The sequence below is a fragment of the Arachis stenosperma genome, chromosome 10 (assembly GCF_014773155.1).
Source record: "Arachis stenosperma cultivar V10309 chromosome 10, arast.V10309.gnm1.PFL2, whole genome shotgun sequence".
Taxonomy (NCBI): domain Eukaryota; kingdom Viridiplantae; phylum Streptophyta; class Magnoliopsida; order Fabales; family Fabaceae; genus Arachis; species Arachis stenosperma.
In genome coordinates, this window is record NC_080386.1 from 37,420,712 (window position 1) to 37,546,349 (window position 125,638).

A 125,638-nucleotide genomic window follows, 5' to 3' on the forward strand; every position below is an offset into this window, starting at 1 on the left:
TTTATTGTCGGTTAGAGATTTACTACCACTAGTGCTTTTATATGTTTAAATTTTAAATTCAAATCTTAAATCATTACTATTTTAATTAATTAATTAGTTATTAAAAAAATGACTTGATTCAAAAAGTTGGGATGTTACAAAAAAAGAATAAAAATAATACATTATAAAAAAAAATATTACTTAATAAAATAGTAATTGGTAAAAAAATAAGATTTTCTTTTAGCATATATAATTTTTTATGATAAATAAATTATGAAATACAAAAATAGATAAAACAAAAAATGACGGAATAAAATTGTATTTTTTTTAATAAATTAAAAACATATTTACGACCATATAATTAATGATGAGTATATAACTATTAGACAAAAAATTACAAAAAAATTAATAAAAATATTAGATTTAATATTAAAATAAAAAATATAAACAAAAAATAAAAAACTAAATTTAAAATTTAAGGCCAACGAAGGAAATGATAAAAACAATTTTAGTAAATAACAACTCAAACGTTAACGTGAGAATAAACTGAATCAAATAATATATATTTGAATTAATTAAATTAAATAATTGATATAATAAATTAATTATAATTATTTGACACAATAAAATAAATTAAATAAAAAATATTTTATAAATATACCATATAAAAATTATAATACTTTTAAAAATCAATAATCAAAATATATAAGACAAAAAAATTAATATAAATTAAAATAAAATTTATTTATTTATTCCAATAAAATTAAATAATAATATAATTGAGTAGTTATAATTTATATAGTCAAATAAAATATTAAATAATTTGATATTTATTTCAATCAAATTAAATAAAAATTATATCCAAAAATATGTCGCGTCGTCACTTATACTATTGATTGAAGAAATTCGATTTTAATAATAAATAATGGTGAAAACTCAGGTATACAACTTCATGTAAAGTTAATAGTTAAAAATCGTTAAATAATTTAACTGGTTTGATTAAATTTTTATCTAACAACTCTCAATTATCAACATTACGTAAAGTTGACTGCACCTAAATTTTCACCATAAATAATAGATTTTTTAAGTCAAATATATTTAATTTTTTAAAATACTTGTCCATTGTCGTAAAATCTCTAATTTTTATATTTTCTAGAATTTATTAATAAATTATCATTATTATCACACTATATATAGAAAAATAGTTTAAGAAACATAGAAATAATCTGATAAGTAGCTTTAAAAACATTTACACATGGATAAAAAATTTTGTTAATATATAAATTACATATTTTATATTCATAAAAAAAATTCGATTATGTTGTTGTAGAAAAAATTAATTATGATAATAATAGATTTGATTATACTACTGTAAAATGTTTGATTTTTTTTTTAGATTACTTTGCTGAAAAAATATACGAAATACTATGTATAAACTAAATTTAATTATTGTGATAATCCATTGATTGTTTGTGTAATTTTTTTTATACTAATGCTCATGAAAATTAAATTTATATGTACGAGTATGTTATGTAAAAAAATTTTTTTGGTATCTATAGAATATTTTATAAAAAATTATATGTTCACCAAAATATAGTCGTTAGGTATAATTAATTTGTGTATAAATTGTTTCATATATTTTTAATATATATTTGAAATTTTAATGTATTTTATATATAAACACGATTAATTTAGTGTTTGATTTTAGTATCCACGATTCCACCTCATAGTATAGTTATAATTTTATTGTTTATTATATAATATGAAAATATTGAAATAAGAAATTTATATTTCTTAGCATACAAACCACAAACAAGTTGTTTCCAATTATTTTCTATCTTTCCGTTAAAGAAATGAAGGCCACCTTGTCCTTCATGTTACTTCTTTGATATAAACCAAAGCTATTACCCTTTATCTTCCAAAGTACCCATCTCTCTATCCTGACACAAACACATATACAACAGAACAACCTTATTACTTTCATTTCTTTCTTTCTTCTCTCTCACACATGAAGAAGCTTTGTCCAAATCTTGATCGAGAGGACGGTCTCGAAACGGTGCTGGAGGTTCCGATCCCGGAAGAGATTCTTACGCACAAAGGGGGAGCCATAAGAGCATCATGGCAGAACATGAAGTCATGGATGAAGCAGCCATTATCATCAAATAGCAATAATGGAGAATCAAGATCGTCATCCATGGCTACAGCTTTTGGAGGAAGGAACACAGAGTTGCAGCTTTTGTTGGGTGTTGTAGGAGCGCCATTAATCCCTTCACCTATCTCCTCTGACAACAACCCCATCACTCGACCCATTAAAGATCAACGCATTGTCAGTAACATTAAAATCACTCGTTATACTTTATTTTGTCGGGCTTCACTTTATTATTATCCGTTAAAGTGAGAAAGTGAGAGTTTAATTACGATTGATAAATGATTAATATCTTGTTTTATCATTTTACAATTCTGATTTGTTAAAATGGAATTTGTACGGTGGCGTAGGAGGCATCGATGGCAAAATACATAGTGAAGCAGTACGTGGCGGCGGTGGGGGGAGAGCGTGCGGTGAATTCAGTGGAGAGTATGTATGCAATGGGGCAGGTGAGGATGGCGACGACGGAGTTTTCGACGGCGGGGGAAGGGAGTAATAAAGGAAACAAAAATAATAAGAAGATAATGAAGATGAAGAAGTTGGAGACAAAGGGGAAGATGGGGGGTTTTGTTATGTGGCAGAAGAGTCCAGAGCTCTGGTGCTTGGAGCTTGTGGTATCAGGGTGCAAGATCAGTGCTGGTAGTGATGGCAAAGTAGCATGGAGGCAAACACCTTGGCACCATTCTCACGCTTCTCGAGGCCCGCCACGCCCTCTTCGCCGTTTTCTACAGGTATCCTTTTGCGTTCGCCATTAAATAATTAAATTATCATTTAACAGTTTTTATCGGAAAACAAACAAAATGAATTTTCACCTTCTTATTGATATTTCCCTATGCATAGGTTTGACTTATTTTTGTTGTTGGGGTATAATTTTTAGTCTACAGTTGTTTTCGGTTTCCATGGACACATTGGAGCATGCTTAATTATGATTATTCTTATTACATTTGTGGCCTGGGGTGAATAATCATTTGTTCTACTTTAATTTGAGGGCTTTTTTTCCCTTTTTTCTTCCCATTGATTTTCATGGTAATTTAATTGAACTAGCTTTCTAATTGTATAGCTTGGCTTCCTTTAGTCCTACGCCTAACCAATATGAATGAGAAAAAAGGCACTTTAGTCTAAAGTCAATATTCAATATGGTTTTTAAAGTGCTATTTTGTTTTTCCCTTTTTCTTCAAATTTGCTTCTTTTTTAACTCAGGTGTGAAACTGTGAATTAAATGTTTTCATATATCCTGTTTTTCCAAAACTCATTTTTTTTAACTCCTCAAATGATCTAATTTCCCATAGTGCTCCTCCATTTTGAAAGGAAATTAAACGAAAAGAATACAAGACTTTTGTGTTGAATTAATAGAGATCAGATTCTATCTCTTTTGATTATAAAAATTTTAATATTATGTCATAAAATATTTATCCAAAAAATTTATATTGATAAAAAAAATACATGAATAATCATGTCTGACTTACAAAAAATTGTTTTTCTTTCCAATTATTTGTCCTTTTCTATCTAAGTTTTCCCCACATCTAATTCCATAACAAAGGTCTAAATTTTGTTAGAGGGGAATGCGCGGAAATTCCTTCCATCTAAAGCTTAAAGTCAAATTGGGACACTTTTCCAATTTAGTTAGTTGCGATTGAGACAAGTCAACAATATTATCATAATTAATCTTTTCTCATCCTGTGACAACCTGTTCTAATGCATTCCTAAGCTGTTTTATTCTTTTGCCGTTGATGCTCTTGAAACTTCGGGTGATTCAATTTGGAATTTTCTACTTGATTGGTAAGAGATAGAAAACAAAAGTTGAATTTTAAACATGGGCCATGACCTAACTAAACTAGTTTATATTGCTACTACATTGGTTCACTAATATGGGTTTAGTCTCTTATCAATCATATGACCCCCAACAAAAAACTTATCAATCCTATTGTTTTGTTAGTAGTTAGGTCCAAATGCTACGAGACATGGTTCTCAAAGTCACATGCCCTTGTCAAGCTTTCTTCATAATAAGCAGAGTGAATCTAAACAAGAATTTAGTAGCTCGCTAATAATTTGAGTGTTTGACTCAGATTTTTCCTTTTTAAAAAATTATTTTTGATATGTTTCAGTTGTAAAACTATTTTATATATAAGTTTGATTACATATAGTTACACAAGTACAAGATACGAATCTCACATATGAAAAGTAAAATTTGATCAAATGGTAAAATATTATTATGAGTACATGAGTGGTAACATACTAACACATCAATTCATACTTAAAATTGGATCCACATTTTGGGAATAAATTGTACATTTAGTTATATGTTCAAATATATAAACTTTTTATATTTTGTTAACAGGGTCTTGATCCAAGGTCCACAGCAAATCTGTTCAGCAACTCCATATGCATTGGAGAGAAGACAGTGAACATGGAGGACTGTTTCATACTTCGACACGAAGCTGAGACGTCGGCGCTGCAAGCACGAAGTAACAGAAACGTGGAGATAGTACGGCACACCGTGTGGGGCTACTTCAGCCAAAGAACAGGCCTCTTGGTGCAGCTAGAGGACTCACACCTTCTCAAACTCAAGACCTCAGCAACAGAAACCATATACTGGGAAACCAACATGGAGTCCCTCATACAAGACTACAGAGCCATCGATGCCGTCCAGATAGCGCACTGTGGGACGACACAGGTGTCATTGTTCCGGTTTGGTGAGGGACCTGAGACGCATTCGAGGACAAGGATGGAAGAGAGTTGGCAGGTTGAGGAAGTTGACTTTAATGTTCAAGGCTTGTCCTTAGATTGTTTCTTGCCACCAAGTGACTTGAGGAGGGAGGAGCATGGCAGTGAAGATGGTTGTGGTGGTGGCAGGGTGGTTGCTACCGGAAATTCCAAGTTGCCATACAAGATTCGCTCGGCTTCTTTTAGGATCAGCACTTCCAAAGTGGCGGCAGTTAACATGGATGATGATTCTTGCACCAGTGATGATGAGAGTAATGAAGAAGAGTTGTAAATTTTGTAAATAGACTTGTCCTCATTGGTACATTGTTGCAACATATATAGGATAGGAATGTGGCAATATGCAATAATCAATGGGGATATTTTTTTCTTTAATTTTTTTTCCTTTTCTTTTTTGTCAATTCAGTGAAACTTAGAGATTAGAGAAACTGAAGATACAGAAGCCAATGTTCTAATATCATTTTCTGAAACCTTCAGTGGCTGGAAATGACAGTGATGTATAGTTAAGACTTAATAGAGCGATTTACAATGCAACCAGATTTGGATTCTCTAAAGTCTAAAGTGAGTATTCTTATAAAGTGAATTAAGAAGTTAATCATCCTTAAATCATTAAGAAAGACCATCAAACTATGATAGTTATTGATCCAAGATTGACTAACCATTTTACATATTTCACTTTCTAGTGAAAAATCAAAGCATGAAACAGAACAAAAAGCTATTCTAATACAACTATATATATTTTGTTTGGTTGGACTATTGAACTGTTGGTTACAGTACAGAGGCAACCATATTTCATATTCTAATTAGTAGGTTTTGAGATTAGACTAAATTCTTAGGATAAATCATTCTTCACAAGAGCCTTTTTAAGATTTTGATAACAAATTATTTTGTGCCCGGAAAAAAAAAAAGTAAAAAGAAAAAAAATAGGTTTGTACACAAACTTATCCTAACACCCAGATTTGTCTTTCTACCCATCACTTTTTGAATTGTACATCAAGGAGATAGCTCATGCCTATGACTTTCTTAATCTAAAGTTCTAACCATGATATCATACCTCACAGTTCAATTGCACTGCAGAATGCACCAAACTATGAGCATGCATACAAGAGTTAGAGAGATTCACCTTGTAGAAGAAGCTAACCCTTTTCACGCAATAGTGGGAAGGCATGCCACGCTAGGAAGGAAAACACACGTTGTCCTCAACGCTAGCCTTGGGATTCCACTAATCAGTGATAAAGCATGCTATAGCCTCTTTGCAACTTCCACTTGATAATGTGGCCAATCCATTACATAATGGAATCACACAATTAGCATTAAGGAACCAGGAATTGCATAAAAAGTGAATTGAGGTTTGATGGGTTTGGAGAGTTGAATACAGTGTGGAATATGGTGATTGAGAAGTCTCTAGAATATCAATAATCACATGCAAAGCAGTCACATTCATTCTAGCTGAAGTATACATCAAAATGATAGTTTAAAGGCTGGAAATGGAACGTACAAGAAAAGCCTCAAAATACTAAATAAGGGTATGATATAATGGTGAGTGCTACAGACTTAAGAACAAGGACTAGTTCAAGTGGCTCATCCAGATTATAACACTCTTGTGTAAAATGTCATTGTTGCATTGCTCAAGATTTACTCGAATTATATGTTTCTTGTTTCTGAATATAGTTGTGAGTAATCTTAAGGTATTAGTTTCTTATCTACATATGATTTCATTTTCTTTACAGAGAATATAAGTATACATGACAAACTCAATCTTTGTTTTTTAATAAACATAACAGAACAATAGATGTGAACTGCAAAAAGTACAGTCACTTATCAATTAGCATAGTTCGCCATATGAATGTGATACATAGACGATTAATCCAACAGAAATTCAATGCAAACTCATATTCCCTCCTAATAAAAATATTATATTTTGTTGATTCATACGTTATAAACGTAACCTTTTGGAAGTACAAGTATTTGAATGTTAACTAAGACCTGAATTTTGTAGAGAGATCAATGAACTTCAGAAGTGGATGATTTCAAAGACAAGATGTCAGTAACCAAGCCATCAAGGGAAGAATAAGAAGAGCCACCTTCTTTCAAGCTAATTTTAGCCTTTTCCTTCAAATCTAAGACATTATCCCTTATCTCTTTCCCTTCATCCCCAACCATTACTTTTCTAATGGTCTTCTCTATCTCCTCTCTGTCAAGCTTATTCTCTAATTTCACACCAACCCTCCAAACATCACTCACATATTTAGCATTTACCTTTTGGTCTGCAAAGCATGGTGAACAAATCATAGGGACCCCTTCACAAATGCTCTCCAAAGTTGAGTTCCAACCATTATGAGTCCAAAATGCCCCCACAGCTACATGTGCCAGCACTTGTTCTTGAGGAGCCCATTTCACAATGTACCCTCTTCCACCCAAATTCTCCATGAACCTGCTGGGCAATGGTTCGAGACACTCTGAACCACGGATCAACCCAGGGCGAACCACCCACAAGAATGGCTGCATGCTGTTGGCTAGCCCCCAAGCTATCTCTAGAAACTCGGCCTTAGTTATTGATGCAATGCTTCCAAAACTCACATAAACAACACTGTTATGTTCTTGTGTGTCTAACCAAGAGATGCAGCTTGTGTCCGGGGTCAATAAGCTAGAAGAAGTTGAGCCTTCAGGGAAGTGCTTGTGGAAAGGGCCTATAGGGTATATCGGTATCGAAAATAGTTGGCGCAGTTTTGCCAGTGCAGATGATTCCAACTCTTCAAAGGAGTTCCAAATCACCCCAGAAGAAGCCTTGCATTCCTCGACAAATTGAACAACAAATTCATAGAAGGCCTCAGGATCACGGGTCTCGATCTTTGGAAGGTCTTTCACCTTAAGTGGTGGAAGCTCCACCACAGGTTCCTCCAGCCGATATTCTGGGACAATATTCCATGTTAAACCGATATTTCTTTTAATCGTTAAAAAGAACTATATTCTATTCAACATTGATTCTAGATTTACTCCTTGCTAAAAACATGTTTCGCTCAGCTTTCTACTCACACAAACATTGCTTCACACTAAACTATACAACTCAATTCAAAAAAAAAAAAAAAAAAAAGAAAGAAAGTCATCTATAAGAATTCTGTGTCTTTATTAACTACTTTGTCTTTTAACACTACTAACGTATTCACAGCTTATTACAGTCACTATCTAACGCAAGCCACTATAAAAAGCTAAAGAAACAGAACAAAACACTCTAAGCTGAGAGTCAGAGAACCCAACTTTATTTGATAAGAGTTGCCGAAAAGAATACAAACTAAACTCACAGAGTGATTGAAGTAAATTTGTAACAATAATCAAATAAAATAGAGTTAAAGATCAAATCGCAATAATATTTTATCAGCGTAACATTTTACAAGAACAGGCTCTTGGATTAGAAGATTATATATTACTATATATAAATTGGTCAAACTCTTTTCAAAAATGCTCAATGAAAATCCGCAGAATTCGCCACCAAAATAATCAAATTTCTAGTGACATAGTAGTAAACATTTTTACAACCGCATAATTAAACCGCGAAGATAAAAAGATATATTTCTAAGTCCTAAACCCGTAGCATGGTTGCATAAGTGAATAATGGAGAAGAACGAACCTTGAACAGGGAGGTAACCTTTTTCTCTAAGGAGAGGGAAAGAAGCGAAGACAAGAAAGGAAGAAGCGCCACCAGTCCTAAGAACAAGTCTGGGAAGCTTAAACCCATCGCAAACAGATTGAGTGAAATGAAGCGCCGCATCAGCGATGAAGCAAGCAACACGATCATCGTTCTTCAACAAGGTGAGCAAGCACTGTTTCAACGGCTCAACGCAGCGTACGTTGAGGAGGCGCGTGAGGTGCACGGGATCGGAGGCGGAGGTAGAGGCTTCGAGTTCCGACAAGGCGTCGGAGATGGAGAGGAAGGTGAAGTTAGGGTAGGAAGAAGAGAGGTGGGGAGGCGTGAAGGAAGAAGTGTAGATGACGGTTATGGAAAAACCGTTAGAGTGGAGAGTGTGTGCCAGCTGGAGCATTGGGGTGACGTGGCCCTGTAACGGTGATGGCATCAGCAACAATCTGCGCCCTTTTTGTTTCTCCATTTTCGAGTACACTGCAATTGTGGTGAGCGAGCGATGTCGTTTTATTTGTGAGCAGATGCAGATAAGTCAGCGACGTTGACCATTGCTGTGTGGAGTTCAACCAAAAAGCAAATTTGGATTTCTTCACGTTATAGGAGAAGGGGAACTCGAACTGGGACACCTCTTCCTCTTGCAGCATACCAAAAGATGAGACCATAAAATAATAAAATTAGAAGTTAATTATTTTTATCTGAGTTGTTAAACACTAAAAAAATATGAAAAAACATTAAAAAAATATGAAAAAATGATAAATAGATCATTAATTTTTTAGCGTACGGATATTTAAATCTTTAATGATTTAAAAATATATTTAAGTTTTTGAATTTCTTAAAATTTGGATATATCAATTCTTCTATTCACTTAGTTTGGCAGCCCTAATGAAAAAATCAAACATAACTTTATTGTACTGGCTGGTCGATATGCACGAATGCAAACGTAAGAGAGTTTTAAAATGAAACAAATTAGACCTAGAAAATAATATGTCCAAATTTTAAAAAATCAAGAACTTAAATATATTTTTAAATCCCAAAAAATATAAATATTTATGGACCAAAAGATCAAAAACTTATTTATTCTTTTGTTCTTTTCTCAAAAAAATACATTACAGCGACTACATAATCAATACTTTGACTGATTAAATCTGTAATTTCTGATTTTCTGTCATTTCTATTTATCAGATGCAATACTTTTTTCTCTTAAATTATATTTTATGATAAAATTAATTCATTTATTCGCCAATTTGTTTAGAAAGATAACAATGAAAGAAGGTATTTTTCTCTTGTTAATTAAAAGTATTATTCCAAAAAATTTTGGTGGCCTAAGTATTCGTGATTCATCTTTAGTCAATATTGTAATGGTCGAAAAATTGGCAAAACAAATGTCAAACTGCAAAATAACTTTAAATCCAAATTATACTCGGTAAATATCTCAAAAGATTACATTCTTTAAATCTAGCTGTTCAAAAAAATGCTTCTAATTATTAGAGGAGTATTGGGAAAGCGTTGCAGTACTTATAGGAGGAGTTGGCTTGGAGTCGTGACAATATATAACAATTCTTTTGATATGATGCTTGGCATCTATAGAGTAGAATTTGTGATTGTCTCCCATTTGTGCATGCCTCCAATACTAATATAAATATTAGGGATATTTGAAATGAAAGAGTTTGGCAACTTGCAACACCTCTTTCTGAATCTACTATTGAAATTAATATGGTTGTTATAATCTAATTAAAATGCTTCAAACGTTATCATTCGGATTTACACACCAAAATGTATACTATAACTTTCTGATATGGTATTTGTTATGTTGGGTAACCGGAGATTGATGGATTGGACTCGCGAGGTTGGTCCAATCGTCTTAGGAAGAAGGCATTCATGCTTGGTCCTGCATTTGAGACCTTCGTCCGACTTTTATTCGAAGAAAGGAGAAGGGGGTGGTACCTGCAAAGACACTCTGATGCCTAAGTCAACAAGGGTCTAAGCAAGTTTAGAGAGTATGAGAACTTAGAGATACCTGAGAGTTGTCAGTGTACTTATAGTGGTGAACCCATAACCACCGTTGGAGTGGTTTCACCTTTTAAGGAGGATAACCATCCCTTTACCTTAGGGAGGTTAAGATTTGACTCTTGGAAGTGGGTTGAGAGATTTTAGGGACAATTACTTATTTGAATAAGTGTTATCTGCCAGCTAATCTGACTCCCGACTTCTTTTTAGTGGAGTTTACGTAGAATCCGACTTCTTGGATGGAGGTCGGTTGCGAGGGGAGGCCAATCTATAGATTGGGCCTCTTTGTCTTATTTGGTCCTGGGTCTCAGTGTTGGGCCAATGTATGAACAGTGCCCCTACTCGAGTCTAAGCCCTTTTATGAGTTGGGCTCAAGTATACAGCTCGGGATTGTAGCCGACTTGTTGAAGAACCGACGTGATTTTCGGGAGCCGACGTGATTTAAATTTCTTTAACGTCGCATCTAATCAAATGTCGCGTCTCTTAGAGGTTTGAGCATTTACACGCGGGGGCGGTTACATTGGTAACGGTGCAGCTCTTAAATGGTTGTGTCATTTTACCTTTATGCCCCTAACGTGCTTATAAATACTTTTTCCTCTCTTCCCTTGTTTTGTTTCTGAAAACTTTCTCACTTACACACTCTGTTCTGAAAGCTTTTTTCTTCTTCGATCAACTGCTGTTGCACCTCCGATCCTTCGAAAGTAAAGGTCAATTTTTTCTCTTCTCCTCTTTTATAACTGCTTTTATTTGCATGTTTTTGCTTTGAGAGGAGTGTTGGTCGTAGGCTTAGTGATTCTGTTTTGTCGAGGATCTAACCCCAGGCCCCTTAGAGATCCTGTTTTTGATCCTTTTTTCTTTTTCCTTTGTAGGTTTCACGATCCTTTTCCTTTTTGAAAAATGATGTCTTCTATAGAGTCCCTTGCTCAGTGGGTGGATGTTACGGTTCTTGGAGAAGAACCTTTTGTGGATACTGACTATATCACAGACCTTCGCACGCATCATAGGATTTGTGCTTCTGATGAGGATAAGCCGAAGTATGAACTGGTGGTCCCGGGTCCGAAAGACCGGGTTTGTTTTGGGAGGGCTTCTGATGTGGACCCTCATTTCTTTTTTATGTATGACAGTTTGTTCACCCGTTTGGGTGTTTTTCTTCCTTTTTCCAACTTCGAGATAACTGTTTTATCTCATTATCGCGTTGCCCCTACCCAGCTTCACCCCAATTCTTGGGATTTTCTAAAAATTTATCAATTTGTCAGCCATGCACTAGATTTTTTGACCTCTTTGAAGATCTTCTTTTATCTTTTTCACATGACCAAGCCCTTTAGTGGGCAAAATAACAAACAAAAATGGATGTCTTTCCGGGCCATACAAGGTCGGAGAGTTTTCACCCTCTTTGACAAATCCTTCCATGATTTCAAAAATTTCTTTTTCAAAGTGCAATCTGTAGAGGGTCACCACCCTTTTTTCTGGACCAAACTCTACTCCTCGCTTTCCTTTGTATTGGTCGGAGTCTTCTCCCTGTGAAAAATATGGGTTGGATGACCTGGATGAGGTGGAGGCGGCCGTCGTAGGGTTCTTCCGAGAAGCATGGGGAAGAGCCCCTTATTTAGAGACGAAAAAGTTCCTGCAGGGGTCTTCGACCTTTGTGTAGGCCCAATTAGGTAGCATTATATTTTTATATTCTGTTTCCAATCCTGATAGTTTTTTTCGAGTTATCTTCTCCGACTTGCATGCTGACTTTCTATCTAATGGTTTTTTGCAGAAATGGCGAAGAAGAATTCCCGGGAGTCTTATCAGAGAGTCCAGGAGGCCAAGTCGAGGTCTCATGCCAAGACTGGTGGTGCTAGGGCTGCTGGCCCTCTTCCTCCTCCCCCTCCTCCTCCTCCTCAAAACTTGGGGACCCCACCCGACCTATTGTCATATCCTCTTCAGCCTCTTCTCTTCCATCCCCTCCTCCCCGATCTTCCCCTAAGCCAGAGAAGAAGAAGCGCAATACTTTAGAGTCTAGCTCTTCTTTTGAGGGTGAGGCCAAGTCTAATGCGCCTCAGTTCGGTCGGAATTATATCTATCCTCATACTCGTATAAGTATGGACGATGCTTCCGTTCAAAACCACCTTAATTTTCTGGTTCAGGGGAGTGTTAGGGCGGCGGGGGTGTGTACTAAGCTTCTGGATACTTTTGAGAAGACTCCCCTCAGCTCTTTGGGTTCGTCCCTGAGGGTTGAGGAGTTAGAGGGGAGGATTCTCTTATATCAAGAAGCTGAGAAGAGGTTGAAGGAGGAGGTCGCCGAGTTGAAGGAGGAGAGGGATCGTCTCCGGGAGAGGGAGAGGAAGTTGATGGGCCAGTGTGCCATGGCAGAGGGTTTGAGGGAGAAGGCGGAGCAGAGTTATACAAGCTTGTTCGAGGACCTTGTGGAGGTGAAGAAGGATTTTATGAGAGCTCGGGATGCCTATATGGAGCTGGAGGACTCTATTGCTGAAGGGGCCGAGGAGGTGTGGAGGATTTTTAAAGAACAGGTCGGGGTTATTGCTCCCGACCTGGATCTCTCTCCTTTGGATCCTGATAAGGTCGTGGTTGATGGGGCTATTGTTTCTCCTCCCCGACCTGTGTCCGAATCCGAGCTGAAGACTCAGGGACAGAGGATAATAGAATCCCCTCCCTGACCAGGAGATGCCCCGAGTTCCTCGAAGGCTTCCGAGAAGGGTTCCGATCATCCTGCCCCGTCCTCCATTGGTGCTGCTCTGACTTCTCTTCCTGGTCCTGATGGTGCTCCGACTGCTCTTCCTGGCTCTGGCGATGATCTTTCTCTTGGTGGTGGTGACATTCCATCTTCCAATTAATTTATGGTGGCTGGTGCACGAAATTGTGATCTCTTCTTTTCACAACTCAAATAATTCCTAGTAATGGCCCCAAAGACTTGGTGCTCAATACCATGGCATCACAACTTCGCACAACTAACCAGCAAGTGCACTGGGTCGTCCAAGTAATAAACCTTACGCGAGTAAGGGTCGATCCCACGGAGATTGTTGGTATGAAGCAAGCTATGGTCATCTTGTAAATCTCAGTCAGGCAGACTCAAATGGTTATGAATTATGAATAAAACATAAAGATAAGGATAGAGATACTTATGCAATTCATTGGTGAGAACTTCAGATAAGCGTATGAAGATGCTTTGTCCCTTCCGTCTCTCTGCTTTCCTACTGTTTTCATCCAATCCTTCTTACTCCTTTCCATGGCAAGCTGTATGTTGGGCATCACCGTTGTCAATGGCTACAATCCTATCCTCTCAGTGAAAATGTTCAACGCACCCTGTCACGGCACGGCTATTCAGCTGTCGGTTCTTGATCATGTCGGAATAGAATCCAGTGATTCTTTTGCGTCTGTCACTAACGCCCCACGATCGCGAGTTTGAAGCTCGTCACAGTCATTCAATCATTGAATCCTACTCAGAATACCACAGACAAGGTTTAGACCTTCCGGATTCTCTTGAATGCCGCCATCAATTCTAGCTTATACCACAAAGATTCCGGTTAAAGACTCCAAGAGATAAACATTAGAGCCTTGTTTGCTTGTAGAACGGAAGTGGTTGTCAGTCACGCGTTCATAAGTGAGAATGATGATGAGCGTCACATAATCATCACATTCATCAAGTTCTTGAGTGCGAATGAATATCTTGGAACAAGAACAAGCTGAGTTGAATAGAAGAACAATAGTAATTGCATTAATACTCGAGGTACAGCAGAGCTCCACACCTTAATCTATGGTGTGTAGAAACTCCACTGTTGAAAATACATAAGAACAAGGTCTAGGCATGGCCGAATGGCCAGCCTCCCAATGATCTAAGATAGCATAAAACTACTCAAAGATAGCTACCAAGATGAAAATACAATAGTAAAAGGTCCTACTTATAGGGAACTAGTAGCTTAAGAATTACAAAGATGAGTAAATGACATAAAAATCCACTTCCGGGCCCACTTGGTGTGTGCTTGGGCTGAGCATTGAAGCATTTTTGTGTAGAGACTCTTCTTGGAGTTAAACGCCAGCTTTTGTGCCAGTTTGAGCGTTTAACTCCCATCCTTGTGCCGTTCCGGCGTTTAACGCCGGGCAGTTTTTAGCTGACTTGGAACGCCGGTTTGGGCCATCAAATCTCAGGCAAAATATGGACTATTATACATTTCTGGAAAGCCCAGGATGTCTACTTTCCAACGCCATTGAGAGCGCGCCAATTGAGCTTCTGTAGCTCCAGAAAATCCACTTCGAGTGCAGGGAGGTCAGAATCCAACAGCATTTGCAGTCCTTTTAGTCTCTGAATCAGATTTTTGCTCAGATCCCTCAATTTCAGCCAGAAAATACCTGAAATCACAGAAAAATACACAAACTCATAGTAAATTCCAGAAAAGTGAATTTTAACTAAAAACTAATAAAAAATATATTAAAAACTAACTAAATCTACTAAAAACATACTAAAAACAATGCCAAAAAGCGTACAAATTATCCGCTCATCACAACACTAAACTTAAATTGTTGCTTGTCCCCAAGCAAATGAAAATCAAATAAGATAAAAAGAAGAGAATATGCAATGAATTCCAAAAACATCTATGAAGATCAGTATCAATTAGATGAGCGGGGCTTTTAGCTTTTTGCCTCTAAACAGTTTTGGCATCTCACTCTATCCTTTGAAACTCAGAATGATTGGCTTCTTTAGGAACTCAGAATCCAGATAGTGTTATTGATTCTCCTAGCTAAGTATGATGATTCTTGAACACAGCTACTGATGACAAGTCATCATATACCCATTTTTCAAGCTAATTTCACTTGTTTTGTTAGCATTTATGCACTTTCTTGCATCCTAAGTTAGTGATTTGGAGTGAAAATGCATAACTTCTTTAAATCAAGCAACCACCATGAATTTAATGTTAATCATTGAGGTTTGAGCTCATTTTAATTGAATTTTAATTGATTTATAAGCCTCTTGAATTTAGTGATACTTTGAGTGGTTGTTTTGGTTTAATATAGGTGAAGAAAAGAAAAGAAAATGAAAAGCGTGGCCTAAGAAGTGTAGCCAAGAAAAGGAAAGCGTGGCCGAATCAAGAAAGAGCGTGCCGCATGCTAAGGGAGAAGCAACATTGCCCTCCACAAGGGCAGAATGCCCTCTAGGAGGGCAGCATTAAGTGACCGAACCAAGAAAGGCAACTCTGTCCTGCCCACTCCAAAGGGCAGAGCACAAAATGATGCCTTGGAACCAAGAGAAGCAATTTCTGCCCTGCCCTTGTGGAGAGCAGGATCGGGCTCTCAAAGGAAAGAAATCAAAGGTAAAATAGCTCCCATGCATGCCACAAGGGTCGAACCAAGAACCATAAGGAAGCCAAAGACTAAAGGTGATTGACGTGCCAAGAAGCCAAGAAAATATTAGCGTGTTTGCACCCTCCCAGGTTCGAACCCGAGACATGAAGGAAAGGATCCTGCCCTGCCCTTGGCGCGGGCAGGGCAGCATTTGAATTGGCGCATCACACACAAAACCTTGGCGCACCAACTTTGCTTCCTGGCGCACCAAATTCTCGTCCTGGCAGCATCTGGCGCGCGCGTTCCTTCCCTGGCGCACCAAACCGTTCCTGCCCTGCCCTTGGCGCGGGCAGGGCAGTGTCTTGCAGCGTCCCGCGCGCCAATTTCCTTTCCTGGCGCACCAACCTTCGCATCTGGCAGCACCAACGCACGCACGCCTCACATCCTGGCGCATCAGCTTTCCCGCCCTGCCCTTGGCGCGGGCAGGGCAGCCTCTGGCGCACCAAACTCGTGCCAGACTCGCACCAACACGCAACATGGCCGCACCAAATCACACCACCATGCATCAATTTTCTGCCCTGCCCTCCACAAGGGCAGGGCAGCCTCCTGGGAGTGGTTTTTGGGCCAAAATTCAAATTAAAAATTTATTTGAATTCATTTCTTCACCAATCCAAAAGCCCATCCAAATCCCATTATCCAAGAATAGAAAGTGTATAAATAGGACTTAGTTTGATGTAATTAGGACCTTTAGCGACCTTTACTTTGAACTTTGAATTTTTGCTTTCATTTTGAACTTTTGAATTTGGTCTTTGAGCTTTCTTGAGAGATTTGTCCGGGCACCAAGAGGATCAAGGGAGAATTGCTTGATCTCCTTCCTCAATTCCCTTGGGCAATTCTACTCTTCTGTTTTCTGAGTATTGGGCGTGTGAAATTGGGGAAATTCTGTCCCAATTCCCATTCAAACTCTTTGCACTTTGATTTCTGCATAATTAAATTCCAATTCTGTTCTTCTATTGCTTCTTCTTTAATTTTCTGTCAATTGCTTAGTTAATTCAGATCTGGGAAGGAAATTGGGTTTTAGGATCTGCTACCTAAGCCCTTGGAATCCTGAGATCACAATTTCACTTTTGGTTCTTCTGTGAACCTCTGCTACATTTCATTTAAATTCTGTTTGAATGCTACTTGTTGCTGATTTACTTTCTGCTCAACCATTTACTGCAATTTACTTCTTCTTTGTTTAGAGTTCACAATCCCATCCCTCAATTCCCTTTTACTTTCTAGCAATTTATCTTTCTTGCCATTTAAGTTACTGCAATTTAAGTTTCTTGCACTTTAAGTTTCAGTCATTTACTTTCTTGCTATTTAAGATTCTGCACATTTACAATTCTGTTCTTCAATTTACTGCATTTCTCCCTTCCCCCTTTACATTTACTGTCATTTAACTTCTGTTAAACACAAATCACTCAACCAAAACTTGATTCGCTTGACTAAATCACCCACTAAACTAAAATTGCTCAATCCTTCAATCCCTGTGGGATCGACCTCACTCATGTGAGTTATTATTACTTGATGCGACCCGGTACACTTGCCGGTGAGTTTTGTGTTGGATCGTTTTCCACACATCAGCTACTTTATGAGTCTTGGCCGTGGCCCAAAGCACTCTGTCTTCCAGTATTACCACCGGATACATACATGCCACAGACACATAATTGGGTGAACCTTTTCAGATTGTGACTCAGCTTTGCTAGAGTCCCCAATTAGAGGTGTCCAGGGTTCTTAAGCACACTCTTTTTTCCTTGGATCACAACTTTATTTCTTTCTTTTTCTTTCTTTTTCTCTTTCTCCCTTTTTTTCGTTTTTTTTCACTGCTTTTTCTTGCTTCAAGAATCATTTTTATGATTTTTCAGATCCTCAGTAACATGTCTCCTTTTTCATCATTCTTTCAAGAGCCAACAATTTTAACATTCATGAATCAACAAATTCAAAAGACATATGCACTGTTCAAGCATACATTCAGAAAACAAAAGTATTGCCACCGCATCAAAATAATTAATCTGTTATAAAATCTGAAATTCATGCAATTCTTCTCTTTTTCAATTAAGAACATTTTTTTAAGAAAGGTGATGGATTCATAGGACATTCATAACTTTAAGGCATAGACACTAAGACACTAATGACCATAAGACACAAACATGGATAAACATAAGCATGAAAATTCGAAAAACAAGAAAATAAAGAACAAGGAGATTCAAGAACGGGTCCACCTTAGTGATGGCGGCTTGTTCTTCCTTTTGAAGATCTTATGGAGTGCTTGAGCTCCTCAATGTCTCTTCCTTGCCTTTGTTGCTCCTCTCTCATGATTCTTTGATCTTCTCTAATTTCATGGAGGAGGATGGAATGTTCTTGGTGCTCCACCCTTAGTTGTCCCATGTTGGAACTCAATTCTCCTATGGAGGTGTTGATTGGATCCCAATAGTTTTGTGGAGGAAAGTGCATCCCTTGAGGCATCTCAGGGATTTCATGATGAGTGGGATCTCTTGTTTGCTCCATCCTTTTCTTAGTGATGGGCTTGAGGTCATGCCTTCTTAGTTGTACTGGCTTCCCTCTCTCTTCCATTGAGCGCCCTCTTCACAGATGTCTATGAGGACTTGGTCCAACCTTTGATCAAAGTTGACCCTTTTTGAGTTTAAAAGGGACCTCGGGGATCACCTTCTTCAAGGCCACAACTTCATAGAAGTGGTCTTGATGCACCCTTGAGATGAATCTCTCCATCTCCCATGACTCGGAGGTGGAAGCTTTTGCCTTCCCTTTCCTCTTTCTAGAGGTTTCTCCGGCCTTGGATGCCATAAATGGTTATGGAAAAACAAAAAGCAATGCTTTTACCACACCAAACTTAAAAGGTTTGCTCGTCCTCGAGCAAAAGAAGAAAGAAGAGAGTAGAAGAAGAAGAAATAGAGGAGATGGAGATGGCTTTGTGGTTCGGCCAAAGGGGGAGAAGTATTGTTTAGGCTGTGTGAAAATGAAGGAGTGAAGATGGGTTTATATAGGGTGAAGAGAGGGGTAGGTTTCGGTCATGTAAGGGTGGGTTTGGGAGGGAAAGTGGTTTGAATTTTGAATGGTAAGGTAGGTGGGGTTTTATGAAGGATGGATGTGAGTGGTGAAGAGAAAGATGGGATTTGATAGGTGAGGGGTTTTTGGGGAAGAGTGGTAGAGGTGATTGGTGAAGAAGAAGAGAGAGGGTGGTGGGGTAGGTGGGGATCCTGTGGGGTCCACAGATCCTGAGGTGTCAAGGAAAATTCAACCCTGCACCAAGTGGCGTGCAAAAATGCACCCTTTGCCAATTCTGGCGTTAAACGCCGGGCTGGTGCCCATTTCTGGCGTTTAACGCCAGCTTCTTGCCCTTTCCTGGCGTTTAACGCCAGTCTGGTGCCCCTTTCTGGCGTTAAACGCCCATAATGGTGCCAGACTGGGCGTTAAACGCCCATTTGCTGCCCTTACTGGCGTTTAAACGCCAGCAAGGCCTTCCTCCAGGGTGTGCTATTTTTCTTTCTGTTTTTCATTCTGTTTCTGCTTTTTCAATTGATTTTGTGACTTTCCATGATCATCAACCTATAAAAATCATAAAATAACAAAAGAAATAGATAGATATAGTAAAATTGGGTTGCCTCCCAACAAGCGCTTCTTTAATGTCAGTAGCTTGACAGTGGGCTCACATGGAGCCTCACAGATACTCAGAGCAATGTTGGAATCTCCCAACACCAAACTTAGAGTTTGAATGTGGGGGTTCAACACCAAACTTAGAGTTTGGTCGTGGCCTCCCAACACCAAACTTAGAGTTTGACTGTGGGGGCTCTATTTGACTCTGTTTTGAGAGAAGCTCTTCATGCTTCCTCTCCATGTTTACAGAGGGATATCCTTGAGCCTTAAACACAAAGGATTCTTCATTCACTTGAATGATCAATTCTCCTCTGTCAACATCAATCACAGCCTTTGCTGTGGCTAGGAAGGGTCTGCCAAGGATGATAGATTCATCCATGCACTTCCCAGTCTCTAGGACTATGAAATCAGCAGGGATGTAATGGTCTTCAATCTTCACCAAAACATCCTCTACAAGTCCATAAGCTTGTTTTCTTGAGTTGTCTGCCATCTCTAGTGAGATTCTTGCAGCTTGTATCTCAAAGATCCCTAGCTTCTCCATTACAGAGAGAGGCATGAGGTTTACACTTGACCCTAAGTCACACAAAGCCTTCTTAAAGGTCATGGCGCCTATGGTACAAGGTATTGAAAACTTCCCAGGATCTTGTCTCTTTTGAGGTAATTTCTGCCTAGGCAAATCATCCAGTTCTTTGGTGAGCAAAGGAGGTTCGTTCTCCCAAGTCTCATTACCAAATAACTTGTCATTGAGCTTCATGATTGCTCCAAGGTATTTAGCAACTTGCTCTTTAGTGACATACTCATCCTCTTCAGAGGAAGAATACTCATCAGAGCTCATGAATGGCAGAAGTAAATCCATTGGAATCTCTATGTTCTCAGTGTGAGCCTCATATTCTCATGGTTCCTCATTGGGAAACTCATTGGAGGCCAGTGGACGTCCATTGAGGTCTTCCTCAGGGGCGTTCACTGCCTCTTCCTCCTCTCCAAATTCGGCCATGTTGATGGCTTTGCACTCTCCTTTTGGATTCTCTTCTGTATTGCTTGGAAGAGTACTAGGAGGGAGTTCAGTAATTTTCTTGCTCAACTGTCCCACTTGTGCCTCCAAGTTTCGAATGGAGGACCTTGTTTCAGTCATGAAACTTTGAGTGGTTTTGATTAGATCAGAGACCATGGTTGCTAAGTTAGAGTGGTTCTGCTTAGAATTCTCTGTCTGTTGCTGAGAAGATGATGGAAAAGGCTTGCCATTACTAAACCTGTTTCTTCTACCATTATTGTTGTTGAAACCTTGTTGAGGTCTCTGTTGATCCTTCCATAGAGATTTGGATGATTTCTCCATGAAGAATTATAGGTGTTTCCATAGGGTTCTCCCAAGTAATTCACCTCTTCTATTGAAGGGTTCTCAGGATCATAAGCTTCTTCTTCAGATGAAGCATCCTTAGTACTGCTTGGTGCATTTTGCATTCCAGACAGACTTTGAGAAATCAAATTGACTTGCTGAGTCAATATCTTGTTCTGAGCCAATATGGCATTCAGAGTATCAATCTCAAGAACTCCTTTCTTCTGATTTGTCCCACTGTTCACAGGATTCCTTTCAGAAGTGTACATGAATTGGTTATTTGCAACCATTTCAATTAGTTCTTGAGCTTCTGCAGGCGTCTTCTTCAGATGAAGAGATCCTCCAGCAGAGCTATCCAATGACATCTTGGATAGTTCAGAGAGACCATCATAGAAAATACCTATGATGCTCCATTCAGAAAGCATGTCAGAGGGACACTTTCTGATCAATTGTTTGTACCTTTCCCAAGCTTCATAGAGGGATTCTCTTTCCTTCTGTCTGAAGGTTTGGACTTCCACTCTAAGCTTACTCAATTTTTGAGGTGGAAAGAACTTTGCCAAGAAGGCATTGACTAGCTTTTCCCAAGAGTTCAGGCTTTCTTTAGGTTGTGAGTCCAACCATATTCTAGCTCTGTCTCTTACAGCAAAAGGGAATAGCATAAGTCCAACCATATTGGGCTTTCCTGCGATTTGGCCGAGCTCTTTAAGAGGAGGTCGGTTTGTCCTGACCTAAAGAGGTCGGTCGCTTTGTCTGTAGAACATCCCGAGTCGGACAGCTCGACCCAGGGTATGAACAGTGCCCCTGCTCGAGCTCGGTCCTCCTTTGGAGGTAGAGTCTTAGTTTTTCGAACCTTCTCGGGTGGAGCTGAACTCGAGCATTTTTTCGCTTCATCTGAGAGCGCGCGCTTTTGTATTAGCGTCCTAGCCTTGGGAATGTGCGAGGATTTTAATGCCCTCATTAATTGGTTTTTAATGCCCCTATTTTCCCTTGGTTTTCTTTTTTCAAATTTTGTATCCAAGAGACGGTTTTCTTTTTCCTGTAACTTCCCTTATTTTTCGCCGTTTCTTGTCCTGCATTTCTCATTTTCTCTCTGTGACATTTTGGCATTCGTTGGTGCTTCTGCTTCGCGGTCGATCCTTGCTGCTCTGCTTTGCTTTTCAGTTTTTTCCTTCAAAGATTTCCTCCTTCTTCCAGGTTGGTTTTGCTTTCTCTTCACCGTTTATTTCTACTGCTTTGTTTTTTATTCTTTGATGACGCTCTGATTTTTGTACGTCGGAAAGTTTGAACCATTTCCTTAGTTTCTGTACTTGGTTTATTACTGTGATGCCTTTTTCTTGGTCTTTTTTTCGTCCTTATGTATGCTTTAGGTGATTTTTCTGGTTCTGGCTTCTTTTTAGGGCTTCGTGTGTTGTCGTTGATTTCCGTACTGCCGTTTTCGAAAAGAGTTGCTCCTTTGATAACTTGCTTGCTCCATTGATGATTTTGTTTTTGTTGATGACTTTTCTTCGATAGAGACGATGGTTTTTGATGACTTTCGCCTTTCGGGACGCTGTTTTGTTTGAAAGAGGGTTTTACCTTTGTAGCTTTTTCTGGGACTTCACTCTGTCATTCCCTCCAAAGGATGCCCCTGGACCTTGGTGTGCGTCTTGGGATTTTCCTTTTACTGTTTTATGTGCTTAAGGTCGCATTTGTCCGAGTTGTTTCCATTTTGTCCGAACTTGCTTTTTTGGGGTTAATAACCCCTTTCCTTTTCTTTGTAGGATTAGTTGGCCATGTCGTCTCGCAAAAATATTGTCGAGGTGTCCTCTAAGGTTCTCGAGGGGATGTCCGACTAGTTGGACTCCCTGGTGTTGCTGTGTGTATCCCTAGCTAATGTGGAATTCTGCACGGAGCTTAGGAAACACCACCGGATATGTAGTAGTGAGAATCAAGAACGCAACTATGAATTGGTGGCACCCGATTCTGATGACAGGGTCTGTTTTCCTACTTCGACCCAGTGAGAGCGTCCTTTCTTTTATGTATACGATTTCTTCTTTAGCCAGATGGATATTACCCTTCATTTTACTTCCTTTGAGACTGACCTGTTGTGGTCTTGCACTGTGGCCCCATCTCAGCTTCATCCGAATTCTTGGGGTTTTATTAAGATTTTTCAGATGGTTTGTCATGAGTCTGGTGTTAAACCCTCTTTAACCCTTTTTCTGTATCTCTTTGTGTTGACCAAGTTTGGGACTACTGATGAGCGGATAATTTATACGCTTTTTGGCATTGTTTTTATATAGTTTTTAGTAAGTTCAAGCTACTTTTAGGGATGTTTTCCTTAGTTTTTATGTTAAATTCACATTTCTGGACTTTACTATGAGTTTGTGTGTTTTTCTGTGATTTCAGGTAAATTCTGACTGAAATTGAGGGATTTGAGCAAAACTCTGAAAAAGGCTGACAAAAGGACTGCTGATGCTGTTGGATTCTGACCTCCCTGCACTCGAAATGGATTTTCTGGAGCTACAGAACTCCAAATGGCGCGCTCTCAACGGCGTTGGAAAGTAGACATCCAGGGCTTTCCAGCAATATATAATAGTCCATGCTTTATTCGAAAAATGACGACGTAACTTGGCGTTGAACGCCAAGTACATGCTGCTGTCTGGAGTTAAACGCCAGAAAAACGTCATGATCCGGAGTTGAACGCCCAAAACACGTCATAACTCAAAGTTCAACGCCAATCAATGCCTTAGCTCGTGGATTAATCAAGCTCAGCCCAAGCACACACCAAGTGGGCCCCGGAAGTGAATTTATGCATCAATTACTTACTCATGTAAACCCTAGTAGCTAGTCTAGTATATATAGGACACTTATCTATTGTATTAGACATCTTTGGTCTCAGTTTTGTTTTATTCTTCATATTAGGAGATCATTGATCACGTTTTAGGGGGCTGGCCATTCGGCCATGCCTGAACCCTTTGCTTATGTATTTTCAACGGTGGAGTTTCTGCACACCATAGATTAAGGGTGTGGAGCTCTGCTGTACCTCAAGTATTAATGAAGTTCTACTTTCCTTTATTCAATTCCTCTTTTATTCTTATTCCAAGATATTCATTCGTACCCAAGAACATGATGAATGTGATGAGTTAGATAACCCTCATTATTATTCTCACTTATGAACGCGCGTGATTGACAACCACTTCCGTTCTACATGCAACAAGGCTTGAATGTGTATCTCTTAGATTCCCCAACAGAATCTTCGTGGTATAAGCTAGATGGATGGCGGCATTTATGAGGATCCGGAAAGTCCAACCTTGTCTGTGGTGTTCCGAGTAGGATCCTGGGAATCCGGAAAGTCTCACATTGTCTGTGGTATTTCGAGTAGGATTCCGGTAATGAATGACTGTGACGTGCTTCAAACTTGTAACCTGCTGGGCGTTAGTGACAGACGCAAAAGAGGGATTCTATTCCAGTAGGGGAGGGAACCAACCGGTGATTAGCCGTACTGTGACAGAGTGCGTGAGCATTAGTTTTCACTGCGAGGATGGGATGTAGCCATCAACCATGGGTGATGCCTCCAGACTGGTTAGCTGTGCGAGTGACAGCCGCATAGGATATTTCCCCGAGAGGATTGAAAGTAGCCACAGTTGATGGTGAACCCCTATACAAAGCTTGCCATGGAAAGGAGTAAGAAGGATTGAGTAGAAGCAGTAGAAAGGCAGGCGTCCGTGAGCTCTACAGCACCTCCATTCCGCTTATCTGAAATTCCTACCAATGAATCTGCATAAGTATTTCTATCCTTTTTATTATTTATTTCTTTTTATCCTCGAACCCATAAATAATGTTTAATTCGCCTGACTGAGATCTACAAGGTGACCATAGCTTGCTTCATACCAACAATCTCTGTGGATTCGACCCTTACTCACGTAAGGTTTATTACTTGGACGACCCAGTACACTGCTGGTTAGTTGAACGGAGTTTTGAAGAAAATAAACAGTGTCCTAAGAGTAAACATCCTTTAAATGCAAATCAAAGAATAAATGATCACAATTTCGTCCACCAAGTTTTTGGCGCCGTTGCCGGGGATTGTTCGAGTATGGACAACTGACGGTTCATCTTGTTGCTCAGATTAGGTAATTTTCTTTTCAAAAATCTTTTTCAAAATTTTTCTTTTCTTTTTCGTTTTCTTCAAAAATATTTTCGAAAAAATTAAAATAAAAATACAAAAAAATCACAAAATCATAAAAACCAAAAATATTTTGTGTTCTTGTTTGAGTCTTGAGTTAATTTTTAAGTTTGGTGTCTTTTGCATGCTTTTAAAAAATTTTTTCTTGCATTTTTCGAAAATCTCATGCATTCATAGTGTTCTTCATGATCTTCAAGTTGTTCTTGACAAGTCTTCTTGTTTGATCTTGATGATTTCTTGTTTTGTGTTGTTTGTTGTTTTTCATGTGCATTTTTGCATTCATATTTTCCATGCATTAAAGATTTCTAAGTTTGGTGTCTTGCATGTTTTCTTTGCATCAAAAATTTTTCAAAATTGTGTTCTTGATGTTCATCATGATCTTCAAAGTGTTCTTGGTGTTCATCTTGACATTCATAGCATTCTTGCATGCATTCATTGTTTTGATCTAAAAATTTCATGCATTGAGTATTTTTGTTGTTTTTCTCTCTCATAATTAAAAATTCAAAAAAAAAACAAAAATATCTTTTCCTTATCTCCCTCCAAAATTTCGAAATTTTGGGTTGACTTGGTCAAAAATTTTCAAAATTAGTTGTTTCTTACAAGTCAAGTCAAAATTTCAAATTTTAAAAAAAAATCTTATCTTTTCAAAATCTTTTTCAAAAATTATATCTTTTTCATTTTTTTTATTATTTTCGAAAATTTTAAAAAATTATTTTTCAAAATCTTTTTCTTATCTTTATATCATATTTTCAAAAATTAGCTAATAATTAATGTGATTGGTTCAAAAATTTGAAGTTTGTTACTTTCTTGTTAAGAAAGGTTCAATCTTTAAGTTCTAGAATCTTATCTTGTAGTTTCTTGTTAGTGAAGCAAATAATTTTAAAATTTTTGAATTAAATCTTTTTATCTTTTATTTTATCTTTTTCAAAAATTTTATCTTTTCCAAAAATTTGATTTCAAAATATCTTATCTAACTTCTTATCTTCTTATCTTTTTAAATTTTGATTTCAAATCTTTTTCAACCAACTAACTAACTTTTTGTGTGTTTCTTATCTTTTTCAAAACCACCTAACTACTTTTTCCTCTCTAATTTTCGAAAATGTCTCTCTCTTTTTCAAAAATTCTTTTTAATTAACTAATTATTTCAAATTTTAATTTCAATTACATTTATCTTTAATTTTCGAAAATTACTAACCTCTTTTTCAAAATTATTTTCGAATTCTCCCTCCTCTTTTCTTCTTCTATTTAATTATTTAATTACTAACACTTCTCTTCACCTCTCTTCATCTAAAAATCCGAATTCTCCATCTCCATTCTTCTACCCCTTTCTTTTTCTACTAACATAAAGGAATCTCTATACTGTGACATAGAGGATTCCTCTTTCTTTTCTTGTTCTCTTCTCCTTCATATGAGCAGGAACAGGGAAAAGGGCACTCTTGTTGAAATTGATCCAGAACCTGAAAGGACTCTGAAGAGAAAATTAAGAGAAGCTAAATTACAACAATCCAGAAGAGACCTTCTTGAAATTTTCGAACAAGAGAAAGACATGGCAGAAGAAAATAATAATAACAATGCAAGGAGAATGCTTGGAGACTTCACAAAGCCAACGTCCAAGTTTGATGGAAGAAGCATCTCCATTCCTACCATTGGAGCCAATAACTTTGAGCTTAAGCCTCAACTAGTTGCTTTAATGCAACAAAACTGCAAGTTTTATGGACTTCCATCTGAAGATCCTTACCAGTTTTTAACTGAGTTCTTGCAGATCTGTGACACTGTAAAGACAAATGGAGTTAATCCTGAAGTCTACAGACTCTTGCTTTTCCCTTTTGCTGTAAGAGACAGAGCTAGAGTATGGTTGGATTCACAACCCAAGGATAGCCTGGACTCATGGGATAAGCTTGTCACTGCATTCTTAGATAAGTTCTTTCCTCCTCAAAAACTGAGCAAGCTGAGAGTGGATGTTCAAACCTTCAAACAAAAAGATGGTGAATCCCTCTATGAAGCCTGGGAAAGATACAAGCAGCTGACCAAGAGATGTCCATCTGACATGTTTTCAGAATGGACCATATTAGATATATTTTATTATGGTCTCTCTGAATTTTCGAAAATGTCATTGGACCATTCTGCAGGTGGATCTATTCACCTGAAGAAAACGCCTGAAGAGGCTCAAGAACTCATTGACATGGTTGCAAACAACCAGTTTATGTACACTTCTGAGAGGAATTCCGTGAATAATGGGGTACCTCAGAAGAAAGGAGTTCTTGAAATTGATACTCTGAATGCCATATTGGCTCAGAACAAAATGTTGACTCAACAGGTCAACATGATCTCTCAGAATATGAATGGATTGCAACATGCATCCAACAGTCCTAGAGAGGTAGCTTCTGAAGAAGCTTATGATCCTGAAAACCCTGCCATGGCAGAGGTTAATTACTTAGGTGAACCTTATGGAAACACCTATAACTCATCATGGAGAAATCATCCAAATTTCTCATGGAAGGATCAACAAAAACCTCAACAAGGTTTTAACAATGGTGGACGCAACAGGATGAATAATAGTAAGCCATATCCATCATCTTCTCAGCAACAGACAGAGAATTCTGAACAAAACAATTCTAATTTAGCCAACATAATCTCTGATCTGTCAAAGGCCACTTTTAGTTTCATGAATGAAACAAGATCCTCCATTAGAAATCTGGAGGCACAAGTAGGCCAGCTGAGTAAGAAAGTCATTGACACTCCTCCCAGTACTCTCCCAAGTAATACAGAAGAAAATCCAAAAGGAGAGTGCAAGGCCATTGATTTAATCAAAGTGGCCGAATGCACCAAGGAGGAGGAGGATGAAAATCCCAGTGAGGAAGACCTCCTGGGACGTTCCTCAAGCAAGAAGGAGTTTCCTATTAAGGATTCTGAGGAATCTGAGGCTCATCTAGAGACCATAGAGATTCCTTTAAATCTCCTTCTGCCATTCATGAGCTCTGAAGAATATTTATCCTCTGAAGAGAATGAAGATGTGACTGGAGAGCAAGTTGCTCAATACTTAGGAGCTATCATGAAGCTGAATGCCAAGCTGTTTGGTAATGAGACTTGGGAAAGTGAACCTCCCTTGCTCATTAGTGAACTAGATACTTGGATTCAGAAAACTCTACCTCAAAAGAAACAAGATCCTGGCAAGTTCTTAATACCTTGCACTATTGGCACCATGAGCTTTGAAAAAGCTCTATGTGATCTGGGGTCAGGGATAAATCTTATGCCACTCTCTGTAATGGAGAAGCTGGGAATCATTGAGGTACAACCTGCCTTGTTCTCATTACAATTGGCAGATAAGTCCATAAGACAAGCATATGGAATAGTGGAGGACGTGCTAGTAAGGGTTGAAGGCCTTTATATCCCCACTGACTTCATAATCCTAGATACTAGGAAGGAAGATGATGAATGCATCATCCTAGGAAGACCTTTCCTAGCCACAGCAGGAGCTGTGATAGATGTCAACAGAGGTGAGTTAGTCCTTCAATTGAATGGGGACTACCTTGTGTTTCAGGCACATGGCCATCCCTCTGTGACAAAAGAGAGTAGGCATGAAGAACTTCTCTCAGTTCAGAGTCAAGAAGAGCCCACACAGTCAAACTCTAAGTTTGGTGTTGTGAGGCCACAACCAAACTCTAAGTTTGGTGTTCAAACCCCATATCCAAACTCTAAGTTTGGTGTTGGGAATACCACACTTAAGTTGACCTGATCACCTTGTGGCTCCATGAGAGCCACTGTCAAGCTATTGACATTAAAGAAGCGCTTGTTGGGAGGCAACCCAATTTTATTTATCTAATTTTATTCTATTTTGTTTTATTAGGTACATGATCATAAGGAGTCACGAAAAAAATCAAAAAAATTAAAAACAGAGTCAAAAACAGAAGAAAAAATTTTTTCACCCTGGAGGCAGCGCAGACTGGCGTTCAACGCCAGTAAGATGCATCTGTCTGGCGTTCAACGCCAGAACAGAGCACCATTCTGGCGCTGAACGCCCAATACAAGCAACAACCTGGCGTTAAACGCCAGGATGGTGCACAGAGAGGACATTCTGGTGCTGAACGCCAGAAACAAGCATGAAACTGGCGTTCAACGCCAGAAACATGCATTACATGGGCGTTGAACGCCCAGAACGTGCATCAATGGGCGTTTGAACGCCAGAATGATGCATGAAGGCAATTCACACGCCTATATGGTGAAGGAATGGTATTTATTTTCACCTTAGGATCTGTGGACCCCACAGGATCCTCACCTCAGGATCTGTGGACCCCACAGGATCCCCACCTAACATATTCACACCTTACCTCCTAATCCTAGTTTTTGTGAATGTGATTACTCTTTCCCATATCACACTTCCCAAAATCTTCTTCATCAATCACATCAACCTACTCTTCCCCATAAACCCCACCTACCTCCATAAAATTCAAATTCACTTTCCCACCCATTCCCACCCAAATTGGCCGAACCTATACTCTCCCTCTCCTCCATATTCTCTTCTTCTTCTTCTACTTTTCTTTTCTTTCTTGCTCAGGGACGAGCAAATTTTAAGTTTGGTGTGGTAAAAAGCATAAGCTTTTTTGTGTTTTTCCATTACCAATGGCACCTAAGGCCGGAGTTTCCTCAAGAAAAGGGAAAGGGAAAGCAAAAGCTTCCACATCCGAGTCTTGGGAGAAGGAGAGATTTATCTCCAAAAGCCAGTCCAACTAAGAAGACTGGACCTCAAGCCTGTAGCTAGAGGATGGTTGGAGTTCATCCAAAGATCCATCATTCCTACAAGCAACCGATCTGAAGTTACTGTGGATCGGGCCATCATGATTCATAGCATCATGATTGGAGAGGAAATAGAAGTTCATGAAGTCATATCCAATGAACTCTACAAAATAGTTGACAAGCCTTCACCAATGGCACGGCTAGCCTTCCCCCACCTTATATGCCATTTATGTTACTCAGCTGGAGTTATCATAGAAGGAGATGTCTCCATTGAAGAAGACAAGCCCATCACCAAGAAAAAGATGGAGCAAACAAGAGAAATTCCCCACGGCCCTCAAGGAGAACATGAGGAAGTTCATCATCAACAAATGCCTCAAGGAATGCACTTTCCTCCCAACAACTATTGGGAGCAACTCAACACCTCCTTAGAAGATTTGAGCCATAATGTGGAACAATTAAGGGTGGAACATCATGAGCACTCCATCATTCTCCAAGAAATAAGAGAAGATCAAAGAGAAATGAGGGAGGAGCAACAAAGGCAAGGAAGGGACATAGAAGAGTTGAAGAACATCATTGGTCCTTCAAGAAGAAGATGCCACTAGAGGTGGATTCATTCCTTGTTCTTTATTTCTTTCTGTTTTTCGGTTTTTAAGTATTATGTCTATCTATGTTTTGTGTCTTTCTTTCATGATCATTAGTGTGTAACCATGCCTTAAAGCTATGAATAAATTCCATTAATCCTTCACTTCTCTTAAAAGAAAAATGTTTTAATTCAAAAGAACAAGAAGTACATAATTTTCGAAATTATTATTGAATTTAGTTTAATTATATTGATGTGGTGACAAGGCTTTTTGTTTTCTGAATGAATGAATGAACAGTGCATATGTCTTTTGATCTTGTTGTTTATGAGTGTTAAAATTGTTGGTTCTTGAAAGAATGAGGAACAAAGAGAAATGTTATTGATGATCTGAAAAACATCATGAAATTGATTCTTGAAGCAAGAAAAAGCAGTGAAAAAAAAATGGCGAAAATTTTAAAGCAAGGATCCAAGGCTTTGAGCATCAATGGATAGGAGGGCCTAAGGAAATTAAATCCAGGCCTAAGCGGCTAAATCAAGCTGTCCCTAACCATGTGCTTGTGTCATGAAGGTCCAAGTGAAAAGCTTGAGACTGAATGGTTAAAGTCGTGATCTTAAGCTAAAGAGTGTGCTTAAGAGCTCTGGACACCACTAACTGGGGACTCTAGCAAAGCTAAGTCACAATCTGAAAAGGTTCACCCATTTATGTGTCTGTGGCATTTATGTATCTGGTGGTAATACTGGAAAACAAAGTGCTTAGGGCCACAGCCAAGACTCAAAAGTAGCTGTGTTCAAGAATCAACATGCTTAACTAGGAAAGTCAATAACACTATCAAAAATTCTAAGTTCCTAGAGATACCAATCACTCTGAACTTCAAAGGAAAAAGTGAGATGCCAAAACTGTTCAGGAGCAAAAAGCTACAAGTCCCGCTCATGTAATTAAATTAATATTCATTGATATTTTGGACTTTATAGTATATTCTCTTCTTTTTATCCTATTTGATTTTCAGTTGCTTGGGGACAAGCAACAATTTAAGTTTGGTGTTGTGATGAGCGGATAATTTATACGCTTTTTGGCATTGTTTTTATATAGTTTTTAGTAAGTTCAAGCTACTTTTAGGGATGTTTTCCTTAGTTTTTATGTTAAATTCACATTTCTGGACTTTACTATGAGTTTGTGTGTTTTTCTGTGATTTCAGGTAAATTCTGACTGAAATTGAGGGATTTGAGCAAAACTCTGAAAAAGGCTGACAAAAGGACTGCTGATGCTGTTGGATTCTGACCTCTCTGCACTCGAAATGGATTTTCTGGAGCTACAGAACTCCAAATGGCGCGCTCTCAACGGCGTTGGAAAGTAGACATCCAGGGCTTTCCAGCAATATATAATAGTCCATGCTTTATTCGAAAAATGACGACGTAACTTGGCGTTGAACGCCAAGTACATGCTGCTGTCTGGAGTTAAACGCCAGAAAAACGTCATGATCCGGAGTTGAACGCCCAAAACACGTCATAACTCAAAGTTCAACGCCAATCAATGCCTTAGCTCGTGGATTAATCAAGCTCAGCCCAAGCACACACCAAGTGGGCCCCGGAAGTGAATTTATGCATCAATTACTTACTCATATAAACCCTAGTAGCTAGTCTAGTATATATAGGACACTTATCTATTGTATTAGACATCTTTGGTCTCAGTTTTGTTTTATTCTTCATCTTAGGAGATCATTGATCACGTTTTAGGGGGCTGGCCATTCGGCCATGCCTGAACCCTTTGCTTATGTATTTTCAACGGTGGAGTTTCTGCACACCATAGATTAAGGGTGTGGAGCTCTGCTGTACCTCAAGTATTAATGAAGTTCTACTTTCCTTTATTCAATTCCTCTTTTATTCTTATTCCAAGATATTCATTCGTACCCAAGAACATGATGAATGTGATGAGTTAGATAACCCTCATTATTATTCTCACTTATGAACGCGCGTGATTGACAACCACTTCCGTTCTACATGCAACAAGGCTTGAATGTGTATCTCTTAGATTCCCCAACAGAATCTTCGTGGTATAAGCTAGATGGATGGTGGCATTTATGAGGATCCGGAAAGTCCAACCTTGTCTGTGGTGTTCCGAGTAGGATCCTGGGAATCCGGAAAGTCTCACCTTGTCTGTGGTATTCCGAGTAGGATTCCGGTAATGAATGACTGTGACGTGCTTCAAACTTGTAACCTGCTGGGCGTTAGTGACAGACGCAAAAGAGGGATTCTATTCCAGTAGGGGAGGGAACCAACCGGTGATTAGCCGTACTGTGACAGAGTGCGTGAGCATTAGTTTTCACTGCGAAGATGGGATGTAGCCATCAACCATGGGTGATGCCTCCAGACTGGTTAGCTGTGCGAGTGACAGCCGCATAGGATATTTCTCCGAGAGGATTGAAAGTAGCCACAGTTGATGGTGAACCCCTATACAAAGCTTGCCATGGAAAGGAGTAAGAAGGATTGAGTAGAAGCAGTAGAAAGGCAGGCGTCCGTGAGCTCTACAGCACCTACATTCCGCTTATCTGAAATTCCTACCAATGAATCTGCATAAGTATTTCTATCCTTTTTATTATTTATTTCTTTTTATCCTCGAACCCATAAATAATGTTTAATTCGCCTGACTGAGATCTACAAGGTGACCATAGCTTGCTTCATACCAACAATCTCTGTGGATTCGACCCTTACTCACGTAAGGTTTATTACTTGGACGACCCAGTACACTTGCTGGTTAGTTGAACGGAGTTGTGAAGAAAATAAACAGTGTCCTAAGAGTAAACATCCTTTAAATGCAAATCAAAGAATAAATGATCACAATTTCGTCCACTAACTACCAAAAATAAAGCTTCTTAGATTTCTTTTAAGTCGGCCCAGGGACATAAAGTCTTCTCCATGTATGATGAGTCTTTTCGCGATTTTAAGAATTACTTTTTCAAGGTCTGAGCTGTTGAAGGAGCCCGTCTTTTCTTCCTGGATGAGAATAGCAAGCCTCGTTTTCCTTTAGAGTGGCAGAGGAATATAGTTGTGTCTAGGTATACCTGGGAGATGTTAGACGAGGTCGAGCAGGCCTTCGTCGCTACTTTAGAGGATATTTGGGGGAGCCTCCTCATCTTGAGACCAAGAAATTTCTGGGGGATCCGTCCTTGATTCGTGTTGTGCTGGGTATTTTATAAACTGTGTTCCCATGTCTTTTGTTCTCTGCTTTCTTTTCTGGGTATTCATAAGTCATTGTATTTTTCTTGTTTTTCAGAGATGTCGAAGAATAATGACTCACTGAAGGCCTTTAAGAAGGCGAGGAAGGCTACCGCGGCTCAGAACATCCCGGCCAAGGTGGTCGGGAAAGGGTCCTCCCAAGTTTTGTCGAAGCCGTCTGTCCCGAGCTCTCTTGGGCCGAGGAGGATGATCCCGACTCCCCGGGTTCATTTGGTTGACCCGCCTCAGACTTCAGTGGGTACCTCTGCTCCTCCAGTTGCTCCTTCTCCAAAAAGACCTCGGACTGTCGAGCCGTTTAATCTTGGTGCTCCCGATTTTGATGCCGTTGGGTTTGTAGACCAACAAATTGCTCCTTATGGTGTCATGCCTACCAACGATGTATCCATTCTTCGTCATTTAGAATTTATTACTCGGAGTGGTATTACTCTAGCACACATGGGAGCGGCTTTATACTGAACTGCTCAGGATCTTTCTATTCAAGCTACCAAGGCTTTTATAGAGGAGGAAAAATCAGAATTTGACCGAATTAAGGGTTTGAAGAAGGAGCTCGAAGTGGAAGTGGCCGAGCTGAAAAAAAGAGCTGAAGGGGGAGAAGGCCCGGGCTGTTGGTCTGGCAGCTGCCGCGTAATTGGCCGAGGATACGGCTCAAAAACACAAGGATAGCTATGTTACTACTTATAGAGAGGTGATGGAGCTCAGGAGTAGGTTGGAATCTGTTCAGGCCGATTACTCTGAACTTCAAAGTCATCTCGTAGGTAGTGTTACTGCGGCTTATGAGAATCTGAAAGAGCAATTCTGAGTTCTTGCGCCAGATCTCGACCTTTCCCTTATTAGTCTGGACAATATTGTTAGGGATGGTAAGATTGTCCCTGACGATCCCGATGATGATAATGATGATCGCCCTTCACTACCTGCTACCAAGACTTCTACCGTGCCGACCTCTCCGACTTCTAATGCTAGGATCAGTCATCCAGAAGGGGAACCGGATTGCCAAATTTTGAACCGAGATGATGGGACGGTAGATGCGGTGCCTCTTCAGACTCGTCCTCCTTCACCCCAAGTTGATGCTGCTGAAAAGTCTTCTAATGTCAACTGAGTTTTCTTCCTGTTTAATGTTGATAGCCCGGCCTGTGGGCTTTTGAACTCTTTATTTTTGTAAATGGTGTTTTGCTGACTGTTGATACTTTTTTGGGTTGCTTGTTTAGCAACTTTTATTTTGAAAAACAAAATAGTTTTCGAGCTTCCAGGACTGATTTTGGTGGCCTCTGAAGCTTGCTATTATCATAACTTAGTGGTTTTTATATCATGTCTGCTTACACTCGTCTTGGTACCTTCGTAGGTTGGGACATGATCAGCTTGACCCTTTTGGCTTGGTTTTGTTTATAATCCTCCTTTTTGGGCCTCATTTAAGTCTCTATGGGGGACTATTGTTTGTAATTTGTGTCCTGATCCTTTCATCATGTCGGGTCTTGTCGAGTTACTAGGTAATCATTTTTCTTGGATCTTGTTCAGATCCCTTTTGGGGATTTACCTTTTGTAGCTTTACATCTTTCTGGGCCGACTTTGTCATGTCGGGCCCTGTCGAGTTACTTGATAATCCTCTTTCTTGGACCTTGTTTAGGTCTCTTTCAGGGATTATCTTCTGTAACTTATCTTTCTGGGCCGACTTTGTCACGTTGGGCCCTGTCGAGTTACTTGATAATCCTCTTTCTTGGACTTTGTTTAAGTCTCTTTCAGGGATTATCTTTTGTAACTTATCTTTCTGGGCCGACTTTGTCACGTCGGGCCCTGTCGAGTTACTTGATAATCCTCTTTCTTGGACCTTGTTTAGGTCTCTTTCAGGGATTATCTTTTGTAACTTATCTTTCTGGGCCGACTTTGTCATGTCGGGCCCTATTGAGTTACTTGATAATCCTCTTTCTTGGACCTTGTTTAGGTCTCTTTCAGGGATTATCTTTTGTAACTTATCTGTAGGAGTCTGACTTCCTCATGTCGGGCTCTTCGAAGTTATAGTAATCCTCTTTTATAGGGTTGGCCAGACCTCTTTCCAGGGCTTTACTTATAACTTGAGTTGTTGTGGCTTGTCCGACTTTTTGTGCCGGCCAGTCTTTAAGTTATTTTATAGCAATCCATTTTATTAGGACCTCGTCAGGTCCTTTCGATGGATCACTTTCTATATCTTCTTGCATTATTCTGTTTTTATCTTTGCCGATTTTGTAGATTTTGGGTTTTAACCTCGTTTTCACCGTGATCGCACAGTAAATTCGGTTTTCACTTTTTGTCGATCTGTAGCTTTATAATCGGGCGATGAATGTTTTCAGAATAATACAACTTGAGCGTTTGTAGAGAATCTGAACCAATTTTATTAAAAGAGAATGCAAATACACATGAGGAATTAATTTCCTAAGTCGGGTGATTTGTAAGTCTCGGTGGGGCGCCTCGTTAAAAATCCTTTTTCAAGAAAAAGAGTGCGCCTTGTCCAAGATCTTTTATCATCCCTAGCTATAGTACCTTCTTAGGTTGCATGCGTGCCATGTCTTAGGAAGCTCTCGCCCGTCGAGTTTGGAAAGCTTGTAGTAGCCTTTTCCCAGTACTTCTATGACTCGGAAGGGTCCTTTCTAGTTTGCTGCCAGTTTTTCTTCTCCAAGTCAAGTTATTCCTATGTCATTTCGGATTAGGATGAGGTCGTCTTCAGCAAAGGCCCGCTGTATTAATTTTCGGTTGTATCTGGAGGCCTTTCGTCGTTTCAACGCCTCTTCCCTTATCCGAGCTCTTTCTCGGATTTCCGAAAGTAAGTCGAGCTCTTCCCTTTGAAGTTAGGAATTGGCTTTTTCGCTAAAATGGATTACTCTGGGTGATCCTTCTTCGACCTCCACTGGGATCATTGCCTCCATTCCGTAAGCTAATTTGTCGTGGAATGTGGAGTCGTTCGATATGCCCATAGGACTTGCGGAAGCTCCTCAGCCCAGGCTCCCTTTGTATCCTGTAATCTCCGTTTTAACCCTGCTAATATGACTTTGTTAGCAGCTTCAGCTTGCCCATTGGCTTGGGGGTGCTCAACGTAGGTGAATTATTGTTTTATATTCAAGTCGGCCGCTAGTTTTCTGAAGCCTGCGTCTGTGAACTGGGTACCATTGTCTGTAATGATGGAGTATGGAATTCCGAACCTTGTGACAATATTTCTATATAGAAATTTCTGACTTCTTTGAGCCGTGGCATTGGCTAGGGGTTCTACCTCGATCCATTTTGTGAAGTAGTCTATTCCTACTATGAGGAAGTTGACTTGTTCTGATTCTTGAGGGAAAGGTCCGAGGAGATCGAGTCCCCATTTTGCGAATGGCCAAGGTGAGGTTACGCTGATGAATTCCTCTGGCGTGGCGGTATGAAAGTTGGCGTGTTTCTGGCATGGTGAACATGTCCTTACAAATTCTGTGGCTTCTTTTTGTAGAGTTGGCTAATAAAATCCTGCCCGAAGTACTTTTTTGGCGAGTGCCTGCGCTCCGAGGTGATTGCCACAATGCCACTGTGTATTTCTTCTAGGACGTCTTTTGTGTTGTAAGTCGGCACACATTTTAGCAATGGTATTGAAATCCCTCTTTTGTATAAAGTATTATTTATGATGGTATAGTATTGTGCTTCCCGTTTTAACCTCTTTGCCTCTTTCTCATCTGTAGGGAGGGCTTCTGTTCTGAGGTAATTAATTATGGGAGTCATCCATCCCTGATCGCGACCTGTTATGGCTAGGACTTTCTCTTCTTCTGAGATTGATGGATTCTGTAGAATTTCTTGGATAAGGCTTCTATTGTTGCCTCCTGGTTTTGTGCTGGCTAGTTTTGAGAGCGCATCGGCCCGAGCATTCTGTTCTCGGGTTATGTGACAAATCTCATACTCTCCGAGTTGTTCAAGCTGTTCCCTGATTTTGTCCAAGTACTTTTTCATAGTGGGGTCTTTGGCTTGGTAGCTTCCTGTTATTTGTGAAGTAACTACCTGTGAGTCGTTGAAGATGATGAGTTTTTGAGCTCCAACCTCCCTAGCCAGCTTCAAACCAGCTAGTAGTGCCTCATATTCTGCTTGATTGTTTGAGGCAGGGAACCCAAATTTGAGGAAGAGTTCGATTTGGGTTCCCTGGTCGCTTTCAATTATTATGCCCGCGCCACTTCCCGTTCTATTTGAAGAACCATCCACATATAAATTCTATTTTGTGGGGATGTCCGGTGTGTCCGTGAATTCCACAATGAAGTCGGCCAGATGTTGAGATTTGATGGCCGTCCGAGCTTCATATTGAAGGTCGAATTCGGACAACTCGACTGTCCATTGCAAGATTCTGCCTTCCAAGTCTGTTTTCTGTAGGATCCCTTTTATGGGCTGGTTGGTCCGAACTTTAATGGTGTGAGACTGAAAGTATGGGCGAAGTCGTCGTGATGTTAGTATGAGAGCGTAAGCGAACTTTTCTATTTTCTGGTAGTTCAGCTCGGATCCTTGCAATGCTTTGCTGATAAAATAAATGGGTTGTTGCCCGCTGTTGTCTTCTCAAACTAGTGCTGAGGCTATTGCCCGATTTCCCACTGCGAGGTACAATACGAGTGGTTCTCCTTCCCGTGGGCGACTTAGTATAGGTGGTCATCCCAGGAATCTTTTGAAGTCTTAGAAGGCTTGCTCACATTTTGCTGTCCATTCAAACTCCTTTTCCTTCCTTAGAGTGGCGTAGAAAGGGAGAGATCTTATTGCTGATCCGGCCAGGAATCTCGACAAGGCTGCCAACCTCCCGTTGAGTTGTTGCACCTCTTTGACACAAGTCAGACTTTTCATGTCGAGTATAGCCCTGCACTTGTCCGGGTTTACCTCGATTCCTCTCTGTGTGATCATAAAACCCAAGAATTTACCAGCTTCTACTGCGAAGGTGCATTTTGCGGGATTGAGTCGCATGCCGTGTCGTCTTATGGTGTTGAATACTTGTATCAGATCAGATAATAACATCTCTTCGTTTTGTGTCTTTACTAGCATGTCGTCCACGTAGACCTCCATGACCTTTCCGATGTGAACCGAAAAAACCTTGTTCATTAATCTTTGGTAAGTGGCTCCCGCGTTTTTAAGACCGAAGGGCATAACAATGTAGCAGTAATTTGCCTTTGGGGTTAAGAATGAGGTTTTTTCTTGGTCGGGTGGGTACATTGGGATTTGGTTATATCCCGAGTATGCATCCATGAAGGAGAGGTATTTATATCAGGAGGAGGCATCTACCAGAGCGTCGATGTTCGGGAGTGGGTAGGGATCTTTCGGGCATGCTTTGTTGAGATCGGTATAGTCGGTGCACATTCTCCACTTACCGTTTGACTTTTTTACCAATACGACATTAGCAAGCCATAACGGGTATTTGACTTCTCTTATGAAACCTGCCTCTAGTAGAGCTTGTACCTGTTCTTCCACAGCTTGAGAGCGTTCTAGTCCTAGCTTTCTACGCCTTTGTTGTACCAGCCGAGATCCCGGGTAGACTACTAGCTTATGGCACATTAGCTTGGGATCTATGCCCAGCATGTCTGTGGCCTTCCATGCAAAGAGGTCGACGTTGTCTCGTTGAAACTGTATGAGTGATTCTTTTATGTCTCCTTTTAGGAGTGTGCCGATATTGGTTGTTTGGTCCGGGGTATCCCCGATCTGGATTTTCTCTATTTCTCCTTCAGGTTGTGGCGAAGCTCTTCCCGCCTCTGAACTCCACCGAGCTCAATTGTGTGAAATTCTTCTCCCCTACCTCTGAGGTTTAAATTTTTGTTGTAACAGCAGCGTGCTATTCTTTGATCTGCTTTTATCGTAGCTATTCCTCCTGCAGTTGGGAATTTCATGCATAGATGTGGAGTCGAGACTATTGTGCCGAGCTGATTCAATATTGTCCGACCTATTAAGGCGTTGTAGGCTGAACTTACGTCGACCACGATATAATCTATCTTGAGTGTTCTTGACTGATTTCCTTTTCCGAAAGTCGTGTGGAGCGAGATGTATCCCATTGATTGGACTGGGGTATCGCCTAGCCCGAACAAGCTGTCTGGATACGCTCTGAGTTCTTTTTCTTCTAGGCCGAGTTTGTCGAAAGCCGTTTTGAATAATATGTCGGTAGAACTCCCCTGGTCTATCAACGTACGGTGAAGATTTGCGTTTGCCAGTATAATGGTGATGACCATGGGATCGTCATGCCCTGATGCGACACCGGATGCATCTTCTTTTGTAAAGGTGATTGCCGGGATATCGGGTGCTTCCTTCTTTCCTGCGACGTGATATACGTCTTTAAGATGTCTTTTACGAGATGATTTGGAGATTTTTCCCCGGCAAATCTGCCGTGTATTATATGGATATGTCTTTCTGGCGTTCGAGATGATCGCGCAGTTGGTCTGACATCATCTGCTCTTCTTCTTTTTCTTTGTTCATCATCATAGGTGGCCAGATATCGATCTAGCTTTCCTTCTCGTATGAGCTTTTCTATGACATTTTTTAAATCGAAACACTCATTGGTGGAGTGCCCGCGGATCTGATGGTATTCACAATATTCCGCCCAGTTTTCTCCTCCTTTTTTGCCTTTGAGTGGCCGAGCTGGTGGTATCTTTTTCGTGTTGCAAACCTCTCTATATATGTCCACAAGAGACAGCCGTAGAGGGGTGTAATTGTGGTATTTTTTAATTTTTTCTCCATGTCGGTCTTCCTTCTTTTTATCCTTATCCCGTGGGGTGAACCCGGCCTTCGAGGTCTCTCCTAGTTAGGAGTTTTCCTCCATGTTGATGTACTTTTCCACTCGTTCCTGCACCTCGTTCAGAGATGTGGGGTACATTTTTGATATAGATTGACTAAAGGGTCCTTCTCGTAAGCCATTAATGAGGCCCATAATAGCGGCTTCTATTGGCAGGTTCTGTATATCCATGCATGTCTTGTTGAATCTTTTCATGTAGTTACGCAGGGTTTCCTGTTCTCCTTGCCTGATTCCCAGTAAGCTCGGAACATGTTTAGCTTTGTCCTTTTGGATGGAGAATCTGGCCAGGAATTTCTTAGCCATGTCGTCGAAACTTGAGATGGACCTAGGAGGGAGGTTATCGAACCATCTAATTTCTATTTTTGTTAAAGTAGTTGGAAAGGCTTTGCAACGAACTGCATCTGAGGCGTCGGTGAGATACATTCTGCTTCTGAAATTGCTGAGGTGATAGCCAGGATCTGTAGTGCCGTCGTATAAGGTCATGTCTAGGAGTTTAAAGTCCTTTAGGATTTTTGTCTTCATGATCTCCTTGGTGAATGGGTCTTGCTCCTTGCGAGTACTATCTTTAGGAGTGAATTCACTGGCTTTAGTCTTGATATTAGTTTCAAGTTTTTGGAGTTTGTTTTCCAATTTCCGGTGTCGCCTTATTTCTCTTTGTAGGTCCTTCTCGGCCTCTCGTTGACGTAGGACATCTTCTTCAAGTTGTTTTAACCGGTCTTGGAATGCATCCATGGCTCCCTCGTTTGGGGAGTTCTTCTTGTTGTTGATTTGGGAAGTATCTTTTGGTGTGGTGTCCGCGTTTTTATGCGGTGTTCTTTTCTCTAGATCTGAGGTGTGATCATTGTCATGGTCGTCCGCCATGGTGGTGGAATGACTTCTAGGTCCCCGGCAACGGCGCCAATGTTCCGAGGGTTACCTGAAACTGTAGGCCGATCTCGAATGAGATCTTCTATGCTGGTCGGAGCTGTGGAGTCCGATCTGATGGACTTGGTGGTGGTGCTGATCCTTCGTCCCCGAAGGGGGGGTACCTGCAAGGGACTCCGATACTTAAGTTAGCAAGGGTATTAAGCAGGTATTGAGTAGAATCAGAGTATGAGTTATACTTGGGTGCTCCAGTGTATTTATAATGGTGTAGAGTGACCTTTGCAGATAAGATAAGTTAGTTATCTTATCTTTTATCTTAATCTTTATCTTTCATGGGAACCGCCCTTATCTCTATAGGCTTGGGCTGCCTTTGGATTGGGGTCGTGTTCCTCTAGTTGGGCCCTTTATTGGGCTTTCCTGCGATTTGGCCGAGCTCTTTGAGAGGAGGTCGGTTTGTCTTGACCTGAAGAGGTCGGTTGCTTTGTCTGTAGAACATCCCGCGTCAGACAGCTCGACCCAGGGTATGAACAGTGATGAGCGGATAATTTATACGCTTTTTGGCATTGTTTTTAGTATGTTTTAGTATGTTTTTAGTATATTTTTATTAGTTTTTAATTAAAATTCACTTTTCTGGACTTTACTATGAGTTTGTGTGTTTTTCTGTGATTTCAGGTATTTTCTGGCTGAAATTGAGGGACCTGAGCAAAAATCTGATTCAGAGACTGAAAAGGACTGCAGATGCTGTTGGATTCTGACCTCCCTGCACTCGAAGTGGATTTTCTGGAGCTACAGAAGCCCAATTGGTGCGCTCTCAACGGCGTTGAAAAGTAGACATCCTGGGCTTTCCAGCAATGTATAATAGTTCATACTTTGCCCAAGATTTGATGGCCCAAACCGGCGTTCCGAATCAGCTCAAGCATGCCCGGCGTTAAACGCCAGAACTGGCACAAGAATGGGAGTTAAACGCCCAAACTGGCACAAAAGCTGGCGTTTAACTACAAGAAGAGTCTCTACACGAAAATGCTTCAATGCTCAGCCCAAGCACACACCAAGTGGGCCCGGAAGTGGATTTTTATGTCATTTACTCATCTTTGTAAACCTTAGGCTACTAGTTCTCTAGACATGGCCAAAAAGCGTATAAATTATCCGCTCATCACAACACCAAACTTAAATTGTTGCTTGTCCCCAAGCAACTGAAAATCAAATAAGATAAAAAGAAGAGAATATGCAATGAACTCAAAAAACATCTATGAAGATCAGTATTAATTAGATGAGCGGGGCTTTAGCTTTTTGCTTCTGAATAGTTTTGGCATCTCACTTTATCCTTTGAAATTCAGAATGATTGGCTTCTTTAGGAACTCAGAATCCAGATAGTGTTATTGATTCTCCTAGTTAAGTATGATGATTCTTGAACACAGCTACTTTATGAGTCTTGGCCGTGGCCCAAAGCACTCTGGCTTCCAGTATTACCACCGGATACATACATGCCACAGACACATAATTGGGTGAACCTTTTCAGATTGTGACTCAGCTTTGCTAGAGTCCCCAATTAGAGGTGTCCAGGGATCTTAAGCACACTCTTTTTGCCTTGGATCACAACTTTATTTCTCTCTTTTTATTTCTTTTTCTTTTTCTCCCTTTTTTTCGTTCTTTTTCTCTCTTTTTTTTTGCTTCTTCTCTTTTTTTTTTGTATTCACTACTTTTTCTTGCTTCAAGAATCATTTTTATGATTTTTCAGATCCTCAGTAACATGTCTCCTTTTTCATCATTCTTTCAAGAGCCAACAATTTTAACATTCATGAACCACAAATTCAAAAGACATATGCACTGTTCAAGCATACATTCAGAGAACAAAAGTGTTGCCACCACATCAAAATAATTAATCTGTTATAAAATCTAAAATTCATGCAATTCTTCTCTTTTTCAATTAAGAACATTTTTCTTAAGAAAAGTGATGGATTCATAGGACATTCATAACTTTAAGGCATAGACACTAAGACACTAATGATCATAAGACACAAACATAGATAAACATAAGCATAAAAATTCGAAAAACAGGGAAATAAAGGACAAGGAGATTAAAGAACGGGTCCACCTTAGTGATGGCGGCTTGTTCTTCCTCTTGAAGGTCTTATGGAGTGCTTGAGCTCCTCAATGTCTCTTCCTTGCCTTTGTTGCTCCTCTCTCATGATTCTTTGATCTTCTCCAATTTCATGGAGGAGGATGGAATGTTCTTGGTGCTCCACCCTTAGTTGTCCCATGTTGAAACTCAATTCTCCTAGGGAGGTGTTGATTTGCTCCCAATAGTTTTGTGGAGGAAAGTGCATCCCTTGAGGTATCTCAGGGATTTCATGATGAGAGGTGTCTCTTGTTTGCTCCATCCTTTTCTTAGTGATGGGCTTGTCCTCATCAATGAGGATGTCTCCTTCTATGTCAACTCCTACTGAATAACAGAGGTGACAAATGAGATGAGGAAAGGCTAACCTTGCCAAGGTAGAGGACTTGTCCGCCACCTTATAGAGTTCTTGGGCTATAACCTCATGAACTTCTACTTCTTCTCCAATCATGATACTATGAATCATGATGGCTCGGTCTAGAGTAACTTCGGACCGGTTGCTAGTGGGAATGATTGAGCGTTGGATAAACTCCAACCATCCCCTAGCCACGGGCTTGAGGTCATGCATTCTCAGTTGAACCGGCTTCCCTCTTGAATCTCTCTTCCATTGGGCGCCCTCTTCACAAATGTCTGTGAGGACTTGGTCCAACCTTTGATCAAAGTTGATCCTTCTAGTGTAAGGATGTTCATCTCCTTGCATCATGGGCAAGTTGAATGCCAACTTTACATTTTCCGGACTAAAATCTAAGTATTTCCCCCGAACCATTGTAAGCCAATTCTTTGGGTCCGGGTTCACACTTTGATCATGGTTCTTGGTGATCCATGCATTGGCATAGAACTCTTGAACCATTAAGATTCCGACTTGTTGAATGGGGTTGGTAAGAACTTCCCAACCTCTTCTTCGAATCTCATGTCGGATCTCCGGATATTCACTCTTTTTGAGTTTGAAAGGGACTTCGGGGATCACTTTTTTCAAGGCCACAACTTCATAGAAGTGGTCTTGATGCACCCTTGAGATGAATCTCTCCATCTCCCATGACTCGGAAGTGAAAGCTTTTGCCTTCCCTTTCCTCTTTCTAGAGGTTTCTCCGGCCTTAGGTGCCACAAATGGTTATGGAAAAACAAAAAGCAATGCTTTTACCACACCAAACTTAAAAGGTTTGCTCGTCCTCGAGCAAAAGAAGAAAGAAGAGAGTAGAAGAAGAAGAGAATGGAGGAGATGGAGGAGGCTTATGTTTCGGCCAAAGGGGGAGAAGTAGTGTTTAGGTTGTGTGAAAATGAAGGAGTGAAGATGGGTTTATATAGGGAGAGGAGAAGGATGGGGTTCGGCTATGGGAGGGTGGGTTTGGGAGGGAAAGTGGTTTGAATTTGAAATGGTGAGGTAGGTGGGGTTTTATGAAGGATGGATGTGAGTGCTGAAGAGAAAGATGAGATTTGATAGGTGAAGGGTTTTTGGGGAAGAGGTATTGAGGTGATTGGTGAATGGGTGGAGAAGAAAGAGGGTGGTGGGGTTGGTGGGGATCCTGTGGGGTCCACAGATCCTGAGGTGTCAAGGAAAAGTCATCCCTGCACCAAATGGCGTGCAAAAATGCACTCTGTGCCAATTCTGGCGTTAAACGCCGGGCTGGTGCCCATTTCTGGCGTTTAACGCCAGCTTCTTGCCCTTTTCTGGCGTTTAACGCCAGTCTGGTGCCCCTTTCTGGCGTTAAACGCCCAGAATGGTGCCAGACTGGGCGTTAAACGCCCAACTGCTACCTTTACTGGCGTTTAAACGCCAGCAGGATCTTCCTCCAGGGTGTGCTATTTTTCTTCCTGTTTTTCATTCTGGTTTTGCTTTTTCAATTGATTTTGTGACTTCTCATGATCATCATCCTATAGAAAACATAAAATAACAAAGGAAAATAGATAAAATATAACATTGGGTTGCCTCCCAACAAGCGCTTCTTTAATGTCAGTAGCTTGACAGTGGGCTCTCATGGAGCCTCACAAATGCTCAGAGCAATGTTGGAACCTCCCAACACCAAACTTAGAGTTTGAATGTGGGGGTTCAACACCAAACTTAGAATTTGGTTGTGGCCTCCCAACACCAAACTTAGAGTTTGACTGTGGGGGCTCTGTTTGACTCTGTTTTGAGAGAAGCTCTTCATGCTTCCTCTCCATGGTGACAGAGAGATATCCTTGAGCCTTAAACACGAAGGATTCTTCATTCACTTGAATGATCAATTCACCTCTGTCCACATCAATCACAGCCTTTGCTGTGGCTAGGAAGGGTCTGCCAAGGATGATGGATTCATCCATGCACTTCCCAGTCTCTAGGACTATAAAATCAGCAGGGATGTAATGGTCTTCAATATTTACCAGAACATCCTCTACAAGTCCATAAGCTTGTTTCTTTGAATTGTCTGCCATCTCTAGTGAGATTCTTACAGCTTGTACCTCAAAGATCCCTAGCTTCTCCATTACAGAGAGAGGCATGAGGTTTACACTTGACCCTAAGTCACATAGAGCCTTCTTGAAGGTCATGGTGCCTATGGTACAAGGTATCGAAAACTTCCCAGGATCTTTTCTCTTTTGAGGTAATTTCTGCCTAGACAAGTCATCCAGTTCTTTGGTGAGCAATGGAGGTTCATCCTCCCAAGTCTCATTACCAAATAACTTGTCATTTAGCTTCATGATTGCTCCAAGGTATTTAGCAACTTGCTCTTCAGTGACATACTCATCCTCTTCAGAGGAAGAATACTCATCAGAGCTCATGAATGGCATAAGTAAGTCTAATGGAATCTCTATGGTCTCATTTTGAGCCTCAGATTCCCATGGTTCCTCATTGGGGAACTCATTGGAGGCCAGTGGACGTCCATTGAGGTCTTCCTCAGTGGCGTTCACTACCTCTTCCTCCTCTCCAAATTCGGCCATGTTGATGGCCTTGCACTCTCCTTTTGGATTTTCTTCTGTATTGCTTGGAAGAGTACTAGGAGGGAGTTCAGTAATTTTCTTGCTCAGCTGTCCCACTTGTGCCTCCAAATTTCTAATGGAGGACCTTGTTTCAGTCATGAAACTTTGAGTGGTTTTGATCAGATCAGAGACCATGGTTGCTAAGTCAGAGTGGCTCTGCTTAGAACTCTCTGTCTGTTGCTGAGAAGATGATGGAAAAGGCTTGCCATTGCTAAACCTGTTTCTTCCACCATTATTATTGTTGAAACCTTGTTGAGGTCTCTGTTGATCCTTCCATGAGAAATTTGGATGATTTCTCCATGAAAAATTATAGGTGTTTCCATAAGGTTCTCCCATGTAATTCACCTCTTCCATTGAAGGGTTCTCAGGATCATAAGCTTCTTCTTCAGATGAAGCATCCTTAGTACTGCCTGGTGCATTTTGCATTCCAGACATACTTTGAGAAATCAAATTGACTTGCTGAGTCAATATTTTGTTCTGAGCCAATATGGCATTCAGAGTATCAATCTCAAGAACTCCTTTCTTCTGATTTGTCCCATTGTTCACAGGATTTCTTTCAGAAGTGTACATGAATTGGTTATTTGCAACCATTTCAATTAGTTCTTGAGCTTCTGTAGGCGTCTTCTTCAGTTGAAGAGATCCTCCAGCAGAGCTGTCCAAAGACATCTTGGACAGTTCAGACAGACCATCATAGAAAATACCTATGATGCTCCATTCAGAAAGCATGTCAGAAGGACATTTTCTGATCAATTGTTTGTATCTTTCCCAAGCTTCATAGAGGGGTTCACCTTCTTTCTGTCTGAAGGTTTGGACTTCCACTCTAAGCTTACTCAATTTTTGTGGTGGAAAGAACTTTGCCAAGAAGGCATTGACTAGCTTTTCCCAAGAGTTCAGGCTTTCTTTAGGTTGTGAGTCCAACCATATCCTAGCTCTGTCTCTTACAGTAAAAGGGAATAGCATAAGTTTATAGACCTCAGGGTTAACCCCATTAGTCTTGACAGTGTCACAGATTTGCAAGAATTTAGCTAAGAACTGATGAGGATCTTCCAGTGGAAGTCCATGGAACTTGCAATTCTGTTGCATTAGAGAAACTAATTGAGGCTTAAGCTCAAAGTTGTTTGCTCCAATGGCAGGGATAGAGATGCTTCTCCCATAGAAGTCGGGAGTAGGTGCAGTAAAGTCACCCAGCACCTTCCTTGCATTGTTGGCATTGTTGTTGTTTTCGGCTGCCATAGGTTCTTCTTCTTTGAAGATTTCTGTTAGGTCCTCTACAGAGAGTTGTGCCTTAGCTTCTCTTAGCTTTCGCTTCAAGGTCCTTTCAGGTTCAGGATCAGCCTCAACAAGAATGCTTTTGTCTTTGCTCCTGCTCATATGAAAGAGAAGAGAACAAGAAAGTATGGAATCCTCTATGTCACAGTATAGAGATTCCTTGAGGTGTCAGAGGAACAGAAAAATAGAAGGAAGAGGGAGAAGAATTCGAACTTAGTGAGATAGAGTTTGAATTGTGCATTGAGGAGGAGTGGTACTCCATAAATAGAAGGATGTGAGAAGAGGGGAAGAAATTTTCGAAAATTAAGTAAAAGATTTTTTAAAAACATTTTGAAAAAGATTTTGAAATAAGAAATTAAAAAGATATGATTGAAAAGTTATGATTTTAAAAAGATATGATTGAAAAGATATGATTTGAAAAACAATTAAAAAAAAGATTTGATTTTTTTTTTAAAAAATAATGACTTGGCTAACAAGAAAAGATATGATTCAAACATTAAACCTTTCTCAACAGAAAAGGCAACATACTTAAATTGTTGAATCAAATCATTAATTGTTAGCAAGTATCTTTGAAAAAGGAAAGAAATTGATTTTGAAAACATATGATTGAAAAGATATGATTTGAAAAAGATTTGATTTTGAAAAACTTTGAAAACTTGAAAAAAAATTGCATTAAAAACAGAATCTTCCCTCTTATGCCATCCTGGCGTTAAACGCCTAGAATGGTGCACATTCTGGCGTTTAACGCCCAAAGCACTACCCTTTTGGGCGTTTAACGCCCAAAGCACTACCCTTTTGGGCGTTAAACGCCCAGCCAGGTATCTTGGCTGGCGTTTAAATGCCAGTTTTTCTTCTTCACTGGACGTTTTGAACGCCCAGCTTTTTCTGTATAATTCCTCTGCTGCATGTACTGAATCTTCAGTTCTCTGTATTATTGACTTGAAAATAGAACCAAGATCAAATAAACAATGCATGCAAGACACCAAACTTAAAATAAGACACTAGACTCAAACAAGAAACATAAAATATTTTTTTGGTTTTTATGATTTTGTAATTTTTTTGTGCTTTTTCGAAAATTATATGAAAAAAAGAAAATAAAGGTTTCAGAATTCTTAATGAGAATTCCAGGAATCATTGCAATGCTAGTCTAAGACTCCGGTCCAGGAATTAGACATGGCTTCACAGCCAGCCAAGCTTTCAAAGAAAGCTCCGGTCCAAAACACTAGACATGGCCAATGGCCAGCCAAGCCTCAGCAGATCATTGCTCCAACAGCAAGATTGATAGAAATCAACAAGCTCTTATGATGATAGGTTGAAACCTCGGTCCAATAAGATTAGATATGGCTTCACAGCCAGCCAGACTTCAACAGATCATCATGAAATACTAGAATTCATTATTAAAGAAATTCTAAAAAAAATAAAATACCTAATCTAAGCAACAAGATGAGCCGTCAGTTGTCCATACTCAAAACAATCCCCGGCAACGGCGCCAAAAACATGGTGCACGAAATTGCGATCACTACTTTTCACAACTCAATTAATCCCGGTAATGAATCCAAAAACTTGGTGTTCAATACCATGGCATAAACACAATTTCGCACAACTAACCAGCAAGTGCACTGGGTCGTCCAAGTAATAAACCTTACGCGAGTAAGGGTCGATCCCACGGAGATTGTTGGTATGAAGCAAGCTATGGTCACCTTGTAAATCTCAGTCAGGCAGACTCAAATGGTTATGGATGATATATGAATAAAGCATAAAGATAAAGATAGAGATACTTATGCAATTCATTGGTGAGAACTTCAGATAAGCGAATGGAGATGCTTTGTCCCTTCCGTCTCTCTGCTTTCCTACTGTCTTCATCCAATCCTTCTTACTCCTTTCCATGGCAAGCTGTATGTAGGGTTTCACCGTTGTCAGTGGCTGCCTCCCATCCTCTCAGTGGAAATGTTCAATGCACCCTGTCACGGCACGGCTATCCAGCTGTCAGTTCTCGATCATGTCGGAATAGAATCCAGTGATTCTTTTGCGTCTGTCACTAACGCCCCACAATCGCGAGTTTGAAGCTCGTCACAGTCATTCGATCATTGAATCCTACTCAGAATACCACAGACAAGGTTTAAACCTTCCGGATTCTCTTGAATGCCGCCATCAATTCTGGCTTATACCACGAAGACTCTGATCTCACGGAATGGATGGCTCGGTTGTCAGGCGAGCGCTCGTTTGTCAGGCGAGCAGCAACCATGCGTCGTGTATCAGGAATCCAAGAGATATCCACCCAATCTAAGGTAGAACGGAGGTGGTTGTCAGTCACACATTCATAGGTGAGAATGATGATGAGTGTCACGGATCATCACATTCATCAAGTTGAGGAACAAGTGGTATCTTGGAATAAGAACAAGCTGAATTGAATAGAAGAACAATAGTAATTGCATTAATACTCGAGGTACAGCAGGGCTCCACACCTTAATCTATGGTGTGTAGAAACTCCACCGTTGAAAATACATAAGAACAAGGTCTAGGCATGGCCGTGAGGCCAGCCTCCCAATGATCAAAAGACTCAAAGATCTCCAGATGAAAATACAATAGTAAAAGGTCCTATTTATAGGGAACTAGTAGCTTAAGAATTACAAAGATGAGTAAAAGACATAAAACTCCACTTCCGGGCCCACTTGGTGTATGCTTAGGCTGAGCATTGAAGCATTTTCGTGTAGAGACTTCTCTTGGAGTTAAACGCCAGCTTTTGTGTCAGTTTGGGCGTTTAACTCCCACTTTGGTGCCAGTTCCGGCGTTTAACGCTGGGAATTCTGAAGGTGACTTTGAACGCCGGTTTGGGCCATCAAATCTTGGGCAAAGTATGGACTATCATATATTGCTGGAAAGCTTAGGATGTCTACTTTCCAACGCCGTTGAGAGTGCGCCAATTGGGCTTCTGTAGCTCCAGAAAATCCACTTCGAGTGCAGGGAGATCAGAATCTAACAGCATCTGCAGTCCTTTTCAGTCTCTGAATCAGATTTTTGCTCAGGTCCCTCAATTTCAGCCAGAAAATACCTGAAATCACAGAAAAACACATAAACTCATAGTAAAGTCCAGAAAAGTGAATTTTAACTAAAAACTAATAAAAATATACTAAAAACTAACTAAAATATACTAGAAAGATACTAAAAACAATGCCAAAAAGCGTACAAATTATACGCTCATCAATTTTCAACGGTGGAGTTTCTACACACCATAGATTAAGGTGTGGAGCTCTGCTGTACCTCGAGTATTAATGCAATTACTATTGTTCTTCTATTTAATTCAGCTTGTTCTTATTCCAAGATATTCATTCGCACTCAAGAACTTGATGAATGTGATGATTATGTGACGCTCATCATCATTCTCACTTATGAACGCGTGCCTGACAACCACTCCCGTTCTACAAGCAAACAAGGCTTGAATGTTTATCTCTTGGATTCTTTAACCGGAATCTTCGTGGTATAAGCTAGAATTGATGGCGGCATTCAAGAGAATCTGGAAGGTCTAAACCTTGTCTGTGGTATTCTGAGTAGGATTCAATGATTGAATGACTGTGACGAGCTTCAAACTCCTGAAGGCTGGGCGTTAGTGACAGACGCAAAAGAATCAATGGATTCTACTCCAACCTGATTGAGAACCGACAGATGAATAGCCGTGCCGTGACAGGGTGCGTTGAACATTTTCACTGAGAGGACGGGATTGTAGCCACTGACAATGGTGATGCCCAACATACAGCTTGCCATGGAAAGGAGTAAGAAGGATTGGATGAAGACAGTAGGAAAGCAGAGAAACGGAAGGGACAAAGCATCTCCATACGCTTATCTGAAATTCTCACCAATGAATTACATAAGTATCTCTATCCTCTATTTTATGTTTTATTCATATATCATCCATAACCAATTGAGTCTGCCTGACTAAGATTTACAAGGTGACCATAGCTTGCTTCATACCAACAATCTCCGTGGGATCGACCCTTACTCGCGTAAGGTTTATTACTTGGACGACCCAGTGCACTTGCTGGTTAGTTGTGCGAAGTTGTGTTTATACCATGGTATTGAGCACCAAGTTTTTGGATTCATTACCGGGGATTATTTGAGTTGTGAAAAGTAGTGATCACAATTTCGTGCACCAAACAGCTACCAAGGGTTTTGACAATTTTTGTTGCCCATTAGTCCCCACTTTGATGCCTCGTTGAAAACCCTTCTTCAGGAAAACCCTTTTTTTGGAAAAAAACCATGAAGTTAGGAAAAGAGTACATCAGGGAGTGGAGTTCGCTTTTAACTATAGTACCTTTTCATGGTATAAGCATGCCATGACCTAGGTAGCTCGGTGCCGTTTTATTCGGTCAATTTATAGTAGCCTTTTCCTAAGACCTCCCTAATTTTGTATGGTCCTTTCTAATTTGCTGCGAGCTTGCCATCCCTAGATTTGTTGACTCCTATGTTGTTTCTGATCAAGATCAGGTCGTTTGGAGTGAAGCTTCTTTGAATGACCTTTTTGTTATATCTGTTTGTCATCCTTTGTTTCAATGCTACCTCTCTTATTTGGGCTTGTTCTCGGACTTCAGGGAGTAGCTCAAGTTCTTCTTTGTGTCCTTGTATGTTCCCGACTTCATCATAGAAGCTCACCCTTGGACTTTGCCCGTTGATTTCTACTGGTATCATGGCTTCTACGCCGTAAGCAAGTCGGAAGGGTGTTTCCCCTGTGGCAGACTGAGGTGTAGACGTGTAGTCCGATAAGCCCAAAGTACTTGTGGGAGCTCCTCGGCCCAGGCTTCCTTTGCATCCTGCAATCTTTTCTTCAACCTTGCCAATATGACCTTGTTTGCTGCCTCGGCTTGTCCATTTGCTTGTGGATGTTCCACCGATGTAAACTGATGTTTGATCTTAATGCTGGCTACAAGGTTTTTGAAGGTTGAGTCGGTGAACTGAGTGCCATTTTCAGTGGTGATGGAGTGAGGTACTCCATACCTGGTGATAATATTTTTGTTGAGGAACTTCCGACTTCTCTGAGCGGTGATGGTGGCCAATGGTTCTGCTTCTATCCACTTTGTGAAGTAATCCACTCCTATTATTAGATATTTTACTTGTTCCGGTACTTGGGGGAATGGTCCTAGCAAGTCCAACCCCCCATTTTGCAAAAGGCCTTGTGGAAGTTATACTAATGAGCTCCTTGGGGGGAGCTACATGGAAATTTACATGCATTTGGCATGGTTGGCACTTCTTCACAAATTCTGTGGCATCTTTCTGCAAGGTCGGCCAATAGAACTCCGCTCGGATTACTTTTCTGGCTAACGACCTAGCCCCAAGATGGTTATCACAGAGTCCATTGTGAACCTCTTCTATCACCTCGGTTGTCCTTGAGGTCGGGACGCACCTTAGTAGTGGTGTTGATATTCCCTTTTTACAGAGGATATTTTTCACTAGGGTGTAGTTTTATGCTTTCCTACGAATCTTTTTGGCCTCTTTTCCCTCTTTGGGGAGGATGTCGAATTTTAGATATTCGACTAAGGGCTTCATCTACCCGAGGTCTAACCTGGTGACTTCAAGGACATCTTGAACGGCCTATGTTTTGACCACAGAGGGTTCTGGGAAAGTTTTTTGGATTAGGCTTCTATTGTTCCCTCCTGGTTTGGTACTTGCAAGCTTGGAGAGGGCGTCTGCCCTGCTGTTGAGGTCCCGAGTTATATGCTTGATCTCGATCTCTTCAAAGCGCCTAAGATGCTCCAAGGTTTTGTCTAAGTACCTTTTCATGTTGGGGGTCTTTGGCCTGATACTCTCCATTTATTTGGGAAGTCACCACTTGAGAGTCGCTGAATATCATTACTTTGGTTGCACCAACTTCTTCTGCTAGTTTTAACCCTGCAATCAAGGCTTCATATTTTGCCTGATTGTTGGAAGCTGGGAACTCGAACTTGAGGGAGACTTCTATTTGCATTCCCCCTTTGTTGACCCATATTATACCTGCACCGCTTCCAACCTTGTTGGAGGATCCATCTACATATAACTCCCATGTAGTGGATTTTTCTTCTTAGTCCCCTGCGTATTTTGCTATGAAGTCGGTGAGGCATTGGGCTTTTATTGCCGTCTGAGTTTCGTACTTCAGGTTGAACTCGGGGAGCTCTATTGCCCATTGAACCATTCTGCCCGCAATATCTGTCTTCTGAAGGATCTACTTTAATGGCCGGTTCGTTCGCACCTTTATTGTGTGTGCTAGAAAATAATGCCATAGCCGTTGTGAGGCTACTACTAAAGAGTATTCAAACTTTTCAAGTTTTTGATACTTTAGTTCAGGGCCTTGTAGAACTTTACTGGTGAAGTACACAGGATGTTGCCCGACCTCATCTTCCCGTATTAGAGCTGATGCTACAGCTTTGTCTGCTACGGATAGATACAAGACGAGTTCTTCCCCGACTATGGGTCGGGTCAGAATCGGAGGTTGGATCAAAAACCTTTTGAACTCCTGGAATGCTTCTTTGCATTCCGGAGTCCATTCGAACTGGCATCCTTTTCTTAGTAGAGAGAACAGTGGAAGGGATCTCAATGCTGATCCCGCCAGGAACCTGTAGAGGGCAGCAAGTCGGCTGTTCAATTATTGAACCTCTCTTAGGCAATCCGGGCTTTTCATTTCTAGAATAGCTTTGCACTTGTCGGGATTTGCTTCAATTCTCCTTTGTGTTAGCATGAACCCTAGAAATTTTTTAGCCTCCATCACGAAGGTACATTTTGTAGGATTTAGTCTCATCTCATGTAACCTTACGGTGTTGAAGTCTTGCGAGAGATCTATCAAGAGGTTGGTCTCCTCCTTGGTTTTTACCAACATGTAATCCACGTAGACCTCCATTAAGTTCCCGAAGTGGGGAGCAAACACCTTATTCATCAACCTTTGGTATGTGGCCCCAGCATTTTTTAATCCAAAAGGCATGACCACATAGCAATAGTTCGCTCTAGGTGTGATGAATGAGGTTTTTTCTTCCTCCAGCTTATACATTGGGATTTGATTGTATTCCGAGTAGGCGTCCATAAATGACAAGTATTGATACCCTGAGCTCGCATCTACTAGAGTATCAATACTGGGAAGTGGATATGGGTCTTTGGGGCATGCCTTGTTCAGGTCGGTGTAATCGACGCACATCCTCCACTTGCCGTTTTGCTTTTTGACCAGCACTACATTTGCTACCCATGCCAAATACTTGACCTCCCTGATGAAGTCGGCCTCTAAGAGGGCTTGTACTTGCTCCTCCACCACTTGAGCTCGTTCTAGTCTGAGCTTACGCCTGCGCTGCTGTACGGGTCGTGATCCGGGGTGTACTGAAAGCTTGTGGGACATGAGTTGAGGGTCTATCCCTGGCATGTAGGAAGCTTTCTAGGCGAAGAGGTTGGAATTATCTCGTAGGAACTTTATCAGCCTCTGTTTTAAATCTCCACCTAGACTGGCTCCTATGTTGGTATTTTTCCCTTCCTCTTCTCTGATTTGAACCTCTTCAGTTTTTTCCCCCGGTTGCGGCTGCAACTCTTCTTTAGCTTTTACCCCACCGAGCTCTATGGTGTGAACTTTCTTGCCCTTTCTTCTGAGGTTCAAGATTTCATTGTAGCACTTTCTTGCCAATTTCTGGTCTCCCTGTACCGTCGCTATTCCTTTAGGCATTAGGAATTTCATGCAAAGGTGAGGGGTTGACACCATCGCTCCGAGCCGATTTAGGGTAGTCCTGCCAATTAAGGCATTATACGCCGACCCAACATCGACGACTATAAATTCGACGCTCAGAGTTTTGGATTTTCCCCCTTTCCAAAGGTCGTGTTGAGGGGTATGTATCCTAGTGGCTTTATTGGCATGTCTCCTAGTCCATACAGGGTGTCCGGGTAAGCTTTTATCTCCCTTTTATCCAACCCTAGTTTGTCAAATGCTAGCTTGAAGAGGATGTCAGCCGAGCTCCCTTGATCCACTAAGGTTCTGTAGAGATGGGCATTTTCCAGGATTATGGTTATCATCACCGAGTCGTCATGCCCGGGGATGATCCCTTGCCCATCCTCTTTGGTGAATGAGATGGTTGGGAGATCAGGAGTCTCGCGTCCAACCTGGTGGACTCGCTTTAGATATCTCTTGTGAGATGACTTAGTGAGCCCTCCTCCTCCAAATCCCCCCGAGATCATGTGCACATGTCTCTCTGTGGTCTGTGGTAGTGGGTCTCTTTGGTCACTGTCATCTCGCTTCCTTTTTCCATGATTGTCCGACCTTTCTACGAGATATCTGTCAAGCCGACCTTCTCTGGCCAGTTTTTCTATAACATTTTTGAGGTCGTAACAGTCATTTGTAGGGTGACAATACATTTTATGGTATTCGCAGTAGTCGTCACGACTCCCCCTTTTTGTTCTTGATGGGCCTAGGGGGTGGAAGCCTTTCAGTATGGCAGATTTCCCTATACAAATCGACTTGGGAAACTTTCAGAGGAGTATAAGAGTGATATCTCCTCGGCTTCTCTACGCCGATCTCCTCCTTCTTCTTGGGCTTTCTCTCTTTCTCTTTCGACAGGTGAGAGTGCCCAGGTCGCCAACTTGGTTCTTGTAGTCTAGCGTTTTCCTCCTTGTTGATGTACTTTTCGGCTCTTTCCTGTACATCATTCAAGGAGGTAGGGTGCCTTTTTGATATGGACTGGGAGAAGGAGCCTTTCCTAAGTCCATTTACTAGGCCCATGATTACTGCCTCCGTGGGCAGATCTTGAATCTCCAAGCACGCTTTGTTGAACCTTTCCATGTAGTTTCTTAAAGGTTCTCCGACCTCCTGTTTCACACCTAGGAGGCTCGGTACGTGTTTTACCTTGTCTTTTTGAATGGAGAACCGCATCAGGAATTTCCTCGAGATGTCGTCGAAGCTCGTGACCGATCTTGGAGGGAGGTTGTTGAACCACTTCATCACTGCTTTCGTTAAGGTGGTCGGAAAAGCTTTACAGCGAGTGGAATCAGAAGCGTTAGCCAGGTACATCTGACTTTTGAAGTTGCTTAGATGATGCTTTGGATCCGTGGTCCTGTCATAGAGGTCCATATCAAGGCTTTTGAAGTTCCTTGGAACTTTTGCCCTCATTATGTCCTCACTGAACGGGTCGTCTCCCCCCAAGGGTGAATCTTCTCGGTCACTGCGAGAGTTCTGGCTTTTAAGGGAAGATTCTAGCTTTAAGAGTTTTTCTTCTAACTCTTTTCGTCGCTGTATCTCTTTCTTTAAGTTTCTCTCCGCCTCTTGTTGTCATTCTAATTCCTGCTTTAGCTACTCCAAACATCCTTGGTGGCCATGGACCAATCCCATTAGTTTGGCTGCATGGGGCGGTCCTTCCTTTCCTGATTCGTGTCCTTCCGAAGAATTTACCTTTGGATTTTTTAACCCAGAGGTACCTTCTTTGTGTTGGTCATTCGCTTCCTGGTGGAGGGCCATGTCCGCATCATTGTTTTCTGTGTTCAGATTTTCCTGTTCTAAATCGGTCGTGGCGTGGCCATCTTCGGGTGAGTTGTCTGCTATTAAAGGATGATCTCTCGAATCCCTGGCAACGGCGCCAATGTTACATTGGGTAACCGAAGATTGATGGACTGGACTCGCGAGGTTGGCCCAATCGTCTTGGGAAGAAAGCCTTCAGGCTTGGTCCTGCATTTGAGAACTTCGTCTGACTTGTATTCGAAGGAAAGAGAAGGGGGTAGTACCTGCAAAGATACTACGATGCCTAAGTCAGCAAGGGTCTAAGCAAGTTTAGAGAGTATGGGAACTTAGAGATACCTGAGGGTTGTCAGTGTACTTATAGTGGTGAACCCATAACCACCGTTGGAGTGGTTCCACCTTTTAAGGAGAATAACCGTCCTTTTATCTAAGGGAGGTTAAGATTTGACTGTTAAAAGTGGGTTGAGAGATTTTAGGGGCAGTTACTTATTTGAATAAGTGTTATCTGCCAGCTAATCTGACTCTCGACTTCCTTTCAGTGGAGTGTGTGTAGAATCTGACTTCTTGGATGGAGGTCGGTTGCGAGGGGAGGCCAATCTATGGATTGGGCCTCTTTGTCTTATTTGGTCCTGGGCCTCAGTGTTGGGCTAAGGTATGAACAGTATTATTATTCTTCAATAAAAATAACTGCTAAAAGTATAACTGTTAATACCTCGCCTTACGTATCAAAAAGGTAAGATAGCTTATCCTCGATAAGACTCATACGAGTTCACATTGAACTGACTTAAGCATTGGAGTACATTTTACTGGTATTCTCTGTTGTGGTTTTAGGCTTCCTTCCTATGTGGAGAAAAAGTTCAAATATTAGTATTCAAACCCATGAATAGTTGAAGTTGTTGAGGTGAGTTAGGGTTGAGAGAGAGAGAGAGAGATGTCATTCTGAAAAGAGAACACCAAACACTAGAGAGAAAAGAAGAGAGAAAGTTATTTTCGCACATACACAAAGCTGTCTCCGTAAATTGGTCACTGCAAATTTGTTAACCGTTGGATCGAGCTCAAATTTGGAAATGTGTTTCACACATCTGGTTCTTTGTTTTCACCATTCGGATCTTTGATTCAATTTCTATATCTGGACATATTGGTCACGCATAGTAGCTCTATTTTTGTGGTATTTTCATTTTCTTGTTCTTGTTTTGAAAGTTTTGAAACTTTGGTTATTTGGCTTGTTGTATGCACGTTTTGTGCAGTAATTTGTGACTCTCTTGTACCCTATTTTTTTTTTATCATAGTGAAGCTATTTCCTGGTCTTGGTGACTCGTGGTTTTTACTTCTCTCATTGAGGAGGTTTTTCACGTTAAAATATTGGTGTGTTAGCTTGTCTCTAATTTCTGGTTTATGTAATTTTTCCGCTGCTATTGGGTATTATTGCGTTGGTGTTAATACTTGTTGCGAGTGGATATTGTTGCTTCTCTAATTCTTGCAAGTAGGAAATTGTGTGTTTTATTCCTATCAATTGGCATTAGAGCTCAGTTTTGGATTTTGGTTATAACTTGCTTGAAAGATGGAGGCAAATAATTCTACTAGGATGATAAGTTTGAACGGCACTAATTACCATCTATGGAAGGGCAAAATGAAAGATTTGTTGTTTGTCAAAAATCTACATTTATCTGTATTTTCTACACAAAAAACCAAAATCTAAAACAGAAGAAGAATGGGAGTTTGAACACCAAGTTTGTGGTTTTATTAGGCAATGGGTGGATGATAATGTTTACAATAACATTGCTAACGAGACTGGTGGAGGGCCGAAGTGGGTTTAGGAATTTTCCTTAAAATAGAGTTGGCGTTGCAAGTATAGTCCCAAACCTACAATCAACTCTCAACCAAAGTTTGAATTCAAAGATGTCACTATTCAAAACCAATTCAATTCCAAGAGTGTTTCGTTCCTGGGTCGTCTCCCAAGGACACTTGAGATCAATGAGTGTGCAATTCCGGTTGTGGTGGTCAAGGGATTTTCAATGAAGGGATGAACATATAAAGCAATAAAAGAACATGCAAAATTGTCATAAATGAACTAATGAAGGAATTAAAGAACTAACTATGTAATATAGACAAGTAAGGTATGAAGAAGGTTAATGTAAATATGTATGAAAGATTTAAGACATAAAGGTATCTTGGCTTGGAGTGAGCTAAGGGTCCTTTCCTTGTTGGAACCACAATTATGACAATTAGAATGGATTAATCTCACTTGGTTAACTCTCACATCGGAGAGTAAGTTAAATGAGCATAAGTATTTTTAACCCACAAATCCTAAATTGCTTGCTAATTGCCTTAGCAACAAATTAGCATTAGTGGAACAAAAACAATTAACAATCCAAGAATTGACAGTAATGTTAGACATTCCAACTCAAGGAACCCAATTTCTCACTTTTCCCAAGCCAAGAGATAGAAAACTAGCCCAAAATCATAATTGACATTTTTGTCAAACACTTGGTGGGCAAAAACATTAAACATGGGAAAAATAAGAAAATGTTTGAAACTAAAAGCGATAAATAATCTCAATCAACAATAACAACTCAAGAAAGCATGTAACAAACATCAATCATCAAATTCATCAACAAGAAATTGAAATTACAAGAGAGAAGTAAAATTGAACTATAACTTGAAGGATAAGAAAGAGTAAGAACAATGTAGCTATAAAGAGGAGTAACAAAGAGATACTTACAATGGAAGCTAGCAAAATCCAAGATCAAAATTGGAAATGGAACTTGAATGTAAAACCCTAGTATAAACCCTAATGGAGATGATGAAAAACTTAGAGAAAAAAACTATACTAAAGCTTCCTAATACTACTCATAAGCTACCCTAATGTTATTCTATGCTATGGTCTTCATTTCCCATTCAATATGAGTTAAATGGCTTCAAAAATGGGCCTCCAATCCACCAAAATTGCGAGTCACATGAAATTTTAATGAAGGCATGTGCGGCCACCTGTGCGTACGCACAGACGTGTGCGCACGCACACTCTGCCAAAAATCTCTTCCTGTGCGTACGCAACAAGAGGTTGTGCGCACGCACACTAGGCGATGCTTGAATGAACGCGTGGCGCGCACAAAGTGGCTCACGCGCGCGTGTGGCTGTGCTCTAATGGCTGTGCGTATGCACGTAGGTCTGTGCGTACGCACACATCGCTGTACTCTTCTCCTTTGATTCTTCATGCTTCCTCCACTTTGCATGCTCTTCTTCCATTTTCTCCAAGCCATTTCTACCTTATACATCTGAAATCATTCACAAACAACATCAAGGCATCGAATGGAAGGCAAATAGAATAAAATAGGTTAAATTAGGCACAAAAGAGCATGTTTTCATAATCAAGCACAAATTAGGAGGAAAGTTCGAAAGCATGCTATTTAAGAGAATAAGTGCAAGTTTATATGATAAAATCCATTCAATTTCAACCGAAAATCATCATCAAATATGGATTCATCAGAGACTCATGCTAGGGCTTTGTGGAATCAAATTGAATCCTTGTATGCTTCCAAGCCTGGCAATAATAAATTGTACTTATTGAATATGTTGATGAATTTGAGATACAAGGAGGGGTCACAAGTATTACATCACTTGAATGAATTTGAAGGGGTTTTAGATCAGTTGTCAAGTATGGGAATCAAGTTTGAAGATGAAGTTTAAGGATTATGGTTACTAAATACTCTACCAAATTCTTGGGAGACATTTCATATCTTGCTTACTAATTTTGTTCTGAATGGTAAAGTGAGCATGCAACTTGTTAAAGGTGGCATTTTAAATGAAGATATGAGAAGGAAGACGTAGAATTCTTCGTCACACTCTGAAATGTTAGTCATTGAAACCAGGGGAAGAAATCAGAATAGAGTTCAAAAGGGTAGAGGTAAAAGCAGGAGCAAATCCAAGTCAAGATACAAGAATGTTAAGTGTCGTTACTGTCACAAAATGGGTCACGTTAAAAAATATTGCTTTCTTTGGAAAAATAAAAACAAAGGAAAGCAAGAAAAGAAGGATGATAATGGTAATGATCGTGTATCTTCTATTTCAAATGTTTTTTTACTATTGATTTTGCTGATTATGAGTACAAGGTCAATCTTATTTCTGATGATGAGTTTAGCTGGGTAATTGATAGTGGCGCTTCCATACATGTTACATCGAAGAAGGAGTTCTTCACTTCTTATACTCCAGGTAATTTTAGAGTGCTTAAAATGGGTAATGATGGCTTAGCCAAAGTTATTGGTGTAGGAGATGTTTGTCTTGAGACTAATATAGGAATGAAGCTACTACTCAAAGATGTTAGACACGCTCCAGATGTTCGCTTGAATTTGGTTTCAGTTAAAAGGCTTGATAATGAAGGCTTTATAAACACTTTCGGCTTTGAACAATGGAAGCTTACTAAAGGCAACTTAGTGGTGGCTCGAGAAAAAGGTACTTCAAGTTTGAATGTGATGCATGCCATGATTGCAAGAGGTAGTGTGAATGCGATTGAAAGTAAAGAAGTTTATAGCTTGTGGCACAGACGACTTGGTCATATTAGTGAAAAAGCACTTAGTTATTTGGCTTGAAAGGATGCTCTTTTTGGTTTGAAGAATGCAGAGTTGGAGAAATGTTCTCATTGCATGGCTGGCAAACAAAGAAGATTATCCTTCAAGAAGCATCAACCTTCAAGAAATCAGACTTCTTGGAATTAGTGCACTCCGATATTTGTGGTTATTTGAAGGCACGGTCTTTTAGTGGGGCTATTTACTTTATTACTTTTATTGATGATCATTCAAGAAAGTTTTGGACTTATGCTTTGAAAACAAAGAACCAAGTTTTGGAAAAGTTCAAACAATTCCAAGCTTTGGTTAAGAGGCAAACAGGTAAAAAGCTTAAATGTATTTGCACTGATAATGGTGGTGAGTATTGTGGACCATTTGATGAGTATTGCAAGTAGCAAGGCATTAGGCATGAAAAGACACCTCCTAAAACACCTCAGTTAAATTGTTTGGTAGAAAGGATGAATAGAACATTGATTGAAAGAGTTAGGTGTATGCTTACTGAATGTAAGCTACCTAAAGTCTTTTAGGGGTGAAGCGCTACTTACAACGGCTCATGTAATTAATCTGAGTCCTATAATTGCTTTAGATAATGATGTTCCAGATCATGTTTGGTTGGACAAAGATGTCTCGTATGGTCACTTGAGAGTCTTTGGATGCAAAACATCTGTTCATGTTCCAAAGGATGAGAGGTCCAAGTTGGATGTGAAGATAAAGCAGTACATTTTTATTGGGTATGGTCAAGATGAATTTGGTTACAGGCTTTATGATCCAGTTGAAAAGAAGCTTGTAAGAAGCCGTGATGTAGAGTTTATTGAAAACCAAACCATTGAAGACATTGATAAGACATAGAAGAGTCAATCACAAGAGAGCAGTAACTTAACTGATGTAGATCCAGTTCAGCCTCTTCCTTTGTCATAACTAGCAGAGAATCAAGATCAGGAGCATATACAGCAAAATGATCCTTTGGTTCCTAATGACCAGCAGATGGGAGATCCGATTGATGCTCCAGTTGATGATGATGTTGATAATAAACCTAAGCTACCTGAAGATCCACCAAGTTTCCATCCTAGGAGGTCTACTAGAGAGCGACAATCTTCAACGAGGTATCCTTCTAATGAGTATGTGACATTTACTGATGAATATGTGACATTGACTGATAGGGGAGAACCTGAATGCTATGCGAAAGCTATGGAAGGTGACGACAATAAGAAATGGATTGATGCAATGCAAGATGAAATGAAATCCTTGCATGATAATCAAACATTTAAGCTTGTGAAGTTGCCAAAAGAGAAGAAAGCTTTGAAGAACAGGTGGGTTTATAGGTTGAAGCATGAAGAAAATTCATAGTGTCCAAGGTACAAGGCTAGATTGGTGGTCAAGGGCTACAGGCAGAAAAAGGGAGTTGACTATAATGAAATATTTTCACCGGTTGTGAGAAGACCTTCTATTAGGAATATTTTGAGTTTGGCTGCAAGTCTTGATTTAGAGATAGAGCAGATGGATGTGAAAACTGCTTTCCTTCATGGTGATCTTAAGGATGAAATTTACATGGAACAACCTGAAGGTTTCATGGTAAAAGGCAAAGAGGATCATGTTTGCAAATTGAAGAAGAGCTTGTATGGCTTGAAGAAAGCTCAAAGACAATGGTACAAGAAATTCGAGTTTGTTATGGCAGAACAAGACTACAAGAATACTACATCTGATCATTGTGTATTTGTTAAACAGTTTGCTAGTAATGCTTTTATTATCCTTTTGATATATGTTGATGACATGCTTATTGTTGGTCAGAATGCTTCTAGGATTGATATGTTGAAGAAGCAACTTGTAATGTCATTTGCAATGAAGGACCTTGGGCCGGCAAACAAGATTCTTGGTATAAGAATTGAGCATGATAGAAAGGAGAAGAAACTTTGGTTGTCACAAGAGAAATACATAGAGACAATGTTGCACAAGTTTCAAATGGAGAAAGCAAAGACCGTCAGTACTCCTCTTGCTACACACTTCAAATTGAGTTGCAAGCAAAGTCCATCAAGTGATGAAGAGAAGAAAGACATGGAAAAATTCCCATATGCATCAGTCGTGGGTAGTTTAATGTATGCTATGGTGTGCACGAGACCGGATATAGCTCATGTTGTTGGTTGTGTTAGCCATTTTGTTTCAAACCCAGGAAGAGAGCATTGGAATGCTGTAAAATGGATAATGAGATATCATTGTGGTACTTCTAACATGAAGTTGTGTTATGAAAGTGATAAGCATATTCTAGTTTGTTACACTGACTCAGACATGGCAGGAGATATTGACTCTAGAAGGTCCATTTCAGGCTTCTTGATCAACTTTGAGGGTGGAGCTGCGTCTTGGCAATCTAGATTGCAAAAATGTGTTGCTTTGTCTACTACCGAGGCCGAGTTTATTGCCATTATCGAAGCGTGCGAGGAGATGCTTTGGATGAAGAAATTCTTAAAGGAACTCGGGTTTACTTAAGAGAGGTATGTGTTGTTTTGTGATAGTCAAAGTGCCATACATCTTGGTAAAAATTCTATTTTTCATTCTCGATCCAAACATATTGATGTGAGGTATCATTGGATACGTGATGTTTTGGATGCTGAGTTATTGGAACTTGAAAAGGTTCATACTGATGAGAATGGTTCTGATATGATGACCAAGGCATTACCAAGATGGAAGTTTGAAGTTTGTTGCTTAATCGCAGGATTGGCGGTTACCTCCACATAGTTGTGAGGGGGGAGATTTGTTAGGTTTTTGGGCTCCTTTCCTATGTGGAGAAAAAGCCCAAATATTAGTATTCAAGCCCATGAATAGTTGAAGTGGATTAGGTGAGTTAGGGTTGAGAGAGAAATGTCATTTTAAAAGGAGAATACCAAACACTAGAGAGAAAAGAAGAGAGAAAGTTATTTTCGCACACACACAAAGCTGTCTTCGTAAATTGGTTGATGCAGATTCGTTAACCGTTGGAGCGAACTCAAATTTGGACAGTGTATTCCACACATCTGGTTCTTTGTTTTCGCCATTCAGATCTTTGATTCGATGTTTGTAGCTGGAGATATTGGCCACACACAGTAGCTCTATTTTTGTGGTATTTTCATCTTCTTGCTCTTGTTTTGAAAATTTTGAAGCTTGGGTTGTTTGGCTTGTTGTATGCACATTTTGTGCAGTAATTTGTGACTCTCTTGTACCCTATTTTTCATCATAGTGAAGCTATTTCCTGGTTTTGGTGACTCGTGGTTTTTACTTCTCTCATTGAGGAGGTTTTCCACGTTAAAATCTTGGTGTTTTAGTTTGTCTCTAATTTCTGGTTTATGTAATTTTTCTGCTGCTATTGGGTATTATTGCGCTGGTGTTAATACTTGTTGCGAGTGGATATTGTTGCTCCTCTAATTCTTACAAGTAGGAAATTGTGTGTTTTATTCCTATCACCCTCCCATTTTGTTCTCCTAACACCAAGGCGTATCTCTTCTCGGACAAGAAGTTTAGAGTCGAGATAAAAAATTTGGAATTGACTGTCGAGAGACAAGCTATACCCAGTCTTTTCATGCAAGAATAGGAATGATTCAAAATTCTAATTTTCTTTGGTGGTTTAACTCGTAACCTTGTTGGATCTAAAATTCAGCTTCTAATAATGATTATTCCACCAGAGAAGGGTATCTGTAGTTACTTAAAAGAAAGAATCAGTGGGATGAAGGACGGAATTATAAGTGATTGTGGCGATCTGCCAATCCTAAAAAGTCGAAGCTATTTGACCTGGCTTGCATGGAGGCCTTTCAACACCGTCACAGCCTTATGAAATTGGGGTATGCCCGTGGTGTGGCAAGAGCCAGAGACAACAATGCATTGCCTACTGAACTGTACAAAAGCTCATGATATTTAGGTGAGACTAGACCCATCAATTCTGAATCTTGGTGGGTATTTGTTCTCGTGGATGAGGGCAAATGTTTTGGGGTGAAAATCCTTTCTCCTCCCTGATTTATGGTGGATTTGGAGGCTTCTTAACCAAGAAATTTTCAATTCAGATGAAGAGTGGTTGCAAGCAAAGGTCGTAACTTTAGCTCAAAGATGGAAGCATGAATTGAAGTATTCTTACACTCTGACCGAGTCAACTATTTCAGATCAACAAGGTTAGGTTAGATCGTCCTTTGCCGAGACTAATGAAAGTGAGTTGTGATGCCAGAAATTTCGAAAAAGTTCAGGTAGCAGATTTTGGATGTGTGATTAGGAGTCATGATGAGCTTGGGTGAATGGTTGTTCGGGTATTCTCCTAATGTGGAATATCAAAAGAGCAGAAATCTTTGTTATTTGGAGAGACCTAGTTTTAGTTTGGAAGTGTAGTATAATGGCAATTGTCTGTGAAACTGACTCAAGCACGCATTATTACAACTCAAAGAGAACCAAAATAAGAGATGAGGGATGATGCAGATTTGGTGTTGTGCATTCAAAAATTGATTATTAGAGAGTAAGAGGTGCATTTCACTTTGGTGCTTCGAGAAGCAAATGTCATGACCGATTTGATGGTCAAGCAAGATGCTTGGAGCTTGAATGAATATATAGAATGGCCGGAATCTCTCAATAACATTACAGATGCTCTTCTTAAAGATTCTGATGTAGTTTTAGTTTTAAGAGTCTCTCTGTATCTCTTGTTCGTTTTTTTTTTACTTTTGTCTTTCTTTCTTTTATTTTTCAATAATAAAAAAAATTATATAATCAATGAAAATTATATACTACTAACGAAAATAATTAAATAAAAATGTGTAATAAACAACCACAACTCCTAGAGCAATTATAATAAATTTGTGAAATAATTATTGACAGACGTAAAATTGTGATCTTCATAGGTCCTATTAAAGTCTTTTTTAAAAAACCAATTTAACATATTTAACATATTATAACACTCTAAAAGTATATTTAATAATTTTTTGTTGTCCTTCTTAATGCTGAATAGATAACTTTTTAAAATTATTTTTTAAAAATTGATTTTTTTATTTAAAAGCTGACTTTTCTTCTTTTAAAAACCAATTTTATACAAAATCAATTTTAACTTTATATGTACGGCATATTTTACAAAATTTGCTATCATGTGTTAGAAAATAAGAAAGGCAATATAGTATGAGATTACCTATAAATTCTTGTGTGGGACATAGCAATTTTGATTACTGTGCAGATTTTGCATGTTCAATTAGTTTGATTAGGTTCTTATTTCCACTCATTCGGGATTCATCAAGTGGGGTATTTTCCCATCTGTTAATATAATGAAAACGAACAAAGTAACAATAGCACACTGAATAGTATCAAAATTATTACAACTCAAAATGCCTAATACACCGAGTTAAATAAGCATATTGGATCTTGTTTTTCCAAGTGAAAGCTATTCCAAAGAACATTGGATAAATTACCCATGTTAATCCCCATCAAATATAAAATTGGTAATGCAATTAATTTGTACCTGTTCTTAGTAAAAACACTAGTTCCAGCTTCTAACAGCAACCTTACCATGAAATATAATCCTTCAGTTGTAGCGACGTGCAAAGGGCTTCGGTATTTAATGATCATAATCTTTCAAGTTGGAATCCATGCCATTAGAGAGTAGCCTTTTAAGATAATCTGATTCTCCCCTTCTAGGATGAAATAGGATTTGATTTTAGTTAACCGATTAAAAATTATTTTTTAAAATTTTGTTTTATAAACCAAATTTCAAATAAATATGGTTATAATTTTTAAACAGTTAATAGTTAAAATTGTCTCTGAAAGATACTCCGATCTTCATTTTCGTCTCCGAAAAATAAATTTAATAAAAATCATTCTCGAAAAATTTAAAATTAATCACATTAGTTCCTCCGTCCATTCTATCACTAACGACGTTAAATTTTGCTAATGTGGCAAGTTAGCTTGACAACCCAACCCAAATCAGATTCAGATTCTACCCGCATCCAACTTAACCCAAACCGAAACCGAGCAAGGAACAAGATTCCCTTCTTCCCACATTCAACAGTTTCTTTGTCTTCTATCTGAAGCTCCACCACGCCTTCGCCCTGCAAGGTGTTCCACGTCGCCGTCAGTCCCTGCATGTTCCTCTACCACGATGCCACCAATCCTTTGCCCGCAGTTCTTCTCTTTGTTCCAATCCCATAATCCCTTTTCTCCTCCTCTTCCCTCCCTTTCTATTATTCTTTTTACCACCAACATTGAAACCCTTCTTCTTTATTGATTTCTGATTTGGATGAACATACACATTTGCTACTCTATATCCATTTTTTGTTTTTTAGAATTTTAACTGTGCTGTTGGATGCCCCAGTTGCTCAAATATTAAAACTTTGATATAATATATGGAGGATCTTTGTTCCAAGTCTGCAAGAGTGGTGGCAGGATGGTTGCCACCACAGATGGAACTAAAGAAAATCATAAGAACTACACGACCATCGTGCCTTCTTGTTTGGTACCTGCGCCTCAGACAAAGAAGGACATTAACAAGTAGGAACGTGGTGTTGAGAATGCTGCAAGGATTGGTGTTGCTGGTAATCAAAAGATTGGTTAGTTTTATGTTAAGTATTTGATTCCGATTGAGAGGTTGCCATCATTGCGCCCTCCAACTCCTCTCTGTTCTCTTCCTCAATCATCACCGCTGGCTTCTGAGGGAACATAGTCTCTTCCTTCACTACAACTTGCACTGATTTGCTCTACTTGTGTCGGTCTCCTTCTGTGTTCTTCCACGGACGCTGCCAAGTTGGAGTAAAGACCATTACCGGAAAAATGACATCAACGAAGAGATAGCAGCTGTTGGAACTGGCATGGAGGCTGAGACGCATAGAGGAGAAGGAGAGTCTGTGACCGCTGGGTGGGGTTGTTGGGTTGGGGTTCTAATTTAACGCCGTTAGTGACAGAATGGATGGAGGGATTAACGCGATTAATTTTAAATCTTTCGAGGACGATTTTGATTAAATTTATTTTTAGGGGACGAAAATAGAGATTGGGATATTTTTCAGGGACGATTTTGACTATTAACTCAATTTTTAAAATTGTTTTTAAAAAATTAGTTTATGTAGTTATAAATTTCTAATGGGTTAATCACATTTTGAATTCAAAATGTACAACCCTACATTCAAGATATATATCATAGTACCTAATGTTTAGTTAATACTATTAATAGTATAATAAATCATTGGAGTACAAGTTGGGAATGGATTCTTTCAATTGTTAAAAAAATTGAGTGTAAAGTGTGATCTCTAACTCTTCATTGTTCTCTTTCTCATATTTATTTTTGGTTCCACTTATAAAATTAATGGTGGAAGATCACACTTTATTCCTTCAATTGTTAAAAAAATTGAAAAGATCCATTTCCCAACCTTTCAACGTATAAAACAATAGTAAATGATCTAACACATCAATATTGTTGTTCAAACCATCAACATAAAAAAAAAATTAATGTCATATCAAAAAATCAGACAATGCTACAACTCTTAGAATTATAGTTGAAATCCCATCACAACCATTCATATACATATCTTTTCATATTTTTTAAGATAATTCTTTTCATTGTTAGTATATGCAATGACCTGACATTTTAGAGAACCATCTACTCACTTCCATTTGAAGTAGATATTGCAATTAATTGACTTTAGTCTTTTTTTTGGAAGTAAAAAGCTCAGCATAACATGGTAGAGCAACAAAGTAAATAACAACTGACTACTCAAACATAAAATAACCCTTAGTTATCTTCGGCATAACCATTAACAACCAAAGGGTTCGTCACTACTCTACTCATCAGCTAGCAGGAAGGACCTATTTATAATTTCCACCACACTTGAGCCTTGACTTAGCCAACCAAGGTGGGTTTATGGCTACTTTCACCATAGTGGAGTTGTTAACCTCGCCAAGATTGGTGATCCAAGCCGACGTCCTGGCGTCAGTTTGGTATCAGAGCAAGGTCGGTCCTTGTGGCCTTCACTTTACTTTAGTGAAGTTTTATTTGATTCGTGGGTGCAGGTTTTTGGCGTGGATTCGCTAATGGGATCTTTTGGTGTGGATTCGTCAATGAGATTGTTTGCTGCCACGGGTCTTGTAAAATTTTATCTGATTTGTGAGTTCAGGGCTTTGGTGTGGAGTCACCAATAGAATCTTTTGGTGTGAATTCATCAATAAGATCAATCAATCTTTTGGTGTGGATTCATCAATGAGATCGATCATCTGCTGTCACAAGTCTTTTCATGTAAGAGTTCTTTCAACCCAGGGAGAATGACGCAGGAGCAAGTAGAGTTAGTAGGTTAATTATATTAGTTAAATGTAATAAGGGAATACAAGTCCCATATTGTTTAGGATAGTAAACTTTATGTTATGTATTAGTCCCACATCATCTAAGTTATGAAGGCTTTTTCTTCTCCTACTAGTATAAATAACTCATGTACCTTTTATTTATGAAATAGAGTTGAAGCTTATTTTTGAATATAAAATAAGTTGTGTACTTGTTTTCCTCTAGGCTCTTTGAGAGTAAGAGGTGCATCATTGACTTGGCCAATCAAGGTGGGTTTATGGCTATTTTCACCATAGTGGAGTTGCTAACCCCGCCAAAATTGATGAATTTAAACTATGTCATCATGGTGGGGTTGTTAACCTCGCCAAGATTGGTGACCCAAGTGATATCTCGGCGCCAGCTTAAGTATAGTCTTTATAAGTATTTATTCTCAAAAACTAAAATAATATTTTTCATACAACTTTTTAAGTACTCTATTACAGTGCTTTCAATTATTTGCATATTATCATCAACGATAACACTAACTATACCATATTCCAACATATGAATTGCTATTGTGCATTTTCGCAATGGAGTCGATCCTTTCTTGCACGTGGTATTCACTCATTGTTGAAAATATGGATGAGTATTGGACAATTTTTTTATAATACAAAAAATAAACGTCTTTTCATTTGAAACCTTCTTTTAAATATCTCTTTATGGTACACTTAGTTATTGACAAATTAGTAATGATAAAAAATTCATGTCCTCTTTCACGATCTTTATCTATCATCCGGTGATTTTTGGAAGAATAAGAATTTTTGCAAAAGTTATATGTAACATCTAGAAAATTGCACTAAAGTGTATAGAGGTATTTACAAGTCGGGGTTTAGAGAAGAATAAGAATTGAATTGAATGATTGGTTTAAATTTAAATTTTTTATTTGTGAGTAGATTCGAATCAATCACAACTGATTATGCATGGGTCGAGTTGGATCAGTTTTGATAATTGAATAATTTGAACCAATTATACCCGGTTATATAAATATTATTATATTATATTTCTTAACATTATTTATATAAACCTAATTGGATAGTCGAGTTGGTTCGAGTTCTACAAATCCATAACCAACACTCGAATAAAATAAGGTCGTGTTTAATCGGATTGAACCCGAATATCTTCAATTATCCGTCGAATATAGAACCAATATAATCATATTAATTCAATTTTAGACTAATAATTAAACTATCCATATTCATGAATATTCTTAAAAGAGAAAGTGTAGAGGCCAGCACTTTTATTAAAATTTGTTCAGTACATAATCATAAAAAAATGAGTAATCCTACACTATTAGATTTCATCTCACACTATTAAAAATATTGATGATGGCTAATTAAGGGTTATACATCACAAATTCTACTGACCCCCTAACACTCCTCTTTCTAAAAATGTATTATTGAAAAAGAAATCAATATAGCCAATAAAATATAACTCAAATGGCATAATCTCCTCCTACTCACTTAAAAATTACGGACCGAGTTCAAATTTCATTCCTAATTAAAAATAAATCGATATATCAAATAGCTTCTTTAAACACTTCATCAAAAGGATTTATCATTAATAAGTTTGGTCAGAATTTTTAGCCATTTATGATAATTTGAAGGTGAATAACAATTTTTTATATTTTTTTTAAAATAATTTAAACTGTACTAGATATATATTAAAATTAGTTACTAATATAAAATATTTATTAAAATATAAATATAAATTTAAAATAAATTAATTAACACTTATATTTATATACAAATATATTGATAATAAATTTTAATATATAAATAATATTTTATTAAATGGCTATTTTTTCAACGATAAATTTTACAATAGCTAATAAAATTAAATTGATTCTGAAATTAGAGCTTGCATTAAAATTAAAATGCATGATATGACATTCAGTGGTGGAGTTTAGTTCAGACAAGGGGTTATAGTCCTCCCAAATTTTTTATAAAAAAATTAGTAGTATTTTTTTAGAAGATAAAAAATAGTTCAATTAGCTTAAATACTTTACTATGTCTTAAAGTACCCAATAAATTCAATAAGCAACATTCTCTCTACCTTTAAGTTCAAATATAAAAAATTAGATATTTTTTATTTAATTTAATATTATTTTATATGTTACTATTTATTTAATTTAATCTTTTATATGATAAAAAATAATAGAATCTTCAATAAGTATTAATATTATTGTATTTTTATAAATTGATAAAAAAATTCAATAAATATTATAAATTTTAATATTTGTCCTTCTAACTTCTTCTTTACTTATTCTATAGGATATATATTCAAATTTTTATATAAAATAATAATAAAAAATCAAAGAATTGATGCATTTTTTTAAGAGGAATGCTAATATTTAAGAAGGAAAACATATAAGTTTTACAATATCAACACCCGTAGATAGTTCTTCTACGTTAATGAATCACGAAGAAAGTGAGATACAACTTTTAAAAGCTCAAAAAGTTACATCTGATGAGTTTGACCTTAATTTTTTGGAACAAAACCCTGAAAAACGGTTTTAAATTTGGCAATGTCACCCAAACCAGAAAAATCAGATTAGATGAGCTTATCTTAAATGGGGTCCATATCAAAAAATTTTTGACAATTATCTTCTATTTGCCCCCCCCCCCCAAAATTTTGTTTCAAGTTCCGCCACTGATGACATTCCATAATTAAAAACATGACCCAGGAGCGGAGCTTAGTTAAGACAAGGGGGATCATAGCCACTCCAAACTTTTGTTAAAAAGATTAGTAGTACTTTTTAAGAAAATAAAAAATAGTTCAGTTGGCTCAAATATTTTGCTATGACTTAATATACCAAAGTTTAATATTCATCTCTTGCTTTTATTTCACAATAATTTTTAGTTTAAAACATTTAAACCTTGTTGGATTCAGAGGGAACTGAGTGTATTTGCATTTCGCAGCTCTCTATTCAATAAACAACACTCCCTCTACTTTTGAGTTCAAATATAAAAAATGAGGTATTTTTTATTTATGTAATTTAATATTATTTTATATTTTACTATTTATTTAATTTAATTTTTTATATGATAAAAAATATTAGAATATTCAATAAGTATTAATATTATTGTATTTGTATAAATTGATAAAAAATTCAATAAATATTATAAATTTTAATATTTGTCTTTCTAATTTCTTTTTTACATATTTTACAGGATATATATATTCAAATTTTTATATAAAATAATCATGAAAAATCAAAGAATTGATGCATTTTTAAGAGGAAGGCTAATATTCAAAAAGGAGAACATATAACTTTTACAATATCAACACATGTAGATAGTTCTTCTACTTTAATGAATCACGAAATAAATAAGATACAACTTTCAAAAGTTCAAAGTGTTGCATCCGATGAGTTTGACCTTAATTCTTTAGAACGAGACCCTGGAAAGCAGCTTTAAATTTGGCAATATCACACAAATCAAAGAAATGAGGTTAGACAACCTTATTTTAAATTGGGTCTATATCAAAAGCATCTTGACAATTATCTTTTAGCCCCAAAATTTTGTTTCAACCTCCACCGCTGACCTAAATAAACATTTAAATAAAAGATCAAATTAAAAATCAAGAGCAAATCACAAATACTAAACATGCGTCTTCGCTCATCCCTAATGCGTCTTGACTCTTGATAAATGATTTTCATATCCATCTCCTTTTCCTTAAGCCTTAGATCTTTTTCTTTGACAATTGTCATTTTTAAATTTCATCTCTAAACAAAACCAAAGAAGTTAACCCTTTAGCTATTTTAGATTTGAGCATGTACATGACTTCTTGCAAAACAGTACCATTTCCATATACTTTTTCTTTTCATAGATCCTTTAACACCTTGTAGATGGATTAGTGACTCCACACCGACAGCTTCACTTGCTGGTGTTTTGTTTTTAAATAAATTCACTTTGAAACATTAAAATATAACTATGGACGAAGTTTTACATAGCATTAACCAAGGCATCAAGGTAATTATAGGAGGAACCACCTTCTTTCAAACACAAATTTGCCTTCTTTTTCAAATTCAAGACATTTTCTCTAATCTCCTTTCCTTCATCCCCACTCATTATTCTCTTAATAATTCTCTCTATCTCAATCCTCTCAACCTTCCCTTCCAATTTTACTCCAACCTTCCAAACATCACTCACATATTTAGCATTCACCTTTTGATCACCAAAACAAGGCATACAAATCATAGGAACCCCTTCACAAACACTCTCCAAAGTTGAGTTCCAACCGCAATGAGTCCAAAATGCACCAATTGCCTCATGACTTAAAACTTTTTCTTGAGGAGCCCATTTCACAATGCACCCTCTCCCTCCCAAACTCTCCATGAACCCGTCCGGCAATAGTTCGGTCCACTCTGATCCACGGACCAGGCCTGGCCGAACCACCCATAGGAACGGGTGGTTACTATGAGCTAAACCCCAAGCTAACTCCAAAAACTCGGCCTCAGTTATCGATGCGATGCTACCAAAGCTCACATAAACAACACTTTTGGGTTCTTTTGTGTCTAGCCAAGAAATGCAGCTTGTGTCTGGGGTCCATAAGCTACAAGAAGATGAGGGTTTTAGGATGTGGTGCTTGTGGAAAGGGCCTATAGGGTATATTGGTATGCTAAATTCTTGGCCAAATTTTGATATTGTTGATGATTCTAACTCTTCAAATGTGTTCCAAATCACCCCTGAAGATGCCTTCAATGAATCAAAAATGGAACTAGTTAGACTGTAGAACAGTTCAGGGTCACGTGTCTCGAACCATGGAAGATCTTTCACTTTGAGTGGTGGAAGTTCCACAACAGGCTCATCCAAACGAGATTCTGAATTTCAACAAAAGTATACATAAGCATATTTTGAACATACCATATCCAAAGATGATTTTTTTTCTCTTTTAATAGAAACAAGTTTATTGCATCATTTTAGGCATGCACTCATGATATAAATGAGTTACACTGTAGACATATTTTTTTTAATAGATATCATCAATATTTACTTTAATCTACCTAAAAAAAAATAATTATGCAAACATTTTTCAACACCAGAGCTTGATGATACAGCATAATCAAACGATCTTCATACTCAAATACAACTAATTACAATTAATAATAAATAAATAAAAATACTTAATAAATATATAAAAAAAAACTAAGAAATTAGTTATCATGTATTTGTTTATATTTCTACATATATTTCCATATTTTTCTAACAAAATAATTTGTCACCAAAATAATCAAATTTAAAAAAAGAAATCAAATTTATCATAGTCAAATAATTAAACTAATAGCATAATCGATTTTTTTCACAAACACCGCATAGAGATTGGTGCTACTTTTGTTTTGATGTAATATGGTTGGAAAGTAAGCAAGGATAGTAGCCAATCCAGAAAGAGAAGAACATATCAAGATTCAAGAACACAAGCTAAGTCAACACACACCTTGAACTGGGAAATAACCGTTCTCTCTAAGAAGAGGGATTGAAGCAAAAACAACGAAGGAGGTTGCGCCGCCGGTCCTCAAAACGAGTCTCCGAAGCTTGAATCCATCACAAACAGATTGAGTTGAATGCAGAACAGCATCAGCTATGAAACAAGAAACAGTCTCCTCCTTTGACCGCATCAACTTATCCAAACATTCCTTCAAAGGTTGTACGATTCTAACATTGATGAGGTCAACGAGATGCAAAGAGTCAATGGACGAAGCTTCGGATTCAGACAAGGATTCATGGATGGGAAGGAAGGTGAAGTGAGGGTGTGTGGACGGGTCAGGGGAATTGAAACTTGTGTGGACGATGGTTATGGAGAAGCCCTTTGAATACAGTATGTCTCCAAGGTGCAACAATGGTGTTATGTGTCCTTGGAATGGTGATGGCATGAGTAGTAATCTATGGCCTTTCCCTGTTACTTTCTCCATTCTTGTTGCTACTTGCTTTGTTATGTATTGTTCTTGATAAGTTCAATTATTGCACTTGTTTATTGTTTAGAGTGAATATAAATAGAGCACATTATTTTGAACTCCTGAAATATTAAATTGGACATCTTTTGAAAGTTTGATGGGACTAGATGTCTGGATTATGCACCACTTGACTTTGGTTAAATATTAGTGTATTCACTAATATCTATTTAATTTATATTTGTATTTTTATTTTCTACTAATTTATTCTATTTATATAAAAATGATTAAGATTCATAACTCATCTTTTTAATTATTTTTTTAATTTATAAATAAATAAAGTTTTGATTATTTTTTATAATTTTAATATTTTAAAAAACAACATATATATATATATATATTTAAATTTTTACTCTTTTAAGTATTAAAAGGATGAATTATACCTTCTAATCATTATTTATATTTTATTATGCTATATTATATTTTTGTATAAATATTTTTTAATAATTATTAAAAAGTAAAAATTTATATTATATATTCATACATGATCAATAAAATTAGCATGTTACAATGTAATAGTATAATTATAAATAAAATGATTAAAATAGGGGTATTATAAATTAAACGGCTAAGTACTTTTTTCGTTGTTAAGGTCTGAGTGTATGGATTACAAGTCCAAAGACTTGTAGCGTACAATTTCATTTTTCTCATTTTGTTTTCTCACAAATACCCATCTGTATCCAATAGGTTTTACATCTTCTGGTGTACAGACTACAGATCCAAAGACTTCACGTTTTGCATGTGAATCTAACTCAGCCTTCATAGTTTTTCTCATTTCGGCCAATTATTCTTTTGTCGATATTCTTTGACTGTTTTTAATTCAAGATCCTTATTTTCATGCATGATATTTAATGCTACATTATATGCAAATATTTTATTGACAATTGTCTTATTTCGATCTTATTTTTCTCTTGTAAAGACATAATTTATCCAGATCTCGTCATTTTTATATTTTTCTCTTTTGACATTAAAATATTTCAGAATTTTAAACAACTGCATGTGTCTTTACTATGTCTTTACGAAGAAAAATTAAAAGGTGTTGCATATACTTGTATCTTTGACTTTTTCTATCTTCAATTTTCCGTGGTATCATTCTTCTAATGTTTTTCAGTTTTCATATGATACCTTAAATGATATGTTGTTTTGCCATTTTTTTGGTATGATTAATTTAATTTGGTGTTGGTTTGTAGGATGCTAGAAAAAGTATATAAGGATCTACAGATGTTTGTTGACATTTTTGTGAATTATGACTGTGATCTTGAAAGAATGGTAAAATCTGATAGTGATTTTGTATAGCATAAACATCATTTAAGTTATTTATGTGCATGTTGGTGAATACAATAATCTCTATGTCTTCTAATTTAACATGTAAATTACAGCTTTATCAAAAATAGCTTAGAGTATTCAAAATACTGATTCAAATGCTGTTGTTCTTTCTCAAACAGCTTCAATTAAAGGGTCATCGCTTCAGGTAGGTTAGTTGTTGCCTTTTTTATGGGAAGTAAGTAGTTCATTCGAGGTTTAATTACTTTAAAATTCTCTATAATTTCATTGAACTTCCATATTGGGTATTAAACTGCTTTTTTGTGTGGATATCATTATAAAACTAATACTAAAACTAATATTTATATTTATATGCATGAAAGATTTGGATGCAACTATGGATGTAACTGAGCATTATTGGTTCCCGATGTTGGCTGGATTATCTGATCTAACATCAGATCAGTGACCTGAAGTCAGAAGTTGTGCGCTTGAAGTGTTGTTTGATTTATTGAATGAAAGAGGTAGCAAGTTCTCTACATCATTTTGGGAGAGTATTTTCCATCGGGTTCTATTTCCAATTTTCGATCATGTGAGACATGCTGGAAAAGAGGGCTTGTTAAATAAATGTATGATATTAAGGTGCAATTAAATGTTCTAATTCTCTTGTTAAATAAATGTTGACACCGCATATTTTTCCTCTGATGTGAATATGTGATATGGTTCCACATCATCTCCAAGCAGCAAAGTCAATGAGGATAACATTGTTGCAAGTTAAAATAGGGGGACTCAAATTGGAGATGTATAGAAAGGGGAAGTTCAAAGTTTGAGAAAGCGTTTTGCTTTATTACTTTTGATTTCTACTTCTTATTATGCTGTTGAATGTGAGATGCAAAATTTTTAGCCCTCTATTTTTTTTAACTTGTTCTTCCAGTAAGAATTGTGAATTTACTGGTGTTGGTTTTATTGGTCCCCTCTGACAGTGCTGAGAAGGAGGAAAACCTCCAATTTCACAGAAGATTTGAAGCTTCTTCAAATGGATCAGGCCAATCCTTACGTAACATGATGTTACGATCCAACAGTTGTTTTTTTTTTTTTGTGACTGATCCAACAGTTGTTTGAGGTAATACTTTTGCATTTATGCAATATGATATAATAGATTAGTTGAGATTATTATTGATTATTCTTTCAAATAGGGAATTCTTTATAAAAAGTTAATACTGGCCTGTGATTGTGAACTTTGCTACTGCTTTATCACAATTTTCATATTTACCTTTAGTGGTGAGAGTATCTAAATAATCTCCATATCTTGAGTAATACTTTTTAATTACCAGTATATTGAGGGGAACAAAAAAAATAGATAAATAAAGACGTGAAAACACCCTAATTATCAATAGAAGGTGCACTGGACTAGGACTACTGTGATACTTAACCTTTTCTGCTCATAATTTTGTTGTTACCTTTTGAGGCGTATATTCATTGTCTTGCTGTATATTATATGATATAAGTTCATGTTTCCTCAATTTGGAGGTTTATTAAATTGGATTTTGTACAAGATTAACTTTTGTTTCTTTATTGTTCCATTTTCTTCTCTTGTTCGTGAGTCTCTGTTTGCATGGCATGTTGGTCTTTTATTTTTATTTTTATTCTTCTAAAGCTATGATTTATAAGAGAAGCTTATTGGGTTTCAGATCCAACTATAGGTCAGATGGTGCATCCTCATCAGAACCACGTCGGTTACGAAGAAGAAGCATCAGCATTACACCAGAGATTGGTGATGATATTGTTAGGTTGATTATTATTCTAAAATGCTTCTTGTTATTTACTTAATTCATTGTGAAGTTTGCTGGCACATCGTACCTGCTTTGAAATATGAAGGCGTCACATAGTTGAGAGATTACCAGATGTCTACGCCGGAATTGAGCCTTTCTCAAAAACTCCAATATCTTGGTCCAAGGTCAGCATAACTTGTTTACTCCATCTCCTCCTTTTTCATATCTAGAATATATGTTTTACTAATTTTATGCATCGCATTCATATTGAACTTAGTCGTCCATTCATCTGATCTTTTAGGTAGCAAGTTGAGGTTGTTATTAAGTATCACTATGCAATGATGCTGTTATATGTGTTATTTCATTCACTTTTGGTTGTCTTTTGTCTTTGATTATTGAATTTTATGAGGATCATATCATCGCATTTCTTTTTCGCTATTTTTTTAAAAGCACTCAAGTGAGAATATACATGTTTACTTACAGGTCAATTATTACAAAACTGAAGTTCTTAATGTATTTCACTCATATTAATTCCCGGCTAGCTAACAACAACATTTCAAGTTCCATACAAAAGCTAAGCTGTCGTGTAAATTACAGAGCACTAAAATACCCCGCTCCAATTGAAGAATTTGGTAACACATTGAAGGACATGCTTGCATTTATTGGCTGCAGTCACAGTTTGACTGTAGAAGAAAATGAGTAACTAAGACAAATGCATTATGAAGTCTGTCACTTGAAGGAGAAAGAAATTAATGGGACCGAGAGAGGATTGCTTGGAGGCTGCCCGTTAACTCCTAGGGAAACTTCCCTGTTACTTATAGCACTTGGTTAATGCAGGATGAATTTTGTTAAACTTGTTGACCAATTAGATGATAGTTTTAGTATGGTTGAACAATACATTGAGAATTATAGTTGATGTATCAATACACTTTGTTTATATTTTGAATTATATTGACTTGCTTGTTCATAGTATTTTTCTTTTAGTTTGATAATATAATGAACTTGTTTATTTTTTGAAATATTATAAATATTTGAATATAAGTTGGATGAAAATTTGTATTTATTAAATTTATATTTCTTTTGTAAAAAAACATGTTTATTTTATAATGAAAAAATCTAAAAATTTTGTTTTATCTTACTGACGGATTTATAGATGGATTTTCCATTTGTATTCAAAGTTTGGAATGCTTTTTCAGGCTCCAATTACCGATGAAAAATCTGTTGGAAAATCTGACTCTAGTTACCGGCGAAAAATGTCGGAAAAATTGATATTTTTAGTGAAATGGAGGAGATGATTATTGAGGAAAAATCTGTCGGTAACGAAAAAAAATCTGTCGATAAATTACAAATGAAAAAAATTTATCAATAAATAATTTCTAACAAGACTTTTATAGAGGGACAAAATTCGTCGGTAATTTTGTTGGTAACTAAAACTCCGTATTTGTCTATAATAAACAATTTTCTAATTGTAAATATTCTTTTTAAAATCAATCATTTTAAAAATTAAACACACATCATCATGTTTCACACTTAAACCTTATCCTTATGACTACATTATATCTTGATTATTTTTCTTATTAGTTTCTTTCTATTAAAAAAATAAAATCTAATTTATTATATTTTTATTTTTTTATTACATACTTAAAAATGAGGATTGATTCTTTCTTTAAAGGTATATATAGAAGGAAAGCAATTCGAAAACATACAGGTCTCCTTTGTATTTTTATTTTGTCTGTCATATTTTTATTTTTCCGACCAGTTGGACTAAAAAATTGATAAATCGTACATAAATCTGGTCCGGTTGAGGTTTTAGACCACAGAAAACAAAGAATCGATATGAACAGGTTTAAATTGGCCGGTTTTACTGTAAACTAGAGAACCGATGTTTTTATAACTCGACCGGTTCAATGTTTTTTAAAAAAACCTAACTAACCTAACCCTCGAAGAAGTGAATCCCAGCCTCCTTGTCCCTTAGGTTCGAAGAGGTGAAGAGGGCAAGAGGCACTCTCTCTCTCTCACACTCACAATCGCAGGCTCTTCTGTGTGTTGTTGCGTCGTCGCCTTTGTTATTGGCTCGCCTGCCCTGCGTCGTCATCGCGTCTTCGTCTAGTGTGGCTCGCCGTCGCTACTGCCTCCCCCCTCGCCAGTCACTACTTCGCCGTGACAACTTGGTTTTTGTCTTCTCTCCGACATTCTGCAACTTGGTGTTTATTATTGTTTTGGTTGCTGTCAATGTGCTATACTGTTGCTGTTAATTTTTAATTTATAGGAAAATTAAGGAGAGTAAGAATGTGACCTTGCCATTTTAGTTGTTAGAAAAAATGGTTTGAGCATTTGAAGTGTTGTTTGTTTAGTTGATGAGAATTGAGAGAGAGGATTTTATGTAGGTTTGAGTTGAAATTATGAAAATTGTGGATCAAAAACATGTTAGCAGAAAATGAACTAGGCACGCATTTAGAACAAATTAGGATGAAATGAAGAATGTGATTTGGAATGCAAGGTAAGATTAAATGAAAGTTGAAACACATCATTTTCTCTCTTACAAGTACTAATATGTAAATTAGAAATTTAGAATTGCTCGGTAACCTTGAACTTTACCAAAATTTGACTACTAGAAACAATATTAATAGAGATAACCATATTTTTTTCTTTTTTTTTTAAATGAATTGGATAGTCCCCAGTTATAGACATTACAAATTCAGTCCCACCATACTCACACACACAATATTTAAGGGTTTCATCCATTACTTGGCCTAAATAAGTTTTTAACCATTACAAACTTACCCACACTACACTCATTCATACACACAATATTCAAGAATTCCATCCAAAGTTGTTGCAAGACATACATGATCACCATAAGATTAAAGTCTTGCTTGAAGATGATAGTAAAAAGTTAATCTTAGTGGACCAATAATATAAAAACATCAAACAAGCCCAGCTTCCAACCCAAAGAATGTATCATATAGTGGTTGATTCAAAGTTTTCGGCAAATAAAATGCAAACATGCCACCCATAATCCCACACACAGCAAACACCACGAATGGCAGCCTTCCCAAAACCACCACCACTTGCGACAATATCGCACCCATTTGCCCCGCTTGCGTCGTGCACCCTAGTGCGGCGTTCCTCACCACCGTGGGAACAACTTGTCTGTGTAAATAAACAATGAGTTGTAGGTTCCCGCCATCTCAAATATCCTCAAAATACCACACACCATTCTAACTAACTTCCACACTCCAACATTTCCCATTAAACTACCTAATAAATAAAACAAACCACTGAACCACATTGTTCCTATTGACAACGGCTTCCTCCCAAACTTGTCCAACAAGCGCCATTATCCCATATGCCGACATCTCCGCCACCGCGTTCAGCACCACGTTCATGTAAAGATTAGTATCAAGATTCACCAAGTTCAAACTCAGACCATAGTACACAATAGCGCAAAGGAAGTTAATTGCCACCATTAGAATCAACCTTATTCTAGTGACTGGCGATCGAAGCACGTCAATGATAGAACCACCAACTACATCTTTATTTTCCAAAGACTTGTTCTTATAGGTCAAGGTTAGTGCTTCTATTTTTGCTTCTTTTTCTATTTCGACTTCTTCATCGAGTGCAAGAGGAACACCACTAGGGACGTGTTTTCCATTGGTGGAAGCAATGGTGGACATGATTTTCATGGCTTCGGTTACTCTCCCTCGAACAAGATACCATCTTCGAGACGCTGAGAGGAAAGGGACGACGAGGATCAAGAAGAGAATGGAGGAGATGGAGGATGCAATGTAAAGCTAGCGCCATGTTTGGAAGAAATAGGCAACGGTGGAGAGGATGGCAATGCCGATGGAGAAGAAATAGAAGGTGGACATTCCGGCGATGCCACGTTTTGCGGGGCCGATGGGCTCGGTGGCAAGGACAAATGCACATAGGCCAACGCCACCGGTACTAAAGCCGGTGAAGAAGTGGAGAATGACGTAGATCCAATAGTTTGAGAAGAATGCTGTGAGGCAACCAAAGATGACATTTAAGGCACAAACCACCATTAGTGACCCTTTTCTTCCAAGAAATGAGTTTGACAGGTGACCAAATATTCCGGCACACCAAAAAATACAAATTAATTCTATAATTAAACAACAACAATAATAATACTAGTATATAAATCATTTTTTATATTGATATCAAAATTACTTTCATAATTTTGAACCTACATAATTTTTCCTTTTTGTGATTAATGTATTCTTTTTGAGTATTTTAAATATATATATATATAGGAGAAGAATATATTTTGAAATTAAACTTTTAGTTTATGAAAATACTTTTAGATTAAGAAAGTGTTCAGAATTATTAAAAAAAATCTAATTATATTACAGTATTTTTTATGTAAATTTAAAAACAAAATATTTTTTATTTTTATTTATTAAAATATTTTGTTATTAAATATTATATATAGTCTAAGATAGAAAATATTTATTTGCAAATATTTTAAGAAAAACACGATGAGTTTATGCTTTTTAATTTTAAAATTGGACTAATAATAATATTTTTTAATGTTATTAGGATTTGATTTGTTTTATTATAAAATAGAGTTGGATAATTAGATTTAAGGCTTTACAAATCTAAATGTTAGATTTATAGTTTTAATTTTTTTAAATATACAAATTTGATCCTTAAATTATGTTCTACTAAATTTTAACACTAATTAAACTTTTCTATTTATGTTATACGACTAAATTTTAAAATTTGCCAACTAGATTTATTAATTAAATGAAAAAATAACAACCATAATAAAAAAAGACATCGAATTATCATTACACTGTAGGATGATGTTCACGTGTGTCACAGTACTTAGTTGGAATATAATATTTTAATTTCTACCACCATTGAGATATATATTAAATAATACATGTGGTCAAGATTTGGTGAATAAAAATATTGTGCATATCAATCACGAAAAATCTAAAAAAATCTGCAATAGATTTTTCTTCTTTTCAATTTGGAATGGACGAAAATATTTAATTTATCCCACTTAGACTATTTCATTAAAATATATAATGAGTAAATCTGTCCATGACTTATATGAATTATGTCAAGCCATTTTTTTCAAACAATTTTTTACAGTGAAATTTTATTTTTTATTTTTTATTTTTTAAAATTAACTCTTAAATACATATGTTATCATTAATTTTGTAGAATTAAAAGTTCATTAAAAAAATCGATGAAAAATAATGCTAGAATATTTAACTTTGGTCATTTTTTCATTTCTCTCAAATTTTTTTAATTTGTGTAAAATCTTAAAATTTAGTATTTTATATATCATTTTCATATTTCACTAACAAAATAACAAAATATATATTAAAAGTTTTAGTCATATTTTGTAATTTTATATACAAAAAATATGTAAATATTTTACTTAAGTATTTTACTTCTATATAAGTAAAATATACACAAACTGAACCAAAGAGAAAAAAAATCAAAAGAAAAAAATATATTTTAGATCCTATACTAAAAAAATTGTATTTTTACGTTTAATGTATTTTTTATTTTTTATTTTTATCTAAGTTATTTCTCAAACATTACATTAAATCGTTTAAATTTATTGTCTTTTATACTTTAAGATTGAAATAATTGAGTTATTCTTTTTACCTCGTAAATATCAACCTTTTTTACAATTTTTATTAATTATTTAGACTTTTTTACAAATTTAAACTATTTTTAATATATATCTTGTATTATATGTCTTTTTTTATTTTTGTTTTTAGCATATAACTTTTTTCACTACAAATTAAGAGTATATCTTAATTAAAGCGTACGTGTATTTAATATTAACAATTAAATAATATTCTTTTCATATATAATTTTGTTAATCTTTTATCTTTTGAAGCCAAATTTATAATTTTTTTCTTGTAAATTTTGATTTGATATATTCATAATTTGCTTTCACAGATTTTATTTTGTAGAAAATAAAGTTCTTAAATTTTTGAGTTAACTTTTAAATTTTTACAAGTTTACGAATTTAGATTAATAAAATAAATTTAATAATTAATAATTTATATTTAAATAAACTAGGATGAATTTGTGTAAATTTCATAAATTCACATAAATATGTATAAATTTGATAACCCTTGAATATATTAGTTTAAACCTATTTTGGCCTCTTAAGTATTAAAACATGTAATTTCATAAAAAAATTCTTCAAATTAAAATTTTAAAATAAAAAATGATATTTAGTTATATCTAATAAATTTTAGTTTTCAATATCACATGTTTATGATTTGTTCAAAGATAGATAATCAAAAAAAAATATTTAATAAAATAAAGTAAAATTTTATTATTGAGTTTTGATTGCTTAATTGTTATGAAAAAAATAAATTAGAAAAGACTTGAAGTTATTTTATGGTAAAATATTGATATATAAGTTAAAGAATTTGCATGTTTCAACTTTCAAGTAATCTTTAAAATAAATTCAAATTCTATTTAGATGATTTATTTGATCAAATCAAACTTTATAATTTAATTATCAAATAATAATTAAATAATAATTTAACAAATATTAAAATACTTATTAGTATACGATGAACTTATAAATTTTAACACTAAACAAATACTAATTTAACAAATAATAATAAGTATTGCTATTTAACACTATATTAGTAACTATTGCTATTTCACTACTAAAAAACTAGTTATTACAGACGGATATTTCCAATGGATTTTATCCTATGGAAATACAGACGAAATTTCAAGAAATTTTTTGTCAAGAAACAAAAAAAATGAATTAGCATAAATTACAAACGAAAAAGAGAATCCGTCGATAATTCTGTCGAAAAAATTAATTTTTTTCGTAGGAAATGGTTACAGACAGAAAAGCCGTCTATAATTAAATGGACAAAACGCTGCGTTTTATTAAATTATTACAGACGGAAAATCCGTCTGTAATTTAAAATTTTCGTCGAAAATGTTATATTCTGCGTTTTATGATCGATTGTGCCCAAGTTCTATTCATTCACAGCACCAAATCAAACGAGCTCAACCTAGCATTCCTCTCTCCGTCGACGAGCTTCTTCTTCTCCTTTCCTCACCCACAGCGCCACCGCCGGCTATCCTAACCGCCGCAGCTACCTTCTTCTTCTTCTCTTTTTTAAACACTAAACCAGTAGAACATAGCTCCTGTCTCTCTCGTTCTTTCTCGTTCGCAGAATAAAGCAAGCTCAAGCTCCACCCCCGTCGTGCCTCTCTCATTCTGACTCGCATATCTTCTCAGCGCTACAGCCAACATCTCCTCTAGTCAATGCCGCGGCTACCTTTGCGCAAGCCCTAGCTCCGTGGTGACCAAAATCGGTTCCACCGTCAGCTGCGGTTCCACCTCTCTCTTTCCCCCTGTTCGAACCGTAGAGAGTTCAATTAATTTTGTTTAGTTAGTTTGATTGTCTCTGCTTCCAGGTTTTGGTTTCAAAATTCTTTTAATTTCTGTTGAGTTCAATTAATTTCATTTAGTTAGTTTGATTTTAGTAATTAGTTTAGTTAGATTTGTTTTCTGATTAGTGGATTTTTAGGTTGTTAAAATAGGATTAGATTAGGTTTTGATTCTGAATAGCTGAGAAATATTTAGATTGTTAATCTGGATTGCTGAACAAAACGGAATTCAGAGAAACACTCGTGAGTTTTTCTTTTTCTTCTTCCCTCCCCTCTGTGAATTTTGCTGTGCACACCAAGTATTCGATGGTTTGCTTATTTATTGGTTTGACCTAACATGCACATCAAATGTTTGTTAATTAGTCTCAGTGGATAATTAGGTAGATATATGTGCTCAATGTTGTGTTTGTGCAGACGAGATGTTTGATCTAATGACTTAACTGCTTTTGAAATAGGTGTTGTTTTCTTTCTTTGGAGCCATAATGGCTTATTGTTTAATTTTTTTGAAAATTGATTAGGCCTCAATCTGGCTTTGATTTTTCTTCTTTTGTGGTGTTTAGGCATTAGTGACTAGCTTCTGCTCGTAGTAATTATACTAGTATCTTCAATTGAGTCTCCATTTTTGAATTCAGATTCAGTCTCTGTTTTCTTCACTGATGTGCTTTTCTTTTATGTGTACATAAGTAGTAATATGTATCTTTATTCTTGCTATTTCACTCATAATTAATTATTTTTATGTTGCAAGTTCTGTCAAGGGGAGGGGAGGCTGTACAGATGACTACTGACTATGAACCTAATACTAAGCGGGACAGCATTGAGAACAGAGGTGGCTTTGTCTCAAACATGCCAGGTTCTTCAACTAATCCTGAATTCTATGCTTTGTTGCTACTGATATTCAGTGCTGATTTTTGTGTTTTCATTCATCATTCCTTTTACTATAGAAACTTGAGTTTCATTTGCTGTGATATTAGTTTACTCAATTTCTTTTACTATAGGGCAGTGTTTCTTCTCTAAGACTGATATTCTCTTTCCAAGAAAAAACTTCTTTTGGAATAGAATGGGCCACATGTTGCAAGAATATCAGTTTACGAGGTATGCTATAAGAACCGTTTACTCAATTAAAACCTCCTTGTCTTTTTATTGTTCTTTTGCTGCTTTTTATAACTCGAGTTTTTGTGCAGGAGTGTGAGAGAGAGGTTGTTCCGATGAGTTCTTGCAATAGTTATCTATTTATCTATCTATCTATCTCTATTTGTTGGTGTCTATTATCTCTGCTCTGCTGATTCAACAAATTTCTATCTAACACGTCTTATATTTCTTGTACGATTTGGTTGCAATAGTTGGTGATGTCCGCTCTGCTACTTACATCCACTGTTTGATGCCTTTGCAGAAGTAAACCCTCTACAAAAAGTTCTGGCTATTGTTCATGGAAACTTGAAGCTCTCCGACAGGTAATTCTTGATAAGGAACCATACTTTTTAACCCTCCTTTCTTATTTTAATGCTTATGGCGGTGCTCCATTGCACCTGTTGGTTATCATTGGGTTGTCAAGGTTATTTATGTACATCTTGGTTATCAAAATAAAGGAAACATGTTGGGATATCCTAATTTAAATCTGAAACATGATATGTATTTTATTTAAGTATCCTCCATTCTATTCACTTTTTGGTTTTGTTAGTCTAATTTGTGTAATTCACTTTATAAATACGTGAATTTGTGTTTTTTTATAATTCTTATGTAAGTGGTGGAATTAATCTTGTTTTCTTTTGGCAGCCATGCAATCCTAGTATATCTTGCTTCTGCTTTTACTGGAATTGTTGACCACTGGTTAGTAGAACCATCTCATCTACTTCTTGTGACCTGATGAATTGCTATTGTTCCAATCTATATAGAGTACTCATTACTTGGGAACTCGTAGATTTCAGAATTGAACCGTTACATTGTCCATTAGTAAAACACGATTTTGGGTTCATTTCCCTCATTTCTGTATGTTCATTGAAATGATAAATTAGGATGACAGAGATTAGAATAAATAACTTAATAAATTATAACATCTTCCATTTTGATTCATCAGGTATCCAACTGAGCTGTCTAGAAGAGCCAAAATTAACTCAGTAATGGATTGACATCATTCTAATTTATGAAATGGAGCAGGTAGATACATTCTAATTTCCATTTTGAATTCCTTTAAGTAATGTGACTAGCCATGAGCAGTTGATTTTTTTCTATAGACTTGTATGCTACTTAGCGATTAATTACTAGAAGAAAATCCAGGAATGTGGTTATTATCCATCATTTGTTGTATGACTTTGCAGTGAATTATGTAATACATACTACACTAGCACATGCCCTTGGCCGTCAACTAAATCCAAAAGCAGCTACTGAAGGAGAAAAAGTTTTATTATCTTCTCTGAAAGCACTGGAGGATTTTTGGCTCAATGGAGATAATGAAAGCTTTTTGTGTGATAGCACCCAACCATCGGTGGCTGATCTCAGCATGATTTGTGAACTTATGCAACTTGAGGTAACTAGATATGAATTGATCATTATTATTTTCATTAATGGTTCATTACCTGATAAATAGCTCTTGTGAGTATGGTAGCTATATTCCTAATTTGTGAGCTTAAAATTTCTTATTGTAAACGATGCTATCAATTGACTTGTCATCTTGAAATCTTTGGTTAAACCACAATGGTGGTTGGTAATGTGTGATATCTTTTAGCATGAACCTATAAGATATCTAATTCTCTAATTGAACTCTAAATTAGCACAGGTTTTGGATGAGAGGGATCGCAGTCGAATATTATCTCCTTACAAGAAAATTCTTCAGTGGATTGAGAATACAAGAAATGTCAAAGTAATAAATTTGTGGCATATTGTGGGCTTTGTTCTATATGCAAATCAGGAAGAAATAGTCTTTCCTCCCTGGTAGGTCTGTCCTTTTCATGGGTGGAGATTATCAAGCATGCAAATTAATGGTGCCATATAATGGTAGCAGGTATTGGTTGCTGTCTTCACTTTAGTTTTATTGCTCAGAATTATAAGTACTTAATGTCAGTGCATAGAAAGTACTGTTAATTAATTAATAGAGGTATGCCAGAAGAATGGATATTAATCATATTATATGTGGCAGAAATATGAACTGAGTAAATCACAGCCCTTTGTGGAATACTCAATTATATTGAGAGACAGAATTTTGTGGAATACTCAATTTTTTTATTTATTTATTGTCACAGGCTGCTCTCAAGGCTGAAAAACAAACACAAGATGGGAGAGATGAGGAAAATCACAACCCTTTGTGTGGAAATTCAGGTAATTTTTTAAGAAAGCATGCATTTCTTTCCATAGTTAGATTACTATATATATATATATATATATATATATATATATATATATGGTGTACTCTGATATTCGATGTGAAGTTATAGTTATCTTCTTTTCTTAGAATCTAAAAGATGATGCAGCAACAGCAGCTTTTGAACAACAGTAGCAGCTTTTGAACAACAGCAAGAAGCTTCAATGTTTCCCCTGCTTCTGGATTTTGATCTCTGCCTCCAAAGAAGAAGAAAAGGTGACTTTCTCTTTCATTTTTTCATTTTGCTTCTGATTCATGTTGATTTTCTCTGGACCTATATTGACATTCTGGTAGCATCTGAAACTCATGTTCATTTTCTCTGGAACCATGTTGATTTATTCATTTTCTCTTCTCAGTCGTGCTTCTAATCTTCATCTAGTTGAGGTTTGTGCTAAAATGGTTGTGACTATACTGATGAATCCAGTCTTTGATAGTTTAACGGTTTCTAATAAAAAACCATCCTTGATGTTCTTATTATACAGTGATTTTGCTTTATCCATTGAACCCAGAAAGGCAGAAATAGTGATATAGATTGGTACTTAATTATTGCCAGCCAATAAGGATTTTGATATTTTATTAATTTTAGGGTAAACTATATTTGCTGCTTCTTGGGACCACAGCTCTTAGTCTGGTACGAAACATTTTTATATATTTGCATTAACAGCTACAGGGATCCTTTACTTTGCTAATATGTAGAAACTACAATCAGATATTCAGTCATGTTTTGCTACATTTGTAAAAGTAGTTGTGTTCATGCTTGCTACTTGAATGGTTTGGGTAAAAGATTGGATTTGATAGAATAAGATAATACTAATGTGGGATTGGCAAGGTGATAAAGATCTTGGTTCCTTAATCAATGAATCTAGGGAACAGAAAAACATTTGCTAAGGGATCAACCCTCTTCATGGGACTTAAGCTAGGTCGGGCTGGGTTAGCAAGGTTTCTGTTAAAGAGCTTGATTCTGTAAATTTTGTGTAAAATTATTTTTTAAACTGACATCTAATTAGGTGTTTTATATAGTTAAAAGTAACTTCTTTTTGAGATATTTGGTGTGAAAATGAACTGTTTTTCTTTTTTCCTTTTTTAATTTATCTGTAAGATCTGATTGGAAGTAATACATGGAAATTAAATTATTATTCCCTAATGTCATACATTTTCATATCTTTTTATTTTGTATTAAATTTTTGGATTAATTCTTCCCCCGCTCCCTGTATTAGTCAAGGGACATGTATTTCCTGCAAAAGCTTCTGAATTTGAAAGGAGATGATGGTTTCAGAATGAATGAAGTGCTTGTGTCATTGTGGTACATAATGGGTTTGTGGCCTTTGGCCTATAGCTTGCCGCTACTTCCTACAGAAAGGAGGTATTTCACTCTGAATCTGATATTTCCTAAAAAATTAACATGGTTTACTAATGTTAATTGCACTCTAATTGCAATGTTAACTCTGTTATTACTTTGCATGCCCTTGCAATGTTGACTATGATGTTCTACAGCTCAAAAAGCAAAGTTCCTGTTTGGCCCTTCCTTTTACTTTCATGTTTTGGCGGTGCATATGCGCTTCTTCCTTATTTCATACTTTGGAATCCACCAGCACCTCCGATAGAAGAAACTGAGCTTAAATCATGGTCATTGATCTTTCTTGAATCAAAAGTAACTACAGTGGTAAGCACTCATCTTAGTTTCATCTTGAAAATTGTTGCTGGCAGATACTTGAAATTTAATCAAAAGTAACTGTAGTGGTAACAACTCCTTTTTGGTTCTTTTTTTCTAATAATTGCCTTATTTGTTGTCTGAGTGTAAATCGGATATAGTAAGGTAGACATCCTCTGCTCAGAAAGTGGGAAGTAGCAAATAATTTTGATGGACTAAGAATCTCATGATTCTTGATAAGTGCCTTTTTTTTTGCAAGACGTAAGTTTTGATGGGTTCTCCAAGGTGGTGTTGATAAGAATTTCACCTAACTGCAGTTTTTCAGAAGGATGCTACTCCTCCATCAGTGAATAACTACTCATAAGATTGAAATTATGACATTTTTTCTGTCTTTACCCTGTTTAATTTTAGGTTAATATTGTTGTAGCTATTCTTTGGAAATATATTTTGAAGTTATGAGAAAATTTGATTTGTTAAACATTCGTTGACTGTTATTAATCTCGACATTCACTTCACTTATTGTTGTTTACCAGGGTTCAACCGTGGAAATGATAGATTTAGATAGGGATGATGCGGGATCAGAAGATGCTAACCTTTTGTTTAGTGGTCATAGAGCAAGAATCACTTGTATGAGGTAATAATGCTAACCTTTATAATTTACATGTTCCTAGTTATATTTCTACCCATATGAAATTTTTTGTTGCCTCATTGGTCATAATTAATTCTCTACTGAATTGGAAGCAGAGATAGATTGCCTCAATCGGATATACATTCGGCGGCGGCATGTTTGAGATGAATGAAGTGAAGGGTGGCAGTCAATACGGTGCCCGAACTTATGCTGGTGGTGATGGATCAAGACAACCAACTAAACTTGAGTTGGAGCAAGCATTCCACCAAGGCAAGTATATTGTCACCATCACTAAGAAGCTCAAGAAAGAATGAAACTATCCATAAATTAGGATATTGAATCCTTATGAGTCCACTAGTAGTTACTTGTCATCTAATGTATTCAGATTGTGTTATTGCATGGAAATAATTGCTTCTTATTATAAAGAAAGCGCTTTGTACTCCCTAGTGTGTTTTTCTATTTGTATCATCATTAAAAATTTGTATTTATTAAATTTATATTTATTTTGTATGAAAACAAGTTTATTTTGCAATGAAAAAATCTAAAAAAAATTCTATTTTGCAATGAAAAAAAATTCTAATTACAAAAGAGATGAGGTTATTTACAACTCAATTAAATTTTAATATTATTAGTAAAGATTTGATAATAAGCAATGTTATTTCATTTGATTTATACTAATTTATTACAAGAGCAAAAATTGTTTGTTATTCTAGGGATATGACTTTAGTTATTTCACTTATTTCTTGCCAAAGAAAATTGATATTTGTAAAACTAAATTGTTGTTTGCTTTTGCATATTTAATGTATAAGTAACTATTAATTCTATAAAAAATTTTAGGTATCAAAAATTAAATTTAGGTTAATATCTCAAATAGATATAAATTTAAGTTGGAAATAATATTTGACATTTGATATATCATTTTCTACCAAGCGAGTCATAAGTCAATGATAATAAGGTGGTACGACTCTTAAGGGGGATTATAATACACAATATATAAGTATAATTGAAAGGAGTATTAATTGAGAAGCCTGAAAAGAGTGAAAATAAAATCGCGAAGTCGTATCACTCATGCATCGACAACTAAAAGATAAAGCGTGAAGTCAAAAGTGATATACAGAAAAAGGCATTAAAAAGAATAAGAGAAGGACAATATATAGATATATAACATAAGTAAATAGCCACTAGTCGCGACTCGCGAAGTTTAGGCCGACTAGGATACAATATAAAAGAAGATGACAACGGTACCTCCTAATCTCTCCCAAATAGAATATGAAACCTTCTATAGGCAAGCTCAAAAGAGTTCAATACATAATATAAGCTTTTCAAAATAAAGGTGGACATATTCTAAGCAAAAAATAAAGTAAGGAATATAAAGATCTTCGCCATCTCTCAGATGAACCACAGCTCACTTCTGAGCACCTGGACCTGTATCTGAAAAACAAGAGATATATACGAAATGAGAACCCCTGACCCATGGGTTCCCAGTACGGTAAAAGTGCCAAATAAATACAATGCATCGTAATAAAAACTCACTAAGCGTCCTAAACTTCCTTTCACCAATTATTCATCCTATGTTCTCGCTAATCCATAAATAGGCAACTGTCACAAGGGAATGCTAATTTGATTCGTGTTCCTCAGGCTTCCCAACTTTCTAACTCTTCGACAATTCACAATCAGAATTATAAACGAAACCACCCCCAGCTATTCTGTCTCAACAACTATATATCATTATCTTATATCCTCACCTGGAGCAAGTGAAATCACTTTACTGCATCTACCCAGGGAGCTTAAATAATCATATTATCTACTTGTAGCAACTGAAATCCCTTCACTACGTTTATCTAGGGAGCTCATTTATGTCATTCAATAACCGTCATCATTATTCAATTACATCATCAACTCATATCATCAAGAACAGCCCTCAGCGTCAACCGACACCAGTATGAGGGACCTCTCAATTGTACAAACACAAGCAATACAGGCAAGTAATACACAATAAGGTACAAGTAGAACAAGTAGCACACAATCAGGTAATATAGCATATATGATATAGCAATCCAAAACAAACAGGCAAACCCAAATAATTCAAACATACACAAATGATGTATGCCTGCCCTATGGCTGATGAGTCTCATCTGTTGGTTATAAAGCCAACCCGACAAGTCTTGGTAGCTAACCATTGGACTGTCCCTCTGTCGTGCATCCCCAACTCGAGTTATTCACAATCATAATCATAATCACACAACACCCACACTGGTGTTTATCCACGGGGGTGAGCTTATCCGAAACTTTCATAGTGTCCGGCAACACTTACGACATAGGGTCAACAGAATCTCGGATCTCAACTTGGAGCAAGTGGAGCTGACCCACTACATCTACCCAAGGAAATCCAAAACTCAAATAATTTCACAAATCTCAAATCAACCTCGACTGGGAGCAAGTAGGGGCTAACCACTGCATCTACCACAGGAGTTGCAAACCAAACCCAGAGCAAGTGGAATCAATGGCACTGCATCTACCCAGGCAGGTATATCTCACTACATCCCGGAGCAAGTGGATCAATACCACTGCATCTACCCAGGTAGGTGTTTAAAAGCTCAACCTGGAGCGATTGGAATCACCACTACTACCGCTACTACCCAGGCGTCACAATATGTGACCCGGAGCAAGTGGGACAAACCACAACCCTTGCTACTACCTAGGCATCCCAAACACACGTTCATTTCATCTCCATAATTAAACTCATTTAACATAATCCTCCTTCACCATCTCATACCCGAAGCAAGTGGACATCGCCACTGCCTACTACTCGAGGTCACACATCACATTCAACATTTTCCATCATTATTCATTTACCACATTTAATCATTAATCATATACATATACATACTCAGCCATAATTCAATTCTTATCACAGCCATCCGACTCATACTATACACAACACTTCCACCATCATACTCAGCAACTCATACAATCATCATTACTCATCATTCATCATTGATTCTCATTTTATTGCATCCACAAGTTACCACATGTCCTACTGGTGCACAAAATTATGATACACAATGGCGCCAACAACTTGGTACGCACAATTGTAATCTCACTTCTTTTTCACAACTTTGCACAACTAACCAGCAAGTGCACTGGGTCGTCCAAGTAATAAACCTTACGTGAGTAAGGGTCGATCCCACAGAGATTGTCGGCTTGAAGCAAGATATGGTCACCTTGTAAATTTCAGTCAGGCGGATTCAAATGGTTATGGAGTTTTAATGATTAAAATATAAATAAACAGAAAATAAAGATAGAGATACTTATGTAAATCATTGGTGGGAATTTCAGATAAGTGTATGGAGATGCTTTATCCCTCTTGAATCTCTGCTTTCCTACTGCCTTCATCCAATCCTTCGTACTCCTTTCTATGGCAAGCTGTATGTAGGGCGTCACCGTTGTCAATGGCTACTTCCCATCCTCTCAGTAAAAAAGGTCCTCTACGGTTTTCCGCATGGCTAATCAGCTGTTGGTTCTCGATCGTGTAGGAATAGGATTTACTATCCTTTTGCGTCTGTCACCATGCCCTACAGTCATGAGTTTGAAGCTCGTCACAGTCATCCCAGCCCAGATCCTACTCGGAATACCACAGACAAGGTTTAGACTTTTCGGATCTCAAGAATGCTGCCAATGGATTCTAGCTTATACCACGAAGACTTTGATCTCATGAAATGGAAGGCTCTGTTGTCAGGAGAGGCAACCATGCGTCGTGGACCAGGAATCCAAGAGATACACACTCTAGCTTTCGCAGGTAGAACGGAAGTGTTTGTCAGGAACGCGTTCATAAGTGAGAATGGTGATGAGTGTCACGGATAATCACATTCATCAGGTTGAAGTGCGAATGAATATCTTAGAACAAGAATAAGCATGAATTGAATAGAAAATAGTAGTAATTGCATTAATACTCGAGGAACAGCAGAGCTCCACACCTTTAATCTATGGTGTGTAGAAACTCCACCGTTGAAAATACATAAGTGATAAAGGTCCAGGCATGGCCGTGAGGCCAGCCCCCAATGTCTAAGATTGCATAAACTGATCAAAGATAGATACCAAGATGAAAATACAATAGTAAAAAGTCCTATTTATACTAGACTAGTTACTAGGGGTACAGAAATGAGTAAATGATGCAGAAATCCACTTCTGGGCCCACTTGGTGTGTGTTTGGGCTGAGCATTGAACCTTTCACGTGTAGAGGTCTTCCTTGGAGTTAAACGTTAGTTTGTAACTTATTTCTAGCGTTTAACTCTACTTTGCAACTTGTTTCTGGCGTTTAACGCTAGAATAAGGCAGAAAGCTGGCGTTAAACGCCAGTTTGCGTCGTCTAAACTCAGGAAAAGTATGGACTATTATATATTTCTAGAAATCCCTGGATGTCTACTTTTCAACGCAGTTGAGAGCGTGCCATTTGAGCTTCTATAGCTCCAGAAATTCAATTTCGAGTGCAGGGAGGTCAGTATCCAACAGCATCAGCAGTCTTTTGTCAGCCTCTGAATCAGATATTTGCTGAAGACCCTCAATTTCAGCCAGAAAATACCTAAAATCACAAAAAAACACACAAACTCATAGTAAAGTCCAGAAATGTAAATTTCGCTTAAAAACTAATAAAAATATACTAAAAACTAACTAAATCATACTAAAAACTATATAAAACAATGCCAAAAAGTGTATAAATTATCCGCTCATCACAACACCAAACTTAAATTGTTGCTTGTCCCCAAGCAACTGAGAACAAAATAGGATAAAAAGAAGAGAATATACAATGAATCTCACAATATCAATGAAACTTAGTTCTAATTAGATGAGCGGGGCTTGTAGCTTTTTGCTTCTGAATAGTTTTGTCATCTCACTTTATCCTTTGAAATTCAGAATGATTGGCATCTATAGGAACTCAAAATCTTAGATAGTGTTATTGATTCTCCTAGTTAAGTTTGTTGATTCTTGAACACAGTTACTTTATGAGTCTTGGCTGTGACTCTAAGCACTTTGTTTTCCAGTATTACCACCGGATACATAAATGCCACAGACACATAACTGGGTGAACCTTTTCAGATTGTGACTCAACTTTGTTAAAGTCCCCAGTTAGAGGTGTCCAGAGTTCTTAAGCGTACTCTTTTGCTTTGGATCACGACTTTAACCACTTAGTCTCAAGCTTTGCACTTGGACCTTTATGACACAAGCACATGGTTAGGGACAGCTTGATTTAGCCGCTTAGGCCTGGATTTTATTTCCTTGGGCCCTCCTATCCATTAATGCTCAAAGCCTTGGATCCTTTTTACCCTTGCCTTTTGGTTTAAAGGGCTATTGGCTTTTTCTACTTGCTTTTTCTTTTTCTTTCTCTTTTTTTTGCCACTTTTTTTTTCACTGCTTTTTCTTGCTTCAAGAATCAATTTCATGATTTTTCAGATTATCAAATAACATTTCTCTTTGTTCATCATTCTTTCAAGAGCCAACAATTTTAACATTCATAAACAACAAGATCAAACATATGCACTGTTCAAGCATTCATTCAGAAAACAAGAAGTATTGCCACCACATCAAAATAATTAAACTAATTTCAAGATAAAATTTGAAATCCAAGTACTTCTTGTTCTTTTGTAATTAAGCACATTTTTCATTTAAGAGAGGTGAATGATTCATGGAATTATTCATATCTTTAAGACATAGACACTAGACACTAATGATCATGTAATGAAGACACAAACATAGACAAACATGAAGCTCAAAAACCAAAAACAAAAAAATAAATAGACAAGGAGATTAAGGAATGAGTCCACCTTAGTGAAGGTGGCGTCTTCCTCTTGAAGAACCAATGGTGCTTTTGAGCTCCTCTATGTCTCTTCCTTCCTTTATTGCTTCATCCTTAGTGATTTTGGTGCTCCTATCCTTAGTTGCTCCCAATAGTTGTATGGAGGAAAATGTATCCCCTAAGGTATCTCAGGGATTTCTTGATGAGAGAATTCCTCATACTCTTGTTGAGGTCCATGAGTGGGCTTTCTTGATGTGCAGTCAAATGCTCTACTACTGAGCTATGGACCCTTGAGATGAATCTCTCCATCTCCCATGACTCGGAGGTAGAAGCTTTTGCCTTCCCTTTCCTCTTTCTAGAGGTTTCTCCGGCCTTAGGTGCCATAAATGGTTATAGAAAAACAAAAAGCAATGCCTTTACCTCACCAAACTTAAAAGGTTTATTCGCTGATGCACCACTATTTCGTGGTATATCTTGTATTTAATTGAGTGGATTTTATCCACTAGTCTCACACTTATGCATTGAATTAGCATGTTTTACATTTTCCTTCCTGATTTTGTGCTATGATTGAAAACATGCTTCTTTGGTCTTAATTTTGCTATGTTTAATCCTCTCTTATTACCATTTGATGCCTTGATATGTGTGTTAAGTGTTTTCAGATATTACAGGGCAGGAATGGCTCAGAGGATGGAAAGGAAGCATGCAAAAGTGGAAGGAATACAAGAAGTTGAAGGAACTGCAAAGCTGTCAGCCTGACCCTCTTGCACTAAAATTATCATAACTTGAGCTACAAAGGTCCAAATTATGCGGTTCTACTTGCGTTGGAAAGCTAACGCACGGGGCTTCGATTTGATATATAATTCGCCATAGTGGCCGTATAAATAGGCGATGCAAACGCGCGCTTCACACGGACGCATTGCATCTGCGAATCTCATTCCACGCAAACGCGTGGATGACGCCTCCACGTCACTTTGCCGCAACCTGTACGGACCAGAAAGCATTGGGAGTGACTTCTGGGCTATTTTTGACCCAGTTCTCGGCCCAGAAAATACAGATTAGAGGCTTGGAGTGGAGCAGAATCTGATAATTCAATCATTACTCACAATTTTAGGTTTTAGATGAAGTTTTTAGTGAGAGAGGTTCTCTCCTCTCTCTTAGGTTTTAGGATTAGGATTTCTTTAGTCATTAGGATTACTTCATCGTATCAGGTTTAATAATTTATGTTTCTCTTCTACTTTTATTTACTCTGATAGTTTTATTTTTGTTTGATTTATGTCGCCAATTTGGCTTAATGACATTCATGTTAGGATTTTCTTATTTAATATAATTTGAGGTATTTCAGACTTATGATTGTTTTCTCTAATTTATTTTATTGATGCTTGGGCTCTATCCAAATTATTTTCATTCAAGTAGATTTTATTCCCTTTTGGCTTTGGTTGATTAATTGGTAACTATTGAGTTGTCAAACTCAGCAGTGGTTGAAATTGGCAGATTCTAATTGATCTAGATCGCTCTAAAGCTAGTCTTCCCACATGGATTGACTAGGACTTGAGGATCAAACTAATTAGTCCACTTGACTTTCCTTTGCTTTAGTAAAGGTTAACTAAGTGGGAAAAAAATCCAATTCTCATCACAATTGATAAGGACAACTGGGATAGGACTTCCAGTTTTCATACCTTGCCAAGTGTTTTACTTTACAGTTATTTATTTATTTTACTTGTCATTCAACATACTCCTTCCTCACTTTCAAAACCCCCAATTTACAAGACTCATAACCAATAATAAATCATACCTCCCTGCAATTCCTTGAGAAGACGACCCGATGTTTAAATACTCGGTTATCAATTTTAAAGGGGTTTGTTACTTGTGACAACCAAAACGTTTGTACGAAGGGATTTTCTGTTAGTTTAGAATCTATGCTCACAACGCGACTATATCTTTATAAAATTCTTTACTAGCAAAAATCCTAACGTCAAAATGGCGCCGTCGTCGGGGAATTGCAAACGTGTGCCTTATTATTGGTTATTGTAAATATTTTTCTTTTACTTGTTTATTTGTTTTTTCTCTTCCCCTTTATTTCTGATAACTACTATGAATTCTCACCCCTCTCGCTTTGAGTTTAGTTCTACTTTTGTTGCAAGGAATGGAAGCTTTAACAGGACTATGCATCACGATCTAAGCAATCAAAGATGGATGGAGCCAAGAGGATCTGATCATCCCTTTAGGCAACAACACCCTCCTAGATATCATGGACAGAGACCATTCTACAATGCATACCAAGCTGATAGATATGGTGGACCGCCTTGTAGCTACCAACAAGTCCCACCCTATGCTCAGAGACCATTCTTTCAACACAATCTCAACCCACCATACTCACAAGCTTCTTTTCACCATTCGCCACCATATGATCCTTATGCGCCCGAACGCCAATCCAATTACTCCCAAGAACCACCACTCTCCTACACACCATGTCCATATGCATCAAGCCAAGAATCATAGGTTCGCTTCGAAGAATCAGTAAACCAATTTAATGCAACCCTTCATCAACTGGAGCAAGCAATAAATCAATTATCTTCCAGACGTTCGGACACTCAACAGACTCCCATGGCTTCATGTGGAGAATCTAATGAAGAATGTATTGTGAAGAAGACACGAGAAGCTCCAGTGGACAGCATAGAGCATAACTTCGTACTGGAACAAGTAGAGTACACTGTCATTGTAGAAGAAGAAGAGTTGGTTGAAGATTTAGGAGATGCTGAACCTCCGCAGGAATCCAGAATTGTGGAGAATTCCATCGAGGACGTTACAATTAATGCTAAGGAGGATAGTGCACAACCCCCAAGGTAGGTATCTTATGAGGAATTGGACGGAATGACCCAAGACTCAAGTTTTCTTGACGATGATAGTCACCACTCAATAGTAATGCTCTTGCATCCGTAAGTAAATTCTTTGAGATAGGAGAATCTTCCCCAAGTGAATACGATGATGATGCAGAGGTCGACTTTTCTCAACCTCCCAATTATGACTCGAGTGATGAAGAAGATATCGGTGACCTTAATCAAGACATGGTTGAATTAGAAGAAAATTGCCAAGAAGTGGAGGAATTCACTGAAGACCACAAGGGAGTAGAGCTTGCAGAACCACTGTAAACACCTATCCCAAGGCCACTACCACCCAATACAAACCTCAAGTGGTTAAAATCCTTAGCTTTTATCTTTACTTTTTCACTTGAATATGGTTTACTTGAAACAGATGGCCAGCTTAGAGCTCTTTGCGGCTTTGAGAGTAAAAGGGAAATGACTTGCACTCAGAGTTGGTGTACAAGATTCAATGAGGCTTCACACTTCAATTTAAGGTGCAAGGATTGGTGTCAAGCTCAATTGAAAGGATCTCGGAAGCTGTTTGGTCACTGCAGTGCAAATTCAGACTACTCACCACCCGGCTGGAAAGATGTAGATCAAGACAAAGACGGGTGTAGAAGAAAAGTTTGGAATCCTGGAGTCTGTTCTGACATTCAACACCCCGGGAGCCTTGAAGCCTGTTTGAACTCACCTAAGGGCTTTACATGCCTCGTTTGGGACCCCGGAGGCTGTTGAAATTCCAAACATTGGTGGAGATTCCTGGATCAATACAAGCATAAGCCACCATGACAGGAAGCTCATCAAATGTCCAACTTAAGGACTTTAACTAAAAGTGCTAGGTGGGAGACAACCCACCATGGTATGATCGTTCTTTCTCCATTCTACTTTATGTTTGAATTTTGTTTGAACCTGGAATTTTCACATGACATTCATTGCATTTTGCATTCTGCATACTGCATAAAAAAAATCGCACGCGACGTGACCGCGTCGATGACGCGTCCGCGTCATATGTGCGTTGGGAAGAAAATAATATGAACAGAGAGTCACGCGAAAGCGCGGCTCAAGGCGTGCCTTTGGCACAAATTGGTCCACGCGACCGCGTCGATGACGCGTCCGCGTCATATGGGAAAAATGCCTCCCACGCGTCCGCGTTACCCAGGCGAACACGTGCCTCAAAATTGACGTAAAAAGGGTGTATGGCCGAAAGTTGAGCTAGAATTGGGCTGGACTCGTGCTAGAAGCACAAGCCCTACCACGCATACGCGTGCCCCACGTGTACGCGTGCCCCACGTGTACGCGTGCCCCACGCGTCTGCGCCGTTTTCAAATTTAGGCCATCCACGCGATTGCGTCACCCAAAGATTTGGCAATATGAATTTCAAACAGAGAGTTGCGCGACCGCGAGGCTGCCCTCGTGCTAATGGCACAAATCGATCCACGCGACCGCGTGGATGATGCGTTTGCGTCATTTCATAGAAGCGCTATCCGCGCGAACGCGTCCGCATCACAAGCGGCGCACAGCTTATCCAGAGCAGCTAATTATCTTATCCTTTCTTCCCCATATCTAAATCTTTTCTTTCCCTTCTTATTTCTTTCTTCCTCCCTTCTTCCTTTCTCTTTCTTCATCCCTTAACTTCTCATCCTTCTTCACTCACATTCTATTTTCCTTATTTCCATTGGTGTTAAATGCTCTTATTCAACTGTTGTATCTTTTCTAGTATTATTTTGGTGCTCAGTGACTTGTTTTACGCTGTTGGGTTATTTTTTTTAAGTCAATGCTAATCCTTTATGATATTTGTATTAATTTTGCATTGACATGAATTTATATTGTTTTTCACTCTTTTCCCCTTTGTTGCAACTTTTGCACCACTGGTATGCCATGTGCTTCTATTATTTTTTCATTTGCATGTTGTAGCTACCATGTAATTGAGACCCTCATTATTTGGCATTAACCTACCCAGACTTTTTTTTATTTTCTTATTTTTATTTCTGGGTTACTTTTTCTTCTTTTTTCCTCTTCTTTCAGGATGGCCACCAAATAAGGAAAGGAAAAGAACTTCTATATGGGGTGACAAACAAGTCCATCTGCACAAACCTTGGAGAAAAGTGCCAGTTGGAACAGCTCGTCCACCTGCACATCTTAGCATGCACCGAGGACGGTGCAATCTTTAAGTGTGGGGAGGTCGATACCGATCTCCATGGGTTAGTTATTCTCTTCTCAACACCAATATTCTATTTTCATTGTTTGTTCATTGTTGCATTGCATAATAGAATGCATGTGTAGTTGATTGTTTGCATATAAGTACTACTTGGTTGAAAAATAATAAGTTTCTTTTAAAGACCCTATTTTTGAAAAATTTCACTAATTTAAATTAAAAAAAATTAAAATTTTCTATGTGTTAAATTTGTTTGAAGTTGTATTTGGAACATGGTTTTTGAGCCAAAGAACACACAACCTGTGAGGTTTGAGCTTATTTACATGGTTACATTATTTAACCATAAATATTTTATTCTTGTGTGTTTTCTTCTCTATAACTGCAATCTTTGCTTTGTTCCATTCTATATGTCCATTATTTAGTATATTTACATGCTTGCATATGATTGAGGCCATATTTGATTGTTAACTCACTTACCCCAAATAAAGCCTACCCTTTTATGTCACCCTTGTTAGCCACCTTGAGCTTTTTAATCCCCTTTTGTTTTATAACCACATTACTAGCCTTAAGCAGAAAAATAAATTAAAAATTCCAAGTTGAATCCTTGGTTAGCTTAAGATAGATATTGTGTATAATTTAAGTGTGAAAAATTTTATAGGAACATGGGATGATAAAAAAAAGAAAAAAAAAAGTAGGGAATTGAATTGAATACATTATTTGAAAATTTGGGAAGCATGCTCATGTGAAATCAAAATAATTAAATTACCATGTGCATTGATAAAAAAAATAAAAATAAAAATAATTAAAAAATAGAAAAAAATTTATTAAGTAATTAAATAAGGGGATACAAAAAAAAATTATTACCCCAAATGCAAAATAAAAAGAATCAATGCACATGGGACAAAATTCAAAAATAAGTTTGATACATGAGCATGTAATACAAAAGTGGAAAAATTTGGGTAGCTAGGTAAAGCATTTTAAATTGCATAAAGTATGTATATGTTAGGTGAGATCTTAGACTAATCAAGGATTTACTTTGTTAGCTAACTTAGCCTTATATATGTATCCTTACCTTTACCTCAGCCCCATTACAACCCTGAAAAGACCTCATGATGTTTGTATTAGTATACTAAATATTTGTTGATTGGTTAAATGAAGAACAAAGCTTAGAAAGCATGACTAGGGAAGAGTAGAGTGATTGACCCTAGACACTTGAGAGATTAGAGTGCATATACACTACCAGTTCAATGCTTGATTCTATGTTCCCTGCTTTTATGAGCTATCTTCTTACAAGTTTACTTGTTTTCACTGTATGATTTGAATTAGTGGAATTTGATTCATATTTGTCTTGGAGAACTTATCTACTTTTAACCAAGTAGATAGAAACATTTTGCATGTTGCACTCATATAGATAGGTTGCATTGCATACTCTCTATCATGCCTTCACTCTTATAGCTTCTCTTGAGCTTAGCATGAGGACATGCTAATATTTAAGTATGGGGAGATTTGATGCACCACTATTTCGTGGTACATCTTGTATTTAATTGAGTGAATTTTATCCACTAGTCTCACACTTATTCATTGAATTCGCATGTTTTACATTTTCCTTCCTGATTTTGTGCTATGATTGAAAACATGCTTCTTTGGTCTTAATTTTGCTATGTTTAATCCTCTCTTATTACCATTTGATGCCTTGATATGTGTGTTAAGTGTTTTCAGAGATTACAGGGCAGGAATGGCTCAGAGGATGGAAAGGAAGCATGCAAAAGTGGAAGGAATACAAGAAGTTGAAGAAACTACAAAGCTGTCAGCCTGACCCTCTCGCACTAAAATGATCATAACTTAAGCTATAGAGGTCCAAATGATGCGGTTCTACTTGCGTTGAAAAGCTAATGACTGGGGCTTCGATTTGATATATAATTCGCCAAAGTGGCCATACAGATAGGCGACGCGAACGTGCACTCCACGCGGACGCATCGCATCTGCGAATCTCATTCCACGCAAACGCGTGGATGACGCCTCCACGTCACTTTGCCGCGACCTGTACGGACCAGAAAGCGCTGGGAGTGACTTCTGGGCTGTTTTTGATCCAGTTCTCGGCCCAGAAAACACAGATTAGAGGCTGAGAGTGGAGCAGAATCAGATAATTCAATCATTACTCACAATTTTAGGTTTTAGATGTAGTTTTTAGTGAGAGAGGTTCTCTCCTCTCTCTTAGATTTTAGGATTAGGATTTCTTTAGTCATTAGGATTACTTCATCATATCAGGTTCAATAATTTATGTTTCTCTTCTACTTTTATTTACTCCGATACTTTTATTTGTGTTTGATTTATGTCGCCAATTTGGCTTAATGACATTCATGTTAGGATTTTCTTATTTAATATAATTTGAGGTATTTCAGACTTATGATTGTTTTCTCTAATTTATGTTATTGATGCTTGGGCTCTATCCAAATTATTTTCATTCAAGTAGATTTTATTTCCTTTTGGCTTTGGTTGATTAATTGGTAACTCTTGAATTGTCAAACTCAGTAGTGGTTGAAATTGGCAGATTCTAATTGATCTAGATCGCTCTAAAGCTAGTCTTCCCACAGGGATTGACTAGGACTTGAGGATCAAACTAATTAGTCCACTTGACTTTCCTTTGCTTTAGTAAAGGTTAACTAAGTGGGAGAAAAATCCAATTCTCATCACAATTGATAAGGACAACTGGGATAGGACTTCCAGTTTTCATACCTTGCCAAGAGTTTTACTTTACAGTTATTTATTTATTTTACTTGTCATTCAATATACTGCTTCCTCACTTTCAAAACCCCCAATTTACAAGACTCATAACCAATAATAAATCATACCTCCCTGCAATTCCTTGAGAAGACGATCCGAGGTTTAAATACTCGGTTATCAATTTTAAAGGGGTTTGTTACTTGTGACAACCAAAACGTTTGTACGAAGGGATTTTTTGTTGGTTTAGAATCTATACTCACAACGCGACTATATCTTTATAAAATTCTTTACTAGCGAAAATCCTAACGTCATTTGCCCTCGAGCAAAAGAAGAAAGAGGGGAGTAGATGGGGATCCTGTGGGGTCCACAGATCCTGAGGGGTCAAGGATTTATCATCCCTGCTCCTATTAGGCGTACAAAATGCCTTTACTGTGCAATCCTGGCATTTAACGCCAGACTGCTACTTGTTTCTGGCGTTAAACGCCAGCTTTTATTCCTTTTCTGGCGTTAAACGCCAGGTTGCAACCTGTTTCTGGCGTTTAACGCCAGTCTGGTGCTTGTTTCTGGCGTTTAACACCCAAAATGGTGCTAGACTGGGCGTTAAACGCCCATACTGCTACTCTTACTGGCGTTTAAACGCCAGTTAGTCTTTCCTCCAGGGTTTGCTATTTTTAATGCTATTTTTATTTTTCTTTAATTTTTACAATTGTTTTGTGACTCCACATGATCATCAACCTAAAAAAAAAAAGAAAATAACATGAAATAACATAAATAAATAAAAATTGGGTTGCCTCCCAATAAGTGCTTCTTTAATGTCAATAGCTTGACAGTGGGTTCTCATGGAGCCTCAGATATTCAGAGCATTGTTGGGACCTCCCAACACCAAACTTAGAGTTTGAATGTGGGGGTTCAACACTAAACTTAGAGTTTAGTTGTGGCCTCCCAACACCAAACTTAGAGTTTGACTGTAAGGACTTTGTTTGACTCTGTAGTGAGAGAAGCTTTTCTTGCTTCCTCTCTATGGTTACAGTGGGAGATCCTTGAGTTTTAAACACAAGGTAGTCCTCATTCAGTTGAAGGATCAACTCTCCTCTGTCCACATCAATTACAGCTTTTGCTGCGGCTAGAAAGGGTCTTCCAAGGATGATGGATTCATCCTCATCCTTCCCAGTGTCTAGGATTATGAAATCAGCAGGGATGTAAAGGCCTTTGACCTTTACTAGCACGTCTTCTACCTGTCCATAAGCCTTTTTCATGGATTTATCTGCCATCTCTAATGAGAATGTGGCAGCCTGTACCTCAAAGATTCCCAGTTTCTACATTACAGAGAGTAGCATTAAGTTTATGCCTGACCCTAGGTCACCAGAGCCTTGTCAAAGATCATGGTGCCTATGGTGCAGGGAATTAGGAATTTACCAGGATCCTGTTTCTTTTGAGGTAAAGTGTGTTGAATCCAGGTATTTAGTTCATTAATGAGCAATGGAGGCTCATCCTCCCAAGTCTCATTACCAAATAGCTTGGCATTCAGCTTTATGGTTACTCCTAAATATTGGGCAACTTGCGTTTCAACAATATCTTCATCTTCTTCAGAAGATGAATAGTCATCAGAGCTTATGAATGGTAAAAGGAGGTTCAATATAATCTCTATGGTCTCTAGGTGAGCCTCAGATTCCTTAGGTTCCTCAGTTGGGAACTCCTTTTTGTTCAGAGAACGTCCCATGAGGTCTTCCTCACTGGAATTTACGTCCTCCTCCTCCTCTGTGCATTCGGCCACACCAAGCAAGGCTATAGCCTTGCACTCTCTTTTTGGGTTCTCCTCTGTATTGCTTGGGAGAGTACTAGGAGAAGTTTCAGTGACTCTTTTACTCAGCTGGCCCACTTGTGCCTCCAAATTCCTAATGGAGGACCTTGTTTCATTCATGAAACTAAGAGTGGCCTTAGATAGATCAGAGACTATGTTTGCTAAGCTAGAGGAGCTCTGCTCAGAATTCTCTGTCTGTTGCTGAGAAGATGATGGAAAAGACTTGCTATTGCTAAACCTGTTTATTCCACCATTATTAAAGCCTTGTTGAGGCTTTTGTTGATCCTTCCTTGAGAAATTTGGATGATTTCTCCATGAGGGATTATAGGTATTTCTATAGGCTTCACCCATGTAATTCACCTTTGCCATTGCAGGTTTCTCAGGATCATAGGCTTCTTCTTCAGCAGATGCCTCTTTAGTACTGTTGAATGCATTTTTCAATCCATTCAGACTCTGAGAAATCATATTGACTTGTTGAGTCAATATTTTGTTCTGAGCCAATATGGCATTCAGAGCATCAATTTTAAGAACTCCCTTCCTCTGAGGCGTCCCATTACTCACAGGATTCCTTTCAGAAGTGTATATGAACTGGTTATTTGCAACCATGTCAATGAGTTCCTAAGCTTCTGCAGGCTTTTTCTTTAGGTGAATGGATCCACCTGCAGAATGGTCCAATGATATCTTAGACAATTCAGACAGACTATCATAGAATATATCTAGGATGGTCCATTCTGAAAGCATGTCAGAAGGACACTTTTTGGTGAGTTACTTATATCTCTCCCAAGCTTCATAGAGGGATTCACCTTCTTTCTGTCTGAAGGTTTGAACATCCACTCTAAGCTTACTCAACTTTTGAGAAGGAAAGAACTTGGCTAAGAAAGCCGTGACCAGCTTATCCCAAGAGTTCAGACTATCTTTAGGTTGAGAGTCTAACCATACTCTAGCTCCTTCTCTTACAGCAAAAGGGAAAAGCATAAGCCTGTAGACCTCAGGATCAACCCCATTGGTCTTAACAGTATCACAGATATGCAAGAATTCAGTTAAGAACTGAAAAGGATCTTCTGATGGAAGTCCATAAAACTTGCAATTCTGTTACATCAGAGAAACTAATTGAGGCTTTAGCTCAAAGTTGTTTGCTCCAATGGCAGGAATTGAGATGCTTCTTCCATGGAAGTTGGAATTTGGTGCAGTAAAGTCACCAAGCATCTTCTTTGCACCTCCACCATTGTTATTGGGTTCGGCCATCTCTACTTCTTTTTCAAAAATTTCAGTAAAGTCCTCTTCAGAGTATTGTGTTTTAGCTTCTCTTAGCTTCCTCTTTAGAGTCCTTTCAGGTTCTGGATTAGCTTCAACAAGAATGTTCTTATCCTTGCTCCTGCTCATGTAAAAAAGAAGAGAACAGAAAAGAAGAGGAATCCTCTATGTCACAGTATATAGATTCCTTTATGTGAGTAAAAGAAGAAAAAAATAAAAGAAGGAGAAAATTCGAACACAGAGAGAGAAGAGAAGAGGGTTCGAATTATGAGTGGAAGAGAAGTGTTAGTAAATAAATAAATAAATAGAAGGAGATGAGAAGGAGAGAATTTTCGAAAATTAACTAAAATAAAAGAAAAATATTTTTTCTATTTTAAATTAAAGTTAAAATTCGAAAATTAGGAGAAGAAATAAAATTAAAATTAAAATTTGAAATAATTAGTTAATTAAAAGGAATTTTCAAAAAGGGTGAGGAATTTTTGAAAATTAGAGAGAGAAAAGTAGTTAGGTAGTTTTGAAAAAGATAAGAAATAGAAAAACAAACAAAAAGTCAATTAGTTAGTTGAAAAAGATTTGAAAATCAATTTTGAAAAGATAAGAAGTTTGAAAAGATTTTGAAATTAAAGTTTGAAAAAGATATGATTTGAAAAAGATATGTTTGAAAAAGATATGATTGAAAAGATATGATTAAAAAGATATGATTGAAATTTATTTTTGAAAAAGATTTGAAAAGGAAATTAAAAAGATTTGATTTTTAAAATTAAAATTGACTACTTGACTAACAAGAAACTAAAAGTTATGATTCTAGAATTTAAAGATTGAACCTTTCTTAACAAGAAAGTAACAAGCTTCAAATTTTTGAATCAAAATATTAATTATTAGTGTAATTTTGAAAATAAAAGATAAAATTAAAAAAAAAGATTTTTGAAAATCAATTTTAAAGAGTTTTCGAAAATAATAAAAAATGAAAAAGATTTGATTTTTGAAAAAGATTTTGAAAAGATAGGATTTTTGAAATTGAAATCTTGACTTGACTAACAAGAAACAACTAATTTTAAAACTTTTTGACTAAGTCAACCCAAAGATTTCGAAATTTATGAGAGAAATAAGGAAAAGATATTTTTTATTTTTTTGAATTTAATGAGGAGAGAGAAAAATAACTAAATGACTCAAAACATAAAAATTATGAATCAAAACACATGATGCATGCAAGAACACTATGAATGTCAAGATGAACACCAAGAACACTTTGAAGATCATGATGAACATCAAGAACTTATTTTTGAAAAATTTTTCAAGAAAAAAAAAACATGCAAGACACCAAACTTAGAAATTTTTAATATTTAGACACTAAGAATTCAAAAATGCATATGAAAAACAAGAAAAGATACAAAACAAGAAAATATAAAGATCAAACAAGAAGACTTGTCAAGAACAACTTGAAGATCATGAAGAATACCATGCATGAGTTTTCAAAAATTTTTTAGAAAAATAAAAATATGCAATTGAAACCAAACTTAAAAATTGACTCTAGACTCAAATAAGAAACACAAAATATTTTTGGTTTTTATAATTTTATTAATTTTTTTGGATTTTTTTCAAAAATTATTTTTTTGAAAAATGAAAAAGAAGAAAAAATTTTCAAAGATTATTGAAAACTTTTTGAAAATAAAATAAAGGTTGAAACAAGAAGAAAATTACCTAATCTGAGCAACAAGATGAACCGTCAGTTGTCCAAACTCGAACAATCCCCATCAACGACGCCAAAAACTTGGTGCACGAAATTGTGATACACAATGGCGCCAACAACTTGGTATGCACAATTGTAATCTCACTTCTTTTTCACAACTTTGCACAACTAATCAGCAAGTGCACTGGGTCGTCCAAGTAATAAACCTTACGTGAGTAAGGGTCGATCCCACGGAGATTGTCGGCTTGAAGAAAGCTATGGTCACCTTGTAAATCTCAGTCAGGCGGATTCAAATGGTTATGGAGTTTTAATGATTAAAATATAAATAAACAGAAAATAAAGATAGAGATACTTATGTAAATCATTGGTGGGAATTTCAGATAAGTGTATGGAGATGCTTTATCCCTCTTGAATTTCTGCTTTCCTACTGCCTTCATCCAATCCTTCATACTCCTTTCTATGGCAAGCTGTATGTAGGGCGTCACCGTTGTCAATGGCTATGATGAGCGGATAATTTATACGCTTTTTGGCATTGTTTTTAGTATGTTTTTAGTATGATCTAGTTAGTTTTTAGTATATTTTTATTAGTTTTTAGTTAAAATTTACTTTTCTGGACTTTACTATGAGTTTGTGTATTTTTCTGTGATTTCAGGTATTTTCTGGCTGAAATTGAGGGTCCTGAGCAAAAATCTGATTCAGAGACTGAAAAGGACTGCAGATGCTGTTGGATTCTGACCTCCCTGCACTCGAAGTGGATTTTCTGGAGCTACAGAAGCCCAATTGGCACGCTCTCAACGGCATTGGAAAGTAGACATCCTGGGCTTTCCAGCAATGTATAATAGTCCATATTTTGCCCGAGATTTGATGGCCCAAACCGGCGTTGCAAATCAGCCTCAGAAATTCCAGCGTTTAACGCTGGAACTGGCATAAAACTTGGAGTTAAACGCCCAAACTGGCATAAAAGCTGGCGTTTAACTCCAGAAAAGGTCTCTACACGAAAATGCTTCATTGCTCAGCCCAAGCACACACCAAGTGGACCCAGAAGTGGATTTTTACGTCATTTACTCATTTCTGTACACCCTAGGTTACTAGTTTACTATTAATAGGATCTTTTGACATTGTATCTGTACCTCATGACACTTTACACGTTTCTTTGTATACTTTCCACAGTATGAGCCTCTAAACCCCATGGTTGGGGGTGAGGAGCTCTGCTGTGTCTTGATGGATTAATGCAATTACTACTGTTTCTTATTCAATCATGCTTGCTTCCGTTCTAAGATATCACTTGTTCTTAAACCGGATGAATGTGATGATCCGTGACTGGTGCACGAAATTGTGATCAATACTTTTCACAGTTCAAATAATCCCCGGTAATGAATCCAAAAACCTTGTGCTCAATACCATGGCATAAACACAACTTCGCACAACTAACCAACAAGTGCACTGGGTCGTCCAAGTAATAAACCTTACGCGAGTAAGGGTCGATCCCACGGAGATTGTTGGTATGAAGCAAGCTATGGTCACCTTGTAAATCTCAGTCAGGCAGACTCAAATGGGTATAGTGATAAACGAATAAAGCATAAAGATAAAGATAGAGATACTTATGTATATCATTGGCAAGAGCTTCAGATAAGCGTATGAAGATGCCTTCCCTTTCGTCTCTCTGCTTTCCTACAGTCTTCATCCAATCCTTCTTACTCCTTTCCATGGCAAGCTCATGTAGGGTTTCACCGTTGTCAGTGGCTACCTCCCATCCTCTCAGTGAAAATGTTCCTATGCTCTGTCACAGCATATGGCTAATCAGCTGTCAGTTCTCGGTCAGGCCGGAATAAAATCCATCGATCCTTTTGCGTCTGTCACTAACGCCCCGCCTGCTAGGAGTTTGAAGCACGTCACAGTCATTCAATCATTGAATCCTACTCAGAATACCACATACAAGGTTTAGACCTTCCGGATTCTCTTGAATGCCGCCATCAGTTCTCGCCTATACCACGAAGACTCTGATCTCACGGAATGGCTGGCTCGTTTGTCAGGCGAGCACTCGGTTGTCAGGTGATCAACCATGCATCGTGTATCAGGAATCCAAGAGATAAACACTAGAGCCTTGATTACTTGTAGAACAAGAGTGGTTGTCAGTCACCTTGTTCATGAGTGAGAATGATGATGAGTGTCACGGATCATCACATTCATCAAGTTTGAAGAACAAGTGATATCTTGGAACAAGAACAAGCGGAATTGAATAGAAGAACAATAGTAATTGCATTAATACTCGAGGTACAGCAGAGCTCCACACCTTAATCTATGGTGTGTAGAAACTCCACCGTTAAAAATACATAAGAACAAGGTCTAGGCATGGCCGTGAGGCCAGCCTCCCAATGATCAAAAGATTCAAAGATCTCAAGATCTCAAGATGTCTAATACAATAGTAAAAGGTCCTACTTATAGAAAACTAGTAGCCTAAGGTGTACAAAGATGAGTAAATGACATAAAAATCCACTTCCGGGCCCACTTGGTGTGTGCTTGGGCTGAGCAATGAAGCATTTTCGTGTAGAGACTCTCCTTGGAGTTAAACGCCAGCTTTTATGCCAGTTTGGGCGTTTAACTCCCATTTAGGTGCCAGTTCCGGCGTTTAACGCTGGAATTCCTGAGGGTGACTTTGAACGCCGATTTAGGCCATCAAATCTTGGGCAAAGTATGAACTATCATATATTGCTGGAAAGCCCAGGATGTCTACTTTCCAAAGCCGTTGAGAGCGCGCCAATTGGGCTTCTGTAGCTCCAGAAAATCTACTTCGAGTGCAGGGAGGTCAGAATCCAACAGCATCTGCAGTCCTTTTGAGTCTCTGGATCAGATTTTTGCTCAGATCCCTCAATTTCAGCCAGAAAATACCTGAAATCACAGAAAAACACACAAACTCATAGTAAAGTCCAGAAAAGTGAATTTTAACTAAAAACTAATAAAAATATGATGAAAACTAACTAAAAGATACTAAAAACATACTAAAAACAATGCCAAAAAGCGTACAAATTATCCGCTCATCACAACACCAAACTTAAATTGTTGCTTGTCCCCAAGCAACTGAAGATCAAATAGGATAAAAAGAAGAGAATATGCAATGAACTCCAAAAACATCTATGAAGATCAGCATTAATTAGATGAGCGGGGCTTTTAGCTTTTTGCCTCTGAATAGTTTTGGCATCTCACTTTATCCTTTGGAATTCAGAATGATTGGCTTCTTTAGGAACTCAGAGTCCAGATAGTGTTATTGATTCTCCTAGTTAAGTATGATGATTCTTGAACACAGCTACTTATTGAGTCTTGGCCGTGGCCCAAAGCACTCTGTCTTCCAGTATTACCACCGGATACATACATGCCACATACACATAATTGGGTGAACTTTTTCAGATTGTGACTCAGCTTTGCTAAAGTCCCCAATTAGAGGTGTCCAGGGTTCTTAAGCACACTCTTATTGCCTTGGATCACAACTTTATTTCTTTCTTTCTCTTTTCTTTTTTTTTCTTTCTTTTTCGTTTTTTTTTTCGCTTGCTTCTCTTTTTTTTTTTGTATTCACTGCTTTTTCTTGCTTCAAGAATCATTTTTATGATTTTTCAGATCCTCAGTAACATGTCTCCTTTTTCATCATTCTTTCAAGAGCCAGTATTCATGAACCACAAATTCAAAAGACATATGCACTGTTCAAGCATACATTCATAGAACAAAAGTGTTGCCACCACATCAAAATAATTAAACTGTTATAAAATTCAAAATTCATGCAATTCTTTTCTTTTTTCAATCAAGAACAATCTCTAAGAAAGGTGATGGATTCATAGGACATTCATAACTTTAAGGCATAGACACTAAGACACTAATGATCACAAGACACAAACATGGATAACATAAGCATGAAAATTTCGAAAAACAAGAAAATAAAGAACAAGGAGATTAAAGAACGGGTCCACCTTAGTGATGGCGCTTGTTTCTTCCTCTTGAAGGTCTTATGGAGTGCTTGAGCTCCTCAATGTCTTCCTTGTCTTTGTTGCTCCTCTCTCATGATTCTTTGATCTTCTCTAATTTCATGGAGGAGAATGGAGTGTTCTTGGTGCTCCACCCTTAGTTGTCCCATGTTGGAACTCAATTCTCCTAGGGAGGTGTTAATTTGCTCCCAATAGTCTTGTGGAGGAAATTGCATCCCTTGAGGTATCTCAGGGATCTCATGATGAGAGGGATCTCTTGTTTGCTCCATCCTTTTCTTGGTGATGGGCTTGTCCTCATCAATGGGGGTGTCTCCTTCTATGTCAACTCCTACTGAATAACAGAGGTGACAAATGAGATGAGGAAAGGCTAACCTTGCCAAGGTGGAAGACTTGTCCGCCACCTTGTAGAGTTCTTGGGCTATGACCTCATGAACTTCCACTTCTTCTCCAATCATGATGCTATGAATCATGATGGCCCGGTCTAGAGTAACTTCGGACCGGTTGCTATGGGAATGATTGAGCGTTGGATAAACTCCAACCATCCTCTAGCCACGGGCTTGAGGTCATGCCTTCTCAATTGAACCGGCTTCCCTCTTGAATCTCTCTTCCATTGTGCGCCCTCTTCACATATAACTGTGAGGACTTGGTCCAACCTTTGATCAAAGTTGACCCTTCTAGTGTAAGGATGTTCATCTCCTTGCATCATGGGCAAGTTGAATGCTAACCTTACATTTTCCGGACTAAAATCCAAGTATTTCCCCCGAACCATTGTAAGATAATTCTTTGGATCCGGGTTCACACTTTGATCATGGTTCTTGGTGATCCATGCATTGGCATAGAACTCTTGAACCATCAAGATTCCAACTTGTTGAATGGGGTTGGTAAGCACTTCCCAACCTCTTCTTCGGATCTCATGGCGGATCTCCAGATATTCACCTTTTTTGAGTGAAAAGGGGACCTCGGGGATCACCTTCTTCAAGGCCACAACATCATAGAAGTGGTCTTGATGCACCCTTGAGATGAATCTATCCATCTCCCATGACTCGGAGGTGGAAGCTTTTGCCTTCCCTTTCCTCTTTCTAGAGGTTTCTCCGGCCTTGGATGCCATAAATGGTTATGGAAAAACGAAAAAGCAACGCTTTTACCACACCAAACTTAAAAGGTTTGCTCGTCCTCGAGCAAAAGAAGAAAGAAGAGAGTAGAAGAAGAAGAAATGAGGAAGAAGGGGATGGCTTTGTATTCGGCCAAAGAGGGGGAGAAGTGGTGTTTAGGTTGTGTGAAAATGAAGGGGTGAAGAAGGGTTTATATAGGAGAGGGGGGAGATGGGGTTCGGCCATTATGGGTGGGTTTGGGAGGGAAATAGGTTTGAATTTGAAGGGTGAGGTTGGTGGGGTTTTATGAAGGATGGATGTAAGTGGTGAAGAGAAAGATGGGATTTGATAGGTGAAGGGTTTTTGGGGAAGAGGTATTGAGGTGATTGGTGAATGGGTGAAGAAGAGAGAGAGTGGTGGGGTTGGTGGGGGTCCTGTGGGGTCCACAGATCCTGTGGTGTCAAGGAAAAGTCATCCCTGCACCAAATGGCATTCAAAATCACGTTTTGAGTCATTTCTGGCGTTAAACGCCGGGCTGGTGCCCATTCCTGGCGTTTAACGCCAGGTTCTTGCCCTTTTCTGGCGTTTAACGCCAGTCTGGTGCCCCTTTCTGGCGTTAAACGCCCAGAATGGTGCCAGACTGGGCGTTAAACGCCCAACTGCTAGCCTCACTGGCGTTTAAACGCCAGTGGGTTCTTCCTCCAGGGTGTGCTATTTTTCCTGTTTTTCATTCTGTTTTTTTCTTTTTCAATTGATTTTGTGTCTTCTTATGATCATCAATCTACAAAAAACATAAAATAACAAAAGAAAATATATAAAATATAATCATTGGGTTGCCTCCCAACAAGCGCTTCTTTAATGTCAGTAGCTTGACAGAGGGCTCTCATGGAGCCTCACAGATACTCAGAGCAATGTTGGAACCTCCCAACACCAAACTTAGAGTTTGAATGTGGGGGTTCAACACCAAACTTAGAGTTTGGTTGTGGCCTCCCAACACCAAACTTAGAGTTTGACTGTGGGGGCTCTGCTTGTCTCTGATTTAAGAGAAGCTCTTCATGCTTCCTCTCCATGATGACAGAGGGATATCCTTGAGCCTTAAACACAAAGGATTCTTCATTCACTTGAATGATCAGTTCACCTCCATCAACATCAATCACAGCCTTTGCTGTGGCTAGGAAGGGTCTGCCAAGGATGATGGATTCATCCATGCACTTCCCAGTCTCTAGGACTATGAAATCAGTAGGGATGTAATGGTCTTCAACTTTTACCAAAACATTCTCTACAAGTCCATGAGCTTGTTTTCTTGAGTTGTCTGCCATCTCTAGTGAGATTCTTGCAGCTTGTACCTCAAAGATCCCTAGCTTCTCTATTACAGAGAGAGGCATGAGGTTTAAACTTGACCCTAAGTCACACAAAGCCTTCTTGAAGGTCATGGTGCCTATGGTACAAGGTATTGAAAACTTCCCAGGATCTTGTTTCTTTTGAGGTAATTTCTGCTTAGACAAGTCATCCAGTTCTTTGGTGAGCAAAGGAGGTTCATCCTCCCAAGTCTCATTTCCAAATAGCTTGTCATTAAGCTTCATGATTGCTCCAAGATATTTAGCAACTTGCTCTTCAGTGACATACTCATCCTCTTCAGAAGAGGAATACTCATCAGAGCTCATGAAAGGCAGAAGTAAGTCCAATGGAATCTCTATGGTCTCATTTTGAGCCTCAGATTCCCATGGTTCCTCATTGGGGAACTTACTGGAGGCTAGTGCACGCCCACTGAGGTCTTCTTCAGTGGCGTTCACTTCCTCTCCTTCCTCTCCAGATTCAGCCATGGTTATGGCTTTGCACTCTCCTTTTGGATTTTCTTCTGTATTGCTTGGAAGAGTACTTGGAGGGAGTTCAGTAATTTTCTTGCTCAGCTGTCCCACTTGTGCCTCCAAATTTCTAATGGAGGACCTTGTTTCAGTCATGAAACTTTGAGTGGTCTTGATTAGATCAGAGACCATGGTTGCTAAGTCAGAGGTATTCTGCTTAGAGTTCTCTGTCTGTTGCTGAGAAGATGATGGAAAAGGCTTGCCATTGCCAAACCTGTTTCTTCCACCATTGTTGTTGTTGAAACCTTGTTGAGGTTTCTCTTGATTCTTCCATGAGAAATTTGGGTGGTTTCTCCATGAAGAATTATAGGTGTTTCCATAGGGTTCTCCTAGGTAATTCACCTCTTCCATTGAAGGGTTCTCAGGATCATAAGCTTCTTCTTCAGATGAAGCATCCTTAGTACTGCTTGGTGCATTTTGCATTCCAGACAGACTTTGAGAAATCAAATTGACTTGTTGAGTCAATATCTTGTTCTGAGCCAATATGGCATTCAGAGCATCAATCTCAAGAACTCCTTTCTTCTGATTAGTCCCATTGTTCACAGGATTCCTTTCAGAAGTGTACATGAATTGGTTATTTGCAACCATTTCAATGAGCTCTTGAGCCTCTGTAGGCGTCTTCTTCAGATGAAGAGATCCTCCAGCAGAGCTATCCAAAGACATCTTGGATAGTTCAGAGAGACCATCATAGAAAATACCTATGATGCTCCATTCAGAAAGCATGTCTGAAGGACATTTTCTGATTAATTGTTTGTATCTTTCCCAAGCTTCATAGAGGGATTCTCCATCCTTCTGTCTGAAGGTTTGGACTTCCACTCTAAGCTTACTCAATTTTTGAGGTGGAAAGAACTTTGCCAAGAAGGCATTGACTAGCTTTTCCCAAGAGTCCAGGCTTTCTTTAGGTTGAGAGTCCAACCATATTCTAGCTCTGTCTCTTACAGCAAAAGGGAATAGCATCAGTCTGTAGACCTCAGGGTCAACCCCATTAGTCTTGATTGTGTCACAGATTTGCAAGAGCTCAGCTAAAAACTGATGAGGATCTTCCAATGGAAGTCCATGGAACTTGCAATTCTGTTGCATTAGAGAAACTAATTGAGGCTTAAGCTCAAAGTTGTTTGCTCCAATGGCAGGGATAGAGATGCTTCTCCCATAGAAATTGGGAGTAGGTGCAGTAAAGTCACCCAGCACCTTCCTTGCATTGTTGGCATTGTTGTTGTTTTCGGCTGCCATGGGTTCTTCTTCTTTGAAGAATTCGGTCAGGTCCTCAACAGAGAGTTGTGCCTTAGCTTCTCTTAGCTTTCGCTTCAAGGTCCTTTTAGGTTCAGGGTCAGCTTCAACAAGAATGCCTTTGTCTCTGCTCCTGCTCATATGAAAGAGAAGAGAACAAGAAAATGTGGATTCCTCTATGTCACAGTATAGAGATTCTTTGAGGTGTCAGAGGAAAAGAAAAATAGAAGAAAGAACAAGAAGAATTCGAACTTGATTAGATAGAGTTCGAATTGTGCATTAAGAAGGAGTGGTACTCCATAAATAGAAGGATGTGGGAAGAGGGGAAGAGAATTTTCGAAAATTAATTAAAAAGTTTTTAAAATCATTTTGAAAAATTGATTGATTATTTTCGAAAACTCACAGTGGAAAAGGAATCAAGTGATTTTTGAAAAAAAATTTTGAAATTAGAGGTCAAAAAGATTTGATTGAAAACTATTTTGAAAAAAAAAATGAGGTTAAGAAGATATGATTGGTAAAAAAAATGTGATTGAGAAGATATGATTTGAAAACAATTTAAAAAAAAAGATTTGATTTTAAAAATTAATAACTTGGCTATCAAGAAAAGATATGATTCAAACATTAAACCTTTCTCAACAGAAAAGGCAACATACTTGAAATGTTGAATCAAATCATTAATTGTTAGCAAGTATCTTTGAAAAAGGAAAGAAATTGATTTTGAAAACATTTGATTGAAAAGATATGATTTGAAAAAGATTTGATTTTGAAAAACTTTGAAAACTTAAAAAAATTGATTTGAAAAACAAAATCTTCCCCCTAGTGCCATCCTGGCGTTAAACGCCCAGAATGGTATCCATTCTGGCGTTTAACGCCCAAAATGCTACCTTTTTGGGCGTTAAACGCCCAACCAGGTGCCCTGGCTGGCGTTTAAACGCCAGTCTGTCCTTCTTCACTGGGCGTTTTGAACGCCCAGTTTTTCTGTGTAATTCCTCTGCTGCATGTTCTGAATCTTCAGTCCCCTGTACTATTGACTTGAAAATAGAACCAAGATCAAATAAACAAGGCATGCAAAACACCAAACTTAAGATTAGACACTAGACTCAAACAAAAAACATAGAATATTTTTGGTTTTTATGATTTTGTAAATTTTTTTGTGTTTTTTTTTTCGAAAATTATATGGAAATAGAAAATAAAAGTTTCAGAATTCTTAATTTGGATTCCAGGAATCATTGCAATGCTAGTCTAAGACTCCGGTCCAGGAATTAGACATGGCTTCACAGCCAGCCAAGCTTTCAAAGAAAGCTTCGGTCCAAAACACTAGACATGGCCAATGGCCAGCCAAGCCTTAGCAGATCATTGCTCCAATAGCAAAATTGATAGAGATCAACAAGCTCTTGTGATGATCAGTTGAAGCCTCGGTCCAATAAGATTAGACATGGCTTCTCAGCCAGCCAGACTTCAACAGATCATCATGAAACACTAGAATTCATTCTTAAGAACTCTGAAGAAAAATACCTAATCTAAGCAACAAGATGAACCGTCAGTTGTCCATACACAAAACAATCCCCGGCAACGGCGCCAAAAACTTGGTGCACGAAATTGTGATCAATACTTTTCACAGTTCAAATAATCCCCGGTAATGAATCCAAAAACTTGGTGCTCAATACCATGGCATAAACACAACTTCGCACAACTAACCAGCAAGTGCACTGGGTCGTCCAAGTAATAAACCTTACGCGAGTAAGGGTCGATCCCACGGAGATTGTTGGTATGAAGCAAGCTATGGTCACCTTGTAAATCTCAGTCAGGCAGACTCAAATGGGTATAGTGATAAACGAATAAAGCATAAAGATAAAGATAGAGATACTTATGTATATCATTGGCAAGAGCTTCAGATAAGCGTATGAAGATGCCTTCCCTTTCGTCTCTCTGCTTTCCTACAGTCTTCATCCAATCCTTCTTACTCCTTTCCATGGCAAGCCATGTAGGTTTCACCGTTGTCAGTGGCTACCTCCCATCCTCTCATGAAAATGTTCCTATGCTCTGTCACAGCATATGGCTAATCAGCTGTCGGTTCTCGGTCAGGCCGGAATAAAATCCATCGATCCTTTTGCGTCTGTCACTAACGCCCCGCCTGCTAGGAGTTTGAAGCACGTCACAGTCATTCAATCATTGAATCCTACTCAGAATACCACAGACAAGGTTTAGACCTTCCGGATTCTTGAATGCCGCCATCAGTTCTCGCCTATACCCGAAGACTCTGATCTCACGGAATGGCTGGCTCGTTTGTCAGGCGAGCACTCGGTTGTCAGGCGATCAACCATGCATCGTGTATCAGGAATCCAAGAGATAAACACTAGAGCCTTGATTACTTGTAGAACAAGAGTGGTTGTCAGTCACCTTGTTCATGAGTGAGAATGATGATGAGTGTCACGGATCATCACATTCATCAAGTTTGAAGAACAAGTGATATCTTGGAACAAGAACAAGCGGAATTGAATAGAAGAACAATAGTAATTGCATTAATACTCGAGGTACAGCAGAGCTCCACACCTTAATCTATGTGTGTAGAAACCCGTTAAAAATACATAAGAACAAGGTCTAGGCATGGCCGTGAGGCCAGCCTCCCAATGATCAAAAGATTCAAAGATCTCAAGATCTCAAGATGTCTAATACAATAGTAAAAGGTCCTACTTATAGAAAACTAGTAGCCTAAGGTGTACAAAGATGAGTAAATGACATAAAAATCTACTTCCGGGCCCACTTGGTGTGTGCTTGGGCTGAGCAATGAAGCATTTTCGTATAGAGACTCTCCTTGGAGTTAAATGCCAGCTTTTATGCCAGTTTGGGCGTTTAACTCCCATTTAGGTGCCAGTTCCGGCGTTTAACGCTGGAATTCCTGAGGGTGACTTTGAACGCCGGTTTGGGCCATCAAATCTTGAGCAAAGTATGGACTATCATATATTGCTGGAAAGCCCAGGATGTCTACTTTCCAACGCCGTTGAGAGCGCGCCAATTGGGCTTCTGTAGCTCCAGAAAATCCACTTCGAGTGCAGGGAGGTCAGAATCCAACAGCATCTGCAGTCCTTTTGAGTCTCTGGATCAGATTTTTGCTCAGATCCCTCAATTTCAGCCAGAAAATATCTGAAATCACAGAAAAACACACAAACTCATAGTAAAGTCCAGAAAAGTGAATTTTAACTAAAAACTAATAAAAATATGATAAAAACTAACTAAAAGATACTAAAAACATACTAAAAACAATGCCAAAAAGCGTACAAATTATCCGCTCATCAGTGACACTCATCATCATTTTCAGCTATGAACGTGTGCCTGACAACCACCTCCGTTCTACCTTAGATTGAGTAGATATCTCTTGGATTCCTTAACCAGAATCTTCGTGGTATAAGCTAGAACTGATGGCGGCATTCAAGAGAATCCGGAAGGTCTAAACCTTGTCTGTGGTATTCTGAGTAGGATTCAATGATTGAATGACTGTGACGTGCTTCAAACTCCTAGCAGGCGGGGCGTTAGTGACAGACGCAAAAGAATCAATGGATTCTATTCCGGCCTGACCGAGAACCGACAGATGATTAGCTGCTGACAGAGCAGGAACGTTTTCACTGAGAGGATGGGAGGTAGCCACTGACAACGGTGAAACCCTACATACAGCTTGCCAGGAAGGAGCTTCGTGTTTGATGAAGAAAGACAGTAGGAAAGCAGAGATTCAGAAGATGGAGCATCTCCAAAAATCAACCTATTCTCCATTACTGCAAAACAAGTAACCATTTCATGTTCTTTTGCTTTTTACAATCAATCCTGATAATTTCTGATATCCTGACTAAGATTTACAAGATAACCATAGCTTGCTTCAAGCCGACAATCTCCGTGGGATCGACCCTTGCTCACGCAAGGTATTACTTGGACGACCCAGTGCACTTGCTGGTTAGTGGGCGGGATTGCAAAGTGTGATTGCAATTTCGTGCACCAAGTTTTGGCGCCGTTGCCGGGGATTGTTCGAGTTTGGACAACTGACGGCTTATCTTGTTGCTTAGATTAGGACTGTTTTGTTTTTATTGGTTTAGAGTCTTTTAGTCGAGTCTAGTTTCATATTCTAAGTTTGGTGTCAATTGCATGCTTTTACTTTTCTTTTTTCAATTTTGCATGCAGTCCCTTTTTTTGATCCGTAAAAATTCTAAGTTTGGTGTCCTCTTTGTGTTCTCTTAAATTTTCGAAAATTAGTATTTGATTTCTGAAAAGTTTAAGTTTGGTGTCATTTTGTTGTTTTTCTCTTTCCTCTTTTCAAAAATAAAATCTTTTTCATAAAATTTTTTTTCAATATCTTTTTAATGCTGTTTTCAAAATCTTTTTAATTAACTAACTGATTCAGTTCTCAATTTGCTTTGATCTTATTTCTTTTTGATTTTCGAATTTTTATTTAATTTTCTTTGTTTTATTTTATTTTTTTTCGTTTAACTCAAAAAAAAACAAAATTTATCTGTTTGCAATCATTATCATTTCCCTTTTGTCCATTTGGACCTAAGTGGGATTGATCAGTCCAAAAGGACTCTGGGGTCATATGCTAACCCCATTACAGCTGCATATGGGAGTAGCATCTGTACACCTCCCATCAAAGCAAGCAGCTTTGAGCTAAATCCTCAACTCATTATCATAGTGCAGCAAAATTGCCAGTATTCCGGTCACAGGAAGAATCTACTGAGTTTCTGGCACGTTCTTACAAATTGCTGACACAGTACATGATAAAGAGGTGGATCAGGATGTCTACAGACTACTGTTTCCATTTGCTGTAAAAGATCAAGCTAAAAGGTGGTTGAATAACCAACCTACAGCAAGCTAAAGACATAGAAACAGTTGTCAGACAAATTCCTGAATCTTTTTACCCTCCAAAGAGGATGACACAGCTAAGCTGGACATCCAAGGCTTTAAACAAGAGATAATGAATCCCTTTACAATGCCTGGGAGAGGTATAGAGGTATGCTAAGGAAATGTCCTCTCTGAAATGTTTCAGAGTGGGTACAGTTAGACATTTTTACTATGGGCTTATAGAAAAAGCTCAGATGTCTTAGACCACTCAGCTGGTGGATCTATACAATGAGGAAGACAATTGAAGAAGCTCAAGAGCTTATAGACACTGTTGCTAGAAACCAATATTTGTATTCTAGCAATGAGTTCTCTCCAGATGAGGAAGTCATGACAGTAGTCACTGACCCTAATCCTTAAGAACAGATGATTGAGCTTAATCAACAATTGATCCTGATGACAGAACAGTTAGCAGAATTTAAAGAGATGCTCTATGAAACTAAGTTGCTAACAAGAACATAGAACTGCAATTGAATCAAGCAAAACAGCAAATATCTAAACAGATAACAGAGGAGTGTCAAGCAGTTCAACTGAGGAGTGGGAAGACACTGAATACCACTGCTCAAAAGAGCAAAAAGCCAAACAGGGAACAATTGACAGAGGATAACCAAACCACTGTTCAAAATCCCTCTGAGGACAGTAAGAGCCCAGAGAGGAATGTTATTGGCGTTCAAACGCCAGAAAGGGAAGGAAAGTTGGCGTTAAACGCCCATTCCTTGCCCAGTTCTGGCGTTCAAACGCCAGAAAAGGGAGAGAAGTTGGCGTTTAACGCCCATTTTCCACCCAATCCTGGCGTTCAGACGCCAAGGGAGGATCAGACACCTGAGAGTGCTGACAGTAATCCCTCTAAAAAGGGTTCTTCAACCACTTCTGTAAGGAATAAACCTGCAGCATCTAAGGTTGAAGAATATCAAGCCAAGATGCCTTATCCTCAGAAACTCCGCAAAGCGGAACAGGATAAGCAATTTGCCCGCTTTGCAGACTATCTAAGGACTCTTGAAATAAAGATTCCGTTTGCAGAGGCACTTGAGCAAATACCTTCTTATGCTAAGTTCATGAAGGAAATCTTAAGTCATAAGAAGGATGGAGAGAAAACTGAAAAAAAAGTGTTTCTCACTGAAGAATGCAGTGCAGTCATTCTGAAAAGCTTACCAGAAAAGCTTCAAGATCCTGGAAGCTTTCTGATACCATGCACATTAGAAGGCGCTTGCACCAAGACAGCCCTATGTGATCTTGGAGCAAGCATCAATCTAATACCTGCATCCACTATCAGAAAGCTTGGGTTGACTAGAGAAGTCAAACCCCAGGATATGCCTCCAACTTGCTGATGGCTCCATTAAACATCCATCAGGCATAATAGGATATGATTGTCAAGGTTGGGCCATCGCCTTTCCAACTGACTTTGTGGTGCTGGAAATGGAGGAGCACAAGAGTGCAACTCTCATTCTAGGAAGACCTTCTAGCAACTGGACGAACTCTCATTGATGTACAAAAAGGGGAAGTAACCTGAGAGTCATGAGGATGAGTTCAAGTTAAATGCTGTAAAAGCTATGCAGCATCCAGACACACCAAATGACTGCATGGGCGCTGACATTATTGACTCTCTGGTAGAAGATCAATATGGCTGAAAGCCTAGAATCAGAGCTTGAGGACATCTTCAAAGATGCTCAACCTGATCAAGAAGAACTAGAGGAAGCAAAGGAATTTTCGAAAATCCTCAGGAGGAGGATAAACCTCCCAAACCTGAACTCAAACCACTACCACCATCCCTGAAATATGCATTTCTGGGAGGGGGTGAAACTTTTCCAGTGATTATAAGCTCTGCTTTAAATTCACAGGAAGAGGAAGCACTGATTCAAGTGCTAAGAACACACAAGACAGCTCTGGGTGGTCCATAAGTGATCTTAAGGGTATTAGCCCAGCTAGATGCATGCACAAGATCCTGTTGGAGGATAATGCCAAACCAGTGGTCCAACCACAAAGGAGGCTAAATCCAGCCATGAAGGAGGTGGTGCAGAAAGAGGTCACTAAATTACTAGAGGCTGGGATTATCTATCCTATTTCTGATAGCCCCTGGGTGAGCCTGTCCAAGTTGTCCCCAAAAAGGGAGGCATGACAGTGTTCATAATGAAAAAAATGAACTGGTTCCTACAAGAACAGTTACAGGGTGGCGTATGTGTATGACTACAGAAGGCTCAATACAGCCACCAGAAAGGATCATTTTCCTTTACCATCATAGACCAAATGCTAGAAAGACTAGCTGGCATGACTATTACTGCTTTTTGGATGGCTATTCAGGCTACAACCAAATTGCAGTAGATCCTCAGGACCAAGAGAAAACAGCATTCACTTGCCCTTCTGGCGTGTTTGCCTATAGGAGGATTGCCTTTTGGTCTGTGCAATGCACCTGCAACCTTTCAGAGGTGCATGCTCTCTATCTTCTCAGATATGGTAGAGAAATTTCTGGAAGTCTTGGACGACTTTTCAGTATATGGAGACTCATTCAGCTCTTGTCTTAATCACCTGCACTTGTCCTGAAAAGGCCAAGACTAACCTGGTTTTAAACTGGGAGAAATGTC

The 125,638-nt window shown here is 38.0% G+C and overlaps 5 protein-coding genes, 3 non-coding genes and 1 pseudogene across 8 annotated transcripts; 5 read left to right on the forward strand and 4 right to left on the reverse strand.

Moving 5' to 3' along the window:
- Positions 1-1,791: 1,791 nt before the first annotated feature.
- Positions 1,792-5,316, forward strand: LOC130955020 (uncharacterized). Its single transcript, XM_057881796.1, has 3 exons — positions 1,792-2,305; positions 2,476-2,856; positions 4,464-5,316. Exons 1-3 carry the CDS (start codon positions 1,988-1,990, stop codon positions 5,118-5,120), a joined length of 1,356 nt encoding a protein of 451 aa, XP_057737779.1. The 5' UTR covers positions 1,792-1,987; the 3' UTR covers positions 5,121-5,316.
- A 1,272-nt stretch (positions 5,317-6,588) lies between these two features.
- LOC130955019 (UDP-glycosyltransferase 76B1-like) lies at positions 6,589-8,984 on the reverse strand. The gene is made up of 2 exons (XM_057881795.1): positions 8,475-8,984; positions 6,589-7,758 (listed from the first exon to the last, which is right to left on the reverse strand). Exons 1-2 carry the CDS (start codon positions 8,950-8,952, stop codon positions 6,851-6,853), a joined length of 1,386 nt encoding a protein of 461 aa, XP_057737778.1. The 5' UTR covers positions 8,953-8,984; the 3' UTR covers positions 6,589-6,850.
- A 37,880-nt stretch (positions 8,985-46,864) lies between these two features.
- Positions 46,865-46,972, forward strand: LOC130958529 (small nucleolar RNA R71). Its single transcript, XR_009077645.1, has one exon. It is a non-coding gene; the product is annotated as a small nucleolar RNA R71 (small nucleolar RNA).
- An 8,812-nt stretch (positions 46,973-55,784) lies between these two features.
- Positions 55,785-56,414, reverse strand: LOC130956979 (uncharacterized). The gene has a single exon (XM_057883897.1). It carries the CDS (start codon positions 56,412-56,414, stop codon positions 55,785-55,787), a length of 630 nt encoding a protein of 209 aa, XP_057739880.1.
- A 16,593-nt stretch (positions 56,415-73,007) lies between these two features.
- On the reverse strand, positions 73,008-75,667 carry LOC130954772 (UDP-glycosyltransferase 76F1-like). The gene is made up of 2 exons (XM_057881534.1): positions 75,147-75,667; positions 73,008-74,532 (listed from the first exon to the last, which is right to left on the reverse strand). Exons 1-2 carry the CDS (start codon positions 75,619-75,621, stop codon positions 73,655-73,657), a joined length of 1,353 nt encoding a protein of 450 aa, XP_057737517.1. The 5' UTR covers positions 75,622-75,667; the 3' UTR covers positions 73,008-73,654.
- Positions 75,668-81,389: 5,722 nt separating this feature from the next.
- On the reverse strand, positions 81,390-85,934 carry LOC130956981 (organic cation/carnitine transporter 4-like; annotated as a pseudogene).
- Positions 85,689-92,252, forward strand: LOC130955153 (glutathione S-transferase T1-like). Its single transcript, XM_057881959.1, is given in 14 exon segments — positions 85,689-86,051; positions 86,854-86,958; positions 87,104-87,200; positions 87,499-87,559; positions 87,882-87,935; positions 88,183-88,262; positions 88,424-88,632; positions 88,882-89,106; positions 89,345-89,420; positions 89,554-89,679; positions 90,681-90,826; positions 90,958-91,126; positions 91,648-91,748; positions 91,859-92,252. Coding segments are annotated over 7 exon segments (723 nt in total). The 5' UTR covers positions 85,689-86,051; positions 86,854-86,895; the 3' UTR covers positions 89,041-89,106; positions 89,345-89,420; positions 89,554-89,679; positions 90,681-90,826; positions 90,958-91,126; positions 91,648-91,748; positions 91,859-92,252.
- Positions 92,253-107,812: 15,560 nt separating this feature from the next.
- On the forward strand, positions 107,813-107,920 carry LOC130959407 (small nucleolar RNA R71). Its single transcript, XR_009078487.1, has one exon. It is a non-coding gene; the product is annotated as a small nucleolar RNA R71 (small nucleolar RNA).
- Positions 107,921-117,668: 9,748 nt separating this feature from the next.
- On the forward strand, positions 117,669-117,776 carry LOC130958351 (small nucleolar RNA R71). The gene has a single exon (XR_009077478.1). It is a non-coding gene; the product is annotated as a small nucleolar RNA R71 (small nucleolar RNA).
- The last annotated feature ends 7,862 nt before the right edge of the window (positions 117,777-125,638 follow it).

Excerpts from the sequence above, each read along its gene's own strand:
- LOC130955020 (XM_057881796.1), top strand. The coding sequence starts at position 1,988 with ATGAAGAAGCTTTGTCCAAATCTTGATCGAGAGGACGGTCTCGAAACG. Across the intron at positions 2,306-2,475 it reads CCATTAAAGATCAACGCATT|GAGGCATCGATGGCAAAATA; the intron begins GTCAGTAACATT and ends ACGGTGGCGTAG. Across the intron at positions 2,857-4,463 it reads CTCTTCGCCGTTTTCTACAG|GGTCTTGATCCAAGGTCCAC; the intron begins GTATCCTTTTGC and ends TTTTGTTAACAG.
- LOC130955019 (XM_057881795.1), bottom strand. The coding sequence starts at position 8,952 with ATGGAGAAACAAAAAGGGCGCAGATTGTTGCTGATGCCATCACCGTTA. Across the intron at positions 7,759-8,474 it reads AGGTTACCTCCCTGTTCAAG|AATATCGGCTGGAGGAACCT; the intron begins GTTCGTTCTTCT and ends ATATTGTCCCAG.
- LOC130956979 (XM_057883897.1), bottom strand. The coding sequence starts at position 56,414 with ATGTACCTGGCTAACGCTTCTGATTCCACTCGCTGTAAAGCTTTTCCG.
- LOC130954772 (XM_057881534.1), bottom strand. The coding sequence starts at position 75,621 with ATGGAGAAAGTAACAGGGAAAGGCCATAGATTACTACTCATGCCATCA. Across the intron at positions 74,533-75,146 it reads CGGTTATTTCCCAGTTCAAG|AATCTCGTTTGGATGAGCCT; the intron begins GTGTGTGTTGAC and ends GTTGAAATTCAG.